General features: G+C 40.8%; 2 protein-coding genes and 3 long non-coding RNA genes across 6 annotated transcripts; 1 reads left to right on the forward strand and 4 right to left on the reverse strand.

Annotated features, from left to right (window-relative positions):
• Positions 1-3,205: 3,205 nt before the first annotated feature.
• Positions 3,206-4,523, reverse strand: LOC111565878 (uncharacterized). The gene is made up of 3 exons (XR_002745947.3): positions 4,270-4,523; positions 3,459-3,567; positions 3,206-3,302 (listed from the first exon to the last, which is right to left on the reverse strand). It is a non-coding gene; the product is annotated as an uncharacterized LOC111565878 (long non-coding RNA).
• Positions 4,524-10,422: 5,899 nt separating this feature from the next.
• LOC118470123 (uncharacterized) lies at positions 10,423-19,505 on the reverse strand. The gene is made up of 2 exons (XR_004847148.2): positions 18,651-19,505; positions 10,423-18,407 (listed from the first exon to the last, which is right to left on the reverse strand). It is a non-coding gene; the product is annotated as an uncharacterized LOC118470123 (long non-coding RNA).
• Positions 19,506-22,302: 2,797 nt separating this feature from the next.
• Positions 22,303-30,077, reverse strand: mrps23 (mitochondrial ribosomal protein S23). Its single transcript, XM_023267784.3, has 5 exons — positions 29,764-30,077; positions 27,235-27,414; positions 25,416-25,493; positions 24,734-24,857; positions 22,303-22,719 (listed from the first exon to the last, which is right to left on the reverse strand). Exons 1-5 carry the CDS (start codon positions 29,805-29,807, stop codon positions 22,615-22,617), a joined length of 531 nt encoding a protein of 176 aa, XP_023123552.1. The 5' UTR covers positions 29,808-30,077; the 3' UTR covers positions 22,303-22,614.
• A 4,466-nt stretch (positions 30,078-34,543) lies between these two features.
• On the reverse strand, positions 34,544-40,255 carry LOC118470122 (uncharacterized). Its single transcript, XR_004847147.2, has 5 exons — positions 40,130-40,255; positions 39,270-39,341; positions 35,154-35,212; positions 35,020-35,082; positions 34,544-34,907 (listed from the first exon to the last, which is right to left on the reverse strand). It is a non-coding gene; the product is annotated as an uncharacterized LOC118470122 (long non-coding RNA).
• A 2,188-nt stretch (positions 40,256-42,443) lies between these two features.
• Positions 42,444-80,386, forward strand: ngef (neuronal guanine nucleotide exchange factor). 2 transcript variants are annotated; one of them, XM_023267780.3, is made up of 15 exons: positions 42,444-42,946; positions 50,185-50,284; positions 53,629-53,970; positions 54,439-54,488; positions 56,487-56,737; positions 64,263-64,423; positions 64,867-65,019; positions 66,560-66,689; positions 66,858-66,932; positions 68,221-68,310; positions 70,250-70,407; positions 72,610-72,768; positions 76,459-76,538; positions 76,619-76,723; positions 76,874-80,386. In XM_023267780.3, exons 1-15 carry the CDS (start codon positions 42,733-42,735, stop codon positions 77,128-77,130), a joined length of 2,325 nt encoding a protein of 774 aa, XP_023123548.2. In that variant the 5' UTR covers positions 42,444-42,732; the 3' UTR covers positions 77,131-80,386. The 2 variants fall into 2 exon arrangements, with proteins under 2 accessions (XP_023123548.2, XP_023123549.2); XM_023267781.3 differs by lacking the exon at positions 53,629-53,970 and having other exon boundaries at positions 42,445-42,946.
• Positions 80,387-107,083: the final 26,697 nt, after the last annotated feature.

The raw sequence follows: 107,083 nt of genomic DNA on the forward strand, positions 1-107,083 counted from the left end.
TATATATATATATATATATATATATATATATATATATATATATAATGTGTATAGACATGTAATATATGAATGGGATATGCTGATTCACTTTATTTCAAGGAGATGAAAAGATTAAGTCTCATGTCTGTATGTAAGGGGCAGCGCTGAAGTCATGGTTTTAGTAGGAGGTAGGAGGGACACAGCTGGCTAAGGTGTTCAACATGAGCCTACAGTCATGCTATGAATTCTGTGAGACTTTCGTAACTGCTCCCATTTCACTTATACTACAATGGTGAGATGTTGAAGCTGATAGAGTTGGAGATGATGGGGAGCTGAAGCACTGCTCACAAGCTGGGGCTAGCAGAGAAGGAACATACACTTATATATTATATAAGTATATGTATTATATATATATATATATATATATATATATATATATATATATATATATATATATATATATATATATATATATATATATATATATGGCATGCCGTTTAGGAAATTATAGATATATATATATAAAATTCTGAATATATGGAATGAAAGTCGGAATATATATAATGAAAGTCGGAATATATGGAATGAAAGTCGGAATATATGGAATGAAAGTCGGAATATATGGAATGAAAGTCGGAATATATATAATGTTCATACTTTCATTCCATATATTCCGAGTTTCATTCCATATATTCCGACTTTCATTCCATATATTCAGATTTTCATTCCATATATTCAGATTTTCATTCCATATATTCAGAGTTTCATTCCATATATTCAGAGTTTCATTCAATATATTCAGAGTTTCATTCCATATATTCAGAGTTTCATTCAATATATTCGGATTTTCATTCCATATATTCCGAGTTTCATTCAATATATTCAGAGTTTCATTCAATATATTCGGATTTTCATTCCATATATTCAGACTTTCATTCCATATATTCCGAGTTTCATTCAATATATTCAGAGTTTCATTCAATATATTCAGAGTTTCATTCAATATATTCCGAGTTTTTACCTACCGAGCCCCGGAAGGGACATGTCAGTATGGCGAAACGACAATGGAGGACACCCACCCGTACGAGAGTTTTATTGAGTTTTATTTTGTAATCAGCCTAAAATACAAAGACATTCAAGCAGTGCGATGCATGAGGAGTCTGCCATGCAGACCAGCGATCCTGATCCTGGTAAGTTTTATTTCTCCAACACCCTGCTGTTAGCCCGCTATGAATACACCAGCTACAGTAGTCCCACATTAATATTATGAAGGCTACACCAGCTAACGTGGTAGGACACAGCATCAGTGATCAGAGGTTGGCGTTGAACTGTTGTTTGCTAACCAGTTATCCGCCGCTAAGCTAACAATTATGAAACAATTCCTTATAAAACCTGAGAAAAGGAGCAGCAGTATTTCCTAACAAGACCTGTATTCAAAACCTCCCACGTTGTTACACAACGGCCCATTAATTATATTACTGAACTATATGGTAATCATTGAAATTTCTCTTGAAGAACCAATGAACTCTTTGCTAACATTATCATTAATGTAAGTCTAAAACTAATTCAACTGATCAATTTAACACAATGAAGTAAAGAGTACTGGTAATGTGCAGTTATTTTTATCATTTCAAGGTAAAATGCTGATTGTTCTTGAGGTTTCAGCTTTGCAGATGTGGAAATTCAAAGCATTGATTTCCTTTACTCAGATTTTTTTGGGTGGTTTTCAGTTGTGCCTCAAAGCAAGGCATTTAGCACTGTTAGAAATTATTACAGGTATTTTTGTAACACTTTCTAACATCGTATGGACAAAGCAATAATTAATCAGTTAATGGAGAAAATGGTTTTAAATTACAGATGCTATCATCAACATTTCTTATTCATTTATTTAGTTGTCGGCCTTGGATGATGAGGTCCAGTTACCAGGATCACTACTCTGCAGCTCACTGATCCCATCCTGCAGCTCATCCATGCCGTCCTCCTCTCAACAGACCAAATCAAGTAAGATCTGTTTAGACTGTGTGGACAACAACATGATCAATATGTTAACTTTCAGCCCATCCTAAAATCACAAAACAGAACATTTACTTTAACTGTGTTTATGAATATAGAAAGTAATTACTAACAACTAATACCTTTTTGGGTGCTTTTATGCAGGAAAAAGGAAGCGGGATGCTACTGTGGATCTGCTGCAGTATCTGGAGAGGTCAGAGGAACAGTTGAGGAGACACCAAGACCTGACCTCTGCCATGCTCCAGAACATCCAGAGACCAAGACCTGACCTCTGCCATGCTCCAGAACATCCAGAGACCAAGACCTGACCTCTGCCATGCTCCAGAACATCCAGAGGATGGATGAAAATTCAAACACCTTGGTTGGACTGATGGGACGTACGGTGTCAGTGCTGGAGAGACTGTCACAGAAATAAACTGCATTATCCACTACTTCTGATCTTTTTAAAAAAAAAAAAAAAAAAACCTTCTTTTTTGTAAATTCTTTTACATTTTAGTTATTTAACTTCACCTGTTTTGTATTTTAACTCTTGCACGTTGGGGGAATAAACAGAAATTTGTGATGAAAGATGCGTGTTTTGTCTATAATCTACAGACTTTATTCAGTGCTCAGTGCACACTTCTGTTACACACATTTTGACAGATAATTAGTGGTGCTTTTGAACATATCACACCAAGCAAGATAGATAAACTGCACTACTGCAGCAGATATATTATTGAAGTGTGCTTAGATGACGTGTATACATACACCGCTCACAAATAGTTATTCAACTTTTGGGTGAAATTTATGGAAAATGTAAAAAATTCATGCTATGGTGATACCAAATCATGAAAGTAGGGCATTTAAGTAGAAGCATGCAATAGCGATTTCCTCATCTCAAACTATTTATTGAAACAAAAACTAACAACAGTGGTGGGTATATCACAATAAAAATGTCAATGTCTCATGACAGTTTGGACAGAACAGCAGCCTTCAGCTGAAATCCAGTACAATTGTGTCCCACCAGTGGCGTGATCCCGGATATCCAGGCAACAGCTGACCTCTGCCTCGCAATTAACCTTAAGACCATCTGTAAAGATGAACATAGATATTATCATCAACTTACTGCGTTTAACTGTTATGTAATGGATGAAAACATAGTCGAAGCTAAGTAACTAAGCTAACGCTAACATGTTCAGTGTTAAGAGTCAAAACATCTCTGACAATTACTTGCCTTCCCCGTTGGCTGTGACTGCGATGAAGGCAGATTGTTAATCACAGCAGAGCAAATCTGAAGAGCAGATCCACAGTAGCATCCTGCTTCCTTTTTCCTGCATAAAAGCACCCAAAAAGGTATTAGTTGTTAGTAATTACTTTCTATATTCATAAACACAGTTAAAGTAAATGTTCTGTTTTGTGATTTTAGGATGGGCTGAAAGTTAACATATTGATCATGTTGTTGTCCACACAGTCTAAACAGATCTTACTTGATTTGGTCTGTTGAGAGGAGGACGGCATGGATGAGCTGCAGGATGGGATCAGTGAGCTGCAGAGTAGTGATCCTGGTAACTGGACCTCATCATCCAAGGCCGACAACTAAATAAATGAATAAGAAATGTTGATGATAGCATCTGTAATTTAAAACCATTTTCTCCATTAACTGATTAATTATTGCTTTGTCCATACGATGTTAGAAAGTGTTACAAAAATACCTGTAATAATTTCTAACAGTGCTAAATGCCTTGCTTTGAGGCACAACTGGAAACCACCCAAAAAAATCTGAGTAAAGGAAATCAATGCTTTGAATTTCCACATCTGCAAAGCTGAAACCTCAAGAACAATCAGCATTTTACCTTGAAATGATAAAAATAGCTGCACATTACCAGTACTCTTTACTTCATTGTGTTAAATTGATCAGTTGAATTAGTTTTAGACTTACATTAATGATAATGTTAGCAAACAGTTCATTGATTCTTCAAGAGAAATTTCAATGATTACCATATAGTTCAGTAATATAATTAATGGGCCGTTGTGTAACAACGTGGGAGGTTTTGAATACAGGTCTTGTTAGGAAATACTGCTGCTCCTTTTCTCAGGTTTTATAAGGAATTGTTTCATAATTGTTAGCTTAGCGGCGGATAACTGGTTAGCAAACAACAGTTCAACGCCAACCTCTGATCACTGATGCTGTGTCCTACCACGTTAGCTGGTGTAGCCTTCATAATATTAATGTGGGACTACTGTAGCTGGTGTATTCATAGCGGGCTAACAGCAGGGTGTTGGAGAAATAAAACTTACCAGGATCAGGATCGCTGGTCTGCATGGCAGACTCCTCATGCATCGCACTGCTTGAATGTCTTTGTATTTTAGGCTGATTACAAAATAAAACTCAATAAAACTCTCGTACGGGTGGGTGTCCTCCATTGTCGTTTCGCCATACCGACATGTCCCTTCCAGGGCTCGGTAGGTAAAAACTCGGAATATATTGAATGAAACTCTGAATATATTGAATGAAACTCTGAATATATTGAATGAAACTCGGAATATATGGAATGAAAGTCTGAATATATGGAATGAAAATCCGAATATATTGAATGGAACTCTGAATATATTGAATGAAACTCTGAATATATGGAATGAAAATCCGAATATATTGAATGAAAATCCGAATATATTGAATGAAACTCTGAATATATGGAATGAAACTCTGAATATATTGAATGAAACTCTGAATATATGGAATGAAAATCTGAATATATGGAATGAAAATCTGAATATATGGAATGAAACTCTGAATATATGGAATGAAACTCTGAATATATTGAATGAAACTGAATATATTGAATGAAACTCTGAATATATTGAATGAAACTCTGAATATATTGAAAGAAACTCTGAATATATGGAATGAGAATCTGAATATATGGAATGAAAGTCTGAACACTTTCATTCAATATATTCCGACTTTCATTCAATATATTCCGACTTTCATTCAATATATTCCGACTTTCATTCAATATATTCAAACTTTCATTCAATATATTCCGACTTTCATTCAATATATTCAAACTTTCATTCCATATATTCAGAATTCTAGATTTTATATATATATATAATTTCCTAAACGGCATGCCATATATATATATATATATATATATATATATATATATATATATATATATATATATATATATATATATATATATATATATATATATATATATATATATATATATAATATAATACATATACTTATATAATATATAAGTGTATGTTCCTTCTCATATATATGTGTGTGTGTGTGTGTGTGTATATATATATACACATATATATACATATATACATATATATATATATATATATATATATATGTATATATGTATATATATGTGTATATATATATATACACACACACACACACACACACACACATATATATGAGAAGGAACATACACTTATATATTATATAAGTATATGTATTATATATATATATATATATATATATATATATATATATATATATATATATATATATATATATATGCTAAACCTATACCTAAAAACATATACAATCGAATAGAAAAGAAATACTTTATTAATCCCGAGGGGATATTTGTATGCTCCAGTAGATAAAAATAAATAAATTAATTAAATAAACAATAAGAATAACATAAAAAGCAACATGTTCTATGTCAGGGATGGACAAATGTTTTCGTGTTTTGTCATGCACATGGTATCCAAGAGTGTAGATAAAGTGTGTAATTTCAATTAAAAAAAGATGCTACAAGGCAGAGAGGACTGAGAGCTCTCTACCAACCAGGGGTGATGCATTGAACAGCTATTGCTTGTGACAGGAAAGATTTCCTGTATCTGTCCTTGTGGCAGTGGAGCTGGACCAGCCTGTTGGAAACATTTCTCCACTGCTTGTCCAGCAGGGGGTGAAGCGGGTGGTCAGGGTTATTCAGGATGGACAACAGTTTATTTAAAACCCTCCTTTCCACCACAGCTTCAAAATAGTCCTGTCACAATGCTGACTTCCCTGATCAATTTGTTCAGTCTGTTCTTATCTCAGTTGTGATGCTGCTCCCACAGCCGACCACTGTAAAGTGCAGGACGCTGACTGGTGAAAGACCTCCAACATCCTGCTGCACATGTTAAAGGATCTTAGTTTCCTCAGACAATAGAAGCGGTTCATTCCCTTCTTGTACACAGTGTCAGTGTTGGTTCTCCAATTCAGTCCACTGACAAGGTAGACACCCAGGTACTTATACTCCTCCACCAGGAGATGTCCTCACCAAGGATGTGGAGCGGTTGTGTAGCTGTCTTCTTCCAGAAATCGACCACCATCTTCCTGGTCTTGGCCACGTTGAGATGCAGATGATGCTACCAGACCACTCTGCAAAATCACCCTCCAGAGCCCTGTATTCCTCCTCCTGTCCATCTCTCAAATACACGACAGCTGCCAAGTCATCTGGGAACTTTTGCAAGCGGCATGACCCACAATTGTAGTGAAAGCCAGAGGTATATAAGGTAAACAGAAAAGGAGACAATACAGTTCCATATGGAGCTCCTGTACCACTATCCACTGTACCAGACACCACGTTGCCCAGATGATACTGTTAATTTAAAAAAACAATTTAATTTTTAATATTTAAATTTAATATTAAATTTAAATGTAATATTAAATGAAATTACATTTTTATGAACTTGAATTTTACAAGAACAAGGTTGTTTTGTGTCTGGCTGGGTAAGGAGGGAGAGCGAATGGGTGTGTTCCAATGTCTTTACCACCATAATATACGGTATGCCACAAAAAGTATTAGTATGATGTAATACATAGTATGTCAAATGCAGTATGGCAAAAATAACAGGTTTTCATCCCACATCCAGCCTCATTCTGCAGTGTGCAAGCCAGCATGCTTTTCTGGTTATTTTGACATACAATCTCCTGCAGGAGTTCTATCAGGTAAAGATCCAATAACTGATCCTCATACTGACTTGCTTTGTGCCACTGAAACCTGGTTACAGTATTACGAATATGTCAGTCTAAATTAATAAACCCCTATCAATCATATAGATATTCATATACCCAGAAGTACAGCATTTGGAGGGGGGGGCTCAGCAATCTTCCATTGAAATTTATTAATCAAAGTTGAGTTTTAACCCATTTGAAAGCCTTACTCTTAGTCTGTCACATTCAGAATGGAAAACACAAAACCCAGTTCTGTTAGTTGTTGTATATCACCCAAAGTATTTGCCAAGAAGTTCAATGGCAGCAGATGTTGATCTCTGAATGCAGAAACTAAATTTAAGGAAATGATTCCATTATGATTTACTTAAATGCCAATTGCCAACACAATAGAGAGCAGCACCTCTAATGTTGGTCCAACACAGATGGTGAATGATTTTGATAGGACACCAGCCTCACTGCATACATCACTCTACATTGTTTGGTCTCTGAAAAAGGAGTCAGTAAATTATAAAAGAGTTACTCAGTGTTATATTTCACAATTCTGTGTCATAAAGCGGACTTCTTATGAATCAGAAAGGTAGTGGTGTTGCACCAATTCATAAGAATATCACTTAACTTGGAAAGACAACTTAATGACATAGGACAAAAACTGCTTATTATTTTCAGCACTGTAGCCAGGCTGACAAAGAGCAACAGCTCTGTGGAGCCTTGCATTTCTGTTCCTCTTAGTAGTGAATATTTCATGACGTTCTTTACAAGTGAAGTTTTACCATCTGAGAAAAATCATGAACAGGTCATTGGGTGTAGTGACTCTGAAGGACTCTGTAAGACCAGACTTATATTTACTTTATACTTTTGTTCTGTAAATCTCTCAGAGCTCACATCTATAGTAAATTATTTTAAATCAGCAACAGATCCGGTAGACTCCATTCCAACCAGGCTGTCCAAGGATATCTTTCCTTTAATTAACACTCCAGTATTAGACATCATCAACCTCTCTTTATTAAAAGGTTATGTACTGCAGGCTTTTAAAGTTGGAATAATGAAATTGCTACTGTAAAAGCTTAATCTTGTCAGATTACATTATAGCCAACTGCCCAATATTTTGTCGGTCCCCCTTGTTGTCCTGTAAGTTGCAAGGTGGGGCCTCCATAGATTAGACTTGTTTGTGCAGCACATCCCACAGATGCTCGATTGGTTTGAGATCTGGAAAATTTGGAGGCCAAGTCAACACCTCAAACTTGTTGTTGTGCTCCTCAAACCATTCTTGAACTATTACTGCTTTGTGGCATGGCACATTGTCCTGCTGAAAGAGGCCACAGCCATCATTGACTACCGTTTCCATGAAAGGGTGTACATGGTCTGCAACAATGCTTAGGTAGGTGGTACATGTCAAAGTAACATCCACATGGATGGCAGAACCCAAGGTTTTCCAGCAGAATATTGCCCAAAGTATCTCACTGCCTCGGCCAGCTTGCCTTGTTCCCATCGTGCATTATGGTGCCATGTGATCCCCAGGTAAGTGACACACACGAACCCAGCCATCCGTGATTCATCAGACCAGGCCACCTTCTTCCATTGCTTATTTTTATAATATACACTGTCTGTCCAAAAAAAGTCACCACCTGGATTTAACTAAGCAAATAGTTAAGAGCCTTCCATTGGATAATTACTGCAGTGAATATCTTTCAGCTGGGAACAACGTATTAACCCTAGCTGATGCAATCCATAGCTTCTCATTTCATGAAACAACCATGTTGTTAGACATATCCTGTGCTCATGGAAAGGATGTTAATCTGCCTCTGAAGGGTCAAATTATTGGTTGACTCAAGCAAAGAAAACAAGATGTCTGAAACTACTAAAATCGGGTTAAGAACTGTTCAATGCATTATTAAAACCTGGCAGGATAGTGGCGAACCATCATTGAGGAAGAAATGTGGTCGAAACAAACTCTTGGATGATCATGATCAGAGATCCCTTAAATGTTTGGTAAAATCATAACAGAACTCACAGCTATGTTTAGTAGTGAAAGTAAGGTTTTCCATACACACAATGTCAAGGGAACTCAAGGGATTGGGAATAAACAGTCTTAAGAAAACCACTGATCAGTGAGGCTAATCAGAAAAAAAAGGCTTCAATTTGCTACATAGCATAAAGATTGGACTCTGGAGCAGTAGTTCCCAACCTGGGGGGCGCCAGAGATCTGAGGGGAGACGCAAAGCTTTGTCTGCTCTGAGGCTGTGATGTTATAAAAAATAGATTTTTACATTCTGGATAAAATCAGAGTAACAGACTCACTGTGTCATCACAAGTCTACCTATGAAACAATTTAAAAACACATTTATTTGGTCTTTCTTCAGGTTGGCTCTAGTTCATCCCTATTCATTAGTTTGTGTTACAGTTAGAAAATTACTGACGGGAAAGGTGTCTGAAAAACGCAAAACGGGTGAAGCTTCATCAGTACCTAAAAACTCCGGCTCTACTTGGAGAGTTACCTTAAATTTGGTTTTATTAAAGGACAAGACAGAATTCTGTTATTTGTGGTGAAATGCTCGCAAATGACAGCATGAAACCAGCGAATTACGGCGACGTCAGGAAACAAAACACAGTTCGGTAAAGTCGGAAAGATATTCACAAATTCGGACTTCTGCCATCAATAACTCATTAAATATACGTTGTCTAAACATAAACTATGCATCTTTTCCATCATTGTAAGGTGCTACAAGCCCAGTTTAATCAAAAGTCGCTGTCTTTCAAGCTGCAGAAATAACAGTGGTGTCTATGAGCAGCCGGCTGTGCGACGAGTGAACAGGGACCGTCTGCAAAATGCAAAACCGCTGCAAACAGCCAAGAGACACAAATATTCAACAAATTTACTGCAGCCAGCAACTGACTCTTGCTGGTCATACTACAACTCTTGGTTTGATATAAAAAAAATTTTTTCATAATTTTAAGGATTTTTTTAGTAAAAAAAAAAAAAAAAAAAAAAAAAACCCAATAAAACTCTTATGCACTGTAGTGTCACCAAATTTACTGCAGCCATAAACTCTCTCCTCCTCATAGTACAACTCTTGGTTTGATGTAAAATATTTTATAATTTTATTTTATTTATTTATTTTCTATTAGTGATACAATTCAATAACTTCCCTCTTATGTTTTGTAGTGTACTTATGGGGTGGTTTTGGTGTGTGTGTGGCACTGGGGGGTGCAGGGGCCACTGGGGCTGGGGTGCAGCTTATAGAGGGGGAGCTCCAAGCCAAACAGGTTGGGAACCACTGCTCTGGAGCAATGGAAGAAGGTCATGTGATCCGACGAGTCCAGATTTACCCTGTTCCAAAGTGATGGGCACATCAGAGTAAGAAGACACACAGATGAAGTGATGCACTCATGCCTAGTGCCCACCGTACAAGCCTGTGGAGGCAGTGTGTTACGGCGGGTTCAGAGGCTCAAAAGCAGGAAATGAGGAATGCAGACAGATGAACAGTTTAGTAATGCATTTATTTACAACACAAGGAAAAATACAAGGACTACAAATCTGAAATGGAAGTACTACCTAACCCGCTTAAGGCGGAGTTGATCGGAAAACCTCTAGTGGTTAGGAGGACTAATTACATGAACTGAAACAACAGTAACTACAGTTAACCCACTTCTAGTAAAACCAGGGCAGGAAAACAATTAAATGGGGAGAAAATACAAAACTAACTAAAACCTAGTCTAACAGGAATTCTGTACAGAAAGCCCAGACCAATAAGCTATTCTACCTCAGATATAAATAACTGAGGTAAAACGTCGTAAGCTCTAAAATATGAAAAAGCCAATTTACGAAATACACATAAATTGGAATTTAGACAACGATAAGTCTGATGTTGCTAGGGCTAGAGAACTTAACTGACTCAGAGAGGGGAATGTCCAATGAGGGGGATTAGGCTCTCTCCAGTCCAAACGACCCAGTCTTTGGTCTCCAGTGTGTGAACACTGCAGTGGTGGGGCAAGGCGTCTGGGGAAGGCTGGTGGATAGACGTCCGACAAGGCAAGGCTTTTTCCGGTGGCACGGTAGGTATTCTTTTCCAGAGGAGAACTGACGACAGGAGAATCCTTCAGGCAGAATGGAATCCACAGAGGAACGGTGAGCCAGGCAGCCGACGAAGGAACCCAGAGGATCAGGTAACCACAAGCAGGCAGAAGTTAGCTCTAAACACAAGGAAAGCAGAATCACTGAAAGAACTAGGTAAGTGGCACAGAACGTTCAGCTCACAGAACTAACTGGAAGATCAAAGACAGTCCAGCATCATACGACCAGTGGCATCGGGTTTTATGGGAGAGCCGGAGTGACTGACTAGCTGGCTTCCACCTGCACATGGTCCACTGATTACCTGATGCAACATACCTGCCACCAGCCTCTGCAGCACACACCTGGAGGAGAGAGAGGAAAGGTGGTCCAACAAAATATTAGTGTGCAACTCTTTTTTTGGATGGGCAGTGTATAAATTTTCTTTAGGTGTGAAAGCGAATGTGATTGTTTGTCTCTATATATAGCCCTGTGATAGACTAGTGATCTGTCCAGGGTGTCCCCTGACTTCCCCCTCAGTCAGCTGGGATAGACTCCAGCCTCCCATGACCCTAATTAGGATTAAGGTGTATAGATCATGGATCAAGACAAGGAATAGATGTAATATTAATTAATCAGTTATTTAATTAATCACCAACTATTTTGACAAATGATTATTAGATTGAAGTGTTTTTTGAGAAAAAGGCCAACTTGGACTGATTTCAAGCATTTCTTTACTCCTTTGTGAAAGTTAATTGATTATCTTTGGGTTATTGACAAAACAAGATATTCTGGTTTGGGAAAAAGTGATAGACATTTTTCACCATTTTCTAACATTTTATACAGCAACTAATCAATTATTTAAGAAAATGATCAGCAGATGAATCCACATTTAAAATATTTCTTAGTTGCAGCTCTAATAAGTGATGTGACTATTCCTGAACACTAGTCTAATAATCTAATAATTCTGGGTTCAAATCTAGGCCTTTCTGTATAGAGTTTGCTTGTCCTCCCTGTATTCATTGGTTTCTCTGGCTTCCTCCCACAAGTCCAAAAACATGCTGAGGTCAATTGGTAACTCTAAATTGTCTGTGGGTGTCAATATGAGTGTGCTTATTTGTCTCTCTGTGTAGTTCTGTGATAGACTGGTGACCTGTCCAGGGTGTCCCCTGCCTTCAACCTAATTCATCTGGGATAGACTCCAGTCTGCCTACAACCCTACAGAGGATAAAATGGTGTATGGATGGAGAAGAGGCAGGATACTAGATCTGTACATGCTAAAGGAGGCAAGGGTGTAAAGTTAAGCCACAAAGGGATTATTTGGATGGAAAAATCATCTTTTCATGTCATTTTGATAAACAGGAAACTGAGTTTTTGGAGATTTATTGAATTCCAATAGATGAAGTTTAAGAGAGAAGCCTAAAATTTGCATGGATGTACAGAACAAATCACAGTGGTTATGTTGAGTGGAATCACAAGCCATCAAATTTCTTTTGCAAAGACATGGATTAATATTGACTTCAGAACAACACAATAACACATACTAGGCCACCACAACAGGCATATGTAACACATAGGAACATGTACAAAAACCTACATGTTGAATGCAGTGATTGTGTGTGGTTTCCTGAGGTGTTATCACAGTAAGGTTTGGTACCATCTTGTCTACTCTGTAAAATCAAAAGGTGAGGGGTGTACTAGGAAGCAAGTTCCATGTAACTAGGCTCTCTTAGCTTATCAGAGATAATAGGTGACATAATGATGATCTATGTAACTATCAAAAAACACTGTCACTGCAAACAAAGCCAGAGAGGCCATGAGAGGAAACAACTGTTAATCATGTCTTTAACCCTTTGATGCACGGTGTGGGTCAGGAGATACCCATTTTCCTTTGGATTTGGGTCACATTTGACCCATGTTGTGCCTCAAAGGGTTAAAAAATCCAGTAAGCGGTTTGTTCAGTCCTTCAATAAATATAATGAAAGATCATTAATAAGAAGTTTCGTGCTGTTAAACTATGATTGTCCACATCTGGCTGACCAGTGTTGTTTAATTTTGTCCTAACTTGTTGAATCTAATCCAGCTTTACTCTAAATCTGCATACAGCGATGACTGAATTACAATCCAGCAGAGCAAACTGCATAGTTTGTCAGTGGTGCACTGCTTCTACATTTGTACATTGGTTTGCCAGATTAGTTTGTAATTCAGTTGGGAGGGTGCTGCTTTTAGTGTCAGTGACCGGAATTCCTGGATGCAACATTTCTGCAACCTGTTTACCACCATCAATGACTAGGTCCAGAGGACTGACTCTGTGTTATTAAACCAATACTCAAATAACAAAAATGAAAGCATTTTTCCTTCTGCTCAGCCACTGTGTGTTGATTAAACTGAGAACAGTAATAGCACCAACAGAGACCTGTCATTGTGCTGTGCTATACTTTGAAAATATTGGAAGCATGGCATGCAAAATTAACAAAATGTGGAATGATTTATTCCTTTTTAACTTGTACTTTACAAGGTGACTACATAGAGAACCTTTGCATGAACCTGCATTGTTTCCCCTTACCAGCTTTTTCCATATGCTTTTTGTTTGTCTGTTCTCGGGTGTTCAGAAAAGGAATCCTTGATGTGTTTTGAAATCTTTGTTGCACTGTACATTGCCAGCTTTTGTGGTGACAGAGTACAATGTCAGTTTCAGATATGTATAGCTCAATGTGTGTAGTCAGCCTATTCTCCCATAGGACACACAGCAGGATTCATTTTATCAGTGCATTAGGTTAAAAATAGCTATGCACACTGCATGAGAAAGGATTTTTTCCTGCAAAGGTCAAGGTTACATTGAGGTGAGTTAAAATTGCATTCTGTTCCTATTCTTTTCTTTTTTTTTGGCCTATGCAAAATTCTATTTTATAAAATACCAAGTAGTTTGTCTTACTGTGTCTGAGAAGAATTAGGACTGAAAATAATGAACAAATTCACACACATTTATACCTGGGTCAATATATAATTGAGGAACTGTTGAAGTCCATGGGATATATCTTGCATACATTTTTATTAAAAGTAAAAAAAAATTTTATTAATTAACTATGGAAACAATTCATTTTTATTAATTAAAATGACTGGATACCACTAAAATGTCAACTAAATAACTGTCCAAATTTAATAACAACCACCTTCTAATTAGCTAAACAATAATAAAATGAGCTTATTCAACAATTGTTTTGATTGTGTTCTTTTTATAAAGTTGAGATAATCATGACAGATATTTCTTTTTTGGCAATAAATCACATTTTATATGGAAAATAACAAATAGTATCTGTGTCCGACAAATCACTTTCAGCTAAGCTACCCATTACAAAAACACCTCTCAAGGAAGTGTGTTAATTCCAGATCACATGACCTGCTCCACATGATGTCATTATCTCCTGAAGAAAAGACTGGCAAGAATGCAAGGCTTTCTGAGTTATTTAATATAAAGCATTGTGTGAGCCAAGTGTGGATTTATCACATTTCAACAGATGTTACTGCAATATCTTTACAAATAACTTTCAATTTCAATTTTATTCAATTGTATATATAATATTTTAGAAGAATCTTTCTAAAAAAAATGCCATGTGGTGTTTGGTTATAGGCGGCCATGTTGATTTTTAGGTCTGAAAACAGCAAAAATGTCAACTATGTTAGAAAAAGTCCCCAATTATATATTGACCCACCTGCAAACGGTATCAGTGCTTATTTAAAACATGTCTGCTGTAATTTTTCTGATATTATGGGATCTCATGATTTAATTTTCTATGTATGAAATATTGTCTAAAGCAGATATCATTATAATTAAAACAAAATCAATTACTGTAAAATCTGATACTTTTAAGCTCTAAAAAGCATACAGAAATATATAAATATAATATTACATTTTCTTACAGGGATTAATTCCCAGCAAAGTGAAGGTAACCCTGCCTCTTACTCTGTCTAATCAATAACTAATGAATTCCAACACAATCCACAATAATTAAAACAAAACAAACAAAAAAAAATGTTTGATTTCGTATCTAGCTGATAAATAACAGAAAACAGAAGCAACAATGCAATTTCTTTTATGACCAGTGCCAAACATCAATGTTCAGCTCACACCGCCGATGGTCAGATCTATCGGGTAGAGTCAGTGTACACAGCCGGCATACAATGATCGATAATCTGGATAAGGTGCTGACAGTCCATAGTACCTTAGTATCTATCAGAATGCACCTGCTAGCTTGTCAAAGCTGTTATAATAAGCAGGATATGTTGTTTAACAACACATAACAGGGATGTTTCAAAAACGTGATGTAACTGAGATACAGGTGTAAAAGTATGTCATCAACAGTTTAATAAGAAATGTGTTTACTTGGTACATATTTTTTAGTATTTCTATTACAGTGGGAGGGAGGGAACAAGGATTAGCCTTTTCAAATTGTTTGACCAAATTATCTTAACCCAAGGTTCGTTCACTTTACTTTATCAGAGCTTTTAAACACATCCCACTGTCATCAGATAATTGTGTTCTCTCCTCTGTTGACATGGTGCTGGCTCAGGTGTCATCACATGACTAGGGTATAAGTACAAGTGTGATACTTCAGTCAGGTAACAACAGGTGGTCATTTATGGATGGAGATAGTACCCCCTGTTTAAAGATAGTGTCAGATGTGAATGTTGTCCTCTACCTCTCTCCAGCAGCCTGCTGACTCTTAGTTGGTCAACCTAAATTTTTTACTTAAGTTACACGATAACAACATAACCCACATCTTGACATTTTTTTTTTAAATTTAACCTTTATTTAACCAGGAGAGATCCTGTTGGATTAAAAACCTCTTTTTCAAGGGAGTCCTGGCCAAGATAGGCAGCAGCAAACACAAAACACAGTTATGAATTTACACAGTTAAGACATGATTAAAATATGAAAAAGAAATTAAAAAAAAAACAAAACATTTAAGCAAATTCTACTCACTGATGACTGATGTCTGATAAAGCAGACATTGAAAGCTTTAGAAAAAAACTAGTTTGAGATCCTTGAGTTGAGTTATATTGCAGAGCCAACATTATTTAGATCAAGAACGAATCTTCACACCTCAGGAAGTGAAATGTTGCAACAGCTTGCCGGGTCACTGTGAAGACACAGACACTGCACAGAGGACAATATGGCAATTCATTTACTGTTCTTTCATTGCATTCATTGCACAATTCAAAAACGCGATTATGCAACAGCAAAAACAAACAAAAAACATCAACAGCCGCAAAACAACAAATTCATTTAAACATTCCTACATGTCTAATAGTTCCAATATTGTATGTCTCATAGGCAGTAAGTTCATTCAGTTCTCACTCTGTCTTACTCTGTGTCCACCGCTCCCTTTGATTAAACCAACACATACCAACATGTCTTTCCTTTCTGATAGCTGCCTTCTATGTAATCAGAAACCGGTACCTATGAAAACTCAGTTTCATCTTCTGTGTTGTCGATTTGAGAAAGCTCTAAGCTACATTTGACAGAAGAAAATAACTAACTAAAATTGAGGTTTACTAAATGAAACTGAACATTAATTTGTTGTTAGTGCTAGATTACTGAAAACACAAAACATTGATGATTGGTTGCACATAATTTGCAAATTGAGTGTAATCCACTTTGGTCACAGAAACAAAGTCAATGCATCATTGGACCAAGTAATAGTAAATGCATGTCATATTGTGAAGAAATTAACTGTGGAGATGAAAAGTGCACACAGTATGTTTTTTGTTTGATGTGTTGTAACTGTAACAAAAGCACGTTTTGGAGCCCTGTCTGCCTCATGGCTTGATTAACCAGTATGCACAAATTAAGAGGGAATGAAGATTTTGCTCAGATTATTTCATAATGAAATTCTTTCTGTGTACACCACCTATCCACAGAAACCTCTACATCTAACTTATCCTGTTATTAACAACTTTTACCTTCTGTCTAAACTTGTGCCATGGGGACTGGTCCATACTTAGTCGCTTCTCATTTTCTGTATTCTGCTAGTGGCCTTGGTGGGTGATATACCGATGAGCAGTCCAAGTTCACTTGTAACACCCAGCAGCCTGGATGCAACAACATCTGTTATGATTCCTTTGCTCCTGTTTCACATCTGTGCTTCTGGGTCTTCCAAATTGTGCTAGTCTCCACCCCATCGATCTTCTATATAGTTTTTGTCCTGCATACGATCGCAAAGGATAAGAGGGTGAACAGCCACAGAGCACAGCTGGTATCCCAGAAACCTCCCACACAGAGACGTAGGTACATGTGCACAAATAGCAATGGAGGGTCAACATGCCCACTCACTGCCCTTGACAGCTGTACAGTTCCTCAGTTGTGTAAACATTCCAGTCATCCCCAACCCCAAGAAGAGTACAACCAAAGTACTCAATGACTTCAGACCTGTGGCTCTCACCTCCCTCGTAATGAAGGCAGTGGAGAGAATTGTGAAACAACATGTCATCGGAGTAAGTAACTCACAGACTGGCCCTCACCAATTTGTATATCGTTCGAGCAGAGGTGTTGATGCCAAAATATTCATTCTGGACACTTTACACAGTCACCTGGAATACCTGAACACTTCAGCAAGACTCCTGTTTGCCAACTTCTCCTAGGCATTTAACACCCTCCAGCCTCACAAACTCTCCTCCCGCTTCCACCTGGATGATCAGCTCATCCTGTGGTTATTGGAATTTTTAAACCACAGATCAGAGGGTACGGGTCAATAACACCTTCTCTGATCTACAACACACCTCCACTGGTTCTCCTCAGAGCTGTGTCCTCTCTCCACTACTCTTCAGGGATGGATGAGTTTATAGTTTTATTATTAACATTACTAAAATAGATTACCCTATGTTCTACATACAGAACTGCTGCTTGTCCTCAAACATCCAGGTTTGTAGTCTGTGCAAAAAAAATAACTCTATATTAATGTAATTACCTGGACCTAACCTGAGCCATGCAATATATTGTCATTAATGTATGCAGAATATTTCATGTCATCTGCTTTACTCAGAACCAAAAGACAAGTGAGCTCTTACAGGCGAGCTCTTTAACTGCCTGTCAAGCATTAGAAAAAGAAAATTTAATTCATGCTTCTTCAATTCATATTTGGAACACAGTTGAAAAGATATTTAATTATTTAATTGAATTTAAGAAATTTCATTTTATAACAGGATTAAAGTCTTTTACAAAACATATGCACAGCTGAAAAACATTGTGCCTCTTCTCCTGATGTTCTTTAGTGGAGCTGATCAGCCTTCAGTTTTCATTGATACCATCATGCTGGTACAGATGCTGCTGCAGGAGATGGAGCTGCTGATGTTCCGTCTGTCTCCCAGCAGTAAGTGAGGACCTGGGTTTCTTCAGCTGTCCCCCGAAGAAAATAGCTGAAATGTTATTTTTAATGCACAGTCACATAAATAAGAACAGAACAAAGCAATACTACAGGTAATGAAAACAAGACAATAATTCAAGAGTACAAAGTCAGAGATCGAGTACAACAATAATTAACAATATAAAGTTATTTAAATTAACTTTGAACTCATTCAAACATCATTCCTCATTCCTGTGAACAATAAAAAAAATTACACGGTGAGGTGTGAATGTTAGAGACACACAGAACTACTTACATCCCTGTTAATCCACGATAGACCCGACAGCACCTGCGACAAATTTCAAGTCTTGCCAGGATGGCTGCTCTTGGCGGGCTACTGTGAGCTACTGTGTGAGACAGAAAGCTGTCACGGAAAACAGAACATTAAAACACTGTTAAAAAAAATAAAGTTTGACCTAAAAAAATGACTTCAAAAAAAGAAGAAAAATCTGAATATTGTAAGGGAAAATCACATTAAAATACCCGCCCCTGCACCCCCCATAAAAACAGACATAATTTTGAATATCTGTGTTTTATTTTTCAGTGCAACTTTTTTAGAGACATTTTTTTCTTTTTCAATGCCAAATTTTATATTCAATGACCGAATTCAGTGACAAGCTATACTGTATCTGTTTGAGGGCCAGATATTTAAAGTTCTAATAATGATCATAAGTGGACTCCAACTTAATAATTTATTTAGATCACTGTTGCCACCATATTACTCAAAAAATAAGATATTTTTGCAAAGATTTATAATGTTTAGTTTTCTAAGAAATTGTTTAACCACCATCCTCAACCATAAACTTTGAGCAGTACTTCCTTAAGCACTGCATTGCAGGATGTTATTGCACAAGGACAGCACACTCCTATGTTTTTTTTTAACTTTCCAAGGGTGAACAAATCAAAAATTGAAAACTTACGTAGAAATTATAACTGGCAATGAAATGGAGCTTTTGATTTCTATTTCTCTTATACTATCATCATACAGTTGTTTCAAGTTTATGGAAAGTAAAAATACATGTTGATCAGGGGCAGATCTAGAGAAAAATTAATAGGGTGGCAAAGGGGTGGCAGACACATTTTAGGGGGTGGCGTACATACATATACATATGTATATGTATAATCGAAATTAACGCGTTAAAGTCCCAGCCCTAATATATATATATATATATATATATATATATATATATATATATATACATATATATATATATATATATATATATATATATATATATATATATATATATATATATAGCCAACCAGCAGGCATTATCAAATTGATGCAAATACTGCTGAAATAAGTATGTTAAATAAGTATATATCATTTCTACTTGTCAGCCAATCCTAAACATGAGCTGTTCTTATTAGCTGTCAATCACAATATGTGATTTGATATGTCTAGTAGAAAGGGGAAAACATTTCAACTGAAATAAAGTTGACTTTACACAATTTGAAGAAACCAAATGCTTAAATTTAGCAACAAATTAGATTGAGACACAACATGTCTCTCTTATGGACTGTTTTGGGAAATATCCATTTATGTGATCTCTGCTTATGTTAGGCCTGCCACAATGATTACATTGCCAACACATCTAGAACAAAGTCAGAATCCAGATAATTTTATTTATTGTCTTAGATTTGTGGTTTTATTTTTTGATGCTCTTTGAGACATTTCTTACAATAATTCCAATATTTAGATATTCTTAAGAACTAAGGATCTACTTATCATCTTAAAATTAAAAGACTAACTACATCTGATAGTATTTTGTCCAAAAAGGTAATTATTGCGACAGGTGTACCTCTTACTCAGATATATTATACTAAAGCAATATTGATACCATGTTGACCAGCTGGACCAGAGATAGTCTCTGATTTACCTTTCTCTGTCTGAGCTCTCCATGCCTTCATTTCTTTCTTTCGTTGAACTCTTCCTCCTCCATCTCCTCTCTGGGCTTCTCTTTCTCCAGTCCAGCTGTCGTCCACATGAGTGAGGTCGAAGGGCTGCACCCTCAGGCAGTTTTGCCACCTCCTCAGTAAGGAAAGTAGCTATTGGCTGTGCTAAAAGTCGCTCGAAGTCGGTAAATGACGTCATCGCCTAATTTGCATAATTTCAGTTTGCATGTAATTGTAATCAACGTTGTAGGAAAGAGGGATAACGTTGTGGGAGAGACAAAAAGTGAGTATAAATCACCCAAAATATGTTTTTGAACTACACGCTAAATGCAGTGATTTATTTTAGTATGACAGAAAAGAAACATTTTCATTTACATCCCGCTCTGTAAGGCAGGACGGGATCTGCGGCGGCTTTGCGCATAGGCGATTCATTTGCCATCTGGACACGGAGCGATGTGGGTCTCCTCTAATCAGACAGTGGGAATGCTGCGGGGTTACTAGACTGGCAGCCTGTGAGTGCTTTGGGACGGGTAGGAGCTCACAGCAGCACCTGCTGCTCGTTGAGGACAATACCTGCAGAATGATAGGCGCTTTCACGTCAGAGTCTCCAAAACACCAGAAAAAGTCGCTAGATTTGTCGCTAGTCGCTTTGACAAAAAAAGTCGCCAGGTTGGCACACTGCCCTGATGGAGGTCGTGTCGCCTCGTATCAGTAGCAGCATAGACTGTACAGTACTGAACGTCTCCATGATGCATTCGAAAGCACTCGGACATCGGAGTTTCGCTCGTTATTCGTCCTTTCTGGATTTTCGCTCTTTCCGGCCGGCCACAAACTTTCATATACATATTTTTGAGTTAGATCGTTCACAACTGGGGTGGCAAGGCATCTTCTAGGGGTGGCAGCTGCCACCCTATGCCACCCCAGTACATCCGCCCCTGCCTATCCATATGTAAACTCAACATGTCATAGCTGTACTTATTCATATATATATTCAGTGTCATATATTTACATATCCATATGTAGATTCATCATGCCTGGTATATTGTTTCTGTAAGACCTTTTTTTAAATTATTATTATATCTTCATTTTTTAAGCCCTGTTGAACTTTTCGTAATTCTTGTGCTTCTTATCTGTATCCAGCTTCTGTACCGTGAATTTCCCCTGTGAGGAATCAACAAAGTTTAACTTATCTTGTCAATTCATAATTTCTACATCCAAACAGACTGATGAGGAGTTTGAACATTGCTTCATTCATGTTACAAATGGTACATGTTGGTCTTCTACAAAGTTACTTGCCTATCATATCGTACACAGGGATGTTTCTGAAAGGATGGCTGTGACTTTGCACTTTTTATAGGATCCAGTAGCTACTCACAGACTAGGCTGTGAAACCATGTCAATATGATTATTCCTGAAGCACACCGGTAAAACAAGAATTTAGAACTTCTCACTGTTTCCATCAATAGAAAACATGAAAATGGTAAATTATCTGCACCTAAATAGCACCTGGTACTCAAAGCGCAAAGGTACTTTGGCATGCAGAGGGGATCAAACCAACAAACTTGCGGACAGCAGATAACTTGTTCTACAAAGGACTTGTTTGAGTGCCCCGGCACTATGCACAGCTGACATGGTTGCAGACATGGCCTACATGTAGAATTGCACACCCTCGTAGGCACAGAAAGCATTTGTCGGCCTTCAGCACAAACTATAGGTTCAACCCTTTCTGGGTTTGAACCTTAATTAGCCAGAACTAATCCAATAAGAAACAATCCTTTCTAATCCTTAAATTTGTGAATGTATTTTTTATCTCCAGAGTACATATTGTACAGCATTTATAAGAAGAGCTTTTTTTAAAGGCAAGTTCAAATTTTGCAGTGAGACAGCAGATAAAAACAGTCATCTTCATATTACGGCTGAACAGGTTAAGCCAAGTAGTATAACTAAAGTTATCTAGTTTACACACCATGTTTCTGATGGGGAAAGTTAAACACTTAATAATGCACAACATGTTAACAAGTTACAATAATAACTTTAATCTCACATTTCACATATTGATATAACATTTGCATACTCTTTCCAGTTTTTTTTTGGCCTGACCACTGCAACATAGACTAACAGTCAGTTACTTTTTTGGTCTCTTATAAACAACATCCTGCTAGTGATGCAGTGCATTGTGGCATCTAGGAAACATGAACATGAGAGACTTGGTGGTTGACTCATTTTCAACAGATGACCATCATTTTCAGAGGACAAACACAACGTTCTAAATGCTGTAGAAAACCTGAAGCTCATTAAATGATCCTTTAGCCTCCCTCTGAAGACTATGATGTGTGTGGTGTGTCTGTGTCAGCACCAACTGACCGCTGTTCTGCCAACATGTCTATTAGTTTCAGCTCGAGGACTGGATCCCTGGACTCTGCTGACACCTGCAGGACAAAAAATAGCACTGTAATCACACGTTTCAAAAGATTAATCTAAAAATCACATTCTGTGGAAAGCTGCAGAAAGCTTATGAGCACAGCTAGCACATATTAATGACAAATACGCCAGGCTGAAACCAGAATTATTCTTTAAGACTACATGCAGCCTACATACAAAAAAAATCACTTAAACTGCATGGCAACCACATTTTCTTAAAATTTTTGCAGCCTTCTTACAATCATATTTACTCTTAAATATTCACATCATCAGCAAAGCAACATGGCCATGATGAAAATGTTCCATCAGTACAGCCAATTACAATCTGAAAACTGATTATTTATAGATCAGTGTTCACGTTTCTAAAATCTTCTATATGTTTTTACCTCTCCAATGATGGTAGTAATATACACAAAATGTTTTACTGAATGAGAACTTGATAACCTGACAGTCATTCTAATGTCCACAAAGTCACAGTGTTATAAAAAGAAAAGTGTATAGATTTTATTCTCAGCAGATTGCAGGATAAATCTTTTGATGTCATTATTTTTCTTGAGAATCAGTTTCCAGTTTAAACAAGTATGGTTGAAATACTTTAATATTACTATTTCCTATTGTGCAACAGTAACTGGTTTTTACTGTGTTTGAATAGCATTGTAGGTGAGCTAGTGTACACGAGCTGCAACAAGTGGGTAGGAGTGGGTGGAGAGAGAGGTGGAGACTTCATAGATCTGCTAGATCTAGACGAACCAACAATGTAGTTACATCTAAGAAGTTTTAGGAAGGGATTTTTTCATGAAAGGAGCTTTGATACACCAAACAGGACTTTTAGATGTTGACTCAATGCCCAAGGTGGCACAGTGGGGCAACTAGCACTGTTGTCTTACAGCTAGAAGGTCCTGGGTTCAATTCCCAGGGTCACTGTGTGTGGAGCTTGCATGTTCTCCATGTGCCTGTGTGGGTTCTCGCCGGGTGTGAATGTCAGTGTGCTTGTTTGTCTGTTTCTCTGTGATAGACTGGTGATCTGTCGAGAGTGAACCCTGCCTTCACTCTACGTCATCCTACAGAGGATAAAGCCGTGTATATAAAATGGATAATGGATAATCAATGCCCAGAGGGACTTTAATACTTCATTTAATGTATCATGTCTCACTGCAGGTTATGGCTAATTTGCTCAAGTTGTACGACTGTGGACTTTTCCATTCAAAAAAAGTATAAATATTACAAAAACCTTTTGGCTCAAGTGAAAAAGTTGTTAAATCAATAAAGATATGAAAAAGGGTAATGGAAACTATAAATATATGTATGTATGTATGTGCATATATACATACACACACACACACACACACACACACACACACACACACACACACACACACACACACACACACACACACACACACACACACACACACACACACACACACACACACACACACACACACATTAGGGCTGCCACAAACGACGCGTCGACGAATCGCCTGAGCACAATACGTCATCAAAAGCGGAAGTGAGCGCGCAATGCAACAGAAATCACCGTCCGAGTGGAGCGCGGAACACGCATGGACATCCGCGCCGCATCGTGCATATATAGTATATGCACGATGCGGCGCGGATGTCCGCGCTGTATCGTAAACGCGGATGTCCACGCTGTATTGTGCGTATATAATATATGCATATACTATATATGCACGATACAGCGCGGATGTCCATGCGTGTTCCGCGCTCCACTCGGACGGTGATTTCTGTTGCATTGCGCGCTCACTTCCGCTTTTGATGACGTATCGTGCTCAGGCGATTAGTCGACGCGTCGTTTGTGGCAGCCCTAATATATACACACACACACTTTTTTTTTCAATATATGCTTCAAGAAAGTAACACAAAAGGTACAGCCTTTTGTATATTAAATGAAGTACTAAAGTCCCTCTGGGCATTGATTATCCATTATCCATCCATTTTATATACACCGCTTTATCCTCTGTAGGATGTACTAAAGGTCAATAATACTAGCAAGAACCTCACAGGGGGACCTCCTCTCCTTCGCAGGATAATTCCTTCTTTGAGTAGAGCCTTCCCGGTTTCCTCAAACAGAGCAGAGTCACCCATCTCACCGTTACTCTTTAACTCAGTGTATTTCTCTATAAACCTGTTGGCCAAAGTGAAAGAAAAGGAAAAATTTAGTACTGTCGATGGGCATCATTAATTTGGATCATATTTTAAAATATTTTGAAACATTTAATCTGTTTAAATATATATACACAATCAGTTGTGAACAAAAGTTTGCATACACCTGTAAAGACCATTTATGTCATGGCAGTCTTAAATTTCCAACAACTCCTGTAAGTCTAAACTATCTCTGATGGAATCATAAAAACACATACATCTTAAATTGTTACTTTTTCAGATCACATAATAAATCTTAGCAGAATCCAAATGCATGTATTGCTTTTTGCAACCAAGACACATTTGTTTTTAAAAGATTCTTGACTTTTGCTGTGACACTCAGATGATAGGGTCAGAATTTGGCATTAACAAAATTAAAGGATGGCTCTATCCTGCCTTGTATCAATGGTTCAAGCTGATGGATATTACAGTGGCAAACTTTGGGCTGCCTTAGTATCAATGAAGGAAAGAAGCCAGCCAGCCAGCCAGCCACAGACACACACTTGGTTTTTATTCTTTAATAATACATTACCAAACATACCTCTGACATGTAGAAACAAAGTCTGATTTGGAGAGATCAAGAGGCCGGGAACCTGCACCGTACTGCTCATAGAATCTCCTGAAAGACAGGCAGTTGTGAGTGGAGCTTACAAAAATTTCTGACATTTCTCAGTATATACAAAATGGGCACAAATAAATGGCAAATTTCATTTACAGTTTCTGTCATATTACTGTAAATGACAACATATTACAATGAATTTATTAAATAAAAAATGGCTGAATTCAACACTGCCAGAATCTAAGGACATAGTGTATACAAAATCTTTTAAGTAATTCAAACTCTCATTCAAACTATTTCACACCCCACACCAATGACATAGGGTTATTAAAATGTTAACATTGAACCTCTACTTAGCTAATGCCTCGACACATCTAACCACCAAATTAACCCTCATTCAGTATAAAGTACTCAGTGTTACACCTAATGATTATTTTCTTCTGAATTAATCCAAAGAGCTTTTTTAAAAATTTAATATCTACTAATTAATCAATTAATATATTATTTTTAATACAAAAATAATATAAGTTTATTTCCTTAAAACAAATATCAAAGTGTGCCTCAATAATATTTTTCCACTCTTTTCAATCAACGTCTAATAGTCATAATAAAGCCTAGCTGTTAGATGTTTGATCAGAAAAATACCCAACCTCAAATTTAAATGGACAAAGATATGTTTCATTTAATCGGCAACTCTCTACACGAACTGAAGCACCAGTATTTTCAATGATAGGTTCGTTTCACTAACTTTATTTTTAAGCTCCTTTGCTAGTCATTAAAAGGACTGCACGTTTTATCTTTTTAAAAAAAAAAAAAAACAGTCCATACTATCCAGATCTTCCATCATTTGCTATAATGCTTGCAACTTAATATATTAGCTTTTAATCAAGAAAAAATGACAGATTTTGTATAATGAAATGTTATTACCTGCATCTCACCATACTGTCTAAAATCTAGCAATATCACAACCATGATGATGGGATACTGTATGACTTAAAGATATATGTGCTGAGTGTCTGAAGGAAATGAATGCCATTATTTTATTCACTTTAGTGTTTACATCATTTAGCATACTTGTAGAGGTGGCAAACCAAGAAAATGTTTGTCCCTATGGTGAAGACTTTGGTAATTACTAATGTATAACAAGCATAATTACAAAGAGTGCATGAGTAATTCAAACAAGAGTGTGTAGATGAAGACACAGCTGTATGAAGGGTGTAACTATGATTAAAGTTGATGTAAATTCAAAATATTTTTTCATGCTGACACCGCTTCACACAGACAAGCAACTAGCATTGATTGGAAGGTCAGGTAGAGCAGTTTCATTTGAAATGTGCAGCACCTCCTACACTTTACAGCAATAGCAGTGGTGCCCACATGATTTTGTACATGTGGACAATGAAGCAACAATTGCAAAATCTATTATGAGTGATACTGCTAACGGAACATGTTTTGCGTGTTGATAATCCTGGCAGCCTGTATGATGCTATGAGCAATGATGTTACATTGCTGAGTCCCGCAGCCCAAATGCAGTTACAAACTGTGGTTGTACATCTAGAACCATCCATCCCGACCACTTTACACTTGAAACAAGACTTCTTAGAGTACCCAGTAACACACCTATCAAGTTTGAAGCAGAATGGACCCCGGTCATAAACAAAAACCAAGCAAAGACAAAACCAAAAACAAAGAACTGACGCACATTCAAATGATCCTTGATGTAGTAGTGCAATGTAGACATCAGAATATAGGCATAAGGAAGCAGCATAATTATCATTGTCAGTGTTAGCAGTTGACTTACGCTCTGACTACATCCTCTTGGTAGAAGATTTCAGATACAGTCTCCTGTTTCTTGGTGTTTGGTCTGGTATGTGGCTTCACATGCAGTGGGTCCCTCTTTGGAGGAAAAGTCTCGTATACGTCATACCAAATGGGCTTCTCTGACAGCTTGATGACTCCAGAGCGCATCAGATCTCGAACCCTGTTGATCACGCCATCTCAAAATGATTAAATTAATGAACTGACTGCAAATCAGAAATTACAAAGTTAATATTAAAGCTAGAATTCAGAAAGTTTCTCAGGGGAAAAATTTTAAGTTCATGTGCATAAAAATAGTAAGAATTGCATCATTTAGCTTGCAGCTAATTGACAGTGGCTTAATAAATGCTGAGTAGTATCAGATAGTTACATTTTGATCACCTTCGTTGAGGCTTAGCTTTTTATTTACTAAGCACCTCTGTCCTCCTTTGAACCAACATTTCTTTCACTCATATATCATTAACGCTCATATTTTACACATACAAACAGGGATGAATTGGGGAGAATTTATCCATAAACACAAACTATAAATGCATTAAGGAGAACAGTGATGTGTTTGCTTTGTTCACTCACTCACTATGTAGTACACAGAAGACTAACTAGGGGATGAGAGCAGATGGCTGATAAGACAGTGCAGTCACTCTTTGGATGCAACAGTCATGCATAATTATGATATTTGTAATTATCTCTGTTGGATAAACACCTGCACCACATCTGAGGCCACAGCACCACAGTGTTGATGTTTTCAGATGAGCATATGTTGTAATGTTGTAAGGCATGACAACTGACAAAAACAATGCCAATCTCCAACTCACAATATACAACCGGCAATTCACTGAAATAACTGAATTTGCACATCTCGGTCACAAACTGTTATCAAACAACAATGAAATGGTTGCTGTACAGCATCGCATCGCTTTAGGTTGGGCAGCTTTCAACAAAAATAAACAAGTCCTAACATCAAAACGAGTTCCTTATCAGCTGAAATCCAAGATCTTTGACACTCACATCATGCCAGTTGTGTTATATGGTCTTGATTGTGTTAACTGGACAACAAAATCCCTCCAAAATCTCACTGTATCTCAGAACCATATCATGAGACTTATGACAAACAAACGCCCCTGTGACCATATTCCTATCAATGAACCACTCAACACTACCAAACTGAAGCCAATCACATCAGTCATTAAATCGAGTATTTAAACTATATGGTCCTATCAAAAGATCAACCCATGGTGTGACTAAGATACAGTATGTCTCAAATGAAAGTTAGCCAGTAAGAGGAACAAAGGTCGACAATCAAAACGCTGGCTCAACAATATCCACTCATGGACTGGATTTGACCTTTTGATTGAACTTTGTGGAGATAAATATCTCATGTTCATGCACAATCTCCCACAAGCGGAGAAAGCTACAGATGATGATGGCATGTTGTAATGGGAAAATCTCTCCACAGCAATAAAATACACTTTATAACATACCTTTAGTGATATTTTGGCTGTATAGTATCCATCTGCACAGTAGAGCTGTAACTATACTATTATATGCACAAATCTACAATATACTAATTGTGAATTAATTAGCAGGCATACACATCAAATATCTGTTTTTAAAGCAGCAGCAGCCCCGTTGCAATTTTAGTTGACATGCAAAATATTTCACAAGTGAGCCAATTAACGTTTAATTAACATATTTACAATCGAACAGAGAAAGTAAAGTTTCAAATATATTTCTGAAAGATTTTTTTTTAAACTCCTGCTGCCTAAGCACAGAAGGAGACGAGCCACTTCACAGATGAGACGTTTGAGGCGCATCGGTCTCCCAGCAGTCTCTGGGTATGGGGCCTCCAGCTAGCAGCTAATGTTAGCGCTTCTCCCTCATCTTCTACTGACAACAGACACAGGCCGCAGCGCCTCACAGTGAAAGTCGGTCAATGCAGCTGTTGTATATAATATTTTGGTGCACTTCATGATTACTGATACTGATGTGCACAGCGCAATGGACGAAATGAACGCAGGAAAATGCGAACAGCACCTTAAAATGGCTGATCCACTATCGAACATGGTTCATTGTCCATCGCATACCTATGATGTCATCATAATGGCATATCTCTTTACACACGTGTCATGTAGACACAAGAATATACCATATGTTTATTTTGCTTTGTTACGTAGATATGTATCGTTTGCGACGACTTAGTCCGTGTTGCCCGACAAGCCACCAATGTCAGCTAACAAGACTGATAGCGTCATTGATCCTACCGGAGGGCCCACTTCATATAACTGATTGCTATTAAACTCCACCTTGACTCGGTGAAACAGAATTGCTATCCCGAATAACCAACACACAGTCTGAAATATCAAACATCGCTTTCATTTTTGTTTATTGCTTGAACAAGCCTAAATGTCAATGCGCTGTCCTTTCCGATCGTCAAGATAGGCTAAAAGTAGCGTTAGCTGTCTGGTTACTTAAGAATTACAAGCATATATAGAGTAAAATGTTTCTCTCTTACCGGGTGAATACAGTTCCAAACTTCTCCAGTCTGCTGCCAGCCATTTGACCTTTTTTCTGTTGCAGCACTACAAATAAGACTGTGTTCTGTATACGAGTAGCTCGTGGACCATCGTTAGCAAAAACCCGGTAAAGCTAGCCGCAGTTTGGATTTTGTGACTTGTCTACTCTCGCATTTACGGTACGGGTGCTTAGAACGCCCAAAATGGTTGTGGAAATGAAATAGTTCCACCTTCCCAAACGGTGTTATGTACACACGAAGGCCGTTTCTGAATTCCAAGCACGCAAGTCCGTACTCGCGTACTTGGCGAGTATGTACTTGCAAGTACAACTCCGAAGTACAGATTCCCGAGAACGCGAGAAGACATCTTGGTTAACGTGCAATTGGAACACCAGCGTACTTGATGACGTCACCGCCTCGGCTCATCCGCTCCGATTATCCTTACCGTGAAAAACTTTATGATGTGATGGTTTATTTATTTATTTTGTTCAGTTTTGAGCACGTTCTCTATTATTTGTTAACTTTGATACCGACAATGTTGGGAACTGATATTGAAACTGTCAAGAATTTAGTTTTGTTTGTTTTTCTTGTAAACCGTAAACAAAATAAACAATATAATTTGTATTTGTTTGTGTCTGTCTAATGGAGCCACACATTTTGAAACACAAAAAAGATTTTTCCACAAATATTTCAAGATAATATTTGAGATAGTGTAAAATTTTAAGGGTGTCCAAAAACTTTTTTCCACCACTGAATGGGTCATTCCATCTCAAATCATCAAGGTCTTTCTACTTGACCATGTCTGATTTGCTTGAAACTTTAAAAAAAATAATAAGTTTGGATATTTAAGATGGTTTTAGCTAGATATATCAAATGGTGCCTAAGATAACGTTTAAAAAACATTTTATTAATAAGTCGACTAGTGCTATTTTCTAAATCACTTGCAGTTGCATGTCACAATAATACAACATGAATACTTTTAATGTCAACACTTGATTACAAAAAAGAAACAAAAGCAGAGCCCAAGAACTATTTATTTTTGTTTAACTTTCACAACTGATTAAGCGGGTATGACAGGTTTTACCCCCAAAACAAAAATATTGCTAGACAGCCTAATCCAAGTAGACCAGAGATTTGGAGTCTCTAAATGGTTCCCCAGATATAACTAAGAGTATTTTTTAATATGATGTCATTTTAAAAAATTTTCATACCCACTTTGTAGGCTGGAGACACACAGTGAACTGTTTTCTTACTTATTACACTTACTGAGTTTATATACTAATGAGAAGAGATGCTTGAAGTTCAACTCTTAACCAGATATATATATGTACTCGCACTTTAACTTTCTGTACATAGCCTGGCTTGTGACTTTGGTCTTGAAGGCCAAATTTATTCCCTGTGGTACACAGAGCAAAAGAGTCCATATTGATCCTGTCAAACGGTTTCGACAATAATCATGAATGTATATTTACCACTAGTGTTTACCAATAAATTTACATGGATCAAGCATAACATTTTGACCACCTGCCTAAAATTGTGTTGGTTCCCTTTATGCTGCTAAAACTCCACTGACTCAGTCGGGCATGGACTTCTGGAGATGTCCTGTGTCAGTGAATTTTGTGGGTCCTGTGGGTTGCAGGGTGGGACCTACCTAGATAAGGCTTATCCTGGCACATCCCAAAGATGCTCAGTAAGATTTGGAACTGGGGAGTGTGGAACACTTTAGATCTTTTGTGTTCCCTGGGCCACTCCTGAGCAGTTGTTGCAGTATATCGTGGTGCATTGTCCTGCTGAGGGTGGCAACTGGCATCAGGGACTGTTATTGTCAGGAAGGGCGGGGAGTTAGGGGGTTGCTTGACCTGCAATGTTTAGGTGGGTGGTACAAGTCAAACATCCACATGAATGTCAGGACTCAAGGTTTCCCAGCAGAACATTGAATTATAACAAGATGATCGATGTTATTCACTTCATCTGTCAGTGGTCATAATGTTGTGGCTGATTGGTGTATGTCAAGTCATGAAAATTTCCAACAAAAAATCCCATCATGCCAACAGATCTATGTGTGATCATGGTTATATTATGTTGATGTTAATTTAATGAATTAATGCAATCATAATTCCCAAATAAATTACACAAAATTACATGACAAGTTTCCTCCAGACCAAGGTTTATGCCTTCCGAAGAAAAGAAATATGCCCATATTAAAAATAATCTTATTTTTATTTGGAGAACCATTTTGAAACTTTGCCTCTACTACTCTACTAACACATTTTTGAGATACAACTTGTCATACCGACTCAATCAGTTATGAAAGTAAATGTAAATACTTGTTAAATCATTTTCATGACCAAGTATTACATTTTAAAAAGTAAATTTTTTTATGGTCTTTGTGAGAACATTTTAATGAAAAGGGTAAAACAAAATTGATTGCTTTGTGATGTACTAGGAAAGTCACAAGCCAGACACTACTGTGAGTGTGAGTACATTTATATTTATAAAAGGTATATGAAGCAAAAAAGTATAGATAGTAACAGAAAAGGTAACAGTTCACTGTTCACTCTCCAGCTGACAAAGTGGGCCCTGAAAATGAAAAAATATGCCCATATAAAATAGTTTAATTTTTTTTTCTTTTTTTTAGAGAACCAATTTGAAACTCCAGAACTCTCTTTTACTTGAATCAGGCTATCTACCAATATTTTTGTTTTTGTAGAACAACTTCATACCTGCTCAATCAGTTATCAAAGTTAAAAAAAAAAAAAAATTATTGTTTCATATTTGGGACCAATTATTACATGTTAAAAAGTATTCTGTATGTTTTGTTTTGTATTATTGCAATGTGCAACTACATATAGTTTATAAAATATCACTCTGAGATATGGTCGTTCAAACATGGATTCAAATTTCAATATGAGAAAAAAATGTGCTGTTCGTCTGCAAAGGTAACTTATGCACAAATGTGATGTAAAAAAGGAATTAAAAGGGTAAAGAAAAGCCCACAAATTCATTCGTATTGCTCCATATTGACATGACAGGATGGGATCATGCAGTTGCTGCGGATTTGTCGACTGCACATCCATGATGCACTCATATGCCTCCAGGGGTCAGTTTCACAAAGCAGGTTTAGTGAAAACTCGGAGTTTGTTAACTCTGAAATGAGGGAAACTCTGAGTTTCTGTTTCACAAAGGGAGGTAACTCAAACCAGAGAAAGAGGGGTAACTCTAGCCTGTTTCACAAAGAGAGGTAACTTAAACTCTCGGTCAGTTACTGTAGTAAGACTATGTATCTAACCTGGTCGGGACCAGGTTTTTCACAGTAAACCTCGAGTTTCTCTCTGTCTCCACCCTCTTTCAGTCACACACACTATTTGATTTCCTCATTCATTCATTCAGCTGGCGAGTTTTGGAGAAGCCTAGTTCTGCCATCTGTAAATGTCATGTCCTTTTATTAACGATCCAGTGGATGAAGGAGCAGCATTACTGCGCAGAGAATTAAATATTCGTCGGGAGATTATCAGACCGCGCATAGATGTTCTTGCATTTCCGGACAATTATCTTTTCGAGCGGTACCGTTTCACGTCACAGTCCATAATCTACATATACAACCTAATCCATCCTTATATTTGAACATCACCAACCGCAGTCATGCTCTCACATCCTATCAGATATTGTGTGTTGCGCTGTGGTTCTTTGCAAATGGAATTTTTTATATGATGTCGGAGGTGCACAGCACTTCAGTAAGACAACTGTATGCAGGACGGTCAGAAAAGTGTGCCTGGCCCTGAAACCACTTTTACCCATCTTTGGGGTTTTCCCTGGACATAAACCTGTCAGAGCCATCAAGGAGGAGTTCCACAGGATTGCAGGTGAATGATGTAGAGATCTGTTAAATTAATTTTAAATCATATTCTGTTAATGACATTGTGCTACAACCTCAGACTGGGATTAGTAATGTTAATTTCTTTTAGGATTTCTCAGTGTGATTAGCTGCGTAGATGACACACACATCCACATCACAGCTCCCTCACATATTGAAGCTGATTATGTAAAGGAAGTCCATTCACAGCATAAATGTGCAGGTAGGCTACAGGTAGATTGACTATGGTTTCAAAATGTTAAAGACTGCATCATGGTTCAACATCCATCATTCTCTGCACTGTCAAGATCATATGTGATGCTGCATACATCATTTCCAATGTGGAGGCCAAGTGGCCTGGGTCTGTTCATGACTCGAGGGTTTATCATGAGTCTAACATGAGCAACAGACTGCAACGTGGTAAACAGCCTAAAGATTTTCACAATGTAATTCACTTGTCTCCCTCCTTTAATATACTCTAATGTATCCACTATACATTACAGGAGAGTTTGATGGCCTTCTGCTGGGTGACAGGGGTTACCATGCCAACCCAGGCTGATGACCTCATACCCTGACCCTGAACCAGGCCCCCAACAGAACTTCAACCGGGCTCACTGTAGGATGAGAGCCTGGGTGGAGATGACCATAGACCTGCTGAAAGCCTGTTTCCAGTGTCTACATCACCTCAGGGTGACTCCTGAGAGGCCTGTGATATTATTGTGGCATGTGTTGTTCTTCATAATATTACCACTATTAGAGGAGAGCAACACTCTGCCCTACAAACTGAAGACCCAGATGATGACCTCATCCACCTGCCAGCTATCCAGGACAGCAGAGCAGTCAGAGACACCATATGCAATAACCACTTTGGAGTTTAAGTCACCATCATCACCACAACAGCAAATAAAGACATGATACACATTTCATTTGGTCCTCTTTATTTCCTACAAATAAAAGAGCTAGTTTAGTTAATGTTCCAGTAGTTAACATAATTCACCTGTGACCTGCATCCACCTCTAACTTGTGCTCCAGCATTTCAATTTCCAGATCTGCCTTCCTAATCTGGTGGTCCAAGTATTGCATTTCTTTATCCATTTTCTGGATTTTTTTCAGCAAGCGCATTTTACAAATCCGTTTTACTGATAACTGGGAATACATAAAGGACATTAAATTAAACAGTTGCACATGAATTCCATGGACTGAACCTCTGGTGTTTACTGAACATCCATCTCACTGTGTCAATCTGTGCAGTGGAAGTTGAGGAAGCATCCTGCTGCTGTCCAGCCATGCTCTGTTAAAAAGTATGAGAATGTGCAATACTTCAGTGTAGGCTAAGTTTCACACTCTATATTCCATCAGAATGTTAAGAAATGTGAATGGGAAGAGAACTATCACTAACATACCTCTATATGCCTTTCTGGATCCCCCTCTGTAGAGGCAGCAGACACAGTTTCATCCTCTTCATCCTAGATGAGTGATATGTTTCAGTGGACTTAAACTATCATTTGACAAAATCTTTGGAGTATTGCCTACTTACAGTTACAAGGTCTGCTGTGGTGTGAAGGAGCTCCACCAGGCAGATAGTACCATCAGAATCTGTTGGGCCAAAACAAAAAAATAAAAAATAAAAAAGAGAAATAAACATTTGTATGAATATTGTCTCCCTCTCTTTTGCAGCTGCAGCGGTGTTGCACTTCTGTCTAAAAACGTGTTCAAACTCGCTATATAAGTGCATTAAGATTTCCAATTCAAGTGGGGTGAAAAACGTAACCCTCCGCTTCCCCGTTGCCATGGTGACTCGTCGATTTGGCGCTCCATTGATATTGGCTTTTTAGAGTTGTGGTGCACGCACTTAACTCCAGGTGAAACTACTCTGAGTTGATTAAACCAACTCAAATCTGTCGTTCTGGAACCGAGAACTCAGAGTTTCCTACTTCAAAGTAGATCAACTCAGAGTTCAGGGTTACACTCAGAGTTTGTTGAATCTGCTTTGTGGAACGGACAACAGGTGTGAACTGTTGTGTCATCAAGTGTCGTTGCTGTCGTTTGTGGACCACCAGATTTCTCAGTAATTCACACCTGGAGGCATGTGAGTCCTGGTCGTTAATGGGCCTTTAGCCATGGGACATGGAGTGACTATAAATTATAAATTCTATAAATTCTCATTAGTCAATTAGAACAGGAGAAGCCTCTTGGATGAGAAGTGAAACGTCTTCAAGAACCTACAAGAGAAGTCCAGTTGATTTCTACTGAAGTTCCTACGATTACCATGACCTGGATGACTGAGAATCTACACAGACATAATTTGTCCACACCGTTTCCACAAATGGAACCCCATACCATAATGGAATATCAACAGTGTTTCACTGTAATGAATCTAGCATCAAAACATTCTCCTGTCAGGGTCCCAGCCTGGCCCCCTTCCTCCCTTCTCCTCTCTTTTCTTCTCCCTCTTTTCTTCTCTCTCCCCCTCCTTTTCTCCTTCTCTTGCTTACCTTCTGTTCCTCTGTCTCTCATCCTCCCTTCCTCTTTCTTTTTCTCCTCCTTGCTTCTCTCTTTCTTTCCTCTCTCCTTTTCTTCTCTCTCATTCTCTGCTGAGTTCCTGTGTCTCTCCTCCCTGATCACCTTCTGTCCCGCTCTGGTCCCTCCCTCACTGTTTCTCCCTCTTATCTCCTCTGGGTTCTTCTGTCTCTCCTGTCTGCTAGTTGCTGTCTCTCTCAGTTCTTATGAAGTGTAAACTAAGTTACAAATCAAGGCCAGAATCTATGACTTGACCATGTTCAGATCTTCAAAAAATCACCAACAGAAGTCAGCATTCGGAGGGTAGCAGGATTTATTTGTCGTCAAAAAAATCCAGGAGTTATTCTTAGCAGTGGTAACACCCCAAGAAAAACTGAAGAAACTGAGCTGTGCATTGTCTTTTATGCTAGGAGCGTTGGTCATTTTTCCACGCCTATAGGGCGTATGATAGGAGTGACAATTCTGACACCATTATACTTTTCTCAATCTATTGGTCAGATCATGACGTCAGGTTATCATATTTCACCCTAGATCTCACTTTACAGAAGACATGTGCATTAAGTTATCATTAGGTCATCTTTTACACAGAACATGTCCAGACATGTTCAGATTTTTTGCTCCACATCTTACCCTTATTATTTTGTGATAGATTTCATGCATATTTTTCCAATATATGTCAAAAGTTATAATACCTTAAGTTTACACCATTATGTTTTGAGTACATATGTTGTACTTCTGGTCATCAATCTAAAAGCATTTGCCATAATTATATCATCTCTTATTTTAGCACATCGTACCCAAAAATATATTACACTACAGTTCCTCCCCCCTCTTTGCTACGCCCCTGGCTGCGCCGACAATTCTGGCGTAGTGGATACAGCTGCGGAGGGAGCACAACTACTGCTCCTCTTTAATCAACTCCAGATAAAGCCCAGCTGGTCCCGCCAATCTCTGCCAGATCATAACGTTAGCTAATTGACCATTTCCCACTGGGCTGCTCTGTCCACAGTCTGCTTGCCAGCCTGCTTGTCACCTGTTCCGGGTTCTCTGGCACTCGTGGCTTCTGCTTGCCCACCTGCCTGCCATTCGAGCCGCCACTGGCTCATTCTCCGGAACCCAGCTCACACTCGGACTCTGCCCTGCCGCCCATAGCAGCCATCATTTGCCCACACCCATCTGTCTGCCCAGATGCTGGTCCTCAGAGCCTGCCTGTCTGCCCCCCTCCCATTCTGTATTAGTTCACATGAGTTTGGCCATTTTCGTTTATCCAGTTTGGACGTGTGTTTTGGTGCAGTTGAGTTCCCTCCTGCCATTAGGTTAGCGTTTTCAGTTTGTTTTCTAAGAACCCTAATTTTTAAATGAAGTTTTGTTTTTTTTTTATTTCCCAGACTTCTCCCATTTCCAGTTTCTGTACTGCCTTGTTTAATTAAATAAATCTTCTTGATTCACTCGACCTGTCTGTATGTGTGCCTGCACTTTGGGTTCAGAACCCCCGGTCCGTGATATCTCCAGTGTTTCTGCGGACATAAACACGACGATGCTGTCCGTAGAGTTCAAACTTGGACTCGTCCATCCAGAGTACCTTCTTTCAGTCATCTACTGTCCAGTGTTTGTGCTCCCTGATAAATTTGAGGAGCTTTTGGGTATTTGCAGGCCTCAATAATGGCTTCTTAGCGGCTATTCTTCCCTTTAAGCCTTGTTTCTTCAGTCATCTGCTTATGGTCATTCTGGGAATTTTCTCAGATTCTGATCTAGAAGATCAGCAATGGTCTTTCTTCTGTTTCTAGTGCTGAAAATCTTGAGGTGCCTGACATCTGCGTCAGATAGCTTTTGTTTTTGCTTTTGTTTTTGGCCACATTTTCTCCGCAATTGAGTCCAAGGTATACTGACCACACTGTTAGAACTTTATGTCTTTCCCTATTTGTCCTAAAGACCATCCAACATCATGAAGTGTTTTAATTCAGACTCTATCTTCCTCAGTGAGTTCCCCACGCTTCACCATTTTGAACAGGAGTGAAGAATTCCAAACTGAATTCATGTTTTTATATCCAAATTTGAGCCAGCACACTGGAAGTCAGAAATTGATCAAGAATAACATAAAAACATTTTTTGTAAAACAGTGAACTTGAAAATTCAAGAATAACAACAATAATTCTATTTCAGCATTAAAAATATTATTTTGATTAAAGAACTTGCATACAGTGGCGGATAGACCATTACAGAAACATAATATACAATATTTTGGTAATCAGCAATACAAGATATCATTTCAAAATTTCCCATTGAATAACTGTGAATAACTGGGTATAGATGTGGTGATTGAAAGGCCATAGCATATGATTTACATCATTTTCATCAAACCAATTAGTAAGCCCTCTCATGCCCTATGAATGGGGGCATTGTCATCCTGGTTATTAGGTGTTATTAGGATAGTAAAGTTTCATCACAGGATAAGGGTGAACTAATCAGAACAACTTTGCTTTGATTTGCAGTGACCCTTCCCTTGAAGGAGACATGTGGACCCAAACCATGGCAGCAAGGCACCCTCCACAGCAAAGCCACCTATTCCCCTTACTGTAGAAGTTTTTCCTTTAATTTGTCATCTATATACATTCACTGGCCGCTTTATTCGATAAATCTTTCTAGCAATCTTTCTAGTTGGCCCCCTTTTGTCTTCAGAACTGCTTTGATTTTTTGTGGCATACTTTCAACAAGGTTTTAGAAACATTTCTCAGAGATTTTGGTCCATATTGGCATGTTAGCATCACACAGTTGCTGCAGATTTGTTGGCTGGAGATCCATGATGCCAATCTCCCATTCCACCACATCCCAAAAGTGGTCTATTGGACTGAGATCTGGTGACTGTGCAGGCCATTGGAGTACAGTCAACTCATTGTCATGTTCTAGAAACAGGTTTAAGATTTTTGTGACATGGCATGTTATCCCACTAGAAATTAATTAATTAATTAATTTGTCACAAATACATTACAGTACTGTGAAATGTTGCTTTTCACTTGTCCCAATCAGGGTCAGAGCGCAGGCTCAGCCACAGTACAGCGCCCCTGGAGCAGGAAGGGTTAAGGGCCTTGCTCAAGGGTCTGACAGTAGCCGCATCAGGGTTTAAACCACTTACCTTCAAATCAGTAGTCCAGAGAGTTAACTGTTGCGCCACCGCTGTCTCAATAGCCATCAGAAGATGAGTACACTGTAGTCATAAAGGGATGGACATGGTTAGCAATGATACTCAGGCAGGTTGTGGCATTTAAATGATGTTCAGTTGGTACTAAGGGGACCAGTCTACCAAGAAAATATCCCCACACCATTACACCACCACCATCAGCCTGAACCATTCATGTAGGGCTAGATGAATTCATGCTTTCATGTTGTTTATGCCAAATTCTGACCCTACCATCTGAATGTTCCAGCAGAAATAAGATACTCATCTGACCAGGCAACATTTTTCTTTAAAACTTAAGACTGATTGTCTTTACAAGAGTATGTACACTTCTGTTCACAACTGTATATTCACATCACAAGTCTTCTTTTAGGGCACTTCAGTGTGTGTACTAATCTGCTGCAGAAGATAATCCTTTACAAATACAACTTTTTCTCTTGCTAAATATCTGCAGTGACGAGTGGTTCCTAATTAAGACCAGAGAAACCAGTAGGATTGGGACAAAGATGGCCAAGTTTAATGACCAAGAGACTGTGGCGTGATAGAGCAATCTTTGTGCCTAATAAGACCAATTATGGTCCCGACAACGTCACCTGGGAATTGCACCCAGGAAATCCTTGCTCAAGTGTCTCTCCACTGTCATTGAACCAATTAAGGCTGCACAGGTACCATTAACACGGGGCGAGACGTGTTCCAATTTAACAATTTTTATTAACAATTATATGAAAAGAAAAGGAAATAATGTCCCACACCAGTTAACTCAGACTGAATAAAAGAAAGAATGGGCAAGAGGGAATAAAAGCAGGGCTGGGGCTTACCATGCAGCAGCATAACCAAAAAGGGAAGACGGGTCCTCAAATTAATCACCTGTGACACTGCAAATAAATACACACACGCACACGCACACGCACACGCACACGCACACACACACACACACACACACACACACACACACACACACACACACACACACACACACACACACACACACACACACACAAAACCAAAAGAAAGGGGGGACCATGAAGAACACACCTGACAACAGGGACAAACACAGATTAATAAAACACGCCCAAACTAAACAAAACTGGCGTGGACAAAAAAAAGCACAAAGTATCTATATAACAAAAGAAAACAAAACAAAAAGAACAAAGAATGGTCAATTAAATCAATACATGAAACTAAATAAACTTACAAAAAAAAAAGAAAGACAGTAAAACCAACTAATATAATAAAGAAACCTAAAATACCAAAAGGAAATTCCTAAATGAATTTCCAAATAAAATGAAAAACTCAGTCAACTGAAATAACCCTAGAGGCCAGACAGGTTCTGACACAGCGATGACACAATCGGCCTATGCATGGAGCGGGCCCAGGCAGCACTCAGCTGTTCTGAGCTGAGACGTAGTCAGCTCTGAGCCGCAGCAGACGAAACAAAAAAAAGAAAGAAACACAAACAGTACAACAGACGGAAAAAAGGAAAACCAAAACAGCAGCTTGGCTTGGAGTGGTGGTAGTTGGTCAGATTATGCCGGGCCAACAACCGAAGCGTGTGAGCTGCAAGAATACGGCTCACACACACACAACCAGAGCGGGTCTGTAATCCTACGCCCAGCAGGGCTCCAGCAGATGCCTGTTTCGCCCCGGCCCCAGCAATCAGCCACGATGTTCAGAAAGCTCCCCTGCTGCACACCTGCCTATAAAGGGGGCATGGTACCTCTCAGCAATTACGGTGCCTGCACCGCTGGCACAGCGCCCAACAGTGGCCAGGAGGGACACAACCTCTAGTCACATTGTTAGATTTTGTGTTTTTAGGACATTTATTGATAATTAGATGTTCTCCCCTTTTCTACATTGCTTGGCCTGTTGCCACTGAAGCACAGGATCAAATAAGCAGCAGAAACAGATGGATCAATGAAGGAAACGCAAAAATCAAACTATACAACAATTCCAGTGTTTTCCTTTAAGATGAAACAAAAAATGAACAAGGAAAGCACTCAGAGAGCGCAGTACTCCTCTAAGGCTGCTCAGTCGATGTAAGAGTCCCAACAGATATGTCTCGATAATTGTCGATCATCAGTTTGTAGTAGGATAGTAATCATGTGATCGTCATCAGGCAGCTGGCGTAGCATTCCCTTGTTGTCATAGTTACAGTGACATCGTGCTGCTATCTCGCACTGATACGGAAATCTTTAACCAATCCATGGATCCAGACAATAAGCTGTATCACTGCCAAAATCTAATCAGGTGGTCCTTGTGTCATTTCTGACCTTCCCTGAAAATTTCACCCAAATCCATTTTTGAGTAATATTGCGCACAGACAAACAGACTAACAGAAGGACAAATGATCATCACATAACTCTGCAGAGTAAAAATTGGGGTTAAAAAAGTTTTGTGGTAATATAAGCAAAGCTGTATATACACATAGTGCATACAGCACCTTTAATCTAAGCAGTTCATATGTAGGAGGGTAATTCAATCAATCAAATACTGCATTCTTTGTGTCACCCTAAGCCTCAGACAAACATATTTTCCACTACACAACTGTACAGACACTTTTCTTAGTTTTGCACAATATTGTATTGTTTTGTTACTTTATTTCCCTCATACTGTTCAATGGCAGAACAAGCTGTGTTATTGCTGTGTAGAACAAAGGCGAAAGTGAACTTTAAACTCTCTGTGTCAGCTGACTAAAGATAAGACTACTGTATGAGGCCATGGCTCAATTGGGCCAGGAACATTACACACATTAATTTGCACACAAGGAAATAACATACAGAATGCCTGCTAAATACATGTGATATTTTTATTTGTTCTCTTGCTTGTTCCTTAACTTTAAATCGAACAGGAAAGCCTCAGAGCATGTAGAAATTTTGTGGAGGGATCTGAGACACCCTAAAATAAAAAAAAACTGAAACGGACTGTCAGTAGGTGGCTTTTCTTGTTCCACAACAGAATGAGAACAGAGCAGAGAGAGACAGGCAAGCTGGTAAGGCCAGGTTGAGTTCAAGAATGTCAGCACGTAACAGGGAGGGAACAGAGAGGGACAGAGGGAGGGAGCCTGAGAGAGGAGGGGCAAAGAGCAGGAGAGAGAGTCACAAATGCAATAATTACAGCTCAGGCAGAAATAAGCCAGGTACTCTCCAGGTTTCACTGGCTACACACCGTGTAACTAGCAACACTGCAATACAATCACTGATAGGAAGAACAGTCGACCTAAGATTTTCTTTTCTGACCTCTTAGTTGTTATTTTTCGATACTCATCCTTGGGATTTACTTTTTACCAGAATTTCTCATTTCAGCCATGGATTTGCTTCTGGATTGTGGCTAATTTTGACAAATTTCTTTCTTCCAGTTTCCCCAAAGTCAAACGAAATTTTCCAAACTTACCTTTTAAAACAAGAAAAAAGGATCTGTCATCATGTCTGTCACTGCTCTGTTCAGGAGCAAGTGGGGGCAGAAGTCACAGGAAGCCCAAGCCAAGCATCCTGTAGCTGTGGTTCAACCGAGCCATGAGGAGGACGATGATGAGGATGAGTCCAATGCTGGTTTCCGCAGAGAGCCTATCCGCAGGAACTCCCGCTTTTACCGGTCAATGAGGAAGAAGAGGCTGGTTTCATCTGAGCAGTCTGAAAGTAAGAAAACACCAGGCGCAGCTGTGCTTGCACTTTAGCAGTGTATTTCCAATGTACTTTGAAACTGGGCTGATGTTAGAATCATTTCAGCTTAGGCTAATTGTTCTGGCCCTAAGGTTATTACTTAACTTAAATCTATTTAAACTTATTCAACATGATGAATTTAACACAATCTTTATTGAAAAGCATCACACTGCAGGACACAGAATTTTAGTTATGACTCTGCTTTGGTAAAGCAGTAATGTAGATACTGTATGCTACCATTCTATATAGTTGCCTTATAGACAATTGACACAAAAAGGCTTGGTAGTCCTATCCCTCAGTAGAAATTTAGACAAATACAACCTGAGAAACTGGTTCTATTTGAACAGCACACAATGCTGAGTAATACCTGTACTTTCCACAGGTCAAACTCTAAGCAGACATAACAACAATATATCTAATATCCTGCTGGTATTATTGAAATAAATTGCAAATTTGTTCTTGTGGAAGTTTTAATTGTCAACCTGCTTTGTACTTGTGGGACACAATAATGTGTAATAATAATAATGTGAATGTATTGAGTATTTATCCTGTACATTAGGAATTAGTCTCGAGGAATGCACCATGTTCTTTGAACCCTATCATATGCAACAATAAAGCATTTGAGCTTAGACTTTGCCCAGCATCCGGGATAGGCCTCAAAGTGATTGCTTAATACATAACTAGGCAGTTGCTGATAAAAAAAAGTAAAATTAAGCCATAAAACATGGAGCAAGGTTTAAAAACACCACAAAATTCAGCTGCTGAAAACAAGAAGGAAACTTAAACTAGTGATATGTCTGCAACACCGTAGTCCAAATGAAATGATAAGAAATTATATGATGATTGAGTATCTTATCTTGTTACCAGTTAGCAACTGCCTTGGATTGATAGGCACTGATAACTTTGTCTCTTGAATTTCATCAGGATTATGAGCATATGGTATTTGCTTTTAGACCATGTCTGATAAATGCATTATAGAAAACATCTCTTGGTTACGTTGTGTAGTGTGAAATTCTACTTGTTTGGTTAAATGCAACTACAAATTTTCACTTCTTTATCGATCTAAAGAAATAACAATGAATGTATAATTTCTTTGTCTTTTACATCAAAAGATTTCTCACAGCACCTAATGAATTTCTTTTGTCAATGTATGAAATGATGAACCTCCTGTCTGTTTTGATCCATCTTAATCAATTAATCAACCTCCTCCCATCTCAGCCACAAACCATTTTGTACCATCTCAGACTATTTTCTCTTTGTTTTCTGTTTTGTCATAGCATGGTCCTGCTCTGGAGATTCATTTTCAGCCATTGCATTGTTTTTGGTCCTGTAATACAATTACTGAAAGTGCGACATCTGTTATGACTACTGATTCAGCAGGATTGAAAATACCTGTACTGTTTTTTGTTTTTGTTTTCCACAAACAGTGTATGGAATGTGTGTAAACAGCCTTATGTCCCATTGTGGCAGCACTAACAAAGCAAATTATCATTACAGTTTTTTTGGAGTTGGACAGAATACAACACACAATTTGTCAAATTAATTATAATACATTTTTAAAATATAGAAAAGCCCAGAATGTCACTGCCGCTAGACCCTGATCGATCCTGCATCTGCGTCAGGGATAATTATTAATTGTGAATAATTCACAAGGTAACCACTGCTGTGGTACCGTAATGCACATTTCAACAATTGAGTATACTGAATGTAAAGATTCCTATTGTTGGACAAAACTTGGCATCAATCTCACATTAAGCGAGAGGAGAAACATAATAATGTAGATCCTTCCACACAGGTGCACTGCATGGCACAATCAGACAATGAAGTCCCAATTATGCTCTGTGGCATGTATAAAATACTGATTAGGTTGATTTTTATTTTTTATTTTAAAAAAAAAAATCAAGATAACAAGGGTAAAAAGAGATCTCAGTGACTTAGAATGAGATTTATTGTTGGGTACTGTTGGCAGGAGCTTCAATCACAAAGGCTACTCAAATTATGAGTGTTTCGACAGGAACAATGACTAAAGTGGCATCTACATTTAGACAGATGAGAAAGACATCAGTTACTACTGTGGGAAGTTGTGTTTGACGGTGGACATCTGGACCGTTGATAATTACGATGCTCGTGCATTAGTGTGATATATAAGGTAAAACAAAAGAGCAATTCTTCCTCAGGTGACTGAGAATATCAGTGCAGGATGTGATCAGACTGTCAGCAAGAACAGCTGTCAACATTTACACTGAGAGGGATATTATATCAGGATTGCGGTGCATAAATCATCACTACAAAGATGAATGCACATTTAACCATTCAATAGCGCAAAAACCATGGCACTGCTCTACAGAGAAGTGGAAAAAAATCAGTGATATGACCAGATTAGTCATCATTCATCATATTCTCAACAAGTTAGTGAGTGCATGTGTGATATACACTAAGAGAACAGTACAGGTGGGAAGGAGCGAAACTGTGCGTTACTTTTGTAAATGGTTTAACTGGAGATTTAAAAATCTTGAACAGTAGCTGGAGCTTGGAGGTGTTTCTTAAACTCAAGAAAATTTTGATGTGAGTGAAAAAATTTGTTTTGTTCCACTTTTTGAATAAAAGGATGCTGAGAGTTATTTGACAGTGTTTGTATGAGTAGCGTCTACACTGCCTAGGAATGTGGTGGATGGTGATGAAACAGTGTGTCCTGCAAATGAAATTTATGGGTTGTCTATACCATTTAAAAGAGGCACTGGCTTTGGTTCTGCAGAGCCTACAAGCAAGCAGGATGAGGAGAATTTGAAAATCAGAGAAGGTATGACGGTTTTGTTGTAGTAAGCATCATGTTGTAAATTACCCCCTGCTGAAGAAGGAGAATGCAAAGTTGGTAGCTTTAATCAATAGACAACAGAAAACAGTAGAATAACCTATGAAGGAGAAACCTTTGGGTCATTCAGCAGATTTAGTTTCCTTTGGGATGTTTTTTTTTCTAGTTTCCAGGTGAGTGAAAATTCATGAAAAAATGCCTGACTGAGTACTTGACACTACACATACCTTTACAGTCGCAACATGTTAATCTCATGGTAGCCATACATAACATAACCTGCATTAACATCGGTTTTACTTTAAATGAGACATGACAAGATAAGACAAGACAAGACAAGATAAGATAAGACAAGATAAACCTTTATTTATCCCACATTGGGGAAATATGCACTGTTCCAGCAGCAAAGATAGTGCAAACATTTTGGAAATGTTTTACAAAAATAAGAAAAAAACGAAATAAAACAAGATGTACATAAGTACTAATTATAGAAATATTACTATTGCATATATCAGTGGTATTCTTTCATGAATGGAAATATTGACATAAATATTAATACTACACAAAATGTATGATCTATGACACTTTTCCTGTGTATGGTCTAGTGGAACCACAGCTGGTTGTACGGTCTAACAGCAACAGGTAGGACAGACCTGTGGTATCTGTCAGTCACACACCATGGGTGAAGCAGCCTGGCACTGAAGGAGCTGCCCAGTGATGTCTCCTGTAGGGGTTGGGACATGTTCTCCAACAAAGATGATAGCTTAGCAATCATCCTCCTGTTTCCCACCACCTCCACCAGATCAAGGGGGCATCACAGGACAGAGTTGGCCTACTTCACCAGTTGTTCAGTCTCCTGTCTGCTGCAGAAATGCTGCTGCTCTAGCATACCACAGCAAAGAAGATGGCTGATGCCATCACAGAGTCAAAAAATGACCTCAGTAGGTCTCACTCTCTGCACTCCAAAAGACCTTCATCAGCAGATAATGTCTGCTCTGTCCTTTTTTGCAGAGTGCATTGATATTGTCCCATCAGTCCAGTTTATTGTTCAGATGAACACCCAGGTACTTATAAGATGTCACCATTTCAATGTCCATTCCCTGGATGTTCACTGGTATGTGCTGAATGGGTTTGGACCTGAAGAATTCCACCACCAGTTCTTTGGTTTTCCCTGCATTGATCTGGAGATGGTTCTGCTGGCACCAGTCCACAAAGCTGTGGGTCAGTTCTCAATATTCCCTGTCATTCCCATCTGTGATAAGACCGGCAAGCGCAGAGATGTCAGAGGACTTCTGCAGATGACCGTTGGCTGAACTGTATGTGAAGTCTGCAGGAGACAGGGTAAAGAGGAAAGGAGTCAGGATTGTTCCCTGTAACGCTTCTGCACTGTAGACAACCATGTTGGATAGACAGTCCTGTAACCTTACCTACTGTGGGTGGCGGGTGGTTGGTGAGGTAGTCTATATTCCAAGATATAATAGCTGCTGAAGTCCTTGGGATGAGGGGTCTTCGACACTGGAACCAAGCACAATGTTTTCCACAGCTGTGGTACTCTCTCCAGTCTCAAGCTCATGTTGAACAGATGTTCAACTAGTCTGCACAGTGTGTCTGTACAGGATAGGCTGTAGTCTGTGATACAGTGTGTGAGACTGTCAATGTCTTCCCCATGACCATCACAGAGAAATAGGATCATTATTTACAAAAGAAACCTCGTGCTGTATTGACAGAGACTGGAAACTAGAGATTGAGATAATAAAATCATTAAGAAAATGCTGTTTACAACCAGTGGACTTGCTCCCTGCTGGTGGTTAGACAGAATGCACATTTCAGTCACTTGTGCAGTAGCTTCACTTTTCAGATCGAGAGGTTCCATCGATCTTTATATATAATCTATGGCTATATTTGTACTTTGTGGTCTTGCTATGTTTTGAAAATGTACTGCGAAAATATCTTTATTGAAATTACATGTTGTCCGAGGTTGTATCTAGTCCCAAAGCAAGTGTGGCTGCTGTAGCTGTTGTGGCTTGCCCAATACTAAAACCTCAGAGCTCCATTGGCCTTATGGTAGATAAAGGGTCCAAGGAACTGTCAAGGTTTACTAATATACCTTCTCAGAAACATATTTTAAAGTATGATATTGAGGTAGGTGCCTCAGAGCCTATTAAACATCATCCTTATTGTCTAAACAGACACTATTGTCCCAAGAAACATGAAGAGTATATTGTGCAGCATGGAGTTGTTGAGCCAAGTAGTACAGCATGGAGCTACTCATGTTTGTTAGCTGATAAAGTCAATGGTCAAGATTGTTTTCAGTATAGACTTTAGAAAAGTGAATGGTGCAATAAAACTTGACAGTTACCCTAAACTGAAAGTGTCCTGAAAGAAAAAACGAAAAGGATATCTGCATTCAAACACCTTACAATTTTCCTTAGTATAAGATACTGGTCTTTGGCATGCATAAAGGGCTAGCCATTTTTCAACATTTGGTGAATGTTGTTGCGCCCAGCCTAGGGGTTGCTCAAATGCAACATGAAGCTCCATCCTTCACTTGTCCCAAGCAGTCACAAAACACATTTTCTCAGCAAATGATTGATTTATTTACAATAAAGGAAATGTGACAAACAAAGGATGTGGTTGAAAAGCAAACCAGTGGTAATGTGTAGATTCACTTCGGAGTGAGCCCAAGGCCAAAATAACAAACAAAACTCATACTGTTCTTCAGCGTAAGACATACCTTACAAATAAAAATTAGAAAATAAACACAGTATTACTTCTCTACTTAACTTACACAGGAGAAACAAGGTTTAGCAAAAGTTGCAGCTCACTCCTATCTTACCACAGTAACTGACTTCGACAATACAGAGCACACACTATGCTCGAGTTTTGTGTGCTAGTTGGGAATCAGGTGATGGAGGGCACGCCCCTCAGACCTTGTGGCGATGTCATCCCTCGACCTAATGTACTGCTTTTTGCCAGCAGTTCAACCAATCCTGCGTTGACCAGACACCCCGGCAGCCAGTCTTTGTAGGCAGTACGGTGCAGCCCTATTTGAATATCGCATAGATACAAGGAAAGAAGCACACACATAACACAGAAAAAAACAATGCACATACGACCGCAGTTGTAACAATGTCATTACTACTGTGTCTGCGTTTTTGGGAGGCATATCTTGAAAACTTAGTTGTGTTTCCCGAGTCACTGGCTAAACATTCTAAGCATTTGGATAAGGTGTTTGGTCATTTAGTGGAAGCAAGGCTATTGTGGTCTTTCCTTGTTCGAACCATGTAAACTGAGCTCGCACTGTACAAAACAACTTTTTACCTGCAGCTGCACATTTAACTGATCTACTGAGTCCAGAGGTGAGCTTTAAGTTGACTGCTACCTGCTAATCTGCTTTTTAGTAAACAAAACACCTTTTTAATACCCCAATGCTTGTGGCACTTCTGTGCAATCAACCATTCATGCTGGCGGTGGATGCAAGTGAAGGATGTGGGGGCAGTCTGTCTTCAAAATGGCTCAGATGGAAGGAACAGACCTTCCTTTTTTCATTTTTGTTTTTGCATGAACGTGACTGTCAGCAGAAATGGTGTTTGATAGCATTAGCCTTGCTTGTGGTCTTGGAGCACTATGGAGTGTTTGTTGACTAGTTGGTAGCTCACTTTGGAAGTTTTACACCTTCAAATTTACTTTAAGTGTCACAAATTAAAGGACTCATGCATTTACTGTACCTAGGTTTAGTTACCACTCCCTGTTTGTGTCACGTGTGTCACATAATGTGTCGTACGTGCTATGTGTGTTGCCCTTGATACAAGGATCATGACTAGGTGAGACCGTTCACCCAAAAATGACAGGATCAATAAATTCAGCAAATACCCAGGAAATGGCATTCACATGACAAATCCCCACTTTGACAGTGGGATTTATATAGTTACAGAGCCACAAAGCTGGCATTATGATATTCTTGTATATAGTAGTTGGCTTTTACATTAAAATAGTGCATAGCCCAAAATAATAAAAAAAAATGTGTATCATCTGATTGGTCGTAAGTGTCTGTTGCATGTCAGAGTTATCAAATACAGCCAATGCAGTTATTAAAAATGCTACATTGCACAGAAGCAGCAGGTTTGTGCCTTGTCTATTATTTTTTAACAATAGCATGGTTCATTATGTATATCTCTTCTTAATACAATGTTGTTGCTTGCTATCTGTACTCACATCTCACTTGTGTGTGTGTGTGTGTGTGTGTGTGTGTGTGTGTGTGTGTGTGTGTGTGTGTGTGTGTGTGTGTGTGTGTGTGTGTGTGTGTGTGTGTATGCATGTGTGTTTGAGAGAAACCCTGCCACTATCTGCAATAAGTGACTGGAAATGCAGAGATATTAACTGCACTTTAATTTCCTCTGTCCAGGCTCTACCAGGTCTGGTTTAGACCAAAGTCCATCCAGCATTGCAGGAGTCTCTAATGTTCCTTTACCCCACAAGTCACCTTTATCTCCAGGGGCTAGATGGTAAGTCAGCATGCCTTCATTGCCCAACCCTATCACTGAACATAAACACACCCAGAAAACAAACAAGCACATACAGTGCAGTTTTAACACTGCACACACCACTTTCATAATTCATACTTAATACTTTCAATATCATGTCTGTGATAAGCACACAGATCTGTCCAGTCTCTTTGACGGTTATTTCTTTGCGAACAAAACAGCAGTGTCGTCATATATTCAGTTCTTATCAGAAGAGTTCAGCTCAAGAAGAAGAGTCCGAGAGGTTCAAGGACCAGCACTGTGATATAATAATTGCTTTACTACTTTAAGACAAGCTAACAGGTACAAGTGAATGTGTTTACTGCAAATAGCATTTGTCTATCCGTATTTCTTATGTCAACAATTTATTCAACTACAGAGAAAATTAGAGTAAACTGGGTGAAGAAAATGCAGGTTACCCTGTGTGACCCATTAAAAAAAGCCAGGCTAATACTTCTGCTAATGTCTAGCAGCTAAATTAGGCAATAGCCATAGATTACCCTGAAACAGTCTGGAAAGCAGTAATTAATATGTTTTAAGATATAAACCTTAGTGGGAAATAAAAGTGATGAAATAGAGAAGATTAACAAAAGAGAGAAGAACAGGAGATGCAACTACAGGAGAAAAACTTATTGTCTATCATTTGATTTCTCAGTAAATCATGACGTTAAGATGCTCATCTTAGCATCATAATACTCAGATGTCATCGTTCCTATTTCTACTGGAACTATTCAGTTACAGTAGTCCTTAATAATAAAGAAGCTTAGCTTCTTAAAATGACAGGTTACCTGCTATCACACACTTTTAACATATAATATTTTGTGCATATTTGTATAAATTCAGCAATAGTGCTCTTTATGATTGTAGTTGTCTAGTAATGGCTGACAGGTTCCTTGCTATCACATGCTGTATATATATAATATTTAATGTGTGTATGTTATTATTTAGTAACAGCAATTCTCATAATTGAAAAACCTAGTTACACATTCCCTGCTATCACTTGCTATTCATAAATAACTTTTAATGTATAACGATTCGAAATATTGGTTATCGGCCTATCTCGATTGATAAATACGGATATTGACATTGGCCCATAAAAAGTCCATATCCCTTGATCCCAAGTAGGTATACTCAACTGAGGCCAAATGGTTGCTCCAGAGAGAGGGGTGGTGGTTACTCAGTCTAGACATTAGTCTGGGGATGGAAGCTGGAAGACAGACTCACTATTGCGGCCAAGTCTTTACAAAATGTCTTCCTGTGGTATAACTGAGGCCCTCAGCCAGAAACTGATTGCCATGAAGATGAAAAACGTGGAGAACCAGGAGCTCAGTAGTCTCAGTTAGAAAGGAGCTTTGAAGTGCCACGAAGTGGACAGCTATGCAAAAAAATTGTCAACTATGGTTGGGATGGTTGTATTAGCTTGGGAGAGAGGTGGCCCAGTGACGAAACTGAGAATGATGGGGCATCAAGGGAGCACAACAGTTGAGGGATGGGAAAGGATTTTCCAGAGCTTGCAGCATGATTGATGGGAGTTGAGATGTTTAGCATTTTCGATATATAGGCAAGATTTTTATGATTAGTCCAAACAACAAATGGTAGTGGCAAATACACCCTGGTTGAGAAAATCTTTTAAAACATTGTTTACCATTCCGTTAGGATCTGAAAAAGCAGCAATCAGAACAGTCCGAGAGATGAGTTCAACAGGATTTATTATGTAATGTTGAGGAGGAATTTTGGTGGAGTGGAAAGTTTAATGGCGGCTGAGGCTGAATATGATTAGGAGACATTGGGCTAGCAGACAAAGGACAGCAGAGAGAGCATGGCAGGGCTGAGACCGCGACTGGTTGGTTGCATTGTGAAGTAAAGAGTGGAACCGGCTGGCTTGGTAGTTGAGGAGAGGTGAGCCAAGGCTGGTAAGTTGCAGACATGAGGCACACAGACACAGTAGGATTACTGAACAGATCAGGTGACAAGAGAAGAATTAAGATGGATTATATGCGCTGTATATAGATGGAGTATAAAGATGCTTACTCTCCCCATGTGATCTAATGCATGTGTTCTGGTTGTGTCCCAAATTACTTAGATTTTTAAAGTCATCCTTCAAGTTAATTTCTGAAATAATACAGCTTTAATTTTTATAAACTCTTTTTGGAATATCAACAGAAAATATTTAGACCAATGGAATTGTCTTCATTTTTCAACTGCATGCAAAACAATTCTCCTCCTGCAGATATCTTCTCTATCATAGTCTTTTACATTTTGGATACACAATGTCATGTCCCTAAAACTAGAGAAAGTATTATCTCTATAAATGACTCAGATTGGATGAGGGGTGAAATAACTTGACTGGGACATTCCTAGGGAAAATTAATAAACAAATGAAACTGTTACAGTCACAGCATTGCCACTGTCCGTACCAACAACGCAGTGATGAGGAGACAGGGAGAGAGAGAGACTGTCATAATGTTGCATGAACTGGGTCTTTATGTCCTTTCTTTTAAACCAGCAATTGCAGTATATAACATTTGGATAGCTGTAATAGTGAAGCTAAGGTACCCATTTTATGGCTGACTACAGCAATCATTCCTGTCGACATGCACTTCACAGTGGCTTTGGCTACCTCCCGCTAAAATTAGTTCTTGACTTGTTCTTTAAAGGGAACTCAGTCCATCTCAGGATTCAGCTTCTCTCTTCAGTTAAGTGTTGTGCATGTTGTCATGTGAAAAAAAAATGCTCCTCACAATCTAAGCTGAATTCCTCAGTTTATTGTCACATTTTGTTTTCAAGTGTCCCATTTGTAAATACAACCTTGTTAAAAAAAAAAAAAAATTTAGGGCCTGATGTTTTATAGAATATGAAAACATGTGAAGTCAATGCTGAATAACAGGACATGCTGATGATTTTTAGTTGCCATGTTTGGCCACCTTTACAAAAAATGTCTGGTGCTACCACTGCTGCAAAGTGGAGGAAAGCAGCCAATAAATGCTCAGCATATGTGGGAATAGTGTGCAGAGGTGTTATTAAAGCAAACAATGGTTGCTTTGAGAAATATGAAATATGAAACATATTTAGGGCTGTTGATACATTTTCCCCCTCACTACATAATTCCATTGTCTTATTTCATAGTTTTGTTGTCATCAGTAATGTCCTACACATAGATAGCATTAAATGAGCAGGTGTGTCAAAACATTTGACTGACATTTGCCAGTGATGGATGACTAGATAAACACATATACATGGTAAATATTTGAAGAATTTCAGATAATGCTGAAGATAGCTGCTATATATGTGTTTCTAAGGTGATTTGTTGTTGTTGTTAAATGTAGCCCTCAGCTCTCGCCACAGCTCCATCATTCCAGAGCTGTGTTGCCAAGCAATGGCGAAGCCAGCAGCAGACATGCTCTGTACAACACTGATGCTGTGGATAGGAGAAGAGGAGGAGTGGGAGGGGGGAGGAGTGTGGACATATCTGCTGCTTTCAACAGCCAGCACGGAGATTTTACAGCTGACATGATCACTGACCGCACTTACAGCATTCATAGCAAAGAGATAAAAAAGCTTTCTGAGCAAACAGCTGCAGCTTGCACTGTAAAGGAGATCAGAGGGAGAACCATGAACTCACAACAGCCCAGTTCTGATGGACCAGACCGGGATAACATCAACATCAGGTCAGACCACATTACATTTGAATTGGAGACGAGTGAAGCATAAATTTAACATCTTAAACTGTGGGATACTCAACGCGGTTAATAGTAGATTTAAAGCACAAAACAGACCAAAAAAAATGAATAATGGTTTCAGTGCTTCAGCTTGTTGTGCAAAATAAAATTATACATACCTTGCGCATTATCAGTAGGTGATGGAAAGATCAGAATGACTGAATAGTGACTACAGAGTGATTGTGAAGAGGCTCAAATGCATGATTTTATATTTCCATTGAATGATTCAAAGAGTAATCCCAGTCCGTGAGTTCACTCTGTTGGATTTAATGGAGAAGATTGTAGAGAATTCATCTTATTTATCTGTATTCATACGAATTCAAAGATTTTAAATAGTGTAATGAGCAATGCATAATAAAGTGTAATACATATAAATATATCTCAGTCCAAACGTGTATGTCCTTGTTTTCTTTCCAGGTTGCTGAGCAATGGAGAAGGCCACAGCCTGAAAATCGTCAAAAACATTGGTGAGCTTGTCGAAGTGTAAGAATAGAGCATAATATTCCACCCACTTTTACCACCTCCAGAGCTGTTGCAAGTTAATCATCTTTTATTTCTGAATATATTATGACTAAGACTGAGCATTGGTAAGATGCAGATAGTCACATATGCAACACATGCAAAAAGATTTCTTAAAAGCACTTTATTAACCCAAAATACGCTTGATAAGACTTCAGTACAGCCATGTCTGTGATTGCAGGTCTGACTTGTTCATCATGAAACTGACTGTGTTGACAGACTACTCACTATAGTGTAATTCACTCGATGGCACCTTACCTGAGGGAAAACAATTCAGTAGCTTAACAGAAGACCAGGAAGAGCTGACTACGAAGTGCAACAATATTGTCAGTCATTTACAGATATATGTACTGTTTCTCTCTCTCTCTCCAACCTGTGCATTTTTTCTGTGTGCCTCTCCTGCTCTGTTATGTAATTCTCAGTCCAGTTCTACGCCCACCAAAGCAATCTGCAGTATATGACTGAGGAAGATTATGCAACAGGCCCCTGTTGTTCAAAGTCACCTTCTGTATCAACAAACTTTCATCCCACCTGAAACTTAGTAAAAGACACAATATCTGTGTGGTTCTCCCACCTCCACATTGCCTGCATCATGGCAGAGAGTTGAAGTCCAATCCACTTCTGGCCCAGAATCTGTTCCAGTGGTGAAGCTGGCTCTTTCCCACTCACACTCTATGGTGAAGAAATCCCATTACAGATATGTTAAATACTGACATTCTTGTACCTAAAATGCAGTGCTGACAACATTATTGACTAATGCAGCATGCCCCTTTTTACTTTTGTTCCATTTATGCGGTGTCTTTTAGATTCTGGTTGCTACTGCTGGCTAATGAATATGAGTGAAAGTCTTGAATGGTTTAAACAGCCTGGGAATACAATGTTGCATTTATGAAGAGTTTCTATGACATGACAGTACCACATCCACCAAAGATATTTGATTTAAAAGACCATCTTTGATTTCATCTTTGTTATCTAAACTAGATCAACTAGGGTACTATGAGTACAGCTGTACATTACAATGATATTCCCACAGCACGAAATTGTAATAATACCAGTCTTTAACTTATCAGTAAGGAGATCCATGTTACCATGAACAACATAAGTTATAGTATTTGCATTTACCACAAATGATCACTTTACCAGATGATGTTTGCTTTTTGTGTCTGGAAGCTGACGTATATAAATAATATATGTAATTTAAACCTAATTCTGTAAAATATATTACATAATGCGATTTTGAATTTGTTAAACAAAAATAAGACCATGCCATGGAAAACTGGTCTGTGTGTCATAGTGTATTATACCCGATGACTCTTCATAGGACAGTGCATTTTCTGCAAAAATTTAAAATTAACTTTGAAATTCTGTTATGATAACATATTGTAATAAACATATACCAATACATATCACAACGACTTTTATACCAGTAAGTTGACCAGCTGATCTCCAGCATATAAATGTAGATGTTTGTGAGACTTGTTTGCTCTAGGAGAAAGTCTAATTTTCTTCTAGCTTGATCAGTCCTTCAGAATGTATATTATACAATATAGATGCAAGGCAAAATAGCAAATGTCACTTCACATAGTCCAACATTCTCCAAATTCAGGTGTAAACAGAAAGGTAAATAGACAAATTAAGGACTTGATTACACAAGGTCAAGTAGTAGAACAGAAGCTAGCCCTCCTTAAAATTGTGCCTAAAATGTGAAGATGTCACTCACGCCCTGTTTACACAGAAAGTGTTTCAGATTTTTTAGTGATCCCTGTCATGTTCCTCTGTCAGTCCTCTGTTTAATCATGCTATTTGTGACCCCAAGCGTACTTTTGCACTTCAGGTCGTACCCACAGTGTGCTTTGGGCACGTAGAGCCTCCAAGATGCAAGTGACCAACAACTAAATACAGACAAGAACAACTGAAGTTGTCGTTATTGTCTTTTGACCCTCCAGCTTTCCTGTACCAGGAATACCGGGACACCTCCAAGCAGCAGGAGATTGAGCAACGGCGGCAGCGTGAGAACCTCTCTCCTGGGGTTAAGGCAGGGTCTGTGGTGGCAGGGTCTGGTGTAATATCTCCACCAGTGCTACAACTGCAACTGAGGAACAGCGCTCAGTCACTGAGCTTGTGGCAAAACCTGGAAGCTGTGCAGGCCAGTGGCTTACTCACCCAACTACCACATAAAGAAATCATCATGCAAGAGGTGAGCAATTTTGTGAGGCTGAAGGTTTTTTTTTTTGGATGGATACAGATATTAGTCACTATACACCGATCGGCTGCAACATTAAGACCACTTACAAGTGAAGTGAATAACGGTGATCATCATTTTCTCCCTGTTAATGGAAGAAATCTTGAGCAGAATGCAGCTCATATGAGGGGACCCATCTGCTGCTGGCCGGCTGGGTTGAGAGGGACTGAGGTAGAGGGGGTGGGGGAGGGTGTTGGGAAATTGGTGGGGGGTGAGGGGGCAGGGATGGGAGAAGAGGGGGTGGGGGACAAGGAAATATAGAACACACATAGGGATACATGCGAGAGTAACATAAATGATACATCCAAGTACAAACCAACACTGAAACTGATTCATAAGTTTATTGTTATGGTGTATGGCTCTGGCATTATATATAATACATATATAGCTGGTATTAAGACGCAAACAGTATATAGATGAGCATATCAAGTATAATAAGGGCGATGCAGAGTAGATTGTTGGAAATAGGCAACTGGAAGCAGTAGGATACATATATACAGATAGAAATTAGCAAAGTAAATACATAAATCAAAGTGAAATAGTGCAAATAATATATATACAAGGTGAAAGTGAATGGATATTGAACACAATTTGCAGGTTGATTGTCTATTGAGTCTACTGTTTCAGGTTCAGCAGGCGAACAGCCTGTGGGAAGAAGCTCCTCCTCATCCTCTCCGTGTTTGCCTTCAGGCAGTGGTAATGCCGCCCTGACGGCATTAGAGAATAGTCCGTGGCTGGGGTGGGTGGGCTCACTAGCAGTCTTCTTGGCCCTTAACCTGCAGCGTTTGTTGTAAATGTCCTGCAGGTTGGGGAGGGTGGTTTTGATGGTGCGCTCAGCCTAGCTGACCACCCTCTTCAGGGCCAAGAAATCCTGTTGGGTGCTGCTGCCCATCCAGGTGGTGATACCACCTGGATGGGCAGGTGGCGAAGCCACTCGGGAGGCCGGCGACGGAGGCGGCGAAGCCACTCGGGAGGCCGGCGACGGAGGAGGCGAAGCCACTCGGGAGGCCGGCGACGGAGGAGGCGAAGCCACTCGGGAGGCCGGCGATGGAGGAGGCAAAGCCACTCGGGAGGCCGGCGACGGAACCACTCTGGAGGCCGGCGACGAAGGACATGGAACCACTCTGGAGGCCGGCAACGAAACCACTCTGGAGGCCGACGACGGAGGAGGCGGAACCCCTCGGGAGGCCGGCAGCGGCGGATGAGACGGGGACCCTCGGGAGGCTGGCAGCAGCGGACGAGACGGGGACCCTCGGGAGGCCGGCAGCGGCGGACGAGACGAAGGCGGGACCACTCTGGAGGCCGGGCTGGGGACCGACGAAGGCGGGACCCCTCTGGAGGCCGGGCTGGGGACCGACGAAGGCGGGACCCCTCTGGAGGCCGGGCTGGGGACCGACGAAGGCGGGACCCCTCTGGAGGCCGGGCTGGGGACCGACGAAGGCGGGACCCCTCTGGAGGCCGGGCTGGGGACCGACGAAGGCGGGACCCCTCTGGAGGCCGGGCTGGGGACCGACGAAGGCGGGACCCCTCTGGAGGCCGGGCTGGGGACCGACAAAGGCGGGACCCCTCTGGAGGCCGGGCTGGGGACCGACAAAGGCGGGACCCCTCCGGAGACTCAGGAGCAGGGGTGGCCACTGCAGACGGAGACTTGGGAGCGGGGGTGGCCACTGCTGACGGAGACTCAGAAGCAGGGGGTTTGTCAATGGACACTGGCACAGTCTTTTGGCCGGAGGGTTGGTCAGCAGACTGAGGCTGAACAGTCTCTTGACTGGAGGATCCGTTGGCTGACATGGGCTCAACAGTCTCTGGGCCGGGGATGCTGTCAGCTGATCCGGGCTCAACAGTCTCTCGGCCCGGGGATTGGTCAGCTGACCCGGGCTCAACAGTCTCTCGGCCAGGGGATTGGTCAGCTGACCCGGGCTCTACAGTCTCTCGGCCAGGGGATTGGTCAGCTGACCCGGGCTCAACAGTCTCTCGGCCAGGGGATTGGTCAGCTGACCCGGGCTGTTTTGAGGCGGAGACGGCGTCGACAGCGTCGACCCGCTCGGGAACTGAGGCGGAGGCGGCGTCGACAGCGTCGACCCGCTCGGGAACTGAGGCGGCGTCGACAGCGTCGACCCGCTCGGGAACTGAGGCGGCGTCGACAGCGTCGACCCGCTCGGGAACTGAGGCGGCGTCGACAGCGTCGACCCGCTCGGGAACTGAGGCGGCGTCGACAGCGTCGACCCGCTCGGGAACTGAGGCGGCGTCGACAGCGTCGACCCGCTCGGGAACTGAGGCGGCGTCGACAGCGTCGACCCGCTCGGGAACTGAGGCGAGTGAGGCGGCGTCGACAGCGTCGACCCCCTCGGAGACGGAGGCGAGTGAGGCGGCGTCGACAGCGTCGACCCCCTCGGAGACGGAGGCGAGTGAGGCGGCGTCGACAGCGTCGACCCCCTCGGAGACGGAGGCGAGTGAGGCGGCGTCGACAGCGTCGACCCCCTCGGAGACGGAGGCGAGTGAGGCGGCGTCGACAGCGTCGACCCCCTCGGAGACGGAGGCGAGTGAGGCGGCGTCGACAGCGTCGACCCCCTCGGAGACGGAGGCGGGTGTGGCGGCGTCGTCGACCCCCTCGGAGACGGGTGAGGCGGCGTCGTCGACCCGCTCGGAGACGGGTGAGGCGGCGTCGTCGACCCCCTCGGAGACGGGTGAGGCGGCGTCGTCGACCCCCTCGGAGACGGGTGAGGCGGCGTCGTCGACCCCCTCGGAGACGGGTGAGGCGGCGTCGTCGACCCCCTCGGAGACGGGTGAGGCGGCGTCGTCGACCCCCTCGGAGACGGGTGAGGCGGCGTCGTCGACCCCCTCGGTGATGGTCAGGAGACGGGGCGTGGCAGTGGAACCTCGGTGGCTGCTGCGGAGTGGCGAGGTCTGGGCGCTGGGGAGCGGCGAGGCCTCTGCAGCGCTCGGCGGCAGCGGCGGGACCTCTGTGGCGCTCGGCGGCGGCGGCAGGACCTCTGCGGCGCTCGGCAGCGGCGAGGTCTGGGGTCTCTGGGAACCTCTCTTCCTTCTGGAAGACCTTCTGGAGGGTGGCTCGTCAGGGTACTGGGGTCCGGGTTCAGGTGGGGAACTGATCTGGCTGGGGTGGAAATTGTCTAGTCCAAGTGCTCTATCGAGCAGGAAAGAGCACAGGTCGCTAGAGGAGATGGAGATGGGAGGTGACTGGGAACTCCGGTGTCGGGGACCCCGCTTTCGACCAGAGCTAGGCTTGAAAGCGAGACGGGTCCCCTCGAAAGAAGACTCGCTGCAAACATCGTCCAGGGGGCTAGGGGAAACAGGATCTGCGGGGAAACTAGTGGGCTGGGGGCTAGCAGGTGGAGTGCAGGTTGAATATGTGGCTGAAGTAGGCTGGTTCACGAAAGGCAAGGGAGAGTTCAGGAACTCTAAAACGTAATCAGGCAGGTGGCTCGTTAGCCAGGGCATCTTGGCGGCCGCCCTGTGACCCAAAGACACCAACTTGTCTTTGAGCCCCTGATCCTCAGCCTTCGTCCACAAACCCCACAACTGGAGCTGGAGGTCGAAATATTCATTGTATTCCTTACTCGAAAAGAAAATGCCTAGGGGATATGGTGTAGGGTCAGAGCCAGTCTGTGAGCCTGCTGGGTTCAATTTTGGCCGGATCATGCTGTTACGGGGGGGAGCTGGGGAACCCAAGCGCAGACTCACAGAAACTGACAGACAAATGAATAACTGAAAGAGATTTATTTCGCAAAATAACTAATCAATACAGGAACACAGAACTGAACTGGGGGGGAGAACCAAACCAAAACTACTAAACTCTAACAACAAACTCTATGAATATAAAAACGGAAATCTACAAACTGAACCGACTTAACAAAACTAAGCTAAAGAGGGATACTCACAAAATGGGGAAACTGATAACCGAGGGGAAAACAGACTAAACCAAACCACTAACAAACACTATGAATTTGAGAACAGAACATCACTAAACTAGAACAAACAAAACTAAGCAAAGGAGGGGTACTTACAAAATGGGGGAACTGAACAGAAGGGGTAGGGAAGCTGGCTCAAGAAATCTGGGGTGAACGGAGACGAGACTAGAGCTACTGGCTGGGGACAAAAACAGGGCTAGCGGGAATCCTAAAAGAGGAACTGAGTCCAGGGTGAGGGAAATCCAATGGAGGTGAAAACAGAGTCCAAAAGCAGAGTGCAAAAACAGAGTCCAAAAACAGAGGGCATGTGGGTCGATGATCCGGCAGGGAGTGAATGAACGGGCAGAGCTTAAATAGGTGGAGGTGAGGTGGAGAACAGGTGAATGGTGTGAACTGATTGCTGCAGCTGAAACTCATTGAAGCAATCAGCAAGACAGAGTGCAGGCAGGTGAAGCAGGTGAAGCAGGAGGGTGAGAGACAGGGAGAGAGAGAGACACAAGAGGGAGAGGTGACAGACAGACAGAGGGAGCCAAAGAGAGACAGGTCAACACAGAAACAAATCATGACTCGGGAGAAAGGAGGAAAAAGAGGAAAAAGGGAAAGAAGGGCAGGGGCTAGAGCAGGATCCTAACATCTTTTACACAGCACCATTCTGCTTGATTTACATTAACAGAACAATACAAAAACAAAACAAAAACACATTCTACAAAAACACTGTTCAACAAGTAAGTGTAGTTTTCACTCTGGTTAGATCACCTATCCTTTTGTTAAGGGTTGCTATAATAGATGGCATCAGGCTTTTGCCTAGTCATGCTCGTCAGCATCTCAGTTTTCTGTATCTACGTCCTGAGTGGAGTGGGTGAGTTACGTCCTGTTCTATTATGTTTGCAATTCGTGTAATGGCCCTGTTGTTTCATTCTGTGAGGTTTGGTGTGGGAAGACCGATTATTTTGGAGGCTGTGGTGGTTATGCGTATTAGTTTGGTTTTGTTTGTAACAGAGAGCATGTTATAGAAGCAGGTGGAGCAGTGCAGGAGGATGGACTGGATGATACTTTGATACAGCAACAGGAGGAGATGGGGGTCAAACATAAAGTCCTTTCAATTTACAAATGGCTTCTTTTTAGGATGTCCATGGTGTGCTGGTCAAAGGTGGAGTATAATTCCAAGATATTCCCAAGACAACATTGTTGCCTCAACTTTAACAAGCTTAAGAAGAAGTCACTACTGGTGATGGTGAAGAAAGTGTCTGCTTTCTGCATGGCTGCAAGCACAGTGATAATCAGATAAAATATCTGTTAAATATTTATCTATTGGAATCAAGTTAAAGACGTCAGAAAAATTGCACTCACTCTTGCTCTGTTCTTTATTAATCTACACTATTTAATGCTTGTTTGTGAAAATATAGTTTAAATTAGCTGTATGTAAGGAAGGCTGAAATCAGAGCTATTTGTTAGCTACAACTAATGTCTACTGCTAGCTGTCCATTGCCTCCCTTTAAATTACTTCAAGATATTTGAAACACGGGCACACCGTACCAATAGTTTAACATGAAATGTAGTAATTTTCCTTTTTTCCTGTCCTAAAAACATTATTTTCTTCCATAGTCAACTTGGTCCTTGGTTTAATAGCAGCATGCTTCAGCAGCATGTGCTAATGAAATAACTGCAACAACGGTGTGGAAGAGCCAACTACCCGATTCAGACATTATCATCCCATTAAATAGGTATCATCAGCACATGTCATTATCATACATATTGACCAGCAGATACCTGCTCCATCTTCTAGTAGGCTCATTAGGCATGTTATCATCCTTATTGATCACTGAGAAACAGTAAGAAATCCTACACATTGGTACTGGTTATGTGAATAAGAGTAACATCTCTAGTAAATTACATGAATTTACACCTTCTCCATTGCCTGTAGCCTCTAAATGTGGGATGTGTAAGTGCAAAGGACCATTAAAAGGGATGACAACAGCCTGCTGAGTCTACTATATTGTCAAAATTCAGTGGACTATCCTGCTCACAAGCAGAACTTAATTGCCTAAAATTGTGCCATTCACATATTAACCCAAGTATTTAATGTTGCTTTTACACCATGTTGTGGAGCTAAAGAAATTCAAAATTAAAGGTGCATTGTGACGTTTTAGGCCTTTTGCAGTGCTAGGGAGCTAAGGACATACATACAGTAATATTTGGATAAATGTCTCTTGGTCTTTTCATCTCAACTAGGCACTTTTGGAAGCCATCCACAAGATTCTGGCAAGCTTCTGGTTGTATTTTTGACCATTAATCTCAATGGAATTGATACAGTTCAACTAACTTTGCTTACGTTACACAGACCTGCTTCTTCAGCACATTCCACAGGTTCTTGATGTGGTATAATTTTGGGAAGGCCATTGAACTTTCAGTCCAGCCTGATTTTACCATTTCTGTACAATTTTGGATGTGTATTAGGAACCATTGTCTTTTCAGGACACCCAGCTGTGTGCAAGACTCAACCTTCTGACGGAATGTTTCATGTTCCCTGATCAAGAAAAAAATAACAATTATTTACTTGCTTTTATAAATCTCCAACTCTATTAATGTTAGAAACTTATGACTCCACCATGATGCTAGCACGTGGATTAACTTTGAAACTTCAGTTCTTCCACAAAAGTGGTTATATATTATATAAATGGTCATATATTTCAGGCCCACTTGTTATCATGTGAGCAAAATTCCACATGTAGGTCATCGGATGACTAAACAAGGGCCCACCAGGTTACAGAAAAGCATGACTCAGATGATGGATACAATTTCCAAGTCATTGGATAACTCCTTCAGAGGAGTCATAAGTGTCTTGCTGGCCTCCCTCAAAAGTCTCTTTCTTGCACAGTCACTCAGTTTCTGAGGATGGCCCGCACTAGGCAGATTTATGCATGTACCACATTCGTTCCATTTCTTAATGATAAAATAAATTGTACTCCAAAGGATTATCAGTGACTTTGACATTTTTTTGACATCTCCTGACTTATGCTTTTCAATAACCTTTTCATTGAGTTGTTTGAAGGGCTCTTATGTCTTCATGGTGTAGTCATAGTCAGGAGTACTGATTCATCAGTGACTGGACCTTCCAGATACAGGTGTCTTTGTATTATAATCACTGAGACACATTTACTGACCTCAGATGATCTGCATTTCAGTAACTCTATGACTTATAACACCATTTGACTACATGTTTTGAATTAGATGAGTCACTTTAAAGGGGGTGGATACGTATACAATCACTTGTTTTATATTTTTAGATGATCTGACATTACTTTGTACAAATCTGTTTTCACTTTGAAATGAAAGTCTTTTTTTTGTTGTAAATTCTTGTTTCAAAAAGACTAATTAAATTGACCACAATTCAGTGTTGAAAAGCAATAAAAGAAGAAAACTTCGAAGGAAGGTAAATTTTTTCAGTGAGAACTATACATGGATTAATCCGCTCTGCAGCAGAACATTATTGCCATCATATGAACTGGTGAATGTGCTAATGTGGCCTTATGATTTCTATTTCTTTTAAGGCCATGTTTGAGCTCGTTACCTCAGAAGCATCCTACTACAAGAGTTTGGAAATTTTAGAGACGCACTTCCTACGTAACCCAGTTTTAATCAACACCCTCAGCCAATCCGACATGCATTTTCTATTCTCCAACATTGAGGAAGTCATGAAAGCCAGTGAAAGGTAGGAAAGGGTCTTGGTTACTACAAATTATTGTACAAATGAAATTTACACTTCAACCTTCAAGTTTCCGTCCAGCAGCTTTTGTATGGGGGTATTATTGTAGCAAAATTATTTGTAAATTTGTTTGGAAATTGGAAATGTGTATGGAGAGTTGCGTGTCTGTATGTCAATTTGTGTGTCCATAGTGAGATTTGTAAATGTGTAAAATAATTTGTAAATGCATACTGAGATTTGTCAATGCAAACCGGAAAATGCACGTCTTTTCAAATTTCTGAGTCTGTAAATTAGGTTTTCAAATGTGTGAAAAAATCAGTTAATTTGTATTAAAAGTTGTACACATAATAAGATTTGTCAGTGTGTACAAAAATCTGTAAATGCATACAAAGATCTGTAAAGGTGTATATTTGCATTGAATCTCTGGGGAATGTTTTCTTATTTTTTAGGTTCTTGATGGATCTTGAGCACCGAATTGAGGAGTCTATTTTGATTTCTGATGTTTGCGACATTGTTTGTTACCATGCAGTGGAACACTTCAGTGTGTTCATTAAATATGTCATAAACCAGGTGTACCAAGAGAAGAACTACAGACGCATTTTGTAAGTACTATATTTCTTAAATGCATGTTATTATGTAGATCATCTTGCACTAGGAGTTATTTTTGGAATATTTTGTGAGTAATTTCTCATTGATGAATGTCTAATCAAAGATATTAACCAAAAGATATTGTGATTTTTTAAAAAAACCTGAACTGCATTTCAGCAGTGAACATTGTGGCTTGCTTGACTATTTGTGATGAATACATGCTTGGTGAGGGGGGAAGCATAAGAAAAAATCTTAGGAAACTACAGCCAAATATAGCTCTTTGTTTATGTCTGTGAATGTTGCCACCCTGTCTCTTTTCAGGAGAGAACAGGTTGGTTTTGATCATGACAATATAATGTGCAGGGTGTGGTTGACTAAGAATATAATGCCAATGTCCTTCATCAACCACACATACCTGAGTGACAAGATGATTTTCCCACACACTGCAGGGCAGTGTTCTAGCACTGATTTCCAGACATATCAAAAGGCAAAAGTGCTCTTTTACAGTAAATATATGTGGTTTTTAAATGTGATTTAAGAAAAAAAATTATACACCAGGTTTAAAGATTTCTCCAGTGAAAATTAAGTTTATCTCCTCATAAACATGTCCATATGGTGTTTTTATAATGTGCTGGAAGAGACATTTGCGAAATAAGCAGTCACACCCCTGGCTGAACTATTTCACCTGTATAACACAGATTCAGACTTCCAGGGTCTATTACATAAAAAACAAAACAACAATAATAAAAAAAAAAAACAAAACCAAGGACAAATCCTCCCATCTTCTGTCAATGTACAATGTTTGTAAGTGGGAGTAAGGGTTGAGCAGATCTGGACTAAGCCTTACCAAGCTATATTTGTATCAGGGAGGCAGAAGGAAGAGAAGGAAGAAGGCAGGCCACAGAAGTGGCAGCAGAACAAGTAATTGCTAGCTATAAATCAGCACCAAACTGGCAGAACGTTCACAAGAGCCTGAGCTTGACTGGTAGTTGAGTCTATGTTCTGGAGGAGAATGTGGTCTTCAACTGGTTCTTTATTGGAGGAAATGGTGATTCAGAATCGATTTCAAAATCCTCCTGTATACATTCGAGGCAATCCACATCCTCGCCCCTTCCAATCTATATGATCTCATTTGCATCGCCTCCTCCACCCGCTCTCTCAGATCCTCTTCCTCGATCCACCTCACAGTGCCCCTACTCCCCATCCCTGCTCCCCATGGTGCTGGGCGCCATGGGGAGCAGGGATTTCAGCTGCTCTGCTCCCAAACTCTGGAACTCTCTCCCACTGGACATCTGTACATTAACTTTGACTCTCTGCCTCTTTTCAAATCCAGACTCAAAACTCATCTGTTTAAGACTGACTATTCTCTGTAAATCCCCTTTTCCTGTATGTGTAGTTTTCATCCTCAGTCCTGTAATTAGGTCACACAGCAGCAAGCCACAATTATACCCAATAACAGATCAAGAGAGAGAGGGAGTGGTGCCAACTAGGCAGGGCTGGAGGTAGAAGAGAGGGCATGACAACTGTGTTGTCTTACTATGACTGTGTGTCCAGAGAGGGAAACCAGGCGTTTCGGGAAGCCATGGCTGCACTGGAGAACCATCCACGTGTCAGGGGACTGTCCTTTACCTCTTTCCTCATCCTTCCTTTCCAGAGGATCACAAGACTCAAACTGCTTGTACAAGTGAGTGAACCAAGAAAAGTTAAAACGAATACACGCTGTACAATAAAATGCCAAAACCTGGTGGTATGTTTTGCAATATTTTTTACATGTCATATTAGCAGTAATCAATAGTGGCATGATGCCACTGTAGAAGTTTTCCATTGTATTTGGCGTTGTTTCTCTCCACAGAATATCCTGAAAAAAGCTGAGGAAAACACTGACAGGGAAGCAAATGCCATCAAAGCACATCAGCAACTGGAGCAGGTAAGCACTATTCAAGAACAGGAGAGTAAGCAGGATACTTGGGTTCAGGGCAGGACGCAAGAAGGGCAGTGAACTGGAAACCACATCAGGCAAAGAGCAAATGGAACGCAAATGAGGCATGTAGTGATAGGAACTCCAAAAGGCAGAGATTGAGATCCATAAACAGGCCAAACGTGGTTTTGCTAAAAAAGAAGAAACAAGCAAAAACTATGGCTGGGGAGCTTAGGCACACATAACACACAAACTGCATGAGGACTGCATGTGGAACAAATGTATATACAAGGGCTAACTGGGAGAATTTGAAGCTTACTGGGAGTAGAATGGCAGTCTGAGGATATCTGGTGAGTCTATAGGGTAGTCTCACTCACTGGACGTAAGATGTGGATATAAACCACTGATCAATTTAACTGGTTTTGTCTTTTCTTTCTGGTATCTGCAAGTTATCATTTGGCAGAGGATGTGGATCATGCAGCTGTGCTTCTTTTTTTTAGTGGACTATCTATTTAAATCGCAGTGCTTGTCTCTCTTCATGCAAATGTTCCACTACAACAATTTCATCTGTCACTGTTTTGAGGGAACACTGAAGCTGCACATCCTTTAGTTAGCCCTTTCCACGACAACTGTGTTTGGTTTAATGAAATACTAACAAGCCAGAGTTCTCATTTTCCACATTTTCCTCTATAGCAGAGTGATAGTGTAGTGCAGCCATGCTTTCTGTTTCACAGAATGGGCTGGCTAAGCAAGACTAGTATGGTGTGACACAGGAAGCTGGAGTAAAACAATGACCACAGAACAAGGCTCAGATTTTCTCAAGGCATGACGTCAAAACATTCCTCCAGTGCAATCAAAGAAATAAGAGTCAAGCTGGTAAGGGCAAAGGATTCAAAAAGGACATTGCTCTATTGGTTATCATTTTTATGTACACCCAACATGAGACCATCATCTAAAATTCACTGTAGCAATTGCAAAAAAAAGATAAGAATGGCACAAAGACATATTCATACAAAAAACACTGAATATTTTCATGGCAACATCAAATGCACCATAGTACACTTAGTAAGGATTTGTGATGAAATTCTTGTACATTACTTATATTTGCTGCAGTATACATCCATTTTTTGTTTTACATGCATAATTTCTTTCCACATGGACCATGTCATGGTGAACAATGTGGATTGTATATTTCACACATTCTACAACATTAAGTCCTAATTATGAGATACATAAAACAATATCATGTAATATTTTAATGTTATGGATTAATGGTTCCTAATTGTGTCTTTGCCAGATTGTAAAAGAGTGTAACGAGGGGGTGCGAAAAATGAGTCGCACTGAGGAGCTTATCAGCATTGAAAAAACACTGGAGTTTAAATCCAAGGTAAATTAAGTTTTACTGATTTCCATTTTCAGCTATACTGAAGTGAAAAATTATTGTTTTTTTATGTTGCACTGCTGATTTGGGGGCTTTGTGCTTGCAGTATTTTACAACTTTTTACATTTTTTGAACAGCTGTAGGTGAGGAAGTCGAGCTGGATGCCCAGTAATTGTATGGCTAGCACTTAAAATCCTGGCTCTTCCTGATCACATGTCCATGGGAAAAACATAAAACCCCAAATTGATGCCAGTGTGACACGAATTGCTTTTCTTGTCATACATTCCATGACACATTGAGGCATACCTAATGGGATTTCCAATGCCAAGAAGGGGTTCCACAATATACCTGTATTAATAATAACCATAATATCTGAAAAATAAAACACTGATGTAGTAAATCAGACATGGGGATGTTGTAAATAATCAAATGCCAGTAATTATCTGGCTGACACTCAACATAAGAACAACATCCAGTACACTTGTGGTTATAGGCTTTTTCTCCACCTCCCTACACTTGTATTTTAAATGTAATTTATTTTCCAGAAAGAAAACAGAGAAAAAACACATAATGAACAAAGTTAAAGATTTTCAAAACTTTCCATAGATATTACAACATTTTTTTTTGTTTTTGTGAATTACTTGAGGCTTGTGGTGTGGTGTCAAGAGTCTCCCTCATTTTAAGTATCACTGAGTTATTGTTGTACTAGCTTTAGCATTTGTTATGCTAGCAAGCTGTGTTGTTTTTAAGAAAGCAAGCTTGAATATGTTTGTATTAAATGTGTGACCATAAGACACAAATGGCAATGAAAAGAAAACAAGAGGCAATTTAGGAAATTTTTGTGTTTGTGCAAATGAATTGAAATCTGGGTAATGCTAATGGTTTGTTAAATGTGCTACTGACATAGTGTTGCAAGCTCAGAGGAAGCAGGACATTCTGCTTAGCAATCAAAATAATTAGCTAGGACAATAAACTGGACATTGGTTTGTGGACGACCATTCATCATTCAAGTTTGATATTTGGCAGTTGCCATTATGGTGTTTTGAAAGTGGACATTAAAAGCGACTGATGGATGCACACTCATACAATAGTGATCAGTCACAAGGTAGTGTGACTGATCACTATTAGTGGTCCTTTATTGTCTATTTTACTCTAAATGGAACTATCACTTACAAAATAAACATTATGTTATTGAGGTAGAACTTAAACTAGTGATTGAGACTATAAACTTATTAGAAAATGTTTACTGAGGAAACAGAAAAAGGTAGAAGCAGGGTAATTTCTTCACAGACCATTGTGCAATCTGACACCACCAAGAGTAGTTGCCCCCTGCTGGCTGCTAGAAAAAATGCAGGTTTAAAGCCCTTCAAAGTTGACTTCACTTTACAGAAACAGAGACTTTGCTCATCTTTTAAACATAGGTTATGAAGGGGACTACCTCATGAAGCTGGTTGGAAGCATGAAAAAGGAAAGTAACACTGTTATCAAAGAAAACAGTGACTGCTCTTTAACATTTTTATCACTATCTATGCATGGTATTTTATAGTTTGTATTTTTTTTTTTTGCATTTGTTCTACAATATAGAAAATAGCAAAAAAAAAAAAAAAATTTGAAGCCCTTGAATAAGTAGTAGTCAGTTATCAATCCAAACATATGACTGCTAATGTATTTAACTATTTTTTACCGTTACTTGTAATTTTTAAATGGGATTCTGTCCACCTTGGCTGAGCTAGTGCTTATTATGAAATGCCCTTCCAAAGGTTTATTACTATGCTATGTTCCTCTCAAAAATAACCGGGAAGAGTTGATTAACGTTAAAACCAACACTGTAGATTCTGTGCTCCTTCAGATTGTTATAGAGGTCACAAAAGATTAGTAGAAAATACAGTTTTTTTGGAAGTTTTAAAACATACATCACATTTTTGACTTCTGTTAACCCCTTTAGTCTGTGCCCATCATTTCCCACTCCCGCTGGTTGCTTAAGAAGGGTGAAGTGCAGCTGATGGCTGGACCTAAGAGTACTAGGACCATGCGAAGTCGGAAGCTCTACCAACCAGTCTACTTGTTTCTTTTTAACAATCTGTTGCTGGTCACCAAGCGCAGGTAAGCATTTAATAAGATGTTACTGTGAAATCCTTTAAACAAAATGCCTTTCTTTCTCTTCACACTCACACTGCCTTGCTACTTTACTAGATATATTTATTTAAAACTTACCCAGTCTAATACAATAGCTCTACAGTAACCCAACCTTTAGGAAAATTAAAATGTCCAGTTTTTGCTCACAGGTTTTCTTATAAATAGGTTGAATTTTTTTTAATCTTAATGATAACCAGTGATAATTTTTACTTCCAATATTACATAATTTAGTTTTAGTTTCAGTTCTCTGACAAAAAGTTACCTCAAGCCAAATTCTCTTCCACATCCCTTTGACCAGTGATACAAGAGATGGACAGTCCTCAGTGAATCCACTTAAAATGATCTTTTCCAAATTTTGGCCGTGTGACCAGAACTACACTCCCTCTCTCAATTTGTCCTGCTCACCTACTGTAGAATTTCAGTTACTGCAGCTACATGTTCTCTTCACTACAAAACATCAACATCATTCCAAAGAAAGATGTTTTTCACTAAAATCCAATTTTTGTCTGTCTAAGTTTAACTCATGAAAGCTGCTTCTGAAAAGGCGAAGTTTTGGATAGTAGAAGAAACTAGAAAAGCACTCAGAGAGCGCAGTACTCTGCCAAGACTGCTCAGTTGACGTATCATTTCCGACAGATGAAATCTTTAATAAAAAATGACCTTGTGCTGAGCACAGGCATGTGTTATGCATGCGCAAGTTACATATGGATACCGAATTGCATGTAAATTACTCTTATAAAGGTCTGCTGATCGGTTCAACATTTTTGGCAAGCCTTTGTTTTGCTAGTGTTAAAATAACTTCCCTCCAGGCTTTTATTTTGAAGGCGTATTTTTAATTCTATGGGCTTTCGTTTTGTAACCATTCCAGCGGCACAGGAAGTGTTTATCTAAGAAGCAATTTCTTGACATAACAAAGACGCTGTTGAAAAGTCCAAAAATTCACATAAAGATGAAAGAAAACAGTTCCACGCTGTTGTTGTCTAGCAAAGGATGTGTATGAACTTATAAGCACCTAGCTGGAATGGGGACAAGCTCTTCCGGTGTTTCGTGTAGAAAGGAGTAAAGGACAGAAAGGTGACTTTGTGTTCAAAATAAGGCTGACGACTGAACGTAAATAAAGGCTTTGTGAAACACCAGGAGCTTCACCAGTGTCTGGAGTTTGCTACATTGCCTGACCTAAATATGTAGCGGGTGGCGGAAATTTATGGGACTCAGAAACACCCCACGGTGTAATCATTTGTTCCTTGTATGATTTCCAACTGATAAATCACAGTCAATTTGTAGTAGGTCGCAATCATGTGATCGTCGGCAGGTAACTGACCCTGTGTTCACCTCATGGTTACAGCGACGCCCTGCTGACAGGCAGGGGCAAGCTGCTCTGGCCATTCAGAGGATGGAGGTTGCACCATCGTCAGAGTGCAACTGGCAGGCAGTCTGATCGGACACTGAGTGGCATGCATAACCGGGTTTTATTGTTGACAGATGATTATCAGATGAGCTGCTGGTGCGCGGCGACCGCAGCTGCTCTCCATCCGTGCTGTTAACCAGCAGCGCGGAGAGCCCCAAGAGAGGAGACACAGACTGGCAAAGGGGCAGATAGCAGGAAGAGGGTGTCAGGCTGGGGCAGTGACAGATTTGGGGTGCCGTGTCATCTGCTGGTGTTGGTCCACTTTGTTTTATTAACTGAAACTTCAGTCAATTCACCTGACCTGAACCTCATAGATCCCAATGTGGGATATTGTCAAGAGAAATATGAGAAACACTCGACCCAAAAATACAGACAAGCTGAAGTCTGCTCTCAAAGCAACCTGGGTTTCAGTAACACCTCAGCAGTGCAACAGGCTGATCACCAACCCGAACCAAATATTGCTTGTATAAATAAAAATACTCTCCAGAAGCTGGACATTTCTGTATTGTACATTCTTTTTTTTTGAGGAATCTTAGGAAATATTCTAATAACTTGAGACACTGAATTTCTGATTTTCATGAGCTATACGCAATAATAGTCAGAACTTTAAATAAAAGGGCTTGACATATTACACTTTACATTCAATGAATATAGAATATATGAAAGTTGATTAATGATTTATTTATTATGATTATTTATTTAATTATTGATGATTGTTGCACTGAAAGCAGGAGATATTAATTCACTCAACTTCTTATTAGTGGGGACAAGTTCCAGGTTCTTGACTCATGCACCCGGGCCATGTTGAGGACTGAAGATCTTGAAGATCAGGGCCAGCTGCTGGCCAGTGTCTTTAATCTCAGGCTGCTGGAAAACCAAGAAGAGCGTCCAGTAAGCTACATGCTCAAGACTTCCAGTATGTGAGTATCTGAAGCAGAAGAGCTTACAGTGTCAAAAAAAAGCATTCACTCCCCTTCAAAGCTACCCCCTTTTACACACGTGGACAAAGCTGTTGGTACCCCTCGGTTAATCAAAGGAAAACTCACAATGGTCACAGAAATAATTTGAATCTGACAAAAGTAATAATAAATGAAAATTCCATGAAAATTAAACAATGAAAATCAGACATTGCTTTTGAACCGTGGTTTAACAGAATTATTTTAAAAGATAAACTCATGAAACAGGCCTGGACAAAAATGATGGCAGCCCTAGAAAAGACTGAAAATACTGTGACCATAGGGACATGTTCAACCAAGGTGTATCCTCTAATTAGCATCACAGGTGTCTACAAACTTGTAATCAGTCAGTCGGCCTATTTATAGGGTTACAAGTAGTCACTGTGCTGTTTGGTGACATGGTGTGTACCATACTAAACATGGACCAGAGGAAGCGAAGGAGTGACTTGTCTCAGGAGATTAGAAAGAAAATAATAGACAAGCATGTTAAAGGTAAAGGCTATAAGACCATCTCCAAGTAGCTTGAGGTTCCTGTGACTACAGTTGCACATATTATTCAGAAATTTAAGATCCATGGGACTGTAGCCAACCTCCCTGGATGTGGCCACAGGAGGAATATTGATGACAAATGGAAGAGACGGATAATACGAATGGTAACAAAAGAGCCCAGAACAACCTTTAAAGACATTAAAGGTGAACTCCAAGGTCAAGGTACATCAGTGTCAGGTCGCACCATCTGTTGTTGTTTGAGCCAAAGTGGACTTCATGGGAGACGACCAAGGAGGACACCATTGTTGAAAACAAATCATAAAAAAGCCAGACTGGAATTTGCCAAACTGCATGTTGACAAGCCACAAAGCTTCTAGGGGAATGTCCTATGGACAGACGAGACAAAACTGGAACTTTTTGGCAAGGCACATCAGCTCTATGTTCACAGACGCAAAAATGAAGCATATCAAGAAAAGAACACTGTTCCTACTGTGAAACATGGAGGAGGCTCTGTTATGTTCTGGGGCTGCTTTGCTGCATCTGGCACAGGGTGTCTTGAATCTGCACAGGGTACAATGAAATCTCATGACTATCAAGGTATTCTAGAGAGAAATGTGCTGCCCAGTGTCAGAAAGCTTGGTCTCAGTCGCAGGTCATGGGTCTTGCAACAGGATAATGAGCCAAGACACACAGCTAAAAACAGCCAAGAATGGCTAAGAGGAAAACATTGGACTATTCTGAAGTGACCTTCTATGAGCCCTGATCTAAATCCTATTGAAAATCTGTGGAAGGAGCTGAAACATTCTGTCTGGAGAAGGCATCCTTCAAACCTGAGACAACTGGAGCAGTCTGCTCATGAGGAGTGGAACAAAATACCTGCTGAGAGGTGCAGAAGTCTCATTGACAGTTACAGAAATCGTTTGATTGCCTCAAAAGGTTGTGCAACAAAATATTAAGGGTACCATCATTTTTGTCCAGGCCTGTTTCATGAGTTTATTTTTAAAAAAAATAATTCTGTTGAACCACAATTCAAAAGCAATGTCTGATTTTCATTGTTTAATTTTCATGGAATTTTTCATTTATTATTACTTTTGTCAGATTCAAATTATTTCTGTGACCATTGTGGGTTTTTCTTTGATTAGCCGATGGGGTACCAACAATTTTGTCCACGTGTGTATTGAATTTCAACACTGAATCTGACAGAGCTTGAGCAAAGCTGCTCAAGCTTTGTTGGGTTGCAGGGATTGTGAGTGAACAATCCTTTTCTAGTCTAGCCACAAATTCTTCACTGGATTAAAGTTTGGGTTGTGCCACTCCAGAGCATTCACCTTGTTACCTTGAAACCATTGCTGTATTGCTATGGCTGTACGTTTCAGGTCATTTTCTTGCCTGAAAAAAAACCTTCTCCCAAGTTGCAGTTCTCTTGTAGACTGCATTCCATTGTCCTCCAGTATTTCCCTATATTTTACTGTACTCATTTTACCCTTTGCCTTTACCACTCTCCCATAAAGCTTTAATTAGTGAAAAACAAGCAACAATTGGTGTATGAACAGTCTCTCCCATCGCAGTTGCTGAAGCTTGTGACTCCTTCAGAGGAGTCATGGGTGGTTTCCCCCGTAAAAACACACCATTAGTGTTCTTTGTAACCCAATAGTACCAAAGTGGATTCAGGCATATGTGCCTCCCTCTATCATATGGCAGGTACAACAATGAAAGTTGTAACCTGGGGTATCTGTTTTTCCATAGCAATCTGCTGAAAGGTGGATGAATAAATTACATGGTGGTAACTGGTTAAATTTTGAAAGAGATACAGCAACTTAGGAATTCCATTCATTTTGAGGATATTTATTTTCCCCTTTCACGACAATGGTATAGAGTTCCATCTGTCTAATGAGTTTATGATTTCATGCACCTCTCATCGTAGTTATTTTCTGCAATATTGTCAAGACGGTACAATTTGAATACCCAGGTATGTCAAACAATTGACCTCCCTAAATTCAGCGGCAGCATTGAGGTTTTAGATTTGTTTATCTTATAGTCTGAGATCTTTCCAAATATCTTAATTTGTTGCAGCAAGGCAGGGAAATATTTTTCTACATGTTTGAGAAAAACAATCATGCAATCTGCATATAAAGCCATACTTGTGCATCAGCTGCTCTATGGTTTAATTGCCTTAATAAATGACAGTGAAGACAAAGAATCTCTCTGTTCACAAAAATTGTCTCCTTGAGCATGTGAGAATTTCAAATAGGTAGGGCATTCTTTTCTGTCCAAGGCCTTTTCAGCATCCAGTCACAGCAAGTCATTATCTGGCACCCCTTCTAGTTATGCTGACATTATGGAAACCATGCCTGTCATAACATTCATGAATAAAGAAGGTTCTGGACTTTTCAAATCATCTGAAATATTCCTTCAACTTCCAGCTAGAATCTGGCAAAGAACTTTTACATCTGCAGTTGGGAGACTGATTGACCTGATGTTCTCACATTTATTATTAGGTTTACAAACTTTTGGGAGAGAGGTAATCAATGTTCCTCTCCAGGAGCCTGGCAGAATCTCATTTTTTAAGGATTTTTTAAACATTTGTAGCAGTAGTGCCAACCTAGGTGATTGGCCAGTGGCAGGCTTATACCCACAACCTACATCAAGTGAGTCAGACTACAGTGGTCTTTGAGTTGGAGCTCAGCGACGCAAAGTTTGACAGTTTAGTCTGAAAGACTTTACAATTGCGACCTTGGCTTGCTGAGGGCATTCCTTTTAATTTTTGTAATGAAATTGCCTATGTTCCAGTCTCAATAATTTTTTAGACAGGATTTCGCTGTCAGAGTAGGTGGAGCAGGTTAACAGGCGTCCATTCAGCATACTGCCATACCCGTCAATGTTAAGATTTATGTGGAAAAATTTCCAACTGTGAAGAGTAGTGAACTAGTAAAATGCAAAATATTAACTAATATAAATAAATGCACACAAACCAATTATTTTAGAACCGCAAATAATTAGGGAGTGTGATATTGTTAAAACTTTTGGTCTGACTTTTAAAATGTTTCTGTATTTAACTGTGGATTTGTTATTGGACAAATAATAACATACACAAAACATACCAAGAAACAACATGGACACAAGTTAACTTTAACTAGTTACTAATCACTGGCATCCTGTTGACAGGAGTGATAAGCTTCGATGGATGTGTGCATTGACTCCTAATCGACGCACGCGCTTTATGTCTACTAGTGCCCACCAACCAGGTGAGACGAAAGATATCACACAATGAGAGAGATCCTTAGTTGATTGAATATGAACTCACTCTATCTTTGACATTTACTAGACTCTCCACAGGTGCAGTGTATTCAGTCGTACTCATCTCAGGAGCCAGATGAGCTCTCCACTGAGATGGCTGATATTTTGAACCTCCTTGAGAGAACAGATGATGGTGTGTAAATGCAAAAATCTGTTGGTGTTTGTGGAAAAAAAATACAATCACAATTGTTGAAATTGTTCTTGCTTCTTTGGTTTGTGTATTGTTTTCAGTTCTCTTTCCATCCTGTCCTGTCCTAATCTTATTGTGCCTTCTATATTTCAGGCTGGATGATGGGTGAAAGACTCCATGATGGTGAAAGGGGCTGGTTCCCTAGTCGAATAGTAGAGGAAATCCAGAGCAAGGAGGTCCGAGCTCAGAACCTGAGAGAGGCCTTTCGGATCCAACAGGCGCACGAAAGTGGAGCAGGCCAAACTGGAGGCAGGAGTGGTTTAAGGGTGGGAAGACGCACCCCGAAAGTCTCCAGCTTCTCCAATCCTTGGACTGATCAAATGGGGGACAGCAGTGAAGTAAATCAGTGAATCAGTTACAAATAGGAATGTCACTATTGAGAGCCATTAGCACTAAGAGAAAAAAAATCTGGATACATGCCACTTCATTCCTACACAATGAGAACTTTTCACTTTGATTTTTACAAGCAGTTAAATGTTTTAAAAACCTCCAGTTTTGGTCTCAGTGATCAGGGAGAAGTTATCAAAGTGCTTCAGTCAATAACCTCGTGCAAGCAATCCTGCATGTCCCATAAATGTGTGATTAAGGTGTTTTGAGGCCCTCATGTTGTGGTGTGTAATGCATGGACTGCTTGGAGCTGCAAAAACCCATAGATCCTTCAGCTGCATGGGTAGCTTTTTAAACTTTTTGTGTTAATTTAATTGTAAAATGCCTTCAACACTGAATTACACACAGACCCGCAACAGAAACATGTTAATCTTTTAGGGCTATATGACAGCAATGCAGCCTTAAAGGATCATTGTGCTTCAGCTTAAGAAAACATATGCAAACACAAAATCCATATGGAAACACATGCATCCCATGTCGGAAACATTCTGCTGAGAAAACACAAATACATAAACGGTCAGAAAACTAAACAAAACAAATAAGTCGAGCTGCATAAAGTATAACCACCTACATACAGCTCAACTAAATACAGAAATCAAATTCAAATACAGACATGTCAAGCAATACAAATTGGTACTAGATCAGTAATCAGAAAAAAGTTAAGACTTGGTTTACATCAGCTATCAGCAACAAAATCATGCAGTCACAGTGTTAAAACTGACTAGCAGACCCAATCATTTCTTGAGGTCCAGAGTAACAGTGGACCCGAAAACTTCACAAACCACACACCATAGCATGCCCTAGGTGTGCCCAGAATGTTTATCTTTTTTTTTTTTTTTTTTTTTTTTTAATTGTCCTTTAAAATGTTTTCTGCTTTGAAAATCAGTAATGTGCTACACTGGTTGTGTTCTTTGTTTTGGCAGTGCATTTCTGCATTTGGTTGCGTTTTTTTTCTTTGCAGCACATATTTTTAGTGCTGCACATATGCTGCCAAGTTGATAAAGATGTTCTCTTTTGCAGTGCATAGAGCTTTTATGGCCACCATAACAGTGTCTAGTAAAATAAATACATAAAAGTAAATATTAAAATCACTAGTGACTGTGTTTCTGAATGCTCAGTAGAAGTCCATCTATTTTCTATACAACGCTTTATCCTCTGTAGGGTTATTTAACCTAAGCATGTCTTTGGACTGTGGGAGGAAGCACCTGGTGAGAGTTTAATATAAGTGAATCTGTTTAAGTGGTACTTCAACCAAAATGTATCTTTTGAGTACAAATGACTCAGAGAAAGATTTAATTAGTTAATATTTAGCGAGTTAGCATATTCAAACAGGTAGCATGTAGCACATTTACTGTCCGCCCTCTTGCTCGCACTGCACTTTTAACCCCTGTTTTCTTGCAAACCCCCTCTCTCTCCCATTGTCCTGTGAACGAGCTTGAATGTGCATGGGAAGCACCAGACCAATGTTTTGCAGTGTTTCAGTTTGCGTAACTTTGTTTTGCATTTACAGAGCCAGGGCTTTGTACAAATACTAGACTTTCTTCAGTGCACAAACAAAATGGACACCTAATGGACCACGAGACTATATTCAAGTAATATTTTCTAATGGCCAACCTATGGATTTGTGTAGAAACGTAGAGAATTCATAGATCTGCACATTCCAAAGAAAGCAATTTCATAGACAACTTGTACACACAATGGAGTGAGGTTCTGACTTGCACTACTGCTGGCATAATGCATTTGCAAAGGGGAGTGGTGTGCCCCAGCTTTGACAAGGAACAGCAACATGCCGCTTGGGCCAGAAGCCCCAGTGTCATTGTGCTGGGTGAACTGCCTGTTTGTCAGGGCTGTCACCCTGGTAGTGGTAGTAAAATACTTCATTATCGGGTCTTAAAGACATGGTTGTACCATCAACAGGTCATATGTATAGGCAGAATTGCTCTTGGTTGCCAACACAGGAAAGACAGTAACATAACATGATGGTATGAAATGGAAGTAAAACATCATGTATCACTATCCTCATAAAATATTAAGCGGTTTGCTACTCAACTTAATGGAATGACTGTGTTGATGCTATGTTTTTTTTTAAAACTGCAAATAAGCATTTATCAACTCTTATGTGGCAGAATTAGGAACTCACTTGGATATGTGTCTGTGTAAAATAATTTATAACACTATGAAGCACTAAAAGCACTTAACCAAACTTGTAAAGCCCACAGGGGCTAGGATTCAGGACTAATATGTGAGAGCTTACAAAAAAGTCTGCTGTGACTTTAATTTCATGTACCTCCCAAGCACATTCTTTGGCATATGGGCTGCAGTACAAGAGGTAATACCACTGTCAGTAAGTTTAGTAAAGTTTTCATTGCTCTCCTTGTAAATATTTCACCAAAACCATTCCACTCATCTCTATTTTGAGGGAACACCGCAGCTGCATCCTTATCCCTGTCCATGGCGATGGTGATTGAATTAAAGAAATACAAGAAGCCAGAGTGTTAATTTCCCAATAGTCAGCTGATAATGAAGTACAGCCAGTACCATTATGTACTACATAATGGGGCTGGCTAAGTAAGACTATTCAGTGTCTGACTCACCAGATGCTGACTGTGCTCATTAGTCTGCCATTGGCTGCACATTTTACGTAGCTTTCTCCTCCCCATTGCGCGGTCTATGTTTTATTGTTCTTAAAATCGCCTTCACTAAGGGTAACTACAATGAAAACCTTTGGGCAGGAAGCTATAAGGTAAAAATTCGAAATTGAATTCAAGACTTTAATAGAATTGGATGTTCAGGTGTTTTGTATTTTGTAGACAGTAGCTTAGCTATGTTGTATAGACATGCATATTCTGTTTTTAGGAAGTACTGCAACATGCAATGACTGTTCAAACATAGCTTGCACCCTACCCCCAATAGTCTCCCCTGATTTTGTACTGCCAAGAAGATCTGTTTCTGCCCACCATAAACTCAAGTTGTCACACATTCACACAAGGGTTAAAACCTCTAACAGCAACTGAATAGTAAAAAGTCCTATATGTTGTATGTGCATACAAAGTAATGCTATGAAGAACTATTGATCAGCATGATTGTGAAACCTGTGTCATTAAATACACTATGTGTACAGGAATGCAAACATTTGATGTTGGAAGTAACAGTTGCCAAATTATTGTTAATTTGTTTTGTAAGATGTACATTATTGTTAATAAAACAATTTTAATCAGAGATGTACCTGACTTGCTGGTGTTGTTTATGGATTGCTGAGATTATTTAGATTGTTCAGAAGAATCTGTTAGATTCATAGCAAAGTTGCACATCTCCAATGGCCCTTGCAAAACGCACACACACATAGAATCAGACATACGAGCCAGTCCAAGGAGAAACACTATGATTTACTGAAAAAGAGTGCAAAAGAATACAAAGCGCATTTTTCTGTGATGTGTATAACCCAGAACTCTGTCCATTCCACTGCAATAGACTGCTTTTCAAAGAACAAGGCCACATTTTAAGTCCGATCTGGCCATCTATGGAATTACAGTCAGGTTTATAAATATGTGGACATTGACACAATTTTCTGCATTTTGCCTCTGTACACCACCACAATGGATATGAAATGAAACAATCAAGGTCTGCTTTAATTGCAGACATTTAGCTTTAACTTGAGAGTATTTACATCCAAATCAGGTGAACGGTGGAGGAATTACAACACATTTTATATGTCCTCCATGTTTTAAAGGGACCAAAAGTAATTGAGCAGATGAAAGGTCTGGAGTTCATTTAAAGTGTGGTATTTGCATTTGTAATCTGTTGAGGTCAACTCTCTCTTTGAAGTCCAAAGAGCTGTCACTATCAGTGAAGCAAATCATCATTAGTCTGAAAAATCAAAACAAACCCATCAAAGAGATAGCAGAAACATTAGGTGTGGCCAAATCAACTGTTTGGTACATTCTTAAAAAGAGAATACACTGATGAGCTCAGCAACACCAAAAGACCCAGAAGACCACGGAAAAAAAGTGTGGTGAATGATAGAAGGATCCTTTCCCTGGTCAAGAAAAACTCCTTCACAACAGTTGGCCAGATCACAATCACTCTCCAGGAGGTAGGGGTATCTGTGTCAAAGTCAACAATTAAGACAAGACTTCACCAGAGTGAATACAGTATGGAGGACTAAAAGTGCCAAAATGAAATAAATAAATACATCAATAAATAATTAATTAAATATGTCATTAATTAATTACAATTGAAATCAAATGTCATTAATTAATTAAAATTGGAATTAAATATTTAAATGTGTCATGAAATAAAAACATCATTAAATAATTAAATATGTCATTAATTAATTAAAATTGAAATGAAATATGTCATTAATTAATTAAAATTGGAATTTAATACATCCATCCATCCATCCATCTTCTGCCGCTGGTCCGGGTCGGGTCGCGGGGGCAGCAGCTTTAGGAGGGAAGCCCAGACCTCCCTCTCCCCGGCCACATCATCTAGCTCCTCCCGGGTGACCCCAAGGCGTTCCCAGGCCAGCTGGGAGACATAGTCTCTCCAGCGTGTCCTGGGTCTTCCCCGGGGTCTCCTCCCGGTGGGACGTGCCCTAAACACCTCACCGGGGAGGCGTCCGGGGGGCATCCTAATTAGGTGCCCGAGCCACCTCATCTGGCTCCTCTCTATGCGGAGGAGCAGCGGCTCTACTCTGAGATCCTCCCGGATGGCCGAGCTTCTCACCCTATCTCTAAGGGAGAGCCCAGCCACCCTGCGGAGGAAACTCATTTCAGCCGCTTGTACCCGCGATCTTGTTCTTTCGGTCACTACTCAAAGCTCGTGACCATAGGTGAGGGTAGGAACGTAGATCGACCGGTAAATTGAGAGCTTCGCCTTTCGGCTCAGCTCCCTCTTTACCACGACGGACCTGTACAGCGCCCACATTACTGCGGACGCCGCAGCAATCCGCCGGTCGATCTCTCGCTCCATCCTTCCCTCACTCGTGAACAAGACCCCGAGGTACTTAAACTCCTCCACTTGGGGCAGGACCTCATCCCTGACCCGGAGAGTGCACTCCACCCTTTTCCGGCTGAGGACCATGGACTCGGATTTGGAGGTGCTGATCCTCATCCCAACCTCTTCACACTCGGCTGCGAACCGATCCAGTGAGAGTCGGAGGTCCTGGCATGATGAAGCCAACAGGACCACATCATCCGCGAAAAGCAGTGACGGAATCCTGAGGTCACCAAACCGGACCCCCTCAACACCCTGGCTGCACCTAGATATTCTGTCCATAAAAATTATGAACAGAATCGGTGACAAAGGGCAACCCTGGCGGAGTCCAACTCTCACTGGAAACGAGTTCGACTTATTGCCGGAAATGCGGACCAAGCTCTGGCACCGGTCATACAGGGAACGGACAGCCTGTATTAGGTGGTCCATTACCCCGTACTCCCGGAGCACTCCCCAGAGGATTCCCCGAGGGACACGGTCGAAAGCCTTCTCCAGATCCACAAAACACATGTGGACTGGTTGGGCAAACTCCCATGCACCCTCAAGGACCCTGCTGAGGGTGTAGAGCTGGTAGACAGTTCCACGGCCGAGACGAAAACCACATTGCTCCTCCTGAATCTGAGGTTCGACTATCCGGCGGACCCTCCTCTCCAGTACCCCTGAATAGACCTTCCCGGGGAGGCTGAGGAGTGTGATCCCCCTATAGTTGGAACACACCCTCCGGTCCCCCTTTTTGAAAAGAGGGACCACCACCCCAGTCTGCCAATCCAGAGGCACTGCCCCCGATGTCCACGCGATGTTGCAGAGACGTGTCAACCAGGACAGCCCGACAACATCCAGGGCCTTGAGGAACTCCGGGCGGATCTCATCCACCCCCGGGGCCTTGCCACCAAGGAGCTTTTTAACTACCTCGGCGACTTCGACCCCAGAGATGGGAGAATCTATCCCCGAGACCCCAGGCCCCACTTCTGAATCAGAAGGCGTATCGGTGGGATTGAGGAGGTCTTCGAAGTACTCCCTCCACCGATTCACAACGTCCCGAGTTGAGGTCAGCAGTGCACCATCCCCACTATACACAGTGTTGACAGTGCACCGCTTTCCCCCCCTGAGACGCCGGATGGTGGACCAGAATCTCTTCGAAGCCGTCCGGAAGTCGTTTTCCATGGCCTCGCCAAACTCCTCCCATACCCGAGTTTTTGCCTCGGCAACAGCCGCAGCCGCTTGGCCAGTCGATACCTGTCAGCTGCCTCCGGAGTCCCACAGGCCAAAAAGGCCTGGTAGGACTCCTTCTTCAGCTTGACGGCATCCCTTAACGCCGGTGTCCACCAACGGGTTCGGGGATTGCCGCCGCGACAGGCACCGACCACCTTACGGCCACAGCAACGATCGGCCGCCTCAGCAATGGAGGCACGGAACATGGTCCACTCGGACTCAATGTCCCCCACCTCCCTCGGGACATGGTTGAAGTTTGACCGGAGGTGGGAGTTGAAACTCCTTCTGACAGGGGACTCCGCCAGACGTTCCCAGCACACCCTCACGATCCATTTGGGTCTGCCAGGTCTGAAAGGCATCCTCCCCCACCATCGGAGACAACTCACCACCAGGTGGTGATCAGTTGACAGCTCCGCCCCTCTCTTCACCTGAGTGTCCAGGACATGCGGCCGCAAGTCCAACAATACGACAACAAAGTCGATCATCGAACTGCGGCCTAGGGTGTCCTGGTGCCAAGTGCACATATGGACACCCTTATGCCTGAACATGGTGTTCGTTATGGACAATCTGTGACGAGCACAGAAGTCCAATAACAGAACACCGCTCGGGTTCAGATCGGGGGGGCCGTTCCTCCCAATCACGCCTCTCCAGGTCTCACTGTCATTGCCAATGTGAGCGTTGAAGTCCCCCAGCAGAACTATGGAATCCCCAGAAGGGGCACTCTCCAGCACCCCCTTCCAAGGATTCCAGAAAGGGCGGATACTCCAAACTGCTGTTCGGCCCGTAGGCGCAAACAACAGTAAGGAACCGTCCCCCCACCCAAAGGCGAAGGGAGGCCACCCTCTCGTCCACCGGGGTAAACTTCAACACACAGTCACCGAGCCGAGGCGCAATGAGTATTGACACCCCTGCTCAGCGCCTCTCACCATTGGCAACTCCAGAGTGGAAGAGAGTCCAACCCCTCTCAAGAGGGCTGGTTCCAGAGCCCCTGCTGTGTGTCGAGGTGAGGCCGACTATATCAAGTCGGAACTTCTCAGCCTCGCACACCAGCTCAGGCTCCTTCCCCGCCAGAGGGGTGACGTTCCACGTCCCTAGAGCCAGCTTGTGTAGCCGGGGGTCGGTACGCCAGGCTCCCCGCCCCTGGCCGCCGCCTAACACACATGGCACTGGACCCCTATGGCCCCTCCTGCGGGTGGTGGGCCTGCTGGAGGGGGGTCCCACGTCTCTTTTTCGGGCTGTGCCCGGCCGGGCCCCGTGGGAAGAAGCCCGGCCACCAGACGCTCTCCATTGAGCCCCACCCCCGGGCCTGGCTCCAGGGGGGGACCCCGGTGACCCGCGTCCGGGCAAGGGACTCGTGGTTCCAAGGTTATTACTCTTCATTGGGGTCTTCTGGGCTGCTGTTTGTCTGGTCCTTCACCCAGGACCTGTTTGTCATGGGTGACCCTACCAGGGGCATAAAGCCCCCGACAACATAGCTCCTGGGATCATTGGGACACGCAAACCCCTCCACCACGATAAGGTTGCAGCCCAGGGAGAGGTAAATACATAAATGTGTTATTAAATATATCATTAATTCATTAAAATACCAATTCATTTTAAGTAAAAAAGATATATTATTATTTCACTATTTAATTAATTATTTCATGGTCCTTGTGTTGCAATGGATCATGAATTTATTTTATCTGTCCCTCGCCTGTCAAAGTCGGTGGGCGGGACTAATGCGAATCAAGTCTAATCCACTGCTTTTGTCTGCCTTGAAACCGGAAGTAGAAGTCTTTCTAAACATGGCGGCTGTGTTGAGGGAGGATCGCGGTGAACTTTCTAGAGAGTTGGTGAGAGATATTTTAGACCTTGCAGAGTATGTGGAAGCAGAACCTGCTGACCCCGAGCATGTAGCGTGTAAAGCAGAGGAATTTATTGAAGTTGTTGGAGTTATTTCCGAACTTTCCAACCAAGATGTTGACTATAGAGTGACTGCAAATTTAGAAGAAGTACTCCGCCGCTTTTCTGGTACCAGGGCGCAACAGGAGCACACACAGGGACCAGGGCATTTGGCGTTTGGCATACCGAGGGAAGCTCTGGAACATCACGTTCTTTGTGGATTACCAGCCTGTCAAATAGCAATGATGCTCGGAGTGTCGAGGGCTTTTCCTTTAGGACCTACTCGGCGTGGCACGGCTCCGCTCGTCTTTGTTTAGCCGCGATTCCACAAGCATCTACTCGGCACGGTACGGCTCGTCTCATCTTTGTTTGCGAGCGTTTCCATACGGACTAGTGCCTGATACCAGGCACTATTTTCAGCACCTTCTCGGCTGAGGTTCCCAGCGATCTGAGATGAGCCGATAATGTGGCGTTTACATAGAGCAGGCCACTGATGGGACAGGGAGTGACAACACAGAGAGCAACTCCAGCACGAAAACAAAACCCTGCATTAAAAAACAACTGTAAACAGTGACGGTGTGCATTGCTCTTCACAGAACTCTCTGTTCTTCATAATTTTTTTTGTCTGCATTTGTTCTCATTGTTTAACTCCACAAAAGAGGTGTCAACATTGTATGAGATTGATGCATATTTAGTCTTGCAGCCAAATATTTTAATATTTAGTGCATGTGTGTGACCATCACCAGCCCTCCCTGAAAGCTAAGCAGACATTCTTTATTAGAATTCCCTATTATGAGCCAGGGAGGGCAGTGCTACACCTCAGTGATGTGTGGGGGAAACAAAGACTGAACAGCACGAACAGGATGAACAGGGATAGAAAATAACAGGCGGTGCTATTGCAATTAAAGATTGTAAGGTGGTGTGTTATTCCCAACTACTAACTGCCCAACAATAAAAAAAAAAGAAAACCAACACAAAAGAAAAAGAGATTCAATAAATAAATAATTAAACAAACGGTACTGAGCACCATAATTGTGGATGTCTTGACAGTATAGAATAGAATAGAATAGAATAGGCCAGAAGAGGATACTAGTGAAAGAGAGAATAAGTTTAGGGTAGAGACTCTGGAGAGATTCTCAGCACATTCTGGCGGGTCCCATCATTTGCTGTCAATGAGACTCGACAGGAGCTGGCGAGACCTGATCAAACATGCAAGTGTGAAGAACCCCGAAGCCCAGAACAGCAATCACAGCAAGGCAGGGCCAAGCCAACAGGGCACCCCTCCCCCTGGGCCGTAGGAGCCACAGGGCGGCACCCCCAGAGAGCCACCGGGGTCACTGTGAACGACGCGAACCCGGAGAACAAGAGGGAGCAGCTACCGACACCCCCAGCGCGCCGAGACCAACCCAGGCGGCCCGGGGCACGAGGACCCACCCGCCACCCAAACCCCAACCCCGCCCACCCCAGCCCCCACCAGAACCACCAGAGAAGGTGTGAGTGTGTGTGGTGCATTAAAAAAAAGAAATTGGAGAGCAGGGGAGGCAAGCAAGAGGGTGATGGGGAAGAGACAGGGCCATAAAGCCCTGCCGTTTGCCCCACAACAGAGCCCATTGCTCCCACCCCCACCTACTCTCGGGGCCCTAACTGTTGTGTTTGAATCAGTTTTGCCATTTTCAGGTTTTGTTTATTTGGGATGATGGGTTATTATAATTAGATTTTCTGAAGTTGTTTCATTGAACTCAAGTTGATTTTAACTTGATAATATGCCTTCCCTGTAAGCAAGGCAAAACTAATTATTGCATTTTATACTGCAAAGTATGCAAACATTCAAAGGGCTTGTATAGTGACTTGATTTTTACAAAAAAACCTAAACCAGTGAGGGGCTGCTGCTGGAACTTCAAGGTAAGGCATAGTTTGTGCTGGCTCCATTGAAGGAATCCAGAGATCTTGAGCGTATTTCCAATATCACCTTTATTGATCTACACACTCTTGTTCCACTAATTTGTACTTCCATGCAAAATAAGCTAAAAGGCTTAAATTCAGCCACTAAAACTCTGATTAAAAAACTGTGTGCTTCTCCCCAGTCAGCAGCACACCTGAACTAACCCTTCCTCGGTTTATACCATTCATTTACATTGTCCAATACAGCACCTACTGTCAAAACATGAAATTTATACACCAACAGGCACCCATAGATAAACACACAAAAATGGCTCTAACAACTTGTTTACACAACACAACCTGAAATACAACCACAATGAATTAGAAAAATTGCAATATTAAAGAAGGTCATAGAGAAATTGTTGTTAACCTAAATATCCTTGTTTTGTCTTGTTTCTTGCACTACATAGAATCTTAATGAGGGAGACTCCGGGGACATTCCAGTGGCATTACTCTGCTATGAGGACAACAGCGCTGCAAGCCCAGCATCACCACAACTAAACCCTTTGTGAGTGGGAATCATCCTAGAGGGCAGTCCTGTAATGGACACACTCACCAACCTACCTCAAGCAATGTGCCTCTTGTTTGGCTTTACCTCCACACTCCACCTGCACTACCTGAGGAGCATGAACACCTTTACCTTCATTCAGCAGGTCATAATAAATTCAGGCTGAAGAGAGCTACCTCCAAAGACTCAAAAGCTGAACAATGAGCTTGCAGTGCAAGGCACAACTCTTCAAGCCCATTTCTGGATTATTGCACAGTTATATTGCACTGATTGAAACAAATATTCATGCTGTTGCTCATTTTGTATGTGATTCCTCTTGTACAAGATGCATCTAGTATTGTTTGTTTTACTAAAATTATTCCACAGAGGACATATTTTAGAAAGTTGCAGTTTTTTTTAACCCATTCTTGTCCTCACTGCATGTTCTTATTGGTGCTGTTCCTAATGCCTGTTTTGTTATGTCACACACAAAGCATACAGGCTTTTCCTTGTGTACTTGCAGTACAGTATGCTGCAACATGATCAGTGTTTTTTTCTTCCAAACAGACAAACAAACAGAGCAAACAACTAAAAAAACTGTGCTGTCTATTTGAAAGGAAACTGATTAATAACACATTTTTTGTGTGTTTTGGTTTTTTGCGGTAAGAAGGGTATTGTAATATGTTAATAGCAAAAAAATAAGAATATGCTGTTGAAACTATTGACAAAAATTAATTTTGGTAATTTTATGAAACAAGGTCTTGCTGTTGTTTTGTATTTGCTTCTGGTATTTCACACAGAGCATTAATGTTGAGAAATATTTGTTGTTTTGTTATGTTTCAATAAAATGAATTCAATGTGCTGCATTGTGTGGTTATTGAGAAAAGAACTTAATTGGATTTTTTTTTATCCCAACTATAATTTTTTAAATATATTCAGAATTTTAACAAAACTAGATTTTTTAAGTGTATTTGACATATAATATTAAGTTCTGCCTATTTTACATTTAAGTTGACTATACTTAAACAAATTAAATTTCTCTGCAGTCAATAACTTAAACCATTTGAGGCAATCACTTGACGCAAATGGTTTAAGTACAATGAACTTATCCGGGTTTACAGTGTGTGTACAGTGACATATTAATAGGGAGTACCCTATTAATATGTCTCCCAATCCCAGACTGGAGACATTATCCCTGCACCGTGATAGTGTAACCCTGAGTGTCATGTGGTGCATTAAAAGTGGAGAGGCTGGGTGAGGCATCTAGGGGGCAGGCCAGAGGACCACAGAGGATGGCTACTCTGCAGCCTACCCTGACCCAAGTTCCCCGAGCCGTCCCAGACCTACCCCCAAGGTGTGAGTGTGTGGTGCATTAAAAAGAAATTAGAGAGCAGGGGAGGCAAGCAAGAGGGTGATGGGGAAAAGACAAGGCCGTAGAGCCCTGCCATCCGCCCCACCACAGAGCCCATCGTTCCCGCCCCCACCTGCTCTCAGGGCCCTAACTGTCTTGTCCCTATATGTGCCTAAGAGTAGCTATATACAGTGATGTGTGAAGTATGTGAAGTGCACAGTAAGAGGCAGTCTGGTGTGGATCTGGCCCATGAGAACAGAGCAGTGGGGGAGACAGGCAGTAAGACCACCGGTACTGATGCAGAGGGCCCCCAGAGCCCGGAGGCAAGAGGCCGAGGTGGGCCCACCCGGACCCGACCGGCCCAGTCAGCACCAAAACCCCTAGAAGTCGCAGCACCAGAACAGCGCTCCGGCAGACGCCATAGCCGCAACACCAGGAAGCAAGGGCCATGAGCCCCCATGCCCACCCCGGAGCCGGCACGTCCATGATGCAGGGCGCCCACCCCGCAGCATCACCGAGACCCCACCAACCCCACCACTCCCCAGGACAGCACCGGGCCCGGACAGAAGCCCCAAGCCAGCAGAAACTGATCTCCAGTGGCGGCACACAGGCAAGGACCAAGGCCTGTGCCCAGATGAGCCAGAGCCACCCCCCCAGAGAGACCACCCAGCCCCCATGCCAGACCCCCAGGCAGCGGAGGGCCCCAGGCCCCCCCAGGGGAGGGAGAGGGGCGAGGATGAGCGGCCAGGCAGGAGAAGAGGGAGGAAGAGGGAAGCAGAGCAGGAAGGGACAGGGGAGCGACGGAAAGGCCGACCCACCCCAAAACCCCAGGGCCAGCATGGGCGCCCCAGAAGAGACCAGCCGCCGCCACCCCCAAGGCCCGGGAGAGCGCACAGACCCAGCAGACCCAGGGCTCAAAGGGAGAGACACCGGGGACACCCACCCCCAGGCAGAGGGGCCCGAGCCACGCTGGCCCCGCAGAGCCAGAGAGCAACCCCAGGAGCAATAGGGAAGGGACACCACCAGTGCATGCACACAGCCTTGAAGTCCATGGTGCCATCCTACTTAAAAAGGTAGAGGGTTAATAAACTGAAAAAAAGCAGAGAAAAGTCAGATCATACGCACAGACAGAATAAGTATCACAATTTTATAAGGGAAGTGGCATACGCCCACATACAAGCGGAGGCTATAGATTAATATTTATTGATTTAATAAATGGAGACCATTTTTCTTTAAAGGAGTCCAATTGGTTTTTTCAGATAGCAGATATTCTCTCAAGTGAAATATGTTCTGTGAGGAGGTTCAGCCAATGGATGATGTTGAGGGCTTTCTTTCCAGTTAACTAAAATAGTTTTTTTGGCAATGGTGATAGCTGCAAGTGTGGGTTGGATATGAATGTCTGGTAGGGCTGTTTGCGTTAGATCGCCAATGAGGCAAACGTTCGGGGAATGCGGAATCCCACAGTCCAAAATATTGGAGAGTTTCTGTGTGATCATTACCCAGAATTGATAGATGGGTGTACATAGCCAAAGAGCGTGAAAGTAAGTGTCAGTCATGTTTTGGGTGCATTGCGTACATGTGTCTGAGCGCAAGAAGCCCATTTTATACAGTTTATATTGCGTTATATGCATTCTGTGAAGCACCTTAAATTGGATCAATTGTAAGTTGGTGTTTTTAGTCATTTTAAATGTGTTTTCACAGATCTGGGTCCAAAAATCAGTCAAAAGATTTGGATACGTCTTTTTCCCATTTTTGAGTTGGTAGGTGTATAGAGTGTGTCTTTGAAAGTAAACTATAAATTTTTGAGAGATTCTTCTCATTTCTTGGAGACAGTTTCACAATGTATTTGACAAATTCAGGTAGCTGTAAATCCATTGGCTGTAAAGTAGTCTGAAGCGATGGTGTTACGCACCTGTCTAGGGGGAAGGTGCGTAGCATGTTTGTTTTTAAAAAAAAAATAAGGTGGAATATTTTCCCAGTCCCCAAAAACAATGAACAAGTTCGTAGAAAAATTACAAAAGGTTTATTTACAATATTTACAAATAACAGAGGCCACCACATGGGCTATTCATTCAAGCATAAAAAACCAAACAAAATAATTGGACACAAACTAAAGAGGCATTTTAGCACTCAAACAAAAGATCCTATCCAACAAAACCACAACTTCTACAAAAATAAACCTAAGTCTAACAAACAAAAACCACACTATCTTAATCTAACCAAAAAACACGGGTATCAAGCCAAAAGTTTGGAGTCTGGGAAAAACAAAGGGTGCTGCTGTCAGAGAGGCTCTCCCATCACTGCCGGCCGCCAAGATTTACAATGGTGAACAGCCAATCAGCGCTGGGTCCGCCTTGCCACCATTGCCACCAATCACAGCTCCTGTACACAGACAAACACAGAGCACCCACTATAAACCAACAGGACAAAACAGACCACTTACACAGAAAACAAGGACGAAACAAAGATCTACAGACAAAAACAGAACACCCACTCCCAGACAACAAAACAGTTCAAAACTACAAACACAAGATTACCAAAACACGGCCACAGCCGTAACAGATGGAATTCTACTTGTAATCGTCTTCTTTACCTGTAGGTACTGAAGAAAATTCCATTTATTACTTCAAATGTTTGGAATAAGTTTATATATGTCCTAAATGTGTTATCATCAAGAAGGTGATGGAGGTGAGTGACTCCTCTCTCTGCCCATGTGCTGAAACAAAGAGTTATTTTGTTGTTTGCAAAATCAGGGTTGTGCCAGATTGGGGAGAGTATACTGGGTTTTAATTAGGAGCCTGTGACTTCCAGTGCTTTCCACCAAGCAGACAAGGTGGAAGCGATCATAGGGTTCTTGAAGCAGGAGTGATGTTTAAGGGCAGAAGTGATAAAGGGAAGGTCAGACATTTTGATCTGGTTACAATCTAACTGTTCTAGTTCCAGCCAGGAGTTATATTCTTCATGTGGATGTATCCATTTGGTGAGATATTGTATTTGGTTGGATAAATAATAATACATAAAGTTGGGAGCCTCCAGTCCCCCTTCGGATTTATTCTTCTGGAGGGTAGTCAAACTGATTTTAGCCTTTTTATTCTTTGAGTAGAATTTACCAATAGTAGAGTCTAACGATTGGAACCACTTTGATGTGGGTTTAAATGGAATCATGGAGAAGAGATAGTTGATTTTAGGTAATATTTTCATTTTGACTGTAGCTATTCGTCCCAAAAGGGAGATGGGGAGGTTGTTCCAACGCCTCAGATCATCACAGACTTTGTCCAAAAGTGGAGTGAAGTTCAGGTGAACAAGTTCTGAGAGTTTGGAGGAAATATTTATGCCCAGATATCTGATGTTGCCAGTAGGAAAAGAATAATGCGAGTTTTGGACTGCGGGATTCCACGAGTTTTCTGTTAAAGGTAATATAATTGATTTTGACCAGTTGACGGAGTAGTCTGAAAGACACGAGAAGGTTGTTATGAGGTTCAATACTTCCTTTACTGAAGTTTTGGGTTCTTGTAGATAAAGTAAAATGTCATCTGCATATAAGTTAATTTTATGTTCACACTCCAGAGCGCAGATACCTTTGATATCGGTGTTCTGATGTACAGCTGTTGCTAGTGGTTCGATAAAGATCACAAACAATAAGGAAGAGAGTGGGCATCCCTGTCTCGTTTCCCTTTGCAGACTGAAGCTTTGTGAAGTGATCCCATTAGTGGTGACTGTAGCCTTGGGTGAGTTGTACAGAGCTGATACCCACTGGATAAACGATTCTCCGAAGCCAAATTTGTGGAGCACAGCGAAAAGAAAGGACCAATTAACTTTGTCAAAGGCTTTTTCTGCGTCCAGTGACATAACAATAGCTTCTTTGTTGTGGCATTGCGTCAAAGAGATTAGATTTAGAAGTCTTCTGATATTGTTGGTGGAGTGTCGGCCATTTATAAATCCTGTTTGATCGCTGTGAATTATTGATGGGATGATTTTCTCCAACCTAGAGGGGAGAGCTTTTGAGATAATTTTGATGTCGGTGTTGATTAGTGACAGAGGTCGATAGCTAGAGGGAAGCGTAGGATCTTTGTCTGGTTTCAATAATAATTTAATTGCAGCTGTATTCATGTGCGGACTGATATAACCATTATTTTTAATCTCTGTCACTGTCCTGAAGAAAAGGGGTGCTAACATTGACCAAAAATGTTTAAGAAATTCAGCAGGGAAACCATCAGGACCAGGGGCCTCATTTATAAAACATTGCATAGGATCCACACTAAAAGTTTGACTACGTCGAAAATCTGAAATAGGTGTACGCCAAAAAATATTCTGATTTATAAAACTGTGCCTACGCACAACTGCATGCAATTTCCCATTTATAAATCACACTCCAGCTGGAAGATTGCGCAGGTGGATCCACCTCACATCCCGCCCACAACACACCCACATTTTACCATGAATGGTCAATGCAAAGTAACTCATGAATGTGTTTGCATATAAACAAGCTGCTGATCCATGGCATTTTACGCTCAGTCATGGCAGAAAAAAGAAAATGAAATTTTTCGGAGACCGAGATAGAGGTGCTTGTGGATGAGGTGGAGGCCAGGAAGAGTATTTTGTTTGGTGGTCATAGTAGTGGCATCACTAACAAAAGAAAAGGCACTGAGTGGCAGCACGTTGTCACTTCTGTCAACAGTTTGAGTTCCACAGAGAGAACTGTGGCAGAGGTGAAAAAGAAGTGGTCTGATTTGAAGGTGGAGGCCAAGAAGAGAGTGACATGCCATCACCAAAGCATGTCTGCTACAGGTGGGGATAGGGGAAAACCCAAGCCCACACCGCTGGACAGCAGGATAGCATCCATCCTCGGGACGGCCAGCGGGTGTGGAATCGTGTCAGAGAAGGAAGGAGACACCGATTTGGCAGAGCCCACAGAGGAGACCAGTAAAGTACAGTTTTATCTGTTTATTAAATGTATTAAATATTTAAATGGAGTTGTAAAAAGGCAGTGGACTTATGCTTTTTGTCCTCCGTCACTCTAGAGCTGGAAACGCTGGCTGACGAGGAGGTTCCAACCACAGCGTGTCCTGTCAGCGTGGATGAAGCCTGGCTGTCCCCAGTACAAGTACATCCCGAGACCATGGCACACCTAGAAGTGGTTGGGTCCTGACAGACAGAGTTCTACAATCACAAAGGGACACCATCGGTGCCATAAATGAAGTGCGGGATGAGCTCCAGCAAATACGCACCGTAATGAACAACATGTGTGAGGTCCTGTCTGACATTGCCGCCTCTATTAAAGATCTTGTTAAAAAAAAAATGAAACATACTTTCGGTCTTATTGTAAACGCTGCATAACACCCCGGCTCTACAAGTGTAATATGTGATGACAATAAAGGTTTGAGATAAATCTGGCTTCAATTCACCACCTCACCTTCTGGCACTGCCGTTCCCTCTGTCTCCAAAATGTCCGTAAGCAAGCATCAATGTTGGCGCACCGGTGCGCATATTCTCACGCCAAGTTTATTTTTATAAATCACAACCTTTGCGTTGGAAGTGGCGTATGTAACTTTCTAGCCCTGTTTTGTGCATAAGCAAGCTTTATAAATGAGGCCCCAGGTGTCTTGCCTGCTGGCATACTGTCTAATGCACACTGTAATTCTTTCATAGTCAATGGAGCATCTAATATGTCTCTGTAATTTGATGTTAGTTTGGGCATGTTTAAATTGTTGAGAAAGTTATGAATATCTTCTATGTTTGGATTAACTGTTGCTGAGCATAAACTCTGGTAATAATTATAGAAGGTCATATACTCAGTCACCTGAGGTGACTGAGTATATTTTCCTGAGGGATCTTGAATTGCTGTTATGAAGGATTTTTCTTTATTGCTGTCGTGGGCCAAGCAGTCAAGCACAAAATAACACAGGTTTAAAGTTCAAAAAAAGAAGGATTTATTCTCCAAAAGTAACTTTTACAAAAGAAATGACTAAAGGTAATTAAATCACAGCTGTAGGGCCCTTAAAAGAGGTCAACAAAATATAACTCTATAAATATAAATATATATATAAATATAACTGAAAATAAGACTGACAGAACCTAAACACCAACTCAAATAACAGACCTCCCAGAATGAGACACCGGAGCAACATATATAGTGATGGATCAGACCACATTTAACACACAGGGGCAAACTACATACACAATAAATAAAACTAGCTAAACAAAACCCTGATCCCCCCATGATGTAAAAGCTCTTGGTTTAGTCCATGAGAGAGCCTTCAGCATAAAGCTCTGCTCCGCCCTCAGCCCCATCTTTTGTTCGTCCAAGCCAGAAATGCCATCCAGCAGCCAGGTAACTCAAACAAAGGAGAAATGAATTACTACAAACAAATTGCAAAATGATGAAATTTGTAAACTAAATATGCATGCTAATAAATCGATGTTATAATTTAAGTGACTGCAAGTCAAAATAACTAAACATATGACAGTGGTGTTTGTGGGTGAGTGAATGCTGCAACCTTTTGTGTGTCTGTAGGCACAGCCATCACAATTGCGCTGGAGTTGGTTCGCCAGAAATTTTCCTGATTTATTATTGTGTTCGAAATCATTATATCTTAGTTGTTGTAATAAAAACTCAGTTTTCTTGAATAGGATATTATCGAGGTTTAGTTTTGCATTTTGTAGTTCGGACCATAATTGATCACTTGGATTTATTGCATAATTCTCTGTAAGTTGTTTAATTTTTTCTTCAATTTCTTTCTCTGTTTGTAGATCTTTTTTTTTCTTGTATGAGGAGTACGATATTATTTTACCTCTGATTATGGCCTTTCCGGTTTCCCAAAGTAAAGATGGAGATAAATCATTAGATTCAATGTTTTTTAGAAAGTCTGCCCACTCACTCCTTATTACTCGATCAAATTCTGGGTCTTTGAGTAGAGAGATGTTGAGGTGCCAAGTCTGAGGAGATTTAGGGATGGAATCTGTTTGCAGGCTGAGAGATATTGGTGCGTGGTCGCTGATAACGATTGGGTGGATTTTAGTGGTAACTTTATGTGCGATAGAGTTATTTGAGAGGAAAAGTCAATTCCTGAAAATGTTTGGTGCACCGGAGAGAAAAACGTATAGTCCCTCTTTGTTGGGTTTTTGAGTCTCCAGACGTCGTCTAGTCCAAAATCTTTCATATAATCATGTATTACTTTAACTGATTGTGACTGTTTTGCATGTATTGGACTATTAGATCGATCTACTGAAGGGTTTAAAACTATGTTGAAGTCACCACCGATAATAGTTGTTGAGTTAGCAGATAAGTCTGCTAAGTGAGAGAAAACAGTGTGAAAGAAGGCTGGATCGTCATTATTCGGAGCATAGAGGTTTGCAATAGAATATAATTTATTAAAGATTGTTGCCTGGATGATAATATATCTGCCCTCTGAGTCCATTACTGTACTGTTTAAAGTGAATGGTACTCTCTTATGGACTAGAATGGAGACCCCTCTATCTGCTGTTATAACAAGATGAAAAGATAATACTATAATTCGAGTCTGATTAAGATTTTTCTTCCGACTGTAGTAAATGCATTTCTTGGAGGAGCAAAATATCTGCTTTTAATTTAGAGACATAGTCCATGATTTTAACTCTTTTTGTTTGTGAGCATATGCCATGAACATTCCAGGCTACGATATTAAACTTGAACATGTATGCAGCAATGTAATATAATGTCTGTGTGTATCCTTGTGAGCTGTCTGTTGCTGTCTGTGAGCTGAGAGTGTTGGAGAGAGATGTATACAGCAGGTCAGGATCTATATATACATTATATAATAGCACATCATTGCCTGAAAAACTATCAACAAACACATTATAAAACATACAAGCACAATAAACATGGGGGGTACATAGAGTGTGAGTGAGAGTGTGGGGGGTGAGTGTGTGAGAGGGGGAGAGGGCTAAAGGGAGACATATAGAGAGGGAGAGAGAGAAAAGTCGAAGGAGGAGGAGGTTCTCCAGTGGGGAGTGTAGGTTAGGAGAGTGAGACATTTACACCTGTGAGATATTTTTTTTGATTACATTTTCTAGCATAAATTACTAAATGATATATTAAACCTTTAAGCCATTTTTTTTTTAGAAGAGCCAGGGGGTAATGGAGGGTTCCCTAAATATCTGCCCATCTATGTACAGTTTGTCCACAACCAGTGCAGTCCATTTACCTTTCCGTCTGTGTTCTTTCATGATGGGGTATAATACGTTGCGCCTCTCGTTGATTTCCCTGGGAAACTGGTCGTTCATCCCGAACGACGTGCCTTTCAGCTCTCGTCCTTTGCTTCTTACGAGCACTTTCTGCTGGAAGTGCTCGAACTTTGCGATGATAGGACGGTGTCGGTTTCCTCCTCGGGGTCCGAGCCGGTGGACGTGGTGGAAAGTGATGCTTTTAACTGTTTCCGCAGGGATTTTAAGCGCCGACACCCTAAAGTTTTTAACAAGGGTCTCTGGGTTCTTCATAATTTTAATATGACAGCCAGACCTGTACCGTGGGTGAATGAAGAGGTCGAGACTTTTCTGTCTATGGTGGCGGACCAAAGAATACAGAGGGAGCTGGACTGAGAAAGTTTATCAGGAGGTCTCTGAGCGGATGGCTGCCCACATATGCAGTAGACTGTATATAAAGAGGACAGAAGCAGTGTAGGGAGAAGCTGAAAAAGCTCAAAAGTGACTATCGGTCCACCAAGGACTACTGATGGTCCTCTGATACCCGAGGCTTCGACACATGCGCTGTAGCTCATGAAGCAAACGTATCGAGCCACTGTGCTGAGGCGTGGTTTGATCACGTGACTCGTGACGTTTGAAGCACTCAACTGCTTCGAATCACTTGATTGGTTCGGTTTGTTATGTGAATCACTCAGCGGGATCGAGAGTGTTCCGGGATAGGAGATCCCTATTTAGTGTTGCTCATTTGAATTGTTTTTCGCAGAGTAGGTTGTTTTTTTTGCTGTTGTTGCCGTGATTTGCTTTGAGAGTTAATAGTATGTCAGATTTCATATTTCGTAGAGAATAGATAGATAATATATATATATATTCCCAACTCATCACCCCCATGACACAACATCTGGCACAGAACCTTGTCAGGTGCTTAGCTGACAGACTACACACCAAAGAAAAAAACAGTTCACTGGCTGTTGCTACACTTGTGGCTCTGCAGTTCAAAACTTTTGGATTCACCAATCAGAGTGGCAGCTAGTGTGAAAGAACGTTTAATAACAGAATGCACAACAATTAACATAAAGAATGCCAAGCAGCAGTCATCTACATCACAAGCACCACCGCAGCCTCGTCCTCCACCACCAGCAGCACCTTCCACAGGTATTCTTTTTCTCTTCTGAATAGGGAATGACTGACATTTCTGGTGATGATGATGATCTTCAATATGTTTCAGTTCAACTGTGGCACCTATTGGACAAAGACGCAAGTACAGCCTGGCAAATGCAAAGCGCCACAGCGAATGCAATTGTAGAAAGAACGGCAGACCCACTGGCTTACTGGGCAACCCACAAAACCGGTTACCCAAACTTGTACAATGGAGCCAAACATTTCCTGTGTACCTCAGCCTCACCTGTGCCGTGTGAACTTTTTTTTTTCTAAGGCTCCATAATAATCCATATAATCTTTATTTGCACCAGCCCCATGTGAAAATGACATCAGTCTGTATTTGTAGAGCATCTCATGAATGTAGCAGCACCGTTTAAATGTTTCATAACACAGAATATAAGTGAAGAGTATATAGGGTTACAGACAAACATGGCAAATAAGAAACGTGCTCTTCAATAGTTATTGTCATTATTATTACTATTAATATTATTTTTGTGTCCACTAGAACCCATACAATCATCTAGTGTAGTCAAAGAGGAATGTGTGCATGGTGAATCAAATCCAAAACAATCCACGAACCAACGACCACGTCTTGATTGCACTTCATTTTATTGACCACTAGATGTCCTACTCGAGCACTGTGTGTTATTGAGGCCTCGAGTAATGAACCATGTTTTGAATGAAGTGTTGAAGCTTCAACAAAGCCTCGATCAGCCATCACTACCAAGGACCACAACGGCCAGCGTGGGTTAACCAGGAGGTGTTGGAAGAGGTTTAATGAACGCTATTTACTGGCACCGCCAGCAACAGGAGGGAGACTTAGCCGCTGCATTGTTGGCGACGTTCGATGACGGTGAGTGTTCTGTGACTTCAAGAAACTTATACATCATTTATCCCATTGGTGGCAAGCTTCTTTTAAGCAAACAAGTATATTTAGAAAGTAACGTCGTTGTCTCCTGTAGCAGACAATAAGCTAGCTAGTTAGCCATCAACGCTAGCTAGTTAGCCATCAACGCTATCTAGTTAGCCATCAACGCTACCTAGTTAGCCATCAACGCTAGCTCCGTGCTCTGCTTGTATTTCGTGCTGCCATTTCTAACGTTTAGCTCTCAGAAGCTAATACTTCAGTCAGCATGTCGTGTTTTTCGTGTACTTAGAGTGAGTGTTTATTTCTGGTCAAGAATCCCTTTCCACATGCGAAGCCTCCTCCACCTCCGTCATTGGAGCCCTCAGCTCCCCTGCCTCCTCACAAACGAGCTTTGACACCAGTACCAGCTCGGACACCGACCCTGTCAACATCAACCTCCAGCACGTCACAGCAACGTCTTATCACTGGTAAGACACGGTAAATAGAGAGCATGGTTGATTTTCGCATTATTATTACAAGTGTAAATGCCTGATGCAAGCACAGAAGCTGACAAACTGGTTTTAACAGAAAAAGGACTTTATTTAGAATAAACAAAAACCTAGAGATACAAGCTAAGGAGGAGCTAGGAACAGGCAGTGAGGAAAGGCTGAAAGCTGACAAGCAAAAATCTAACTGAGAAAACAGACAAGACTACAAAGTTCAACAAAGACTGTAAACTAACGACTGAGGGGAAATCTAAGAAACCCATGAATGAATAACCTAAACTAATCATCAAAACGGGGTACTTACAATGAGAAGAAACTAAAGTGAAGGGCTAGGTAGCAGACTTAGGGAACTCTGGAGATGGTAGAATATCCACAGGTTGGAGAAAGAATAGGAACAGAGGTGGGAATCCAAACGGGGGAAGGTCAGTCCAGATGGGAAATACAAACAGGAACTGGCAGGGATACAAGGGCAGAGTCGTATCCGAGAAGCTATGGTGGTCATGAGTTGATGCAGGAATGTAACCAACTACGGTCCAGTGGGGAGTGACTGAATGAAGTGGGTTTATATAACTGGAGGTGAGGTAGAGGCAGGTGTCCTGAGTGAGCTGATTACTGCAGCTGACACTCATTGCAGTAATCAGCTGGGAGCAGAGTGCAGGCAGGTGAAGCAGGGAGGGCAAGAGGGAAAGTGAACAGGGAGAGAGAGAGGAGGGAGAGATGACAGACAGAGGGAGCCAAAGAGACAGAGAGGTCAAAACAGATAAACAGATGAGGATTGATATGAGAAAGAAGGAAAAAGAAGGAAAAGGAGGAAGGGCAGGAGCCGGAGCAGGGATCATAACATATAAGTTTGGACACACCCTCTCATTTAATGCTTTTTATTTATTTGTGTTATTTTCTTCATTGTAGATTAATACTGAAGATTAACACTTCTTTTGCGCTGCAGGAGGAGGTGCTGCAGAGAGCCAACATCACCCACTGGGTCTGGCTGCAGGTGTTGTCACCATGGATATGAGACGAGCCTCTCGTATGGTTGAACGCCTCAAGGCTGGCTCTTGTTTCATTAACTACAACATCATTCCTGTGGACGTGCCCTATGGAGGCTTCAAAATGTCAGGCATCAGGTGGGACAATAATGGCCAGGTAACAACTGAATACTTCACCCAGCTGAAAACTGTTTGAGTAGTGATAGTGTGTGTGTGTGTGTGTGTGTGTGTGTGTGTGTGTGTGTGTGTGTGTGTGTGTGTGTATATATATACATACATACATACATACATACATACATATATATATATATATATATATATATATATATATATATATATATATATATATATATATATACATATATATATATATACACACATACACACACACACACACACACACACACACACACACACACACACATATATATATACACACACATACATACATACATACATACATACATACATACATACATATATACATATATGTATATATGCACGCACACTACCAGTCAACAGTTTGGACACATCTTCTCATTTAATGGTTTTTGTTGAATTATTTTCTACATTGTAGATTAATACTGAAGACATCGAAAATATGAAAAAATACATATGGAATTATGTTCATCTTCTACAATGTAGAAAATAATACAAAAAAACAAAAAGCACTGCCTGAGAAGGTGGTTGTGTGTGTGTGCATGTGTGTGTGTGTGTTTGTGTGTGTATATGTATTTGTGTGTTGTTTTTTTTTTAGTCAACAAAAAATGTATATATATAATATAAAAATATATATCCATATACCGGGCTGCACAGTGGCGTAGTGGTTAGCACTTTCGCCTTGCAGCGAGAAGGTCCCTGGTTCGCGTCCCGGCTTTCCCGGGATCTTTCTGCATGGAGTTTGCATGTTCTCCCTGTGCATGCGTGGGTTCTCTCCGGGTACTCCGGCTTCCTCCCACAGTCCAAAAATATGCTGAGGTTAATTGATTATTCTAAATTGCCCGTAGGTGTGAATGTGTGAGTGCTTGTTTGTCTATATATGTAGCCCTGCGACAGACTGGCGACCTGTCTAGGGTGTCCCCTGCCTTCGCCCGAGTCAGCTGGGATAGGCTCCAGCCCCCCCCGCGACCCTAATGAGGATTAAGCGGTGTATAGATAATGGATGGATGGATGGATATCCATATACCAGGGACATCCAGGGTATCCATACCAGGGTATCCCATTTGTGTTACTGCCTACAGAATTTTGACTCTTAAAGCAGCATCTTAGCATGTCCTCCTTGCAAATGAGTTAAGTATGCTTGTTACGCCCAGCCTAGGGGCCACTGAATGTAACATGAAAATGTCATCCTGTTGAGGCCTCAAGCAGCACACACCACAGATTTTTCCAACGAAATTAATAATTTATTTTCCATAAGCAAATATAAACAAAGGTTGTGATTAAACAAAACTAAAAGTATGGATGAGCTGGAGCCAAAACAATAAACAAAACCACGCTAAACTTCCCGAAAACAAGGGGAACGAACGAAACAAAAGGTAGCAGCTCGATCCCTTCTCTTACAAAGAAACTTGGTTTGTTAAACAAAGAACGAATGAATGGATGGACTGTGCTGGTTGGAACTCCATGCAGGATGACTCGCCTATCTGGTCCCCTCTCTCTGTGACCCCCGGAAGCGACGTCATCTTTCCGCTTTTATCTCCGTCCTCTTAGTAGACCGAGACAATCCGGCGCCGACCCGTCAACGTGATGACCAATCCTGGCAGTGGTGCGGTGCAGCCCTATTTACATATTGGATTGGCTAAATACAAAGGACACACACAGCGCAGAAAAAAAAACCAACCTCATACGGCCGCAGTTGTAACAATGCTTCTGAAGAGTGAAACAGAAAAGTCCTGTATCACAGTGATTATGGAGTGGGATTTTTCTTTGGCACTTTCATTATATACTTAGATGGAACCATTTGTGTATAGTACAGTCATTTTACAGATCGCCGAATGGACATAATATTGTATTAAAATATGCTAGAAAAAAAATCTAAATCAATTTAAGCCCCTTTTCTCTGTTTTGTTTGCAGCCCACGTGAGGCGGTGCACGACGATGGAGAACTGGAAACCAGTAGAAGACGCCAAATTTAAAAAGGCAGACATAAATAAATGCTGTCAGAGGTCAGTAAAGTGACTGGCTTTTCAGGCATAATGTTTACAACTGCCCCCTTGTTCACCAGTATGACCCTTGTTCATTAGTCCTGTTTTTTACCATTGTTTGACATGTTTTTAAACCAGTGGTTCTCAACTGGTAGGTCAAGCCCCAAATGTGTGCTGCATGGCCATTTTCAGTGGTTTGTAAATTCAATAATCTACCTTTTTTCAAAGTTAAAACTTGTTTTTATAACTCTTTTTCAAAAATTGTGATTTTTTTCTCCAAAAATTGTGACTTTTGTGATTGCTATCATTGTTACAGTTCACTATTCATTGTGTTCTATTAAATAAATGGGGCTGCAGCTTGCTCTCAGTTGGTTCTTATTTATTTCTTCCATTTTAATCTCAATTTTCTTTTACCTTTGTCCCAAAGTCATTCTCACATTATCTCAGTTTTTCTAAAAATGCAATGATGAGATCTCATCTTTGACTTACATTTCTCCTACATGTCTCAAAAACTCAGTCTCAGATTATTTTAGTTTTGCTTCTAAGGGGGGTTTAGGAGCCATAATTCAGATTGAGGTGATCTTCAGAAGAAAGGCAATTGAGATCTCTCTTACAACACCTTCGTGCTCCTCCTGGCTTTTTAGGAGCACTCAGCAAGACATGAATGAGATCATAAAGATACAATGATGAGATTTCATATAATCTCATTTTTTTCTAATAAGGGGGTTTTAGGAGCAATAATTCAGATTGAGATGATCTTAAGATGAAAGGCAATTGAGAGCTCTCTGACAACTCCATAGTGCTCCTCCTGGCTTTTTAGGAGCAATAAGCAAGACATGAATGAGATCATAAAGATACAATGATAAGATCTCATCTATGACTTACATTTCTCCTACAAGTCTCAAAAACTCAGTCTCACATTATCTCAGTTTTGCTCCTAAGGGGGTTTTCGGAGCAATAAATCAGATTGAGGTGATCCCAAAAAGATACACAATTGAGATTGAAGAAATCTCATAAATCAATTGAGATCTCCTTGCTGTCTTGAGAGTTCAAGAAAAGACTATCTTGAGCAAAAAAGTTTTCCTCTGGGTACTTATTCAATGATATTAATATACTCAGATTACACATTATAAACTTCATACAATTGTAGTGGACACAACTTGGCTTTCATTGGAATGCAGAGGAAGAGGTCAAGCCAGGTAACAAACCCCCTTTTGTTTAGGTTCTGAACCTAAACCCACCACAAAAATGCCATCTTGGAGACTACTTCCTGAGAACGGTTTTAAACCCTCCCGTTCTTAGGAAGAATCATCATTAACGTCACAGAAGAGAATTACAGCAGGAGCCTGGTGTAATCAACACCACCACTGGTAATCTACTGGAGCAAATGGTGACACATTCATTTCCTTACAGTATGGGCGTGACCCTCATACCCCCTGTGGAAGGATGAAATTACATGTGAGACACTTTGGAGACAGCAACTTCAAAGACACAGTGACTCTCACTAGGGGCTTTCGACCAAAGAGCACCAGGTGCTCGGTTGGTTCAAAGTTGAGAGCCAGTGCTTTTTTGGTTCAAATCTCGTGCCACCCCAGAACCGGTTTGTGTTTCCATTCGGAAGGAGCAAAGTTGGAGCTGCGTCATTGCGCCACCACAAAACGTGTGTACGTCACTGTGTACGTAGCCATTCAACAGCGTTCACGCCGTACGGAAGCCCACACAACAACAATGGAGGACTTCATTGGAGTGGTGTTCATGGCTTTGCTAGTGTGCCTTGCCATCGTTGAGCAGCAAAACCTTCTGTTAGGGGTTACCCATTGGCGTCGCCGTTCCAATGCCCGGCAATCACGTTTGAGAAGAAAGATAATTATCAAAGACGTTTGGATACTTAACAGTAAACGTGTTAGCATTAGCTTAGCTACTTAGCTTCGACTACGCTTGCATTGATTACTTAGCAGTTAAACACGCGCAATAAGTTGATGATCATATCTATGTTTATTTTTTTAGATGTTTTCAGATGTCACCCCGCCCCCTGCCCGTGACATGCTCGGCTCTCAACTCTGGCCAAGTCTGGCCCAGGAACGAGTTGGTGCCCGAAACAGCCCCAGTTTTTGGAACCGGGAGCTGCAGCTCCGGTGGTGGAAAGACAAAAAACCGGCGCCAAGTCGGGCACTGGCTCCGACTCCGAACGGGCTCCACCCCGGTCGAAAGCCCTACTGAGTTGTCAACACTGTTTGTCATGGCCCCTCCCTCCTCTGTACTACACCCTGGATCAGCCGACAGTCCTGGCCGATTGAACTCAGCTGCGCTCTCACCACAGCTGAGCCCAATCAGTGATCAGCGGCAGTTAAAGCCTGACTCGCTCCACCACTCTGTGCTGGATCATTGTCCCTGCTGGCTCCCCGCCAGCCGCTCTGCCCAGGTCTGCTTTGGCTCCGGACTCCCCTCTGCCTGCTCTGTCCTGCCTGGCTTCTTCCTGGAGCTTCCTCTCTGTCCTCGCCTCGGCTCCCCGTCGCTGCACTCCTGCAGCCGCCCCTCTCCGCTGCACGTCGGCAGCGTGCGCCACCATAAGCCTGCTGGCTTTAAGACCTGCCTGCGCCCTCCCTGTTTGGGCCTGCTGTGTGTGAGTCTAGCCGTTGTGTTTAGTTTAGGTTTTAGCCCATGTAGCGGCCAGTTTAGTTATAGTTCTTGTTTATTTTAGAGTTCTGTTTGGTTTTTTAAGTTAAATTATCTGATTTCTGTATGGAGTTTGGTTTGCTTTGGTTTTTGTAAATTAAAATCCTTGTTTAAGAGTCCATCTGCCTCCTGTGTGCCTGCACTCTGGGTTCAATCCCCCCTGCTCTGTGACACTCTTGATGTCCCTTCTGCAAATACAGACACTCTGACCCCATGATAAGAAACTGACGTGGAAACTAAGTCCCAAATCATGGGCCAGAGTCAAACACTTGGCCATGTTCAGATGTCCAAAAAGCTCCCTTAAAGATCTTCAGAAAAACCACCAGCAGAAGTCAGCATTCAGAGGCAGCAGGATTTATTGTCGACAGAAAATCCAGGAGCTTTTCTTAGCAGTGATAACACCACAAGAAAATGCTGAAGATACTGAGCTGTGCATCGTCTTTTATGCTGTGAGAGTTGTCATTTTTTCCATGCCTATACAGCGTATTTTCGATACAGTTTTGACATCATTATACTTTTCTAAATCTGTTGGTCAGATCTTGACATCAGGTTATCATATTTTACTACTAGATCACACCCTACAGAGAAAGTGAGAATTAAGTTATCATTAGGTCATGTTTTACAGAGAACATGTTCAGACTCTGTTCTGTTCTCACCCCTACTATTTTTTGTATGACAGTCTTTATGCATTTTACACTATTATGTATTGTTGTGTTTCTGATACACCTCTTTTAAAAGTTATGTTGCCTTAAGTATACACCATAATGTTTTGAGTGCTCCATATTTCATTTTTCTACAAAGCATATGATTTGTCTTCACACCAAAAATACATGTTTTACTTGAATTTTTTTACTTCCAGCTGTGTGTGTCCTCCACAGACAAACATCATCACACCAGTCATTAGTAGAATATTCATCATTATGTATTTCACACACGTTTTAACTCTATTCTTTTATTTTTAGCAAATCATACCCAAAAATATTACACTACAAAACAACCATAAACTGTTGCTGTATACCAACGGGGATCTCAAGTAAGGCTCACATTTTTACATTAATGCATACACACACTAAACAACTGTTTTTCTAGCCTCTGTTTTGTGTGTTTGTGCATACCTCAGTCCCAATAAGAAGTTCTTTTATCACCAATGCAAAAATCACATCTGTAGGTGGTATGGGGACGACCGGATGGTCTGGCGATGTTGGGACTAAATCAATATTGATAACATGTTACTGTTGATTAAATGTGTGAAATCAGTTACATTTACGATTATATACTTCACTGTGTCATATTCTCCCACAATAACATATATTCTTCAGATCTAAGCATTTTAAAAATCTCATTTCTATGTTTTTGTGTGGCCTAGGTTATCTGTTATGCATGCATATGTCATTGATCTTTTATTCCATGTTGATAGGTCATGGTGAGAGATGGATCGGTTGTGTTCGCACATATAATGTATTTTTAATTTGATTCAAGAAATGCAGCCTTCTCTCCTCTTGAAAACAAGGATAGAGGGGTTAAGTTACTCAAAATTTCATGACAAATTTC

This window comes from Amphiprion ocellaris, chromosome 7 (genome assembly GCF_022539595.1).
Source record: "Amphiprion ocellaris isolate individual 3 ecotype Okinawa chromosome 7, ASM2253959v1, whole genome shotgun sequence".
Lineage (NCBI taxonomy): Eukaryota > Metazoa > Chordata > Actinopteri > Pomacentridae > Amphiprion > Amphiprion ocellaris.

What these genes read in the sequence shown, in the direction of transcription:
- ngef (XM_023267780.3), top strand. Translation starts at nt 42,733, where the DNA reads ATGTCTGTCACTGCTCTGTTCAGGAGCAAGTGGGGGCAGAAGTCACAG. An exon ending in AAGAACTACAGACGCATTTT is followed by an intron (nt 65,020 to 66,559) that starts GTAAGTACTATA and finishes CTGTGTGTCCAG; the next exon opens with AGAGGGAAACCAGGCGTTTC. An exon ending in CACATCAGCAACTGGAGCAG is followed by an intron (nt 66,933 to 68,220) that starts GTAAGCACTATT and finishes TGTCTTTGCCAG; the next exon opens with ATTGTAAAAGAGTGTAACGA.
- mrps23 (XM_023267784.3), bottom strand. Translation starts at nt 29,807, where the DNA reads ATGGCTGGCAGCAGACTGGAGAAGTTTGGAACTGTATTCACCCG. An exon ending in CAAGAGGATGTAGTCAGAGC is followed by an intron (nt 25,494 to 27,234) that starts GTAAGTCAACTG and finishes CCTGTCTTTCAG; the next exon opens with GAGATTCTATGAGCAGTACG. An exon ending in TTTGTTTCTACATGTCAGAG is followed by an intron (nt 24,858 to 25,415) that starts GTATGTTTGGTA and finishes TTTGGCCAACAG; the next exon opens with GTTTATAGAGAAATACACTG.